The sequence below is a fragment of the Crotalus tigris genome, unplaced genomic scaffold, assembly GCF_016545835.1.
Source record: "Crotalus tigris isolate CLP2741 ecotype Arizona unplaced genomic scaffold, ASM1654583v1 scf7180000017716.2861928, whole genome shotgun sequence".
Classification (NCBI taxonomy): Eukaryota; Metazoa; Chordata; class Lepidosauria; order Squamata; family Viperidae; genus Crotalus; species Crotalus tigris.
The window spans coordinates 964,625-1,107,949 of record NW_024096587.1 but is presented as its reverse complement, the minus strand read 5'-3'; the positions used below and the strand labels follow the sequence as shown (position 1 = coordinate 1,107,949).

Sequence of the window (143,325 nt, the reverse complement as noted above, 5' to 3'; positions counted from 1 at the left end):
CTAAGGATCCGTCCTAGGGCCTACACAGAAGCCAGCAGTGCAAGGCATTGAACAAAGAAACAAACCACCATGGCGAAGGTTGGGAGCTCGAAGAATTCGACGTAACTCATCCGGAGAGATGGGTGTCCTACATCTCCCGCGTTGAAAATTACCTCCATGCCAACCAGGTCGCTGAAGATGGATTGAAGGCCACGACACTCCTCTGCATATGCGGTCCCGCCACCTTCGACATTGCAGAGAACCTGGTTGCCCCGGCACTGCTCGAGTCGGTCACCTACATGGACTTGAAAAAAAACCTCCAAGACCACTTTGAGCCCAAGTTATACATTATAGCGTGGAGGCATGCTTTTGAGCAGTGGAAGCAACAACCCAGCGAGTCTGCAACAGAATTCATTGCCGCTCTTTGTCAAGCATCCCGACTCTGCAATTTCGCGGATTTGGAGGAGAGACTACGAGACCACTTAGTCTGTGGACTCTGGAATCAAGAGCTCCAACAAAAACTGTTTGCTAAGGAGACTCTCTCACTACAAGAGGCTTTGAAGGAGGTAATGGCGGACGAAGCCGCCGCAGGGGCCGTTAAAGTGCTGCGGCCCTCCAAAAGCACGCCAAGCACCGAAGCCGTCGACCATGAGGACACCGAGCGGAGGGAAAACACCAACGTAGACTATGAAGTTGACCAGCTACGAAAGCACCCGGAGAAGGGACCGCAGCCAGTTGGGAAGGCAGTTCTGTTTCTTAGATGCATGGGCTGCTGATAATGAGGTTTGGGGTGGGAAAGTGTTACTTTAAACCAGGGGTAGGCAACCTCGGCTCTTTTATGACTCATGGACTTCAACTCCCAGAATTCCTGAGTCAGCATAACATGGCTGACTCAGGAATTCTGGGAGTTGAAGTCCATGAGTCATAAAAGAGCCAAGGTTGCCTTACCCCTGCTTTAAATCTATTGGTTGCCACCTAGAGGCATATAAATAACTGTGCAGCTCCTTTAGGGCTGCTTCTGTTCTCAGTTAATAAACTTGTTGTTGTTTCAACACTCTGCCTCATTAACACTATTTATTTATCATTTGTCTATACCTATTCATACAGTAATCAAGAAGATTATCCAAATTATCAATAATACAGTATACAATAAATAAAAAATATAAAATCCCTGATATTTGCATCCCATTGTCTTCTAAATATTTGCTATGAGGCTGTCCTTCATTTCTGAGCAACTCACTCTTCTGGAACAGCTTAAGGTTGCAAAGCAGCTGCTTGAGTATATAGTGCAGATGCTTCATGTCCTCCCATGGTCTCAAAGTAGAAATATCTAGGCCTTCTTGGCAGCTGTGGTTTTGTGGTATCTAGAGAGGCACGTCACTAGCAGTAAAGCATCTCTTTGAATGATTTGCCTAACTTTACCTCTAGGCTCCTGGAGCTGAGATGGCTTGTGCAGTTCCCTATTAGCTCATGGGCCAACTGCTCCCTGACACTCTGTTCTACCTCAGCCTTTGTCCCTGCCTGCATCTGCCTCCCTCACCTGCAAACATGCCATTCCCAAGAACATTTCTTGCTGATGGGATTCATGGAGCCTTGGCTTTCTCCTTTGTGCCTCAGCCCCAACCCCCCAAGTTCATTTGATGAGCGTGTTTCAATATCTGCGAAGCCAGCTACCAGTAGCCATGCAAGGGCTGTCTGGACTGTGGTTGGAGAGTAGAGCAGAAGCATCTGTGGTTGTTTGGAGCAGGATAGTGATGTAACCCCTGTAGAGAAAAATGATTATTATTGAAACACTAACATTTTATGACTGCAGCTCAGCCTCACAAAGCCATCATTACATCAGTCAAATTAAGTCCTACCTCTAAGATTCAAAATGGAATACTTCATACATAGAAGGAAGTAAATCTGCCTAGATAGGTTTTCTAAAGGGCCTTGTTAATTTAAGAATTAGAACATAATGAATAAGATGTAATGTAGGACAGTGACAAGAGTATAATTCTCATTATACAAAGGTTGATTATTCACTACTACAGCAGGACTGGGGAATAATAGGAATGGCTCAGTTGAAACAGCACTGGATTGGGTCTCCCTTACAGCAGGAGGAAACTGATGAGCACTTTTGGGACTACATGTAAGACAGATTAAGACTGAATCCTATGAAAATCTCTTTCTTCCTTAAACCTCAATCTGATTTACATGTCACGCTAAGTAAAATTTTGGCTTCTTTGTTTTAGCTTGGCATATTGTATGAATCCATCCCTTGTGGCTTGTAAACCGTAGTTTATGGTGTGCCTATACTCAACCATCTATAATTTAGTGAATATTAAATAATGCTCACTGCAATATACAAATCCGTAGTCTGGATTCACATAACACTTGAGGACCTCATGTGCTTGGTTGGACTTGGTTTAGCATGTAAATGAACAGCCAAGATCACTGAAACTTTCTTCATATATACTGCATATGGGGGGTTTGAATCCAGGTCTCCATATTATAATTCTAACCAAAGTGAATTTGGTTATCACTGTTTGGGTTATCTGCCATAGTACATCTTGAGCCATCCCACTATTTGGATAAAGGAGAGAATGTCTTGAGGTATTACAAATAGAAGATGTGAAAAGTTCTTAAGTGCAAAACATCACTGCACATTATTTCAGAAAGACCATAGAAAGGCACTGTTAAAGCTGGGACGTTGATGTACTGGGCTTTGTGTAATATATCCACCTAGTGAACACTCCCAAGAAGGATCTCAAGGGTTGCTAGCAGATATTAGCTAATGATTAATTTTTTTGTTTTGCTCTGCACTCTTCCCTACTCGAGGTAAGGTAGAAATTTGAGGAAATGAGATACGGGGACAGTAAGTACAAGTTTTTACCAGCTTACTTCCTTATTCTGTCCACAGTTGCTGCTTCTTTTACTATCGTTTTTGCTTTAATGAAAAATGGCTTGTTAACTACTGAAATGAATATTCTCGCCAAAACCGTGTTGGTTGCATCACAAAAAGAGACTGAAAATAATGGAATGGAGACAAAAAAAGCAAAGTGATGCATCTGAAAGAAGAAGTGGAAACAATCAGAGAGGAAGTAGAGTTGGACAGATCGAAGGAAGTTTATAAAACAGAATTGTTGCCACCTATCTGACATTCTTTTACTGCTTGGGAGGTTTCTTTGAATTTTTGCTGATGAACCAACATCTCTTCAGTTGTTGCGAGCATTAAACAGAGGACATTTGAAATCTGTAACTCCACCAACCTGCAAAAAGGTAAAACACATGGAGTGGAGAGAAAACGGGTGCAGCATTAGATCTGATGCTGATAAATGGTGGTTAAACTTTTTGACATCAATAAGGTAATCAGGAAATTGGAGTGACTGGGAAAGAGAAAAACCCTCAAAATAGAAACCTCAAACCAAAATTTCTCATCTGGCCCAAACGTGCTACTATTTGTGTGTGATCGTGTTTGAGATACGGTTTCTTCAATGAAACTTTATAGAGAGTAGAAGATAAATGTGTAGAGATTAAGGTGTAAACTGTGAGTGATCAATATCTGTATCTGATTGTATCTTGTATCTGATTTTGCTCTCTGTATCCCAGTTGTGAGAAATGAGTAGTAATTACTCTGGGGTAGAAAAATGTAAAATATTGTTTATATTTCTAGAGAATTTTGTGCACCAAATTGAAAAAGGATTCTGCTCCGGTTTAGTAAATCCTTTTGTCAGAGATAGTTGCTCTTTTTATTTGGACAGAATTCTGTCTCTTGTACTGCTGCAGGGCAAATAAAAATCTAGCAAAGGTACAGCTTCCTTATTGCTGCATTGCCATGTTGGAAAAATGTGGGCAAAGATTATCAGAGTATTATATAAATTTGAGTTTTTCACACTGGATTATGAGAGAGTAACAAAAGTATCTCATTCAAATGTAACCAGTTTTATATGTTTAAAGCTTTGGGTTCTGGGATTATTGTCATTTTTTTTTTTACTAACGTTCCACAGCTTGAAAAACTTTGCAAACCATAATATTATGGTTGGTTGTACAGTCAGCGAGATGTTTGGACTGGATTTGGCATTTTTATCCACCTTTTGAATTCTCCCCAACTACCAGGAATAGGCAGATGTTGATGTTTAATGGTGTTAGAGATATCATTGCAGGATGGAAGCTGTTCCAATTATAGCTGTCATTTTCCATTGACTGATGCTGTATTTGTCAGTGCCAGTAGTGTTCAAGTAATGCTCAAGTACATTTTTTTAATGTACTGGCCATGTAAGGCTTTGTCTTTCCATGTTTCTTCTCATCATTTGGTCTTTTGGGTAAACCAGTTTGGCCTCTCCATTACTCACTAAGACTTCCTAATATACAGACTTCAATGCATCTTCTTCAGTATCCTTCAGATATTCTTCCAATGTGTTTTTTTGTTATTTTTATTATCAAGCATACATGGGAAAAGACTGTTACAAAGTCACATAAAGCAATAGAGCTAACATGTTTTATTCAAATCAAAGTAGTGTATTTGCTAAAAGTGTTGATCTGATTAATCGTTAAGACCTCTTTTAAATGTTACTCCTGCCACATTCCCCAGATACTTTTAAGCAACAATATTGTTGTTTTACCATTAAATCTTTTGCCTATTTTGGTGATATGTTTCTGGCTGATATCCAAGATTGTTTTCATACTCCTGAAACTTTTCTGTACAAAGGATATAGTTTCTTTCAAAGGATATAGTATATCTGTACATACGTGACCAACCCATGCAGATGTTTTTGGCTAATCATTCCTGAGATGATTGTGTTGAATAGGGCACTGGTGATGGCGGGTGCTTCTCTTTCATTTAATCTTATTTATTGATCTATTAGACAGGATGCTTCACAGTTAATAATAATATTAACAACTCATGTTTAAAATGCAACTCTATCTCCTGACATTAATAAAAAGAAACAAGATCCAATTAAAATTTGCAAATATATATAGTTCCGTGTGGCGAATCTATGGCATGCGTGCCACAGGTAGTACGCAGAGCCGTCTCTGTCGACACACATGCCATTGCCACAGACAGGGACACAGGGCCAGGCTGCTCCCCTCCCCTCTCCATACATGCGGAGTCCAGGAACAGCTGCGAGAGCTGGGTGGGGTGAGGGAAACCTATAGCAGGTTTTGGCGGGAGAGTGAGTGAGCAGCCTTTGGAAGCGACCAGTAGTGGGTTTCAAATCATTTAACAACCTGTTCTCTGCTTCGCCTACTGTCTTGGTCAGACTGGGCTGCTCGGGGGGGGGGTCAGCTGGGGTGGCAGGAGCTCCTAGTTGCAGAATTTCTGGGCGGGGGCAGCAGCTACTGCTGCTCCAACCGGCCAACCACGCAGGGAAGCAGGAGGAGGTGGAGGGGCAGCCGGTGCGCAAGATCTGCTTCCTCGTCGGGCTGCCAGTGAGCAGTTGAGGCAGCTCCAGACCCCCGGCTGAACCTCCACCTCCTCCTGCTTCCCTGCGTGGTTGGCTGGTTAGAGCAGCAGCAGCTGCTGCCCCCGTCAGAGCCGTCAAGCAGATGGGGCCCAAGCCGGGCAAAGGCTTCCTTCCAGCCATCCTGGGGCCGTTTCTGCCCGCACCGATGGGGCTCTGTGACTAGTTCACCATGATGCAGGGCAGCCGACAGGCTGTGGCTGCTGACGGACACTGTCAGCCCCCATGCACTCTCTGGCCTCTGTGTGCAGGGGCCGATGGTGTCAGGTAGCAGCTGCCCCAGCCCCTGCCTTGCTTTGCCTTGCCCCACGGCAATTGGCACTCCTGCCCTGCCTCACCTCGCCTCACCACCCCAGCCGCCAGAGACCCCCTGGATCTCCCCCAACCCTGCTCGGCCCCCATAGGCATCCCTCCCCACAAGCATCATCAAGGTGGCCATGCCCACTGTGGCCATGCCCACCCAGTCAGCTGTGGTCACTGCAGCCACGCCCACCCAGTCAGCACCCAGCAATAAATAAGTGGGGTTTGAGTTGCAGTTTGGGCACTCAGTCTCTAAAAGATTTGCCATCACTGTATAGTTGATGTCCAAATAATAGTATGAAAGGATGTTATGTATCCCACAAAATATACAGACATCTCTGGGGCTAACTCAGGGACTGGACAAAAATTCAAATATCTCAAAATATTATTTTAGAAGCAAATGAATATTTCAGGGTCAATCTTATTTGAAAAAAGCATTGTTGTTCCTTTGGTCCTACATTCTGGAAAAAGATATTCAAAACGTTTTTTTAAAAAATCCCAAAATTTTACCTGCCCCTAGCCCCATAATTTTAGCCCAAAGGCCTCTTTTTGCTACCTTGTTGCACAATGTAGCCTCCAACCTATGCCCAACCCATATCTTAGTCATCCGTAGCTATTTCACTTTTAAAGTAGTCCTTTTCCTTTTAAGCAGCAGTTATCTTGAATGCTATCCATTGTGCTCCACTGACCATTCATCTGGTGTTGCAGTCAGGTGCTTCCAAAGGACTAGGATTATCCCTAGGGGACACTTTAGAGTGGCGCAGATATGCCCCCTTCCCTTCAATCTCTTAACCTTGTCCTCAAGGGCCACTCTAACCTGGGCAATAGGCAGGTGGGATTTGTTCAAACCAGCTCCTCTCCCTGTACTTCACGTGAAGCATGAGGGAGCTTATTTAAGGGAAATCACTGAGCCTGGAAATAAGAATAAGCATTTGCAAAACTGCAAAATAAGAGATGGGCGTTCCATTTGTATCCAGTAAATGGCAGTCAGCTTTCCCTTACATCAAGATACATAAAGATCATCAAAAACATCAAGAAGGACCCACTTGGTGATAAAAGGGTGGCCTCATCCCAAGTTAATAGCCAGCACTGACCTTGCTTCTGAGATTTTGCAAGCTAGTTCCTTTTTCCTTGTAATACACCTGACGTAGAATATAATTTAAGAAATCTTAAGCTGTATTGCTTATGTAGCTTATTAGGGGTGCTGACAAGTGATGTACTGCTTACCCCTGCCTCCCACCTGTCACCATCATGCTGTAACCCTCATGTTGACTTTACCACGTGATTCATTCCAGATTATCCACCACTTTCATTTTATCGGTGTCAGCTTCCTGAAAGTGGAAGATCTCCAGATTCTGTTCAGCAGGAGGTTACTAAGTGAGTTACTATCAACCTTCTCTCCTTTCAATCATCCATGTCCCTGTTGCAATCAGTAATCTCCTTCAGTGGAAGGAGAGAGTTTCAGCAGAATTGTGTTTCATCTAGTGAACAGGTAGAAGGAGAACCATGCTAATCTATGCTGGCAAAAGAAAAAAAAATCAGAAATGATCTGGTAGCACCTTTTCCAAAGAAAAAAATAGTTAAAAGACCTAAGGATTCATGAGCTACAACTCACTTCATCAGATATAATGATCAGGAAAGCTTTTAGTTCTGTTAGCCATTACAGAGGCTCTGAAACTAAGCCTAAAGACCATCAAATTGCGAACTATTTAAAAATTAATGAATAATATCATTATTATGCCATGTAATAGAAAAACTCAGATTTAACCTACGCCCTCTTGAGTAAATGTGAGTAGATAATAACTGGGACAGACCAAAGGCTTCTAATTAGGTTATGAAGTCATGAACAGTTCCTGGCACACATTTTGAAGTTCTCTGCCAGGACAGCAAATCAGCAGGACTTCACTCTTTGGCCTCTGCTAATTGATGGAAACCCCAATGATCAGAGCTTCCTCAGTCTCATTCAAATAACTTCTGAAGCTATAATCTCCAAGCCTCCTCTTCTTTGATATAATATCTGCAGTACTGGAAAGCTTGATTCTGCTTCAAAGTCCCTTGCTTTTCTACTTTGGGAAGGGTATTACAGCACATGATCTAAGCAGCAAGGACTGTGCTCCTAACTGCTCCATCCAGACTTCTGGCAAGTCTGATTTTTTCCTTCAGACAAGGAGCCGGCTGGTGAAAGCAGGTAAAAGCTGTGCTAGCAGATATTTCATTTGAAGCACCTGGATGGGTGGCTCTGCAAATTTTCTTGCAGGAAGAGATGGGAAAAGATCACTTCCTGCCTGTTTCTTCATGGTAGGAAATGCTAAAGGTAGGCAAGGTAGAGAACAATGGCTTCTTGGCTTCATCCTGAACAGATTGGTTTATCCCCAGAGAAGGAGATAACAGAAGTCCACCATCTCCTCCTGCAATTACACATGGACACCATCAAAGTTCTTAATAACAGGATTGTTACAGGTAGTTCTCAACTTATGACTGGTTGCTTAGCAATCATTCAAAGTTACGACCTATCAGAAAAGGGGGACTTAAGACCCGGATGCAAAGTTCCAGTGGTTGGGCCACTCTCCTGCACAGTCATGTGACCACATTTCAGGCCCTCAGCAACAGTGCTGCATTTGCAGCCGTTTGTTTTTTCACTGTCTCATCCCACTTCTCAGCTCTTGGGCTTCAGAAAGAAAGGGGTTGCAGGTAAGGATTTTATTGCTCAGGTAGTCATAATTTTTGCTCCAAGCACTTATTTACAGTAGTGGCCAAAATTGAAGAAACCTTTTGGGAAAAGTGTATTTTTGAGGTTTGATGGCTAATAGCACCACTTTTTTTGGAGTAGTACCATAAAATTATAAATCAATGGGAAGATAATTTAATCAAGAATGTAATGCAACAAAGTTTGTTCAATTATCTGTACTGTATTCTATGAAAAGTTATAGCCAAATAAGCAGAAAAAGGAAGCACAACTTGCTTAGGTTGATATCAGGTAGCTTTCCTTCGTCTGATTGTAGCCAATGAGCATGAGTGTTTAGAGAGCCAATCAGGTGTCACCGTGTTTTGGCAATGAGCCAATCAGATCACAGTAGGATTCAGTTATTGATGTCATGTATTGAAGCTGAGAGGAGGACATTTGTCAATGTGTTATGTGATCGCTATCAAGTTGGTTCGGGGTTTTTTGTGTTCTTTCATTTAGTGAGCTTGTAAAATGTAATAAAATTAAAGTAATGGTACAAAATGACTGGTTGCCCAGAAAGCGATGTAAAATAGTATTATTAAGTGAACAAGTCTACACTTATAAAGAAATTAGAAGAAAAATTGGTGGAAACTTAACCAAAGGTGGCATTTCTACTGTATACTTTTCCCAAAAGGTTTCCACAATTTTGGCCACTACTGTATGCGGTAGAGCAGTTAAAAGTGATTTTTATTTATTTGTATCCCACCTTTATTATTTTTACAAATGCAAGGTAGCAACCATATCCAATACACAGTTCTCCTCCTATTTTCCCCATAGTAAGCAACCCATGAGGTGCATTGGGCTGAGAGTGACTGGCCCAAAGTCACCCTGCTGATTTTTATGGCTAAGATGGGACTTGAACTCATGGCCTCTAGCCTGGTACCTTAGCCACTAAACCAAAGCAGTTCCAAGCTACCAAGCCACCTTTCTCCTTGAAATACTTGCTAGGGCAGTAGAAACCCAGAAACAATCACCCTCTCTCTGTGTGTGTATCTGTGTCTGTCTTTCTGTCTCTTTCTCTGTGCATGTCTCTGTGTGTGAAACAAGTTTCTGCAAATAGGAAAATGGACTGCCCACAGGTTCAGCAGAACTATGTCACTGCAAAGGAAACATCAGCTTTGCTCTGGTTTCAAATAACAGTGGAGCCAGAAAAAGAAAAGAAGAAAGAAACAAAGCCACATTTAGCTATCAAAATCAGCCAATTCTATAAAAGTTCAAAACTGGTTCGAAACTGGTGCAGCGTCCTTTTGTGGAGGTTTGCTATTCCTCCCCCGCTGCTGTCAGCTGGAACCCACCTCTGTTATTTAGAATGCATCAGTCCTGGGTGCACATAACAAATAGTTAGCTCCAAAATTAACAGAAAAATACAGAAACATCCGCAGAAATGTGTTTTTTTTAATATATATATATTTATAAGAACTTTTGATTTCTCCTTTCATAATTTTTATATTTTGTTATTTATTATTACAGTTTAAGTTGGTTGGTTTGTTTTTTGATGCCTTCAAGTCATTGTTGACTCCTGATGACTGCTTGCACAAGTTCCTTTAGTTTTCTTGGGAAGATTTCAAACGGGGTTTGCCACTGCCTGTTCCTAGGGCTGAAAAAGAATAACTAGTGCAAGGTCACCCAACTGGCTTTGTGCCTAAGAAAGACTAGAACTCCCAGTCTCCATATGTATTGAAAGGAAGTATTAAGGTAGCTTCATATGTATACAACAAGTGCGTAAATGTATGTCCTCCGTTTCTTTCTTGGTTTGTTCTTTTTGTAATACTGTGAAAGCCCTAATGCAGGTTTGGGTTTGGGGTTTAAAATGAAGAAAGGTTTTTGTTGTTGTTGTTTTGTTTTACTTTTTATGTATAATATTTGAGTATTGCTTAAAGTTAGTAAAATATCTAAACTAGGAAAGGTGTTTTCTCCCTTTAGGGTTAAAAAAAAGGTCGAATTTATATAGAGGATTCTCTTAATATGAACTAGGATAAAGATTAATGAGTCAATAGATATATATATCATTCCCCACAGCAATGAGAAGCAGAGAAGGTCAAACTGATTCTTTCATCCAAAGATGAGAATATATTTAATCTTGCTTCTATTTTGAAATTGCTTCCAGATTTTGTGCTTGCAATGAAAAAGAAAATGAAATTTTGTTTTTGTTTTTGTTAATTAGATAGGTTTATTGTTATAGAAATGGTTTGTACATACTGTTGTGTAAAACAAAAAGTTGTGATTGTAATGTTATCTTCTACTGTGCTAAAGAAAGTCAGAAGTTGGTGCCTTTTTCTTTTCTCTTCTTTTCTCACACTATCTTTTTTCTTTTCCCTCCCCCTTTTTCTACTTTTCTATTACTTTTTTAATTTTTTCTTTGTATTTTATATTTTGACAAACCAATAAAATTACTTTTTTTAAAAAAAGAAATAGAACTCCCAGTCTCCAGCCTGGTGCTTTAGCCACTACATCAGGGGTAGGCAACTTTGGCTCTTTTATGATTCGTGGACCAACTCCCAGAATTCCTGAGCCAGCCATTCTGAGGGGAAAGGGAGAGTTTCCAAGCTGAGCCATGCTGGCTCAGGAATTCTGGAAGCTGAAGTCCACGAGTCATAAAAGAGCCAAGGTTGCCTACCACTGCACTACACCAATCAACTCTAATTGAAGTGCCATTCATTTTTGGGGACTTTAATGCTTGATCTCCCCTTCTCCACTCATAACCTCCCACCCCATTATTCTTTATTCAATATTCTTTGTGGGGATGCTATAATGAAACACTTTTTCTCATTTTCATCTAGACTCATCGTTCTATGACTGAGAACGGCCCTAAACCTCCTCGACTCTAATGGATTGTGAAGCCTGAAGTCCAAGTCAAAGAGTTAGGACCATCATCTGAATTAAGGAATATAATGATGAGCACCAACTTGAATTCTGGGCCCTTTTTTGGTCTCTCGTAATCTCTGCTTCTCCCAGAATCTTAAACAGATCTGTCAAAGTCTTTTCTTCAGCTGATTTCCAGGCATGTCAGCTGACAATGTTACTATATGCAAAAATTATAGTCACATTCATCAACTGCAGTTGATTGGATACAGCTTGATCTTCATAGCAGGCGTATGTCTCAATATTGCATCCCTCTTGATCTTCTTGTACTATCTGAAGCTCAAGTCAGTGGTAGCCATCTACATGTGTAACCTGGTTGTGAGTGACCTCCTTTTCACCATATCTTTGCCCTTCCGTATTTACTATTATCACATGGGAGAATGGCCCTTTGGAAGTTTCCTTTGTCAAGTCTCAGGTTCCCTCTTTCAAATAAATATGTATGGTAGCTGCCTCTTCCTGATGTGCATCAATTTTGACCGATTTATTGCTATTGTCTACCCACTACGCTGGCGCCACCTCCGGCGTCCCAAAGTGGCCCGGCTGCTCTGCTGTGTGGTTTGGGTACTAATCCTGGTAAGCTCTATTCCAGTTGCTGTAATCCACAAGACAACTCCGTGTATTAAGCAAAGTGGAACAAATTCTAAACAAAATGAAATTACTGTGTGCTTTGAAAGTTTCAGTAAGCACTTGTGGCAGGGAAAAATCTTCGGTCTGGTCATTTTAGCAGAGATTCTTGGCTTTCTCCTCCCTCTGACCTCTGTGACGGTCTGTTCAATCCGAATTTTTCAGAAACTGTGCCAAACCCGTGGGGCCAAGACCCTACGACAAGAAAAGACCATTCGCATGCTTGTAGTCAATCTGGTCATCTTTATCATCTGCTTCGTACCCTACAACACCATTCTGGCAGTCTATGGGATGATAAAAGCCAACGTGATTAAGACTGATTTAACCATGCAGGCTTCAGTGCGCAACGCCCTTATCGTCACTATGCTATTTGCAAGTATGAATTGTACCCTGGACCCCTTGATCTATTATTTCAATACAGAAGGCTTCAAAAATACTTTGAAGAAAATAAGAAGAGGGCAGACTTGGGATTTTGAGATGGGAACACTTCAGACTCGAGCAACAAAAGTTGGTTACTACAAGGCAGCAAATGTTAAGCAAGACAGTAAACAATATCCAGTTCAGAATTCAATTGCTCCCTGTGAGGACTTGCCCTTTGCTTCTCCTAAGATATTCTTGAGTAGCTCCATTGAAGACTGAAATATAGAGATGGGGGACCTATCAAACTATCAAGCTTTTGGAATGAATTGGCATTACAGAAAGTAATTGCCAGAAACATTTGAACAAAATACGAAGATTTTATGCACTTAAACACTGTAAAGCCCTATACTGTACAGTAAGTATTTCATATTTCAAGAACAATTTCCAATATTGATTTTAGAATTTATTTTCCATTTCCCATCCATAGAGCTGTCTGATACTCATATGAATGCTATAAGGCAGGGGTGGCGAACCTATGGCATGCGTGCCAGAGGCGGCACTCAGAGCCCTCTCTGTGGGCACTTCTCTGAACTGCTGATGGCGGGCTACGGAGCCCCAGAGTGAGCCGGTCGAGGGGCTGGCAGGCTGTGGCTGCTGACGGACAATGTCAGCCTCCATGCGCTCGCTCTGTGTGCGGGGGCCGATGGTGTCAGGCAGCAGCAGCCCCAGCCCCTTGCCTTGCCCTGAGATAATGGCACCCCCACCCTGCCTCGCCTCACCCCACAGGATGAGCCTCCTACCCACCACTCCACCTCCTGGATCTCCCCCAACCCTGCCCGGCCCCCACAGGTGTCCCTCCCCACGAGCAACATTGAGGTGACCACACCCACCTTGGTCACGCCCATCCAGTCTGCCATGACCACCACAGCCATACCCACCCAGTGGGCCACGCCCACCTGGCACCCGGCAATAAATGAGTTCTGGGTTGCAGTTTGGGCACTCGGTCTCTAAAATGTTCGCCATCACTGCTATAAGGTATTTATGATTAAAATCACTCAATTCCAGGTTCAGTTCAGGCTCCCAAAGGTATAGTATCACTTGCTTCAGCAGCTGGCGTCAGCATGAACCAAGAAGGATTGTGGTCCATGGGTCACACTGTTGCAGAAATACAAATTGCAATTGTTATACTTTTCTCCAAAACTTTACACCAAAAATATATATTAGCTGTTTCTGTATCCATAATAACTTTACATTCTAATGACAGAATTCTTTTTTCTTTGCTAAACAAATCTTTGAAAAATAGTTTACAAATACCTAAAATAAAAAGCCAACCAAATAAAAACATATTCCTGCATCATTCAGCATTGGTTTAAAGCCCAGTGCTAGGCAGAAGGCATTCAGTGAACAGAAAGTTTCAGTGGTCTTCTAAAGATTTGAATTGGGGAGGGACGAGGGGTTTTTTGCACACCTAATCTTCAATTGCAATGGACTAGAGTGGAACTTATAGGAATCATTATTAAAGCCCTCCCCCAAACACACGCACAGTACAGGTAATCCTCAACTTACAACAGTTCATTTAGTGACTGTTCAAAGATAACGATATTAGAAAAGGGGACTTATCATTGTTTTTCACACTGATGACCATTGCAGCATCCCCATGGTCACATGATCAAAATTACCCCCTTGGCAACTGATTTATATTTATGACAGTTGCAGTATCCTACGGTTATGTGATCACCTTTTGTGACCTTCTAATAAGCAAAGTCAATGGGGAGGCCAAATTCACTTAACATCAATGCTACTAATTTAACAACTGCAGTGATTCTTAACACTTAACAATAACTGTGGCAAGGTTATAAAATGGAGCAATATCCACTTAACAACTGTCTTGCTTAGCAACAGAGATTTGGGGCTCAATTGTGGTCATAAGTCAAGGACTACCTGTACACACATTGAATGCAAACACTGTATTTCGCTATGTCAGCTCTTGCCACCATAAAGGTTTTATGCCAGTTGTTTGTTAAAGCCTGTTTAAATCTTCCATGAAAGGGTAATATTACACCGTCCTAGAACATAACGTTCCATAAAAAGATATTTGTTCCCATTTTCCCACAACGTAGCATAGGTCCGGGAACTTTTGGCTCTCAAGTATGAAAGTGTCAAACTCTCAGTAATCATGCTTCAGAGAGAAACAAAATGCCATTTCTAATTTAGTAGCTAGTTGTACCCATACCTCTTCACAATATTCACTGGAAGTATTATCTGAAAATGTATGAACTATGGTTTATTTATTATAAACATGCCACAGTATCAAAGATCCAGAACGTAAGTGAATCGGCTTTACTCTCACCAAAATAACATCCACAAACATGCTACACCAAAACTCCTTATTTTGCAAGAAGAAATAAAAATTTGATTAAAAATAAAAATTTGAACACCAAGCTTGTGTGTCTTATTCTTGAGGACTTCCATGATGTATTTTTACTATCCTGTCATGTTAATTCACTGCAAAAATATGAAAAATCTATGTATGTATTTGCAGAACTTCCTTACTAGAATATCTTGAATAATTTTAAGTCCCAGAAGTAACAAAAGCACCAAGGCTCAAAAGAGACCTTATCTTGTTCCAGAATTATGGTGCGGGGGTTTTCATGATATTATTATTGCACATAATGAAGGCGGGGGGGAAGTAATACTTTAATTTCAGCCATGGATAAGGCAGAAAGCAGTGTTAAACATATTTAGGATCTGCAGCTAGACTAGATTTTTTCAGACCTTTCTTTCTGAGAAGCCCAAATTAAAACAAAAACTTTTATGCTGTTGCTGTATAGGGCCATCAAGCATGGGAATCAAAAGTGACACTGCATTAGAGAAAAAATCCCTATGGAAAAAGTACATTTGCATTAAGAATAAAGAACCAAAGAATATAATGATATTGTCCTTACTTTAAATTGCAGTTTGTCCACAGTTATTTCAGTTAAAGAGTGAAGCTAATTTAAAAAATCATTTGAATACAATATGGCTCCAAGTTGTAATGTAAAGGTACACTTGACTCACTGTAGGACTTCATCAGTGATATCAGATTTGCTCTAGCAACTTTTATGCAGAATACAAACAAAAATAAATAAAAAATTTAATTCCTATGAAATTACTAGAGATTGTACATATTACTTACACAGAATTAAATAATTCCATCAATGCCCCTGGGATCCTCTTTAGAACAGAGGTCCCCAACCTTTTGGACACCAGGGACCGGTTCCGTGGAGAGAGGTTTTTGCGCAGACTGGAGGGTGCGTGGTTTTGTGTGCTACCTGCATCTCGCGGATGGGGCTTTGCTTGTTTGTGCAGACCAGTTGCTGGCATGCTGCGGCCTGATACTGGTCCACGGACCAGGACCCCTGCTTTAGAAGGTGAACCTTAATCATAACTATTTTAAGCTTTGCAGCAATTTAGTCAATCTTGTTCCTCTACTGCCACCCGGTGGCTCAGCATCTGCTGAAAAGAACAGTCATCTAGGGTGAGAGAGTTGGAGACAGAATGTAGGTCAAGGCATTAGGTGCTATTCTAAGTCTTTATTCACTGTTAGAGGAGTTTTCAGAAGACCTGGACTTGGAAGCTTATTCACTACACAATACATGCTTTTCTCAGTTAGTATGAGTATCCCATCACTTTGAAAATAACAAAGAAGAACATTGAAAAACATGTTTATGGAATTAGAAGTGTCTGTGGTTTAAACAAAGTAATTTTTAATCGGCCAAAGGGTTTCTAGAATTTTTCTAATGGCCAGCATCATTTGGATGGGATCTGAACTAGTATGACAGATGAGAAAAGAGCTCTAGGAATAATGGTGAACAGTTGAACAGAAGGTGTCGATGAGTGCATGTCTGCTGTAAAAAAAGGCCAACAGCATGTTCGAGACAATAAGAAACAGAAGTGAAAATAGAGATGCCAATATCATAGTGCCTTTATATAAATGGTGCGATCGCATCTGAATGTTGTGTGCAGTTCTGGTCTCTGCACCTCAAAAAGGATGTGATGGAGCTAGTAAAAGTCAGAGGAGGACAACTAAGACGATTAAGTGGCTGGAGCAGCTTCCCCATGGGAAAAGGTTGAGACATCTGAAGCTTGTTAGTCTAGAGGCGAATGAGAGGGGACATTGTTAAGGTATTCAAAATTATGCATGGTGTGGATAAGGAGAAACGATTTTCACCTTTCCAAAATATGGGAAGCAGAGATCATTGAATGAAATTGAATCCTGGAAGAATCAGGATAGACAAAAGAAAAACAAAACCACAATGTGTAATCTGACTTAGTAATTCATTCCTATGGAACCTGGTGCTGGCTACCTTGCTTGGATGGCTTTAAAAAAGGGCTGGACCAATTCATGGAAACCAAGGGGATCAATGCATATTATCCTTGATAGCAGTGTGACTGTCTCTGAAGGTCTTCCGCTGGGAGACTAATGGCTTCCTTGTGCAGTTTTTGGCCACTGGAAGAATAAATTGCTGGACTAGGCAGTTGGGAATCTGATCTAGCAGGACACTGCTTATGTTATTGGTTGTTTTGTTTTGCTTTACTTTATTTCTTTTGTGATATGAGCAACATCAAACTTATTCAGAAAAAGAATACCTCCAAGGGTCCTTCCAAGTCTAATATTCTGATATGGGAAGAAAAATCATCAGGTCCAGTTCCAAGCCGGGAGTAAATAAAATGGAGGCTAAGACGCTGGAAATAAAAAATGGAGGCGGCTGATGAAAGAAGGTTCCATTTTATTGATGAGCAGAACCTGCAACAGCATGCAGTTCTGGGACAGCTGACCAATGGAGTTGAGAGTGGATGGGTCTTTATAACTTCTTGATTCCTATGGGGTCATGTAGGGGTCATGGTTGGCTCTATAGGCAAAAGGGGAAATGCAAATCTTAGGTGTTTGTGTGAACTAATCTTGTCAACTTTTGGCTTGCCTAATTGTGTTTGCTTATCTGGAGTTTCTGTTTGCTCTTTGCTTATGAATAGACTGCCCCAGTCTTTCTGAATGGATTACCAAATCTGCACTTCTAAAAGATGGTCTCCTCAGTTTCTACTTAGGGCAGGGCCTGGTGTCTGCCTTTTAAGATTTCTCTCCATTATTCCTTTGGGGAAATATAATATTCTGCCTTTTTAAATAACCCCCAAAGTATTTCCTTCTCTAGGAGTGTGGGTGGGTGCTGACTTTCTACAATGATATTCTGTTAATTCTATATTAGGCAAAATATTTTCATCAAAGGCTGGCAGGTAGATTGGAAAGTCAAGAAACTTAAAAAAGAAAACAATAGCAAACATAGAACTGACCAAAAACTGCACAAATAAATTCACCAAGAGTTGAGTTCAACATGATGAAATCTTTAAATTTATTTTTTGTAAATGTCATATTTTGTCAACATGGGGTCTGCCACAAGTGTTAGACATGAACTTCCCAAATTCTCAATTACCATAAGAAAGCTGCAGAAGGTATAGTAGCTTACTAACTTTTTCCTTTATTTTTATGCACCATCTAAAGTGATATCAAGTCTTTTTTAGCTGGCTGCTTTTATTTCCATGTATCTTAGATCTTTTGTTTATGGAATAGGTTTGAACACAAATGGCTTTTAAGATTTAAAACTCTTTGTTGCTTCCTTTTGTATACTGAGACTAAGTTGAATCAAATTCCAATTTGGGGTAAAATCCAAACTGTGGTGAAATGGAGCAATGAAGAAGAACAGATTTTTATTCACTAGAGGCAGGTCGCTGTAAACCTTCCCCTAACTTTTTGACAATGAGTTGTTGAGAAAAGAAAAGGATAACATTTTAAACAACTTTAACATTTGCTTTTTAGCATTTGTAAATACCTTGGTGGAAGAAAGGGGATGTTATGTATTGATATTGACTGTTAATGTGTTTGGGTTTAAATGTGTCTCCAACTGTTTTGGAGGGAAACTGAAGTTTATATTTGAATGGGAAAAATAGCTCTAAATCTGATTGGTTGCCGCCTAGTGGCGGCACGTATAAATATCTGTCAGTCTGTCAGTTGAGCTCAGTTCTGTTATTCTTGCAATAAAACATGTTGCATTAGATCTGTCTGGTCAATGCTTTCAAAAACTCACTATGTAACAGTGGCGACGAAGATGGGATCTTGCCGAAGGAGTGATGCCTATTAGTGTTGAAGTCACAGGGTTTTAGCTCAGGCATCAGAGCCCTGGCGGGACCATGTCCCAACCCTGCCTGCCAGCAAGCCAAACTGGAAGCATATTGTCCTGAGGGATCCGTCCCCAGGATATAGGCAGTTCATTTCCTTTGTTGTAAGGAAGGCAGGTCCAAGACCTCACCACTAATCCACCATGGCAAAGGTGAGCAGACTCAATGAGTTCAACATTTCCCACCCAGAACAGTGGAGCTCCTATGTCTCCAGGGTGGACACCTACTTGTGGGCCAAACAGGTTGGAGACGACAGGTTGAAAGTGGCGAACCTGCTCTGCATGTGTGGACAGGCCACATATGACATCGCAGAAAATTTGGTGGCGCCAGCCAGCATCGAATATGCTGAATTAAAAAAAAGATTGAAAGAACATTTTGAACCCAAGCTTTCCATAATGGCTTGGCGTCATGCCTTCAAACAGAGAGAGCAAAAGGCAGTGGAGTCGGCAGCTGAATTCGTGCCTGCCTCCGGCAAGCGTCACACTATTGTAATTTTCCTGATCTGGAGGATCGCCTCAGGGACAGACTCGTATGTGGGCTGATGAATAGAGATTTGCAACAGTGCCTATTTGCAATGGAAAAGCTTTCCTTCTAAGATGCCTTGAAGGAGATCATGGCAGTTGAGGCCGCTGGTGGAGCGATGAAGGCTCTACGGCCTCAAAAGACATACACACCCCAGCCAGGTGACCGTGCACCAAGAGTTCATTGAACTGGAAGATGTGGTAGAGGACGATGAGATTGACCGGTTACAGAGGGAAACTGTTAGATGGCATCATTCTATAGCACAAGCAACTAGTCCTCAAACTGCACAAGCTGTAGGGGCCAATACAAAAGGATTGAGTGCAGGTTTCACATAGCAGTGTGCCGTGCCTGTGGGAAGCATGGCCACATCACCAGAGTCTGTAGAGGTCACCAGAGAGATGCTCAGACTGCAGATGCCCAGCAGAAAGGTAAATGGGCCTTGGGGAGAGTGATAGAATTAGAACAGCAACCCCTCACCCAAAAATCCAACACAGGACATAGCCATCAGCCACAGTCCCAGAGAAGCAGGACATGACCTTTAGGACATAATAGGATTAACCCACCACCATCAGAATAACAAAAGGACACACTCAAAAGCTCAGATCAAAAAGTTCACGCCACAGGAACAGGAACAACTCCAAACACAAAAGCCTAAGAAGGTATAAAAACCCACCACTCCCAGCACCATGTGATCAGCCACCCAAGAAAAATGCTGCTATCACTGAAGTTTCTGGCAACTAAATAAACTGGACCTTCTTTCCTAAAGCAGCCTCCATTTTGTTTATTCCCAGCTTGGACTGAACCCTGATGAAGATTTTTCTTTCAACAGAATTTAATTTAATTAAATTTAATACTTTGTTTGTTTAATAAACCATTTGTCCTAAAATTGATGTAGAAATGACTTAACACAGTTCACAACCACCTCCAAACTAGGAATAAAAATCACAACTTTCTCTCTTAAAGGTCTTTTTTAATAATTCTCATCCTCATATCTCCCTTATCACAGCAGGAAGAATTCCACTAACCATTTTTAATGGATAGATTCTCACAATGCTTTTAGCATACCACTGCAGAGGCATTTTATATTTACTATTATTGGTGTTTATAATGATGTCTGAATCTTGAGTTCTTTAGGAAAAGCAAAAGAAAAGGAAATTCTTCTCATGCAAACTATGAAAATCCATCAATTGCATTCAGGTAGCTACAGAGGAGTTCTTGTTTTTTTCATTGGATGTCTGAAGTTTGAATTAATAATCAAGGGAAAGATGTTTTCATTTCAAATCTTTGTTTTTCTTATTAAAACAACAACAGATGGGCACAGAATATTAAGTTCTACTATTTTACATTTTTCACTGCTCTATATAGCAGAAATATATGGGCACTAATTTTATACATTTAGTTCCTTTTTAAGAAGAGACTGGTGAAATTAGTAATGTCTACTTCCATTAAAAATGTATTTGGCAATGCACACATATCTGCAGCATATTATAATCCAGTGGGGGCGAACCTATGGAACGGGTGCCAGAGGCGGCACACAGAGCCCTCTCTGTGGGCACTCATGCCGTCGACCCAGCCCCGCTAGCCCCCATGGCCCCCTCCTCACCAGCAGCCCCCCCCCCGGAGGAGAGTCGTCCTGGGCACAGCCTGCGCAGAGCAGTGCAGCCAAGGACATGGCAGCCAGGCAATGGAGACAAGACTCTGCCCTTGCGCCCCATCGCGTACAGAAAATGCTGCAGGGTGCGGATAGAGGGCGTGGCCACCATGATGCTGCTGGGCTGCCTGGGCGATCTGCTGTGGCAGGCCATGGAAGTGGTGGGTGGCCCTGTGGGCAGGAGAGGCTGGGCAGGGCAGGGGCAAGGCGAGGTGGGTTTTGGGCACTCAGTCTCTAAAATGTTTGCCATCACTGTTATAATCCAATTATTATAAGCAAAACCTCTTAACACTGATTTCCCAGCAAATTTCAGGCTTAATTCAATCAACAAATTGTTTGTTTCCTGCCCACCATTAAATCAAATGTATGGGCCATCAATTTTACTGGTTTTCAAACATAGGATCTCATTGTTCATTATGAAATGTCAGCTCTTTACCAAAGGCAATTAAGAAGAATCACTTGTATAAAAAAAAAAAAATAGGTCACTATCGTTTCTTAGTTCTCAAATCAGTTACATGCATTGCTCATTGTGTGTGTCCTTCATACCTTCTAAATTCCTTTTAGCATGACTTTTATTATAGCACTCTGGTTCATATCTCCCCAGATGGTAGGATCCCATCTGAGAAAAATAAGGTCCTGCACTTAGGCAAGAAAAAACAAATGCATGGATCAACAGCAGTGCCTGTGAGATGAATTTAAGTGTCCTTGTGGACTCCTGCTTAATTATGAGTCAGCAAAGTGATGCAGCTGCCAAAAAAGCCAATACATTCCTAGGCTGCACCAACAGAGGGATAGCATCAAGATCACAGGAAATGATAGTACCACTCTATACTCCACTAGTGAGGCCACAATTGGAATACTACATCTACCTCCGGTCACCACAATACCAAAAATATGCTGAGGTCCTAGAACAGTAGTTCTCAACCTTGTTAATGCCACGACCCCCAACCGGTCGTAAGTCGAGTACTACTCAACCGGTCGTAAGTCGAGGACTACTCAACTGGTGCAGCACCGTTTGCAGAATGGGACTTTTGGCGGGCTCAGCAGGGCAGAGACAGCCTGGACAATTCCTATTGGCTTTTGAAAGCCAATAGAATTAGACTCTATTCAAGAGAGTCTATTCTATTGGCTTTCAAAAGCCAATAGAATAAAAGGGAGTAGCACAGCTAAGGAAAAGGGGGAAAAAAATGGCGGACTGCGTTGTTTGGCGACCCCCGTGAAATGGTCGTTTGACCCCAAATGGGGTCCCGACCCACAGGTTGAGAACCACTGTCCTAGAAAGAGTGCAGAGAAGAGCAACAAAAGTATATGGAGGCTAAATCATAGTTAAAATGTCTATGGGAACTCAGGTAGGTTTAGTCTAACAAAGAGAACGATTATGGGTGACATGCTAGCAGTTGTCAGAGGGAAGAGGGGGCTGTCAGAGGGAAGAGGGGGTCAATTTATCCTCCATACCACCTGAGGGCAGGACAAGAAGCAATGGGTGGAAACTCATCAGAGGGAGATTCAACCTGGAACTAAGGAGGAATTTCCTGACAGTGAGAACAATTAATCAATGGAACACCCTGCCTCCTGGAGTTGTGGGTGTTCTCTCACTGAAGGCCTTCAAGAAAAGATTGTACAACCATTTTCTAGGATGGCGTAAGGGCTCCTGCCCTGGGCAGTGGGTTGGACTAGAAGACCTCCAAAAGTCCCTTCCAGCCCTATGATTCTATTCTGTTCTATAATTCAGTCCTACAGAATCCTGTATCAGAGCCAGGAAAACCTTTGATATTCTGAGACAGTCCTTGTGCAGACTACAAGTTGTTATTGTCCTTTGCTTCTAAGAGTCTCCAAGGGCCAGTCTGAGTTGGTGGATGGAGACACTTCACTCTCTTTGCCAAATGCTACAAGCTGCAGAGTATAAAGATAATTGATGGATGTTAAAAATAGCAACTCAAGAGGTAGAATGATATAATGTACATCTATAAATAAGACTTTAAAATAAATTTTAAACAAGTAAAGGCTGCTTAATTTAATGAGAGAATTTCCAAAATCATATTGCCATTTTTCCTTTTAATTTTATTGCCTTTCTTTTGCATGTGTATAATATATAGTATATATTTAGTTTGATTTCTGGCTTCTGTCATTGTCAAAACTGAAGCTAGGTAGTAAATGCTAATAATATTTAAAAATAAAAAGTCCATAAACTGCTGTTTAAGGACTAAAATACTCTACTGTATCACAGATGCCCCACTGTTGCAATCTACTCCAATCATTAAAAGCTAGCATTAATGGTCAGGCTTGGATTTAGGAGAATAAATCTATATCTGACGTGCAATGTAAAATGTTTATTCTTTCTCTGACAGCTTCACAACCAATTATTTTTTGACAGGGGGCAAAGAGGATTTGCAAGCAATTTAATCAAATTTTCTTGAGCTGATCAGTCAATTAGGTATACTTCTTAGCATGCTTTTTTCTTTTAAAAAACATGTTTGTAATTGTTACTCTTTTAATTTAAACCATATGGTTTAATAATAACTGAAAAGTAATGAGCTTTGATCCAGAATGGGTAGACTAAAGATTTCCTTATGTCAATATTCATCTCCACAATTATAGGACCCTACTATCACCTCCCTGATCAAGAAGCCTGGGATGATCTTTAGAGAGAGAAAAAAATCAGAGACGTACCTGTAAGGAAGGTACTGTAAAAAGTGCTTTTCTCACTTTTAACCACTGGGTGGATACAGGTTCCAGCATAATTAAATGCGGTACCATCAGAGAGTGAGTAACCAGGACCTAGCTGAAGATATCATCCTTACTGAATCGACTGGAAATGATAACAACAATACTATTGCATTTGATTTAATATAGTAGACAAATGCCAAACTAATCCTGAAGAGCAAACTTCAAAAGTGTGAAGGTATTGCTTAAAAAGAAGAGAGAATCAAGAGGCAAATCTGTTGAAGGGTTTGAAATGACTGAAAATTGAACTTGATAAAATAAATAACTCAAATCAGGAAAAATGAAATTTAGAAATTGCCAGATCTTAACAGACAGGGAAGCTTTTTAAAGGAAAGAAATTCATCTTAAAAATATGATAAATTTTCCTGACATGTGTAACAGAAGGAACCATTGGCTTGGGCAATAAACACAAGCTCTCAAAAAAAAAGAAGGAAAATATTTTGAGCGTATGGCAAAAACATTAGGACCTTCAACAACAACAAATTTTTAAACAGCAAGCTAACTAGATAGGCTGTTGGACAAAAAAAAACTTTAAAGGATGATAAGACGATTTCAGGAAAACAGCAAATTGTTACATCTGTCCGCATGGTGAAATATGAAGTAAATAAAAATAGAACTGACAAGAAAGTGAAGTAATAGGCCTATCATAGTTACCAGAATAAAAATAAACAAATCATTGGGTCCAGATGGTATCCATTCAGTGTTTTCATTCCAAGGTGAATTTGCTAATTTTCTAACAAAAAAAGCATCACTTCTTCTTAAATCAGTATCCATCTCTGAGGACTGGAGAAATGGAAGAAAAAAAGGAATACAGGACATTAAACAGTTTAAAGTCTGTTCTACTACCATGATAACTTGTTGTTAATTGCGAAGTCGTGTCCGACCCATCGCGACCCCATGGAACCACGATAACTATTATTGTTAAAGTGAAAAATGATGATATACATATCCAATAGAAGACCTGTAAACATCTCTTCTCATCATCTAGACATTTTAAAGTTTTCGGCAATTATGTAGATTGTATAAACTGGTAAATACTGTATATTTAAATATTTTTAAAAAATGTTTAACTCCTCATGAACTCATGAACATGCCTCTTGGAGTTGTGGGTGCTTCATCCTTGGAGGTTTCCAAGAAAAGATTGGACAGCCATTTGTCCAGGATAGTCTTCTGCTTCAGACATGGGTTGGACCAGAAGACCTCCAAGTCCCTTTGATGATAACTGGTTAAACAAGAAGAAGTAGAGAGTAGGCATAATGGACATTTTCCCATAGCTGTTCTCCAAGGGCTGTTGTTGGGACTAATAGTTTTTCTTATAAATTAAAGATGAAGAATGAGATGGGTAGCTTGTTGATGACATTGGATTTTTCAAAGTGACAAAATCAATAAGAGATTACTAAGACAAATGAAGGCGAATATAAGTATCCCAGGATAATGTTGCAGGATCCAATCTGGGTCGGTCACCGAGACCTCAGAGGTTTTGTCTTCCGAGCTTTCCGACCACACACAGAACAGTACATACTCCATTAGAGAGAAGTGATGGGCTCCAGCATGAGTCCCAAAGCTCAGAAGAAAAAACCTCTGGTCCCAGGGACTGACCCAGATTGGATCCTGCAAGATTACTAAGAGTTCTAAAGGATGCCTCTAAATTCAGCAGAGGTGCTAAAAAAAGGATCTTAATATAAGAAAGTGCAAAATAATATACTTGTACTGTGGTTGGTACAAACAATTTTATCATCAAATATGCATTAATGAGATCTGAGCTGGTAAAGACTTATTGAGAGAGTGATGCTGGACCATGGTAAATAGCCCTCTTAATAGAATGAGATTGCTTTTAAATAAGTAACTTCCATAGTTGGAAAATTAGGAAGGGGGTTAAAAATAAAGCTGTCAATGTAATAACAACTTTGCATACGTCTACAGTTGAACATGTTTGGGTCTGTTCAATGTTCTGCTTCCTGAATTTGAAAGAGGCATTACAGTATGAAAAAAGTACAGAAAAGGGCAACCAAGATGAGTATGAAGCTAGAAGAAAATGTTAGTATTTTTTATTCTTTAACAAGTAAGAAGAGATATGTTAAGTTTTATAATATGGAAAATGTGGACAAAGATAAATTATTCTCCTTTTTGTCTAATATTAAAAATGTGAAGAGATTCAGTATCTATAAAAGGAAATACTTCTTTACAATTATTATACTTTCTTGCCTTTGGATGTGGTAAGGGCTACAAATTTAGATCAGTGGTTCTCAACCTATGGGTCGCGACCCCATTTGGGGTCGATCGACCATTTCTCGGGGGTCGCCAAACAAGGCGATCCGCCATTTTTCCCCCTCAGGGGGCGGCGCCGCGCATGCGCAGCACGTTTGTGTGATGGGGGTCGCCGTCACACAAACGTTGAGAACCACTGATTTAGATGGTTTTAAAAGAAGGTGAGCCACCATTCTTGAAGCATCTAATAAGAGCTAGTGTCAACCATTCCATTTGGCACATTCAACCTAAGAAACTCCCAGCTCTTTTAAATTACCAAGAGTGTAGCTTTATTGAAAGATCCATCTAGGTCAGGGGTGTCAAACTGCCGGCCCATGGGCCGGACGCGTCACATGGAAGCCGCGCCCACCCCATTGCCAGCAATGGCAAAACCAGCCCAATATGTTGCGCGATGTCACTTGACGTCGCAAGTTTGACATGCCTGATCTAGGTACAGTAGAAGCAAAGACAATTCTGGGATTTTTTCCCACGAAAACCCCATAGGTAAAACCCCTTTTCCCCACCCACAGCTCACCAACTGTGTTCAGTTCTTTTGTTTTGGGAAAAGACTGTCTGTGGCAGTCAAACATTTCATAACTTGACCTTGGTGTCTAATGTCTGACCAGCAACAGAAGGCACTCTTGCATCCTGGAGCTTCCCTCCTTCCTTAGAAATTCGCCCACCCCCTTCCCTTGCTGTTTGCCAAATTGCAAGTGACAGCAGGTGCAACTAGGGAACTGAGTCAGGTTTGACACGCTGACCCTCCAGAAGAATGACAGTCCTGAAAAATAAAACCCAACAGGGTACATAATATTAGACATCACCGTCCACTTCCATGACCTCCCTCACTTGGACTGACCTGGATACTCAGCATGAAATCTGTGCACTAATCTAGCTGCCTTTACATCCGTTGCTGCCACCCATTCTGCATCACCCAAAGAGTAGCCTCTCCATAATACTAGATACTGCAGTTTCCCTCTGTGGTACTGGGAGTTAAGAATCTCCTTAATTTCACTCCACTAGCTACTCTGAATGGGGTAAATCCCGTGCTATTATGCACAGAGTTATTATATGCCACTTCCACAAAAGGCAGGAGTTCAGCCTAATTGGTCTATTGGTAATTTACATAACACTTCAGATACTGCTCTAATATGGAATTCCCCCTTTCACAGGCTCCTTTGGTACTAGGATGATAGGCAGAGCTAAGGTTCTGCAAAGAGCCAATCAGCTTAAGGAATTCCTGCCAAAACTTTATGGTGAACTGCATGTCCTGGTCTGAGATGATGTGCTTTGGGACTCCATGTAGTTGGTAGATAAGTTGTATAAATAGCCTTGCCGGGGATTGAGCGGAGGGAATCTTTGGGCACGCCATGAAATGTGCCTGCTTGGAGAACAAGTCTGTTGTAGTCCAAATTACAGTGTTCCCAGTGCCCTCTAGCAAGTCCACAATAAAGTTCATAGAGATTTCCTCCTAGGGGTTCATCGGGTTGGCCACCGGCTGCAGCAGCCCAGGGGGCTTCCTGGGTATCCGCATAATTGAGGTACACACAGGGCATCTGGCTGTGTACGCTTCTATGTCCCTTTTCATTTTTGGCCACCAGAACTGTCTCTTCACTAGGTGCAGGGTCTTCACAAACCCAGTTTGGTCCAGTGGTTAAAGCACCAGGCTAGAAAGCCAAAGGCTATTGAATTCTAGTGCCATCTTAGGTCATGAAAGCCAGCTGGATGACCTTGGGCCAGTCGTGCCCTCTCAGCCCAATTCACCTCAGGATTGTTGTGGTGGGGAAAATAAGAGGAGGAAGGTGTTTTGGATATGTTCACCAACTTGAGTTATTTGTAAAAATAATAAGGGCAGGATACAGATGAATTAAAATAAAACATTGGAAGGGAGGCAATGACAAACCTCTTTGAACCATATTGTTAGCAAGAAAACTTCATGGATATGTCCACCAAGTCCATGATAGGCTCCAAAAGTCAATTTCCACTCAAGGAAATTTTTATCTTAGACAAATTCATGGAGGAGAACTATTTATTGCTATTAGGTATGATAGCTGCATATAATCAACATTAAATGGCAGCTCTGTGGGAATAGAAGTAAAAGACAGCTATCATCTTCTCACTCTGTTTCTGAGCTTTTTGGATGTACTGGTTTGCTATTAATGAATGTTTGGCCTCTTATTATGTTCTTAATGATTTTTAGTTGCCTTAATTGGAAAATGAAGTCCAGTCTAGAAAATGTTCTTAAAAACTGTGATGGAAGATAAGTTGGAAGAGCATTGTTTAAACTATGCAAAGCTCCTCTATTTAAAGCTTGATAGGTTAAAGTTTGCAACCTTAATTGTAATCAGAAAGAAAACAGTAAAAGCACTAGCACACAGATTTAAATGCTATCCTCCTTTAGGCATACTAAGAGCTCGATACGTCCTGCTTTCCTTGTATGAGGACAGTCAATTTCTCAAGGATAAGAATGCACGACATTCATCTGCTCAGTCTGCTCCAGCCCGCTGTGAAGATACCCTCTTCAATGTCTTTTCTTGCTTATTATCCAAAATAGTGTTTTACAATTTGTACCAGCCTAAGCTACCTGTGCTTAATTTTATTACAGGTAGTCCCTTGACTTACAACAATTCATTTAGTGACCATTTGAAGTTACAATAGCACTGAAAAGAGTGACTTATGACCATTTTTCCCACTTAGGACCATTGCAGCATCTCCGTGGTCATGTGATCAAAATTTGGACCCTTGGCAACTGGCATGTATTTATGAAGGTAGCAGTGTCCCAGTGTCATGTGATCACATTTTGTGACCTTCTGGCCAGCAAAGGCAATGGGGAAACCAGATTCACTTTACAACTGTGTTACTCTTAACAACTGCAGTGATTCACTTAACAACTGTGGCAAGAAAGCTTGTAAAACAGGGTAAATTTAACAACTGTCTTGCTTAGAAATGGAAATGTTGGGCTCAATTGTGGTCGTAAGTCAAGTTATATAGACAAATGCCTTTGCTCTGGTGGGCTAGTGGGTACTGAGGTGTGAATATACCCTCTGCTCTGGTCCCTATCCTCCATTTTGTCTGGGCTGCCCGGCTGCCTGCTCTTTTCTGAAGGGAGTGTCCCACAATGGGCTAGGTTAGGAAAAAGCTGTGTTGCTGTTTGTTAACACTGGGGGAGGGGGGAACAGTGAAATGTTAGAAAACTTCATTTTATGTGTGTACCAGCAGAAAGGTAAAAGAATGGATCTTTTTTATTTTAACCAGTTGAAATTGACTTCTGCCAATTTCCCCTTCCAACCCAAGTGACAGAAAGAATGGCAAAACTACTGTACCTTGTTTCATTCCCAGGAGAGTGAAGGATGGGCATGCTGGGCCCATTCACAAAAGGAAAGTGATTGGCCCTTGCTTGCCCAATACAGATGAGTGTTACATACAGATATGGTAAAAAAAATTCAACCAGGAGTCCTGCTAACCACTGTCTGGGCAGAACATCTAGCCAGCATCATTGTCAAAGCTATAGACCAGTGGTTCTCAACCTTTTTAATGCAGCGACCCCCAACTGATCGTAAGTCAGGGACTACTCAACTGGTCGTAAGTCGAGGACTACTCAACTGGTGCAGCACCGTTTGCAGAATGGGACTTTTGGCGGGCTCAGCAGGGCAGAGACAGCCTGGACAATTCCTATTGGCTTTTGAAAACCAATAGAATTAGACTCTATTCAAGAGAGTCTATTCTATTGGCTTTCAAAAGCCAATAGAATAAAAGAGAGTAGTACAGCTAAGGAAAAGGGGGGGAATGGCGGACTGCGTTGTTTGGTGACCCCCGTGAAATGGTCGTTCAACCCCAAACGGGGTCCCGACCCACAGGTTGAGAACCACTGCTATAGACTGAAATCCAAACAGCAATTTCTTAAACCAGCTTTATGTGCAGCCAGTTTCAGCACAGGAGCCAAGCTGCTTAAGGCTGCCATGCAGAATAACCCAATAATAATGCAAAGGGTGTAGACTGAGATTAGCTCTCTGAAAAACATCTGAATTCATGAAACTAAACCTGTATTCCAAATTATAGTGGTATAGTAGAAGTAATGCTAGATAGGTAAAATGGAGCTATCTTAAGTTTGAACCCCTTGCTTAATATTTAAACTCTGACTCACATTAAAATAAATAAATAAAAAAGCTCTGGGCAAAAATGAGAAAGCCAATTACAAGTAGTCCTTGATTTACAACCTTTCATTTAGTGACAATTCCAAACTACAACAGCATTGAAAAAACTGAGTTATGACCATTTTTCACACTTATGACTGTTGCAGTAATCCCAGTCATATGATCAGAATTCAGATGCTTCGCAACTGACATGAATTTATGACGGTTGCAGTGTCCCAGGGTCATGTGATCACATTTTGCAACCCTCTGTCAAGCAAAGTCAATGGGAAAGCCAAGTTCACTTAATAACCGTGTTATTAACTTAACAATTGCAGTGATTCACTTAACAGCTGTGGCAAGAAAGGTCATAAAATGGAGTAAAGCTCACTTAACAGAAAGATTGGGCCTAATTGTGGTTTTAAGTAAAGGACTACCTGTAAAATATTACCAGTCAGATTAAAAAAAAAAAAACCACACCCCTCTGGATGTTTTTTTTCTTATTAACAAGAGAAAATGGGGGGAGAGAGAGACTTAGATTAAGGATATAGAAGATTTTTGTTTCAAGCAGAAAACTAAAATGGCAAGAAGAGCCATGAGCTAACCCAGCCAGGACCCAAGGTTTTATGCTCAGAGGAAGCTGAAAGCAAGGTCCAGCCACAGGAAATGTCTCCAACCAAGCTGGCTTAGCTGGCTGGGGTTTGGCCCATGGGTCATGCCTCTGGCTCTATTATGGGATTGGGAGGCTCTCCGTCACAGAGGAAAGAAAATGCATATTATGGGATGGCACAGCAGCAAAGCCGAATGGGACTAGAAATGGGGGAGGAGGGAAAAGTAGGTGGCTGAGAGTACTATGGGATGTGGTAGCTGTTGCTGCTGCAGCTGGTGAGAATATTATGGGATGTCCCCCCTCCCGACTGGGACTATTATGCATATATATATATATATATATATATATATATATATATATATATATATCCACCGAGCAGAGGGGGTGTGTTGTAAGACTGAGGATTCAGTGAGTATTATGGGCTATCTTAGTATTCAGTCAACACGCACAATTGAAAGACACATTATGGGATATAGCTGGCCTTTCTGAATTATTATGGCGTGCTGTGGACAAGAGGGAGGAGAGAAGATTATTATGGGATGTCAGCACACAGACAGCATGTCTGGCTGCGTCTGTTGGGACTCTGTCCAAGAGGCTGCTGCATTTTCTCCCTCTCCCTTCTAGTCCAGTTCCAGCGTGCCCCCTCCCCTTTATCAACCGCCCTTTTGCCACCCACCCACCCAGGCCAGCCCCCTCCACCACTTAATCTCCTCCTTTCAATTGTCAGAACCTGTAAAGCAGGCAAACTATTATGGGATGGCTGTTAGCAGGGTGGGGGGTGGGGATAGTTGCTATGCTGCAAGCAACGTCTCCTCTCAGCAATACTATGGGATGAGCCTAATTTGGTTGGGTGCGGCTGTTTGTCCAGGGACCTTCAGAGCATGTATCTCTTGCAACAGAAGGAAAAAGAAGGCTTACAGGGAAAGAAGTCAAGATGCTCAAAACATAAAGATTGTTGTTTTCATTTGGCTTTTATTCTGGGCAAGTGCTCCGTCTTCCAAGTCTGTATGTGTGAGAAAGAATGAATAAAAACAGTTTGGAGGTTATCCCTGATCATGATCAGAGATGCACTAAGTTTGTTAAACTGGGAACAGAATATTCCAGAGCATGTTCCGAATGTCTAGAATACCTCAAACTGCTTCTGGTTTGGAGCCTTTACTTCCAGAAACCACCAAACAGCCTCAGAATCTCATGGTGGGGATGATATTAGACCCAGCATAGGGGAAAATGGAATGTTCCGGAGTTCTCCAGAGCCCTGTTTTCAAATCAACTAATTTTCCACATCTTTCCTAATACACATTTAACAACTTGATATGCAACCATTAACAATGGTAAAGCATAAAGAGAAATGATAGGGGAAAATGTTTAATTACTGCATGTTGTCTCATGCATGTGTTGAAAACAAAATGGCAGGAACACAAACAAAACCCAGAACAGCAATCTTTCACCTATTCAATCTTAACACTTCCAGTATAATATAGTATTGTAGCTAGAGTATCAGTTCGAAGAACAGGGCTGTTCCTGAAGATAGTTAAAGTACTATAGTATACTAATCCTTGAATCAACAGGAAACTATACTGACATAAACTCTGCTGCTCAATAATGCACACAGAGGCTGCCAGCAAATGGTACTCTTTTTATTTATGACATGTACAGCATGCTAAGGCAGGGGTAGGCAACCCTGGCTCTTTTATGACTCGTGGACTTCAACTCCCAGAATTCCTGAGTCAGCATAGCTCAGCTTGGAAACCTCTCCCTTTCCCCTCAGCATGGTTGGCTGAGGAATTCTGGGAGTTGAAGTCCACAAGTCAAGGTTGCCAAGGTTGAGAACCCCTGCTCTAGATGGCTAACTAAGGAAATCTCAAAGCACCATATATTCAGTGCTGTGCTCCCTTCCTTGTTCTTCTTTCAGTTTCTTTTCAGGGCAAGATTTATTTTTTTTAACATAACTAACCAACTGGAGAGAGAGAGTGGCAAAATCAGCCCTTGGAGCAACTGTGGACTAGAAGACAGGTGAGAGTGCAGAGGAACCCCAGGAAGGAATAGGCAGGATGAGATGTGAAGTGCTATTAATGGGAAAGTATCTGCCCTGAAGCTTCAGAGGAAATGCAATCAAACTGTGTCTCTGGAGCAGGAGCCATGCTGGAAGTCCTGCAACATTGTGGAATCAACAAAGCCACCCCATCCAGCATGCTATCCTGAGCCAGCCATGCTGAGGGGAAAGGGAGAGGTTTCCAAGCTGAGCCATGCTGACTCAGGAATTCTGGGAGTTGAAGTCCACAAGTCTTAAAGTTGCCAAGGTTGAGAACCTCTGATCTAGAGAGAACTGGCCAATTCGTGAGAAGATGAGAGCATTGTATGGGGAAATAGATGGTCTTCAAAATGCCTAGCAATTTTTATATTCTACAATTTGTTGAACATTGCAAAAACGTTGCCATGCAGGACTTCAATTTCCCCCTTTGAAGGATGAAAGAGAAAAATATGAAACTCAGAAATACTTTGTACTGCATATTAAAAGAAAAAGGCACTGAATTAATTAATTGGGGCATAAACTTTAATAGGCAGGAGTCTATTTTTACTAATTGATGAAGTATCCAATGAAATAAGCAGACCTGATGCATGAAAAAACCAAGTATGGGGATAAATTATGATTGTCAAGTACTTGTATAACACTTTTAACTCTTTGCTATTATCTACTAGTAATCTGATTTTTTAAAATAGCTCAGGCCTGAAAGTTAAGGGAGCTGCAAATGCAACTGAATTCCAGGAGTTGGATATGGAAAGAATTTTTGATGTGGAAATGGACTATCTGTAACGCCACAGTGTTTTACAATTTTAACAAAATATTAGATTTATTGAGGCTTCAAACACATTGTAGCTAAGCCAGAAATAAATAATATCTGCTTCTGAATACTGCTTATGTCATGGGATTGCTGATATCTGAAGCTAGTTTTGAGCTGGTGCACAATTATCTTATGGAAGTGCTTATATGTTTCCCAGAATTCCTAAAAAAAAAAATTAACCAGATACTTTGTCCCACAGGATTTTAGCACCCTGGACTTTGTCTGATAGCTAACAGAAAAATATATGTACATATATCTTCATGATTAAAACAGAAAGGCTGGCAACTCCACATAACAACCACTAGACTCACACCGATCCCTGTTAATGAATGTGTATCCTTCTCCTCTGAAATAGGAGTTGGGTGGCTTTACCACTTCATTGGTTGAAGAGTTGCCTGTGAGGAGTCCAAAGGACTGTAATAAGCAGCTAAGAAACAGTGCTGCTACTTAAGTATTCTCTCTATTACCTAGGTTCTCTCCCTAAAAAGGGAACTAATGTGGCTGCAGTAAATGTATATTCTGCTCCGGATAGCCTGGGCAAAGTAAAAGATTTAGCCCCTCTGATTAATGTGAACTGCCTTACCTTTACCAACAAAGAGTTTAACTGCGTCTGGAGGTTCATGATCACCAGCTCTCCTCTCTTCTATCTGAGCTGTTTTGGCTCTGACAGCTTTCATTGCAGGAGTGGAGAGGGAGTTATCACTGGGTGTTTAAGTATGAAGTCTAGTAGCAAAATAGCTATAAGAAAGAACTATAAGATTACAACTATTAGGACTTTATTCTCCTATATTTGTTACAGGGATGGGAAGTTGCATGTGCTTCCCTTTTGTACAAACTGACTTTTCTCAGTTCCATTACAACATTCCTTACCTGTATTCTCACATGTGTATCAGATATAGCTCTTTCACACACACAAGCTTAATAACACCCCTGCCAAAACCTTATAATGTACATACAGGATCCAATCTGGGTTGGCCCCTGGGACCAGCGGTTTAGTCTTCCAAGTTTTCGGACTCATGCTGGAGCCCATCCTCAGGGAACTTCTCCTCTCTTTGGCCACTCTCTTAACATAATTTAAATATTTAAAAATAATTTAAATATTACATATATTAAATACTACAAATAGAATAGCCCAAAACACACATTCTGGTAAAGAGAAATTCCCTGAAGATGGGCTCCAGCACAAATCCAAAAAGCTCAGAAGAGTAAACCTCTGGTCCTGGTGACTAACCCAGATTGGCTCCTGAAACGTTATCCTGGGACACATTTGCCTTCAATGTATGTGCAGTATAAATTGTATTTGCGACATTTGTCAAAATTATGTTGAGCTATGGGAGAGTGGCAAGAGCGAGGCGGGGTTGGGTTGTTAGTGGTGGTAGGGACAATATATTTTTGTTGCCAAAAATGCTAAAAGCATGGTCTCAGGACCAGGTATTGCCCCAGTGGCACTGACATTATCCAGCCTTCAGATCTCTATTCATCTTAAAACTGCTATCCCGTGTACATATTGTTTTGGGATAAATGGAACATGCTATTAACAGTCATTTTTAATGTCTACGTGCTATATTAAATTTAATAAACCAGTATTTTTTTAAAAAATATATCATCAGTATATCTGGCATAGTGTAAATTACTAGAATAAGAAAAAGTGGTAGATAGGATAAAAACAAGTTCCTTTAAGTCAGGGAATAAATGGATATAATGAGCAAATTTAGCAATGTTATCAATTTTCTTTATTTAATAGCACTGAAATGCGTAGCAATACTAGAGATTTTTGTATCTAGCTTTCCATGCATGTTAAATATCAAGAGGGTATGAGACATTTTGAAAGATAACATAAAACATTGAAGATCAATAAGGAAACCTCTGTTACATTTAAAATAAGACCTTGTATTTACATTTCAGTAGTTTCTTGGAATACATTTATAAAAAATAATAATATTTGACAAGAAATATTTATAAAACAGTATGCTTAAAATGCTGTTGTGGGGTGTGTCTTGTGTACATAGAAATAATCATGAACAATTTTTATTAGCCACTTACAAAAAAGTTTTAAAACTGAAGTGGACCGATTTCTTTTCCATGACTAAACATAGAAAAGTAGAATGAGTATCCAAGAAATGTTCCTATGGGTGTCTGTGACTGAAGATTATTTTAGGTTGATACTGTATTTGCATATACAGTAATCATTACATATAGAGTTATCCCTGTGTACTTTCTCCATATCCCTGTGCTATCATGCTGTCAGAAACAATTGTGGAAAGGTGAAATCTGTCTTGAGGCCTTAGAATAGTCAGACAATAAGGTGTGATTTCCCATGTCCCCACTGTATAGGAGTCTATAAAAGATTATGGGATGTGCAGAGTCTGCATCATTTAAAGGAGGAATGGAGATTCCTGGCAGGCTTTGCGAGAGTATTATGGGATAGACTATTGGCCCTATGCCCCCAGTGGTTATTATGGTCTGTGTGTTCAGTAGGGGGATGGGAAACATTTATTATACGTGGTTTGGGGGTTGCTGTCTGTAGGAAGGTGCTGGTCCAGAGGGGTCCCTGGGTGCCTTAGACTCTGGAACAAGGTCTTCTTTTCTTGCTGCTTTTACTTGTCAGGGGAAGAAGAGTGTGACAGTGATTATTATGGGCTGCAGGAAGGGAGATCGAGATGCAGTAAGTGCGAGCATTGTAGGCTGTGGCTAAGAGTTGCTGGTAGTATTATGGGATGTCTCACTGGCCAGAGACTATTATGGGATGCCTGGCTAAGGGGGAGGAGAGATGAAAATGGTTGATATTATGGGATGTCCTGGGTGTGCCTATTATGGGATGCCATGGGGGCTCCCAGAATATTTCAGTGAGGCAGGGCTGGATGCAAAGGGGAGGAGGGCTTGTTCTGGGATACCAGACTTGGCAGCCAGCATGCACTTATTATGGGATATGCCAGGGAAAGAGTGAGTGGGGAGAGATTACTGTGGTGGGTTGGAAGAGCCAGGCAAGGGGATGAGGGTAGGTAGTGATGAATATTATGGGATGTTCAGGGCAGAGAGCTGGTGCCTGGGGGGGGGGGAAAGAAAGAAGAGAATGTGACTATTATGGGATGCCTCCATGGGGGGAAGGGTGACTATTGTGTGTATGAGTAAGGGCGAGTATTATGGGATGTTTCCGCATGGGGGGAGTGTGTATTACTGGAAGGTCCCCTGCAGGGACTATTATGGGATGTTTTGGAAAGGGGTGGTGGTTATTATGGGATGCAGAGCCGGGTTCCGAGCGGGTACTTTAGTGGGCAGAGAAGTATTATGGGATGCCTCAGTTGAGGGGGGGTTCTGAGGTGACGGAGGTGGGACTCGTCTCCAAGGCACCGGAGGCATATTATGGGATGGAGGCGGGAGTGCGTGGGGGGGGAACAGGGGGAGGAGCTTGGCTGGGGCTTTTTTTTTCCCTTTAAGAGGCGGCGCTGGAGCCGGAGCCATTTTCCCTTCAGCGGCGTCGAGAAATAAGAAGCCGGGGCGCCCGGAGTCGGGTGAGGGCGGGATGGAAGGCGAGGCCGGGGCGGGCGGGCGGACGGACGGACGGACGCCGGAGGGACTGGGGGGCGAGCGGCAGGCCCCCGAGGCTCGGCTGCCGCGCTTCCCCCCCCCCCGGAGACCGCCGCCCGACGCGCCTGAAGGAGGCGGGGTGCCTCTCCTGGGCTGCCCGCCCCTCCGCGAGCCCCCCTCGTGGTCCCGAACCAGCTTAGGGGGGCTGAGGGGGCCCCCGCGCTGTCTACCGCGCGACCCGGCTGGCGCACGTGTCTGGAGGGCGCTTTGGGGCTCCGCTGCTCCCCGGCCGCGCTTCTTCTCCCTCCGCGTCCCGAGCAGGGAAAGCGGCCTTTCCTCGCCATCTTCCAGACCCGGCCTTGATTCCCGTCCCCGCCTCCCTCCCTCCGTCTCTCTTCTCCCCCCCCCCCCGCTTACCCTGCTTGATTTCTGCCTTCGTGCCCACCCCCATTTCCCAGAGGGAAGCAAGTTTGCTTGCTTTCCTTTGAGCTGACTGTGCCTTTTGTTTGCTGTTTTCCTTAAAACAATCCCTTGGTATATTTTCCCTGCAGCTGGACCTACTGGTCATCACCGAAATGTAAATCTTAGGGGGTCCTTTCTTTTATTAAGCGAGCAAAAAGGAGGCCCTCAGATAGTTTTATTTTTTAGAAAGTATAGCCAGGTTATTCCAGACATTCGCCTTCTGGCCCACAGGCTCCATCCCAAAAGAACTGGAAAACCCAAAGTCGAAGTTCCTGTCAATCTACTTAGAATGAAATAATTGCCTTGAATTAATTTAGCATTGCCCTCAGGACCACTTTGGATGGATGCTTGGGCCAAGTTGTTCATTTCTTTGGCTCTCCCTGCTGCTGCCTTTTTCTTGATATTCTATGGTGTCGGACAATTTGGGCCGTCTCACAACTTAGTATAAAGATGTTGTGACTTTTAAGTCTTATTGCTTGCTCTTCTCTCTTCATGTAGCACATTACTGCCATTATTAATACGAAAGTGCCAAGATAGCACAAGCTGCTTGAATCCCAGAAGCCCTCTTAATCAGAGGACATGGCGTCGGGCATAGGATCCCCATCGCCCTGCTCTGCTGGCAGTGATGAGGAGGAGATGGAGATCCTGTTGAACAACAGTATTCATCAACATCAAGGTACACAGAAATGCTGTGATAGGAGCATTTTTTTAAGGCAAGAAATAAAACAATATGAACCAGAAGTAGCGACAAATTCATCCTTTTTATATGGGACCAGAAACACCACAATGCTCTAGATTTATTATAGGGCTGACATGGAAGTAATAAGTTACTCTTCATCTAATATTTGATACTTTATAATAACAACACTGTGTAGTATCAGTAATTAAACAAAACAAAAGTAAAAATTTGAGATTTTCCTCACAGTATAAAAATGACATCAAACGTCTACTTGGATTGCAGATGAAACTCTGGTTATAGCTACTGCTAATATTTGGTATGTCTTCCTTCTGTATCCATTGCTTCCTGCAGAAGTTGTGTTCTGCTGTGTTTGGGAAGAGCATATTGTAGATCTCAGATATTCTGAATTAGTAGTTTGTCATTTTTTAATGTATGTGAAAATGGGAAAATTTTCACAAGGTTTTGTTTATTCCAAATATGTATTACAGAAAGTGTCTCTCAAGTCTTACTACATCCGTTTTCTAAAACCTACATGGTTTATTTCATTAGTTGATGTGTAGAAGGTACCTTGCATGGATATTAAGCGAGATGAGACATGGAAGATATGGATGATTCCCATGAAAACAAATATTTCACCCTCAAAGAGTGAATCTTAAGAGACAAGTGCCTGACTTTCTTTCTGTTGCCCATTTGAAAGTTCAGTATTTCTGTATCCAAAGTGATAAATTGTATGACCCACTTTTGTTCCCAGCCACACCTAGTGTACCTTACTTTACAACTGCTCACTTTAGTCCTGCTCTGTGAATTGAATATGGCCAACATTACAGTGAAAGTCATGAGCAATGGGCTTTGGTCACCTTTTAATTGTTTTCAGAAAACTTGTTTTTGAGATCAGTTTTTTTTTTTTTTTGAGCATCCATCTTTTTTTTTTTTTTTTAGAGTCATTGCTTTTGAGGTGTCTATAGTAGTTTAACTAATTGGATATTACCTCATTTTTTTATTCTAAGAAGGTCAGTTCTTCTTTTCTATCTTCCAAAATTCAAGAGGAAAGTGGATATCTAATGTTATTTCGTGTTAATCAGATGAAAAGTAAGATAGCTATTTCTTTATTACTTTTGGTGAGTGTCAGTTTGCCTAGGAAAAGGGGTGAAAATAACATTTGGTCTAGAATACTTGGGTTTAGTTTAAGTTAAGAAGGATTGGGAAGAATGGATGTAATAAAAAATATTTCTGGCACGATATATTTTCTGGTTTGGGAATACAGGACTCCACCCAAAAGTTTCCCTCTGCTTCTTGTCCTTCGGTTGCAGCAACTGCTTTGACCTGTGGCTTCCCTCATCCTGCCCGGTGCCTGTGGTTAGGAGGCCATTTTCCTTGGAGGGAGAACTAGTGACTCTAGCTGCGTGTAATGGGCGGGGGTGGCTGATGAAGGGGGAGGGGAAGAAGAATGACTGGGTTACTGTGGATCCTGTCACAAAGGAAGCTGGTTACTGACTGTGCCCCTATGTGCTTTGGGAAGTGGGAGATTGGAAGAACGAGTGGAATTATGGTGTTTTCAAATGAGGAATGGTGTGTTAAATTTATGTTTGAAAGAGAGGGTAAGGGAGAAGGAATGAGTTACAGCTTGCATTTACATTGAGAAGATGTAACTATGAACTAGAAAAGTACCGGTGTCCGAATAAACACCTAATTATTGAAATGGAGGTTCTGTTTCTTCTTTTATGACACTTGCTGAATTGGATACCTGAACAGTAAGTGCTAGGTAGGATGGGGGAGTTCAGGCAGTTTCCTATCAAGTTTGCTGTGAGGGTAAAGGTTTCAAAGTAGAGGCAAGAAGGATAATAATTCAGTAGCTGCTTCATATGATGTTTTTCTTGTTTATGAAGGATTGTTGTTTTGATTCTTAGACATAGAAAATGGATGCAGAAAGGCCAATTGGCTGTATTGCAGAGGTTAATTCTCTGGAGTAAAGAGAATTTTTTATTTGGGATTTGGAAACAGATTTATGGACAAGTTAGTGTCATGTTCTGTTACATCAGTTTGGCTTAGAAAAAAATGAGAATAATTTTTAATAGAAGTTTTGTATGTGTAATTTTTAACAGGTGATTGCATCTGTCCATTTTTTTAAAAAAAACTTCAAAAAACTTCAATGCCTATGTTTAACTGATACATTAGTCTAGAGTTCTTTGAATGTTACATTTCATTTACGAAATATATTACTAGTACAGGTAGTCCTTGACTTATGACCACAATTAAGCCCAAAATTTCCATTGCTAAGCAAGTTGTTAAGTGAGTTTGCCCTATTTTACGATCTTTTTTGCCACAGTTAAGTGAATCACTGCAGTTAAGTGAATCATGTTGTTAAGTGAATCTGGCTTCTCCATTGCCTTTGCTTGTCAGAAGCCATCTGGGAAGGTTACAAATGGTGATTTATTTATTTATTTATGAGACTTATATACCGCTTTAAGTGCAAGCACTCTCTAAGTGGTGTACACCAGTAAGCAATGTATATATATATATATATTTACATTGCCCCCAACAATCTGGGTCCTCATTTTACCTACCCCGGAAGGATTGAAGGCTGAGTCAACCTTGAGCCGGTGAGATTTGAACCGCTGACCTGCTGAACACAGTCAGCTAAAGTGGCCTGCAGTACTGCACTCTAACTGCTGCGCCACCTCGGCTCCTGATCACATGATCATAGGACAGTGCAAGTGCCATAAATACATACCAGTTGCCAAGAGTTCAAATTTTGATCATGTGACGATGGGGATGCTGCAATGATCATAAGTGGGCAAACTGGCCATAAGTCACTTTTTTTCAATGCCATTGCAACTTCAAACAGTCACTGAACAAATGGTTGTAAGTCGAAGACTACCTATATTTCATGCTAGAAAGAGTTTAGAAAAAAACAGTTTAAAAATTAGAGAAGTTACTGCCTTCTCCAATTTGAAGAATGGTTTGAAAGAATGGTCAGGCGGTTTCAGGTAAGTACAGGTAGGATATAATCTAGGAGAAGAATATGATGTCACATTTGAGTTTTAGAAAATGTTTATCTCTTGCTGGTTTTAATACTTATCTCAGAGCCTGAAGAAGAGCCAGAAGAAGAACTGTTATCTGAGGCAGAGTTGCCAAAAATCAAGAAAAAGAAGAAGCCCAAAAAGCTGAAAGAACCTAAGATACCCAAGCTCAGTAAGCGTCAGAAAAAAGAGGTAAGAAAATAGAAAGTCTTCTTTGCATGGGTGGTGATCGTAAGGGGTTGAAGAGAGGAAAGGTGTTTTTTTTTCTGAATAGATGGGACTTTATGTTGATGGTAGAAAGTCTGATGTTTTTTGTGAAAGAACAAGGGTTTGACTCTCACTTTATCTTAATTTTTCCATCTGCCTCCATTCCAGCTTGGAGATAGCTCTGGTGAAGGAAATGAATTTGTAGAGGAAGAAGAGGAGGTGCTGTTACGCTCAGATAGTGAAGGAAGCGACTATACTCCTGGCAAAAAGAAAAAGAAAAAACTTGGGCCTAAGAAAGAGAAGAAGAACAAAACCAAGCGTAAGGAGGAGGAGGAAGAAGAAGATGAAGATGATGATTCTAAGGTGAATCTGAAACCTTCTGCTAAAATTATTTGTTTAGTTTGAGATTATACCGGCATGGACTACAACAGTTACAGTTAAAAGATTATCGTTCTACTTCCTGAACTTTGTAGACTTGGTGCCAGTCTTGTCTTTTTCCTTTGCTCGGTTGCTCATGTGGTACTTCTTTGGTAAAATGCTTTTTTGTGACTGAAAAGAGTTTTCAATTTGAGACTTGGTCTCTGATAATACTACCTTCTGTATCCTTCTTTTACTAGGAACCTAAGTCCTCTGCCCAGCTTTTAGAAGACTGGGGCATGGAAGATATTGATCACGTTTTCACAGAAGAAGATTATCGCACTCTAACAAATTATAAGGCTTTCAGCCAGTTTGTCAGGTATGAGTCTGTTTTGTCCCTTATGTCTCAGTAACACTGCATTAAATTATGCATAACTAAGTAGTTTTAATAAAGCATGAACTGTGAACTGGAAATCTAAATAGTTATTTAAATTGCTTTTTAAAAAGGCCAGCTATTCTTTCTTGCCTCAGTACCTCATTTGCAAAGCAGGTTCATTATACTATTGAGCTGCAAAAGTAATAAGCAATGCTGGTAACTTATGTACTGTTATATTTTCCATACATTATTGCGATATCTTATACCTGAGGGTTTAGTATTATAGATGTTGAGAACCCTACAAATTGGTTCAGTGTTGTCTATAAGAGAAAGAAAATAGTGTTAGAGATGTTTTTCTGTTTTGATTGTGTTAGTATCTCATATTTTGAGGAGGACATAGCCAGTACACAGAAAATTGTCTTGTTTGGCAGGAATGATGTGATTATTTAAATCCCAGTCAGTCAAGCATGACCTACTAGTGCTCTTTTTTTTCCTTCTTCTTCTTCCCATAGGCCGCTTATTGCTGCAAAGAATCCTAAAATTGCTGTCTCAAAAATGATGATGGTTCTGGGGGCCAAATGGAGAGAGTTCAGCACAAATAATCCCTTCAAAGGGAGTTCTGGAGCATCAGTGGCAGCAGCCGCTGCTGCTGCCGTAGCTGTTGTGGAGAGCATGGTAACTAACGTGGATGCTGTTCTTCCTCAGCCCCCTGTTGAAGTGCCACTTCGAAAGGCCAAGACCAAAGAAGGAAAAGGTGAGGGGAAGATGTAGCTATAGAGGTTCTTTTTTTAGAATATGGCTGGCAACCCTAATTTTCTTAAATGTTGTTAGTATACTGAGTGTAGTGCTCTAGTGCTAGATGCCTATTTAACTGAGTGGTGCTATCTTCTAGGCCCCAATGCGCGAAAAAAACCCAAGGCTAGTCCTCGTGTCCCTGACATCAAAAAACCCAAAACCAAGAAGGTGGCACCTTTAAAAATCAAACTCGGAGGATTTGGCTCCAAGCGTAAAAGATCATCTGTGAGTTTTTTACTTTTCTATCTGGTACTTGGGTGTAGAAAGTAGAGGCAGTAGCTTCCTTCAGCATTCACGAGAGTTATATTGGGAAGAGGTGGTTATTGTTACATCTGCATATCTAATGTATTTGTTCTTCTTCAGAGCGAGGAGGATGACTTGGATGTTGAATCAGACTTTGATGATGCAAGTATCAATAGCTATTCTGTGTCAGATGGCTCTACCAGTCGCAGCAGCCGCAGCCGTAAAAAATTAAAAGCAGGAAAGAGGAAAAAGAAAGGTACTGAACTCTGATTAAAGTGAGCTCCAAGAAGTACAGGATTCAAGAATAGGATGGGTTTATGTGTTTGAGGTTGGAACCTGCCTCAAATCCATAAAAGAGAACTTGCTGCTGTCAGTCTTGAAAAAGAATCAGACTGAAAGATTCTGGAATGAAGTCCTGTTGAGAATATAACAAAAAAAAAAAATTTTAATCACTGGTGGGATTCAAACTGCCATCTCTACAGCTGTTAGTTATCTGAATTTTCAATTGTAAATCTTTTATCTAGTTAATTCTCTGATATAAATCTGAACTACATTTATTTTGCTTAAAGAACCTAACTACTTGATAGCTTTTAAATGCTTTGAACACTATTGCCTCCATTAGGAGAAGAAGATTCAGCTGCAACAGTGGATGGCTATGAGACAGATCATCAGGACTACTGTGAGGTGTGCCAGCAGGGGGGAGAGATCATCCTATGTGATACTTGTCCTCGTGCTTATCACATGGTTTGTCTGGATCCAGATATGGAAAAAGCACCAGAGGGCAAGTGGAGCTGCCCCCATTGTGTGAGTTTGGGTTGTAGAAGACTGGGAAAGAGGTGAATGCTCGCTAGAACTTACAGCACTTGGAGCTAACAGTTTGCTTCTCCTTTAGGAAAAAGAAGGTATCCAGTGGGAAGCCAAAGAAGATAACTCTGAGGGTGAGGAAACTATGGAGGATGTTGTGGGGGATGCAGAGGAGGAAGATGATCACCACATGGAGTTCTGTCGTGTCTGCAAAGATGGTGGAGAGCTGCTCTGCTGTGATGCCTGCCCTTCATCTTATCACATACACTGTTTGAATCCCCCTTTGCCAGAAATCCCCAATGGCGAATGGCTTTGTCCACGCTGTACTGTGAGTTCTTACCAATAATTTGTAACTAGTGTAAAATGTAGCATAGAGTTTATTGTGGGAATGGTGACTTTATGAGGTTAACGGTGTTTTATGAACTTTTATTCCTAAAGAGAAGTATGTTAGCGTGCTTTTGAATAATTTGTTGTAGACATTCTATATTTTATTAAAAAATGTGCCATGAATGTCTTTGTGAACAGAGTGATAATTAAGTAGGAAATACTGTTCTACCCTGGGTAGGAGCTACTAGAACATGGAGTGGAAGGAGCTATGATAAAAATAAGTAGACGTCGACAGATTTTTCAGATGTTAGCAGAAAATCTTAAGTCTATTCCCTAATGGAATTTTATCAAATCAAGAAATCTTAATGAGGAATTTGGTAGCTTAAAGAAATATCTGGATCATACAGTATTAAAATAGAATATATATTGGCACTTAACCCATCATAAAAAATTCACATGTACGCAAAACATTTTCTGCTTGTTTGTATGAACCACTCTTTTGGATTAATTAAAATGGTTCACTAGTTATAAGCTATCCTGATTTTTCTCCGCTTGCCAATTTGTAATGGTCCAAATACTGAAATTCTGCTTTTATGCTGTACAAGACAAGTTATGAAGTGTCCAACTTGAGATTGGTTAAAAGGATATGTAAGGCAGGCTATGATACCTACATATTAGACAGTTGTCCTTCTGTTCTGGCTATTGAAGATGCCTAATATATTAAGTAGAATACTGTTGTTCTCATTGTAGTTTAATTTTGATTATTAATCCTGAAAAGGAATATGGAATGAGTTTCATAGTTTGAAACTTTCTGGGATAGAATATAGATGTGTGGATCTTGTCCTTCTAATAGAGATATAATGAAAGTATTGGGAAGCTTTAACAAATGCTAGAGGACCCAGAGCAAAGAATTTCTAATGCCTTTACACATCTTTAGTGCCCACCTCTGAAAGGCAAAGTGCAGAAAATCTTGACATGGAAGTGGGGACAGCCTCCATTACCAACTCCAGTGCCACGGCCTGCTGATGCAGATCCAAATGCACCTTCTCCAAAGCCTCTGGAGGGAAGACCCGAGAGGCAGTTTTTTGTCAAGTGGCAGGGGATGTCCTACTGGCACTGTTCCTGGGTTTCCGAGCTGCAGGTAAGTAAAGGCTGATCTTTCAACTGATCAGGGAAAGGAAACTGGCTGGCCATGTTCAAATGATGTGTAATCTGCTTGTATCCCAGCTGGAACTGCATTGCCAAGTAATGTTCCGCAATTACCAACGTAAAAATGATATGGATGAGCCACCTTCAGGAGACTTTGGGGGAGAAGAAGAGAAGAGTCGCAAACGGAAGAACAAGGATCCCAAGTTTGCAGAGATGGAAGAACGGTTTTATCGATATGGGATTAAACCAGAATGGATGATGGTCCATCGAATTCTCAATCATAGGTTAGGAAAATAAGGAACTATTATCTGGAAAATAAACCTGTACATGATTATTCTGAAAGTAGCAAAGGGTGAACATGCTTATTTAGTAGCATTACTACTGATACCGCGATTCTTTTAGTTAGAAATCGATCTACTTTTGCAAAAGTGTCAAATTGTGCGTATCTTAAGAATAAACTAAACTTGGGATAAACTATTAGTGGATGCCTGTTGTTTTTCCATTCTTTAACTAGTGGATTTCCAGAAAAGGGAAAAAAGATTAAGCTAAATCTTCTGCTTCTGTGGACTAGGTTTATTTAGAACAGTGGTTCTCAACTTTTTTAATGCCGCGACACCCCAACCGGTCGTAAGTCGAGGACTACTCAACAGGTCGTAAGTCAAGGACTACTCAACTGGTGCAGCACCGTTTGCAGAATGGGACTTTCGGCGGGCTCAGCAGGGCAGAGACAGCCTGGACAATTCCTATTGGCTTTTGAAAGCCAATAGAATTAGACTCTACTCAAGAGAGTCTATTCTATTGACTTTCAAAAGCCAATAGAATAAAAGGGAGTAGCACAGCTAAGGAAAGGGGGGGGGGAATGGTGGACTACGTTGTTTGGCAACCCCCATGAAATGGTCGTTCGACCCCAAATGGGGTCCCGACCCACAGGTTGAGAGCCACTGATTTAGAAGGTTATGTTGATTGCCCTCTGTTTTTCTTCCAGTGTGGATAAGAAGGGGAATGTTCATTATCTTATTAAATGGAGAGATCTACCATATGACCAAGCTTCTTGGGAAAATGAAGAGGCAGAGATACAGGATTATGATATCTACAAACAGGCATACTGGAACCACAGGTAAGAATATGAATTTAACTGAACAGTAAATTTATAAGGAAAAAAGAGAGAAAAAAATCTATTAAATTGATACTGTTAAGGAAACTGTAATTATCTGGAATTTAACTAGCCTACTTTCTGAATGAGTAGGAAAACTCGTTATGTTTATTTTCCATATATTTGCTATAGCTCAATTTGTGTGGGTCTCTTCCTGAACAGGGAGTTGATGAGAGGTGAAGAAGGAAGACCAGGAAAAAAAATAAAGAAAGTGAAATTACGAAAACTAGAGAGACCACCAGAAACACCCACAGTGGATGTAAGTTAATGGATTGGTGCAGCCTTATGTCCGTACAGTTTTCATATTCAGTTTGGAGGATAATATTTTTAGTGAGGTTTTGTTATATTTTTTTTTATAGAAGAAACATATGATTTGGCCATCATATTCTTTTTATAATTTCTGTGTTTTATGTGGCAATTTAGTACTATCACAAGTATGTTAAGCTAAGCAAAGCAGAATATTATTTCTGGTTGGATATAGTGATATGTATTAAGTGCCTAACAGCACCTATCACCCTCCAAGTAGCAGCCTCTTTTCCAAGGTTACTTGACTCTCATCTGCAACTGAAGTATGATATTGGGAAATGGCTTTGGGTTGAAGGAGTTGCAGACAAGTGCTGTGGATGTTCTTCTGAAGTCCCTTTAGGCCTTTGAATCTGAAGCAGCACCCCAATAATACATAGGTTTGCTTTAAAGAGATGCTTCAGTTAAACAGCTCTAGATCTTGTTAAAGAATTACCATTCTGTTTGCCAAAGTTGAAATAATTTTTCTAACCTCAGCAGTTCTATGAGTATCCACTCTTGTCATGGAAAGGCATTATACTATTTAATTATATTGTGTGTTCTATACACAACGAATCTTACTAAGTTCAGGGATGAGCGCAATATGTGATGTCTATGGATTGATAAGCAAGCGTAAGAACCACTTTATACTGCATCCCAAAGATGCTTTTTCGCGAGGCAACTGGACTTCCTTGTTTTTCTTTGAAGACTTTTAGTTTTTCATCCAAGCAGCTTCTTCAGCTCTGACTGGATGGTGGGAATGGAAGGATTTATTCTCTTTGCAGACAGCTGGTCATTTGCATTCTTTTAGAGAGTCGTTGATGCCACCTGAAGGCTTATCTGTGTCAGGTTCACCTGGGTAGTGCAAATGGGCGTGGAGCCTTCTTGGAACTGTTGAAAGGACTGTGTTGTAGACTGAAGATAGATAATGCCGTATCCCTCCCCCTCTGTTGAGAGAGGGCTGTTCAGTTTTGACATAGATGGCCTCTTTGACCCCTCTTTCAAACCAACGGTCCTCTGTCCAAAATGTGGACTTTGCTGTCTTCGAAAGAGTGGCTTTTGTCTTTTAAATGCAGTTGGGCTGCTGAACTTTGTCCTGATGGGTTTGTTTTCCTGTGTTGTGCCATACGTTTATGAAAAAGCATCTTTGGGACAACTATGACATGGATAACTTGAGAATCTCCATAGACTTTATGCTGCAGTGATAAGACCACACTTGGAATGTCTTGCCCAGTTTTGGTCACCATGATACAAAAAAGATGTTGAGACTCTAGAAAAGAGTGCAGAGGAGAGCAGCAAAGATGATTAGGGGACTGGAGCCAAAACATACAATGAACAGTTGTAAGAACTGGGCATATCTAGTCTAACAGAGAGAAGGGCTTGGGGGGACATGTTAGCAGTCTTCCAATACTTGAAGGCCTGTCTTAGGAAAGAAGGGGTCAGTTTATTCTCCATAGCACTTGAGGGCAGGACAGGAAGTAATGGGTTGAGTTCATTAGAGGGAGATTCAACTGGAACCAAGGAGGAATTTCCTGACGGAACAATAAATACGTGGAACAACCTGCTGCCAGGAGTTGTGGGTACTCCATCACTGGAGGTTTTCAAGAAAAGATTATACAACCATTTGCCTGGGATGCTATAAGGACTTCTATCTTGGATAGCAGGTTGGAGTAGAAGACCTTCAAGTCCCTTCCAACTCTTATTCCGTAATTCAGTAAATGCCACTTGATACATTTTCACTTTGTGAGAAGCAAAATAATCATCACGCCATCTTTTTTTTTCAAATGTCTTTGTTTTCTTTTGTTATTTGTAATAAAGTTGAAACTTGCACCTGCTCTTGGCAACATTGTACAACCAAGCAGAATTAAGTACTACAGGTAGTTCTCGACTAACAACCATTTGTTTAGGGACTGTTCAAAGTTTACAGTGGCACTGAAAAAAATAGACTTATGATTGTTTTTCACACTTACATTGCAGCCTCCCCATGGATTCAGATGCTTGGCAACTGGTTCATATTTATGACAGTTGCAGTGTCCCAGGGTCACCTTTTGCAATCTTCTGACAATCAAAGTCAAAGGGGAAGACATTACTAATTTAATAACTGTGGTGATTCACTTAACAATTGGCAAGAAATGTCATAAAATGGGGCAAATTTCAACATCTGTTTCATTTAGCAACATAAATCTTCGGCTCAATTATGGTTGTAAGTTGGGGACTGCTTGTATTGAAATGTTCCATTAATCCATTAGATTAAGAAAGAAGTGAACTAGTTTTTAAATAAGTAGCATCACATTTTCATAAATATTTGGCATTGAAAAATAGAAATGTTTCCTTACATTTTCAGTGTTTCCTTTTCATTTAAAAAAAAAACCACGAGAAAACATTAAGAAAAACCTCAGTAGATAGAGGCTTCCAAAAAAAACAGAAAATAGTCAATTTTTGATATTTAAAATTTTGGATGCATGCAAAATTATAATTTCCCCTTTTAAAGTTGATTTTAGAAATGGTTAAATAGTCCAGTAATATTCCTCTCCTCCCTTCCCTTCTCTTGGCTTTCTCATTGTCTTTCACTAGTTAGCCAGTTAACTTGTACTTGCATTTTAATAGAACAACCAATCACTATTTCATTAATCATACACACACATACAGAGACACAATACATTGCCTGAGCATATTGCATATGGAATAGCACGCATTAGGACCTAGACTTAAGCCTCTTCAATTTGCACATGTAGCTAGAATTATGATGGAATCTTAATGATTATGCTGATTATTTTAAATAATTATTATGGAATCATTGAAAGTGTTTTATTTCTACTGCACAGTTTTTTAAAAAAAAATTAATTGGATAAACTATTAAATGCTATTAAGACTCCTTCAAGTTCTGAAGCTTGTTTTACTGAGCTTGAGCTGAGACACTAAACATTTTCATTTTCTCTTCAATCACTCTACAGCCCACGGTGAAGTATGACAGACAACCAGATTACTTGGATGTGACTGGAGGAACCCTTCATCCTTATCAACTGGAAGGCCTGAATTGGCTGCGTTTCTCGTGGGCTCAAGGCACAGATACTATCCTGGCTGATGAAATGGGTCTAGGGAAAACTGTGCAGACTGCAGTGTTTTTGTATTCTCTTTACAAAGAGGTAGGATTGCAGCATTTCATATATAATTCATAAACAGCATTCTAAAAATGTGCTTCCTGTTGCCTTTATATCAAGAGTTTATCTGACTCTAGGGCCATTCCAAAGGACCTTTCTTGGTGAGCGCTCCATTGTCCACCATCATCAACTGGGAGAGAGAATTTGAAATGTGGGCACCTGATATGTATGTTGTGACTTACGTTGGGGATAAAGACAGCCGGGCCATCATCCGTGAAAACGAATTTTCGTTTGAAGACAATGCTATACGTGGGGGAAAAAAGGCTTCCAGGATGAAGGTATTTTGGCAACTAATTTAACCAAGATTTTGCCTGATAATATTTCCGTTTCTCTAACAACTTAGAATTTCTACTAATGTTGAGTAGTGAAAACTTGGTATCTCCACCTTGTCTTTCTATTTTTTTAATCAATCAATATTTTCTTATCTCCACCTTGTCTTTCTATTTTTTTTAATCAATCAATACTTTCTGATCCTTACAGAAAGAGGCATCTGTGAAATTCCATGTATTGCTTACTTCTTATGAGTTGATTACTATTGATATGGCTATTTTGGGCTCTATTGACTGGGCTTGCCTTGTAGTAGATGAAGCACATCGACTGAAGAATAATCAGTCCAAGGTAGGAATAGATTTCTGTTTCTCCTGTAATTCTTATGCTTTATATCCAAAATTACAAGAACTTAGAATGGGTATTTTCTCAATTTTTTTTAAAAAAAAATTAGGAACAGTTTTGTGTAACTCAGATTGGAACTGACTCCTTAAAATGTTATTTTACTGTTGCCAGTTTAGACATTTGCTGAAAAATTTCTTGGTGAACAGAAATGGTTTTTATTTTTTGGATCACAGTTATGCATATTTTAAAATGTGTCATAATTTATGAAATCGTGCTTAATAGCTGTTTTATTTCTTTATGCACCTTTCAGTTTTTCCGGGTCCTGAATGGCTATTCTCTTCAGCACAAACTGCTGCTCACAGGAACCCCTCTTCAGAATAATCTGGAGGAACTGTTCCACCTCCTTAACTTCTTGACACCAGAAAGATTTCAGTAAGTCCTACAGTGCACCTAGGAGTACATTATTTATTTATTTGTTTGTTGATAAACATCTATGTCGCTCATCTCACCAAGGTGACTCTAGGTGGCTTATTTTCCTCTCAGCTCGAGGTTCCTGCCTTTCTTCTTATTTCCAGGTTTCTCTGAATTTCCATGTTTCTGTTTGAATTCCTTTACAGTAATTTGGAAGGCTTCCTGGAAGAATTTGCAGACATTGCCAAGGAGGATCAGATTAAAAAGCTTCATGATATGTTAGGACCACACATGCTAAGACGTCTGAAAGCTGATGTATTCAAGAACATGCCTTCAAAGACAGAACTTATTGTGAGAGTGGAACTAAGCCCTATGCAAAAGTGAGTGTCAGAGGATAGTTGGCTTCTCTATTTTTTTTACTTAAATAATAATGGTTAAGTATCCTAATAAGCATCCACCTTTGCTTTGTTTTAGGATGTTGATTTAGAATTATCCTTTCTTTTTTTGTTCAGTTTCCTACTGCCAATCTATTTCCTCTTATTGCATTTAAGGGGTGAAAGGGAGGTAAAGGTAAATTTATTTTTAAAGGTATTCCTAAGGTAGGTGCTTGATTTTAAGGCAAGACATGTGAAAAACGGAAACCAATAATGTGAACATTAACATTTTCACAGGAAGTACTACAAATATATCCTAACAAGAAATTTTGAGGCACTGAATGCACGGGGTGGTGGCAACCAGGTTTCTCTGCTCAATGTTGTTATGGATTTGAAGAAATGCTGCAACCATCCATATCTCTTCCCTGTGGCTGCTATGGTATGTTCTGACTCCTTTAGGATCTTGATTGAAAACCCATATCCTTCCGTTATTTTTTTTTTTTATTGGATTGTTTGGATATTGATATCCGGTACCATTACGAATCATTTTTTTCGGGTACTGGAGAAAAACTGTGTTGACAAGCACCTCAAATTTAAATTTAAAAGGCTTATTTAATAACTAACCAATGTTTTTCAGTTATGTTGATTTGGATTTAATAAAACGTTTCTCTCCAAATGGACTGCTAAGATTTTGTAATACTGTATGAATTGGCTCAATATTTCACATTTTTAAATTGATACACTTGCTATTGGGTACAACAATTGAAAGTCTTTCTTCCGTTAAGAAATACACGAGTATGGCAGCTGTGAAAGTGGTGAAGACCCTAAAGTAATAAGGATTATTTGAGCAAGATAAGCAATAAAGAAATGGCATTGAAATTATATGTACTAAATTAAATTGTAGGATATTTGTAACAAACCTGACCAAAAACCAAGAAACTCGAGCTTTTAATCTCTCTCTTTCTTTCTTACTTTGTCGCCCTCTCTCACACACAGGAAGCACCAAAGATGCCTAATGGGATGTATGACGGTAGTGCCCTAATCCGAGCTTCTGGGAAGCTACTTCTGCTTCAGAAAATGTTGAAGAATCTCAAGGAAGGGGGCCACAGAGTGCTGATATTCTCCCAGGTAACTGAAAGGAACAGTATTTTCCTCTGATTAGGAGTAGTTATGTGTCACAGAAGCTGTTTATTTGATTATGGATTAGCAACATGTTTTCTACTGCTTCCAGTTATTTCTTTGTACTTTATAGATGACTAAGATGTTGGATCTATTGGAAGATTTTCTGGAACACGAAGGGTATAAATATGAGAGAATTGATGGTGGGATTACAGGAAATATGCGTCAGGAAGCGATTGATCGTTTCAATGGTATGAATATGATGGGTACACCCAACAAATTTACTTACCTTGGCAGGAGCTGTGACATTCCCTTGCATCTTCCTCCCCTCCTCTGGCTAATATCTCTAAAGTGAATCTGGCTGGTTAGACAAGCTTTGAAGGTGAAATGGATATTCCAGATCCTTGACAACTGATGGCCTCTCATTTCTTTTCTCTAGCTCCTGGTGCCCCGCAGTTTTGTTTTTTACTTTCCACTAGAGCTGGAGGCCTTGGTATTAACCTTGCCACTGCAGACACAGTAATAATCTATGACTCTGACTGGAATCCACACAATGACATCCAGGTAAATTTGAGCAATAAAAATTTCCAAGATTGAATCTTGGAAAACAATGCATTTAGGGAGAATGCTGGATGAAATGGATGAAAACGTGGTTTGTGTGACTACAGATTGATTTAATGAATATCTGAAAGCCTTTTTTCATCTTCCTTTTTTTCCTGTCAGGCTTTTAGTCGTGCTCACCGAATTGGGCAAAACAAGAAAGTGATGATTTATCGCTTTGTTACACGAGCCTCTGTAGAAGAGCGAATCACACAAGTGGCCAAAAAGAAAATGATGCTAACACATCTTGTAGTAAGACCAGGATTGGGTTCCAAGACTGGTTCTATGTCCAAACAAGAACTGGATGACATCCTTAAGTTTGGTACTGAAGAGCTTTTCAAAGATGAAGCTACGGAGGGTGGTAAGAGTCTGTGCAGTGTAACACAAAGTGAGTGGTTTACTTTCCTTTATTTACTTTCACATTTAGTCCTTTCTTGTCTACTAAACGGTTCCTCTTGCAGGGGATAATAAGGAAGGTGAGGACAGCAGTGTCATCCATTATGATGATAAGGCAATTGAACGACTTCTGGATAGGAACCAGGATGAGATAGAGGATGCAGAACTTCAGGGCATGAATGAGTACCTGAGTTCCTTTAAAGTAGCTCAATATGTGGTGCGTGAAGAAGAAATGGGGGTAAGTGAGTTGATTGGCTCTTGCTAGATTTTTTTTTTTTTTCAAAAAGGTTCTTGATAAAACGTTCACGTTAAGTTGGCAATTAAGGACCTCTTTATTAGGAAACACTGAAAACGGAGACTTGCTTCTCTTACAAACATGGATAATACTGAGCTATTGTTACCTTCTGATGTTGTGGTAGGAGGAAGAAGAGGTTGAACGTGAGATTATCAAGCAAGAAGAATCGGTGGATCCAGACTATTGGGAAAAACTGCTTCGCCATCATTATGAGCAGCAGCAGGAAGACTTGGCTAGAAATCTAGGCAAGGGGAAGCGCATTCGTAAACAAGTCAACTATAACGATGGCTCACAAGAAGATAGAGGTGTGTGATGAACAAGTGAGAGTGAATATTGTGGTTTGAAGGTAATCTTTTTCAGAGAATTTTCACAGCCTTTTTGTTTTCCCCAGACTGGCAGGATGACCAATCAGATAATCAGTCCGACTATTCTGTTGCCTCTGAGGAAGGTGATGAAGATTTTGATGAGAGATCGGAAGGTAAATTTTGTTGCAGATTCAAGCACTGCTTTCTTTCAATTTGAGCAAACAGTATAATTGCTAAAATCCCAGCAACAATATAGAAGTTTGGGAAGATTAGGAGTATTCAGTTTCTCAGTCCTGAAGCTCAATGGGTCATTTGCTATTCTTTGGCCTAAAATATCTGAGGGTGAAGATTAAAAAAGAGGTGCAGAGGAATATGCTGCACAGTCCCTTCCTTGGAAGAAAAGCAGAGTATAAATTGAATTAAAGTATTAAATAAGAGATATATTTTTCATATGCTTTCTATGTTCAATGAAAATATATCATACTCTGGTCCTGTGGCTTAAATTATGCTATTAATTGAACTATCTTTTCGTTTTGTCAGCTGCACGACGGCCTAGTCGCAAAGGCCTAAGGAATGACAAGGACAAGCCATTACCCCCACTCCTTGCCCGGGTGGGAGGAAACATAGAGGTAATGTATATAATTATGAAAATGTTATGAAAAAGGATGGTACTAATGTGTTCTAAGAAATGGAATGCTTGAACATACAAACGTGTTATAATTACATCTAAACATTTTTCCCTGAATCTGTTTCCTGTAACAGGTATTGGGCTTTAACGCTCGACAGCGGAAGGCCTTCCTTAATGCCATCATGCGCTACGGGATGCCGCCTCAGGATGCCTTTACTACCCAGTGGCTGGTCCGAGATCTCCGTGGCAAATCAGAAAAGGAGTTCAAGTGAGTTTGTGCAAGAATAGAGAAATCTCTTTTAAAAGCTCAGGAGAAGGGAAACCCAATGAAGGCCAACTGTGCTTCTGTGGAGATAAGGAAGAGCAATATTAGAATTGGGCAAGTATTTTCCAATGAGTATACATAAAAGCCAAGTTGATGTAGGTAGAATAATGATGCCTGCTGCTCAAGTTCTTCCATGTTAATTCCTTTTAGCTGTTCCAGGTGAATAATCCTGATGTAAATTGGGGCTATTGCAGAGTGATTTATTATTAATATAAAGGTTTCTCCCCTTTGTGTTTGGCAGGGCCTATGTCTCTCTCTTCATGCGTCACTTGTGTGAACCAGGAGCAGATGGTGCAGAAACATTTGCCGATGGGGTCCCACGTGAGGGCTTGTCCCGACAACACGTTCTCACGCGAATAGGGGTCATGTCTCTCATACGCAAGAAGGTAACTCCAAAATGCAGTTTCCATCTATTCTACAGATACAAGAAAATATTTTAAAAGGGCTTCTAATCCTTTATACATATGTGACATGCACTGATTAGTGGATCTTTTTGGCCTCTATTTAATCATTGGAGTTCAGGAGCTTAGATGCTAATATTCTTCATTTGTTTTGATTTTGAAAAGAGTAATATATTTTCTTATTTTTTCCACCCAAGGTACAAGAATTTGAACATGTGAATGGACGCTGGAGTATGCCAGAACTTGCAGAGATAGAGGAGAACAAAAAGCTTTTGCAACCAAGTTCGCCTTCCCCCAAAACCCCAACTCCTTCTACACCAGGAGATACTCAGCCTAATACTCCTGCACCTGTTCCTTCTTTAGGTGAGAGCCTTGAGTTAATGCCTTCGAGAAAGAGCAGTCCAGCTTTCAATTTCTAATCCTCCTGCCAAAACCGTGGTAGAGAGCTTGGGGCTGGACGTAAATAAAGCACTCTTATATTAGGAGGGCTTCTTCAAGTGTTGAGCCGCCCTCAAAGGCACAAGAGAACATCCAGATAGACTATTTATATCAGAATAAAGTAACTTCAGAGGTTGGGTGACTATAGAACATCAGTCTCTTATGAGAGAGAAAAAAGCCCCCTGAAAAGTTTCCTTACTTGTGCCGATTAATATAGAGGAAGGAGTGAAGGTAGAAGATGGAACCACTACCAAGGATCAAGTGGAGCCCACAGAATCAGAGAAGGAGGTCAGTCCTGTAGCTGCTGCTTCTGTTGAAAATGAAGTTCCAGTTGAGGTGAGTGCCTGCCAGAGGTTTATTTAGTATCAAAAAAAAATAATTTTTCTCCTAATATTCTATTGCTATTAAAAATTCTTTTAAGTACTTGCCCAATTTGGGCATAATCTCTCCCACTCTGAAGATGAAAAACTGCATCTTTACCTAGGATTGCACAGGTATCCTTTGCAGCCATAGCAGGGCCTTGTTTGATTTAGGAAGAGAACTGCTGTAAGTGTCCCTGCATGCTCAGAAGTAATTTTTGGCTTTGAATCCAAAGCTTCACTAAACCCTATTAGAATAGCAAAATCCACAGGTGTTCTTTATTGTATGCAATTAATAATTTAAAATATGAAAAGAATTGCTGTGACTAGACATGCTGTGAAATTTGTTAATGGGACTGGTTTTACTTTCTTACAATCTTATTGACTAAATAGTCTGCTTACTCTTCTCCCATATAGCAGGCTCCGCCTTCAACAGAGACCAACTCGCAAGAGGTAAAATCTCCTGTAAATACAGTAGAAGCTGAAGAGAAGAAACCAGATGACATGGAAGTGAAAGAGGAGCCAATGGAAACAGAAAGTAAAGGTATGGCTGTAGTTCCTAGGTATGTGTCATATTCCACAGATGAATGAAATTGTAAAGCATGGGAGTTCTTGGTGTAAATAGAAGCTCTTAAGGCTAATCGGGATAACCTGGACTGAGATTACAGTTTTGTGAGAAGCACCCAAGGCATCCATTTATACAGATGTTTTCCTCTATAGCTGATGCAGAGAAAGTGGAAGAAAAGACATCTGCGGAGCCACCTGTTGAACCTCCCACAATTAATCTTGATGAGAAAGGCAAGAGTGCTATTTATTTTACTTTTAATCCACCCAATAAAATAAGTTTTCTAGGCAGAGACTAGGGTATGTTTGGAATATTAAGATGGAGTTGTTGGTAATTATGGTCTAATTATCTTTTCTCTTTTCAGAAGAGAAAAAGGAAGATGAGAAGAAAGATATAGTGATGCTGCAAAATGGGGAAACACCTAAAGATCCTGCTGACGATCGGCACAAGAAAGCCATAAAACAACGGTTCATGTTCAACATTGCAGATGGCGGTTTCACTGGTACTAACTGACAATGAGAATAGATGTTTTCTGGGAGCTTTTTTCTACTCAGTTGTAAACACTTTGCCTTTTTACTTCCTTACAGAGTTGCATTCCTTGTGGCAAAATGAAGAGCGAGCAGCTACTGTTACCAAGAAGACATACGAGATCTGGCACCGGCGCCATGACTACTGGCTCTTGGCAGGAATTATAAAGTATCCTTCTTCTAGAAGCCATGATAGATTTGATTGAGAATTTGACTTAGTTAAGGAAAAACAGTATGATTTTTGGGTTTAAAACAAGTCTGGTATTTGCATTCATATCTCTTAACAAGAATGAGATTCTGCACAGTGCAATTAACACATTTGTATTATATTCAGATGCTTTCTTTAATAATAGGAATGTTTGTTCGCTTCTGGTGGGTTTTCAGATTTCCTGCTTTACTTCATTCTACATTTACTGCTGTTCTCATCAATTTTTGGAGCTTTACTCTGCCCTGTGGCCCAGCATATCCTATTACTTATTGGGATCAAATAGATCTCCATTTGCGGGGAGAGTCTACCAAATTTTTCAACAGTGGTAGCTTGGCAGATGAAGTAATAAGATGAGGAAACCTAACTGAGAGTATCCAAAGAAAGAGATTTACCTGAAAGTTTTCCCTGTGAATCAGTTGGCATCCTACTATATTCCCTAGCCCAAGGGTAGGCAACCTCGGCTCTTTTATGACTCATGGACTTCAACTCCCAGAATTCCTGAGTTAGCTCAGGAATTCTGGGAGTTGAAGTCCATGAGTCATAAAAGAGCCAAGGTTGCCTGCCCTAGCCTAGGGTTGAACTTGAATCTCACTACTCACTAATTCAAATAAACTGTAATTGTCGCTGATTTACCACATTTTCCAGGTTATTTTTTTCCTGAGCTTCTCCCATTACAGTCATGGTTATGCTCGATGGCAAGATATCCAGAACGATTCCCGTTACGCCATCCTCAATGAGCCTTTCAAGGGTGAAATGAACAGGGGTAACTTTCTAGAAATAAAGAACAAATTCTTGGCCAGGAGGTTTAAGGTGAGCATTTCTTCTTAGAAAACAGTTTCTTTGTAAATCTGGCAAATGAGCAAGTTAGATTTTTCCTCAAAAACAAGTTAGCTTTTTTTTTTTTTTTTTTTAGATTTTTTTTTGGGGGGAATTAAGAACAGGATAGATGGGTGAATGAGTTGAAAGCATTGTTTCCTTTTGTGTTTGAAGGGTAAGGATGGACTTTAAAGGCAAAATGAATGCCTCCTCACTTGATTTAAGGCATCCTTTTTGCCTCTTAAAAGTTGCCATATAAAAGTTGAGGGAAATTTCTCTGATTTTACATGCAGTTTTTTTTAATATAAAAAGAATGTCTCGGGTATGAGAATGTTGTTGCCCATATGATAAAGCCTAATAGCACATTAATTCAGCTCATAAAGAACTTTGTGACTTTTAAATAATACTCTTAAAATATTCTGTCAAATAGTCGTAGGAATGATTCTTTTGCAATATTTTATATTCATAGTTGAGTTGTATATATGTATTTATTACTTATACTGATTAGGTTTAAGATTCTGATCGGGTCACTTTGGGGCAGCAGGACAAAGAATTAGCTGTTCATTTGTGCCAAATGGCCTTACAGTTAAAATTTTGTGATATTTTGTTAGATAATTTTGAATATTCTCTTAGAACAGTACATAGGTCTTACAAGGCGTTATAAACTGAATGTAACATATAGGAATTATAAGCTATATGCATCCTGTACTTAAAACTTGAGGACCAAAATTGCTTTTTACAGCTGCTGGAACAAGCCCTAGTGATTGAAGAGCAACTACGGAGAGCTGCATATCTAAACATGTCAGAAGATCCATCTCATCCCTCTATGGCTCTTAATACCCGTTTTGCTGAAGTGGAGTGCCTAGCTGAGAGCCATCAGCATCTATCCAAGGAATCTATGGCTGGGAATAAACCAGCCAATGCAGTGCTTCACAAAGGTGAGGAGTGGTGAGACATTGTTTAATGAGAATAGGGGTTGAATTGCATGCCACTGGCCCCTTCCCCTCATGCTCGCTTGACACACATTGTTCCATGCACCGCTAAATATGTATCCTTTTTCTCAAGGGAAGGAGAGCAGATTGTACTTGGGAAAGCCCCTGTTTCAATTCAAGAAAACAAATCAATTTTGAAATGAGAGCTCCTCAAATAACTGGTGGTTTTACAAATACCAAACAGAATAAAACTTAGTTCCTGAAAATAGACAGATGAGATGCATTCCAGGTTTATGCAAAATTACTGTAGTATTTGTATCTCTAGGGCATGGCTTTTCAACCAGTGGTACGGGTACCACCTGTGGTACATTGGCACCTGGCAGGTGGTACGTGACCATCCTAGAAAAATAGCAGGGGAGAGGAATGAGCTGAACCGGTGGCAGCACTACACAAGCCAGAGCGAGAGATGGCTAGAGCTGCAGGCCTGTCAGGGCTCAGCGGAAGCACCAGGATCAGTGCCAGGCTCCAGGTGGAGCTCGGCGCTGATCCTGGTGCTTCTGCTGAGCCCAGAAGAAGCGTCGATCAGCTGGAATGTTGCAGCATCTCCAGGGTCTTGTGATTTACATTCAGATGCTTGGCAACTGATTCATATTTATGACGGTCACAGTGTCCTAGGGTCATGTGAAGTTACCAAAACTTGCTGCAACCACCCAGCAGATGGGGGGAATAAAAACCAAACACCCACCCCACCCCCACTGCCAATTCTCAACAGAAATGCTCACAACAATGAAAACCTCGGACAGGAGGAAGAGCGCTGCCGGGTGGGCAGGAGGTGTGTGGCTTGGGGGGGCACTTTTTTCAGTGCCATTGTAACTTCAAACAGTCACTAAATGAACTGTTGTAAGTCGAGAACTACCTGTACTTTATCATTTTTTTTTTTTTTTTTTTGGTCATCAGGTTTTTGACACCTTGCTAGGTGACTGGTGGTACTTGGATATTGCCGTATCCTAAAAGTGGTACAATGGGTGAAAAGGTTGAAAAGCCCTGCTCTAGGGGAGCATTTTCTCTCCAGTAGATACGGCACAAGCGTTTGTTTTCTGCATAGGTTAATTTTCTCAATATTTTAAAATTGGTGGCATTTCTAATTAGGAAATAGTTGCCATAAAGTAAGTCCTGGCTACATTTCCAAGAAGGTTTTTAGTATTGAGTTTAGGATAATTCATTGGTCTTTTTTAAAAAAAAAAAAAAAAAACACATTCAGAAGCTAATGGGTAAAGGAGAAAGTCCCAACTTACAATGGATATAGACACTCTATATATCTATTAAAATGCCAGGTTTTTGAAATATAAAAAAATTAGAATCACTTCAGAATTTTTTCACCTTAAATATAACATATAAGCTGTACAATTTAAAAAGAAACTGAAATCTTTTAGGGGGAAAAATAACAACAAAAAGATTACAATAACATGATTGCATAAAGATGCACACTCTTAAACTAATACTTTGTTGAAGCACCTTTTTATTTTATGACAGCATCCAGTCTTTTGAGGTAGCAGCCTGTCAGCATGACACATCTTGCCTTGGGACTCTTTGCCTACTCGTCCTTGCAAAAGTGCCCCAAATCTGTCAAATTGCAGTCTGTTCAGGTCACCCCACAGATTTTCAATTGGATTCAGGTCTGGGCTCTGATTGGGCTATTCCAAAACCTTAGTCTTCTTCTAGTGAAGCCAATATTTTGTTGATTTGAAGATTCAATATTTTAGCAGAGGTCTGAAGATTTTATGCCAAAATTGACTGATGCTTGGAACTGTTCAGAATTTCCTCCACCTTGACTAAAGCCCCAGCTGTTGCTGAAGCCGCCATCATGTTTCACTGTTACTATGATGTACTGTCAGTGATGCACAGTATTATTTTTGCACCAAAATTCTTTTAGGAATTAATGGCCCAAAAGTTCAACTTTGGTCTCATCAGACTATAACACATTTCTTCACATGAATTTGTCAGATATGATGTAGAGTTTTGCAAAATGTAGCCGTACTTAGATGTTTTTCTTTGTAAGAAAAAGCTTCCATCTTGCCACCCCCACAGCCCAACATAAAAAGAATACAGAAGATTGTTATCACAGGTAGTACATAACCAGTACTTGACAGGAATTCCTGCAGCTCCTTTAATGTTGCTATTGCTTCTTGGCAGCCTCTCAGACCAGTTTTCTTATTTTTTTTTCATCAATTTTGGAGGGATTTTTTTAGTAACGTCACTGTTGTGTCATATTTTCTTCACTTGTTGATGACTGTCTTCATTGTTCCATGGTATAGCGAATGCCTTGGAAATTTGTTTATACCCGTCTCCTGACTGATACCTTCCAACAATGAAATCCCTTTGATGCTTTGTAAGCTCTTTACAGGCCATGGCTTTTGCTGTAAGAGCAACTGAGTAAATGTCCAAAAATCCTACTACACCAGCTGAATTTTATATGGGATTGATCAGAGTCATTTTAATTGATGGGACGTGTGTACTGACTACTATTTAATATCAGTTTGAATGAAACTGGTTAATTTTGGACACAAATGTATCCCTGTAATTGGTTAATTCTGAACACAGCCACAACCCTACTTATAAGAGGGTGTGAACACTTATGCAGCCACATTATTCTAGTTTTTGTTATTTTTCCCTAAATATTTCAGTTTGTTTTTCAGTTGAATTTTACAGCTTTTATGTTATATTAAAGGTAGAAAAAAATCTGAAGTGATTTATCTTGGTCTGATTTTTTTTATATATCTCAAAAATCTGGCATTTTAACAGGGGTGTGTAAACTTTTTATGTCCACTTTAAGTTTTCACACCCTCTTATAATAGGGATGTGGCTGTGTTCAGAATTGACCAATCACATTCAAACTGATATTAAATAAATGCCATTAATTAAAGTGACTGACCAATCCCATATAAAGTTCAGTTCTAGTAGGAATTTTCTAACATTTATTAGTTGCCTCTTACAGCAAAACCCATGGCCTGCAAAGAACTTACAAAACATCAAAGGGATCTCATTGTTGGAAGGTATCACTCAGGAGAAGGGTACAAAAAAATTTCCAAGGCATTGGAAATACCATGGAACACAGTGAAGACAGTCATCAACAAGTGGAGAAAATATGGCACAACAGTGACATTACCAAGAACTGGATGTCCCTCCAAAATTGATGAGAAAACAAGACGAAAACTGGTCCAGGAGGCTGCCAAGAAACCTAAAGCAACATTAAAAGAGCTGCAGGAATTTCTGGCAAGAACTGGTTGTGTATTACATGTGACAACAATCTCCCGCATTCTTCATATGTCTGGGCTATGGGATAGTGTGGTGGAACAGAAGCATTTTCTTACAAAGAAAAACATCTAAGCCCAGTTACATTTTGCAAAAACATACATCATGTCTGTCAAATGCATATGGGAAAATGTGTTATGGTCTGATGAGACCAAAGTTGAATTTTTTGGCCATAATTTCAAAAAGTGTTTGGGACAAAAAACAACACTATGAATCACCAAAAGTACACCATACCCACAGTGAAGCATTATGCTTTGGAGCTTCTTTTCTTCAGTTGGAAATGGGGGCTTTAGTGAAGGTGATGGAAATTATGAACAGCTTCAAATACCAGTTAATTTTGGCACAAAACCTTCAGGCCTTTTCTAAAATGTTGAAGAATTAAGAGGAATTTCACCTTTCAATACGACAACAACCCAAAGCATATCTCCAAATCCACAAAAGGAGGATTTCACCAAAAGAAGATTGAATGTTTAGAATGGCAAAATCAGAGCCCAAGCCTGAAATCAATTAAAAATCGGTGGGGTAGCCTGAACAGGGCTGTGTACAGGAGATGCCCTCACAGTCTGACAGATTTGGAGCAGTTTTGCAAGGAAGAGTGGGCAAAGATTCCCAAGGCAAGATGTGCCATGCTGATAGGCTCCTGCCCCAAAAGACTGAATGCTGTCATAAAATCAGAAGGTCCTTCAACAAAGTATTAGTTTAAGGGGTGCATCCTTATGCAATCATGTTATTGCAAGTTTTTTTATTGTTATTTTCCCCCTAAAAGATTTCAGTTTCTTTTTCAGTTGAATTGTACAGCTTACATGTTATATTAAAGGTGGAAAAAATTCTGAAGTGATTTATCTTAGTATGATTTTTTTTTATATCTCAAAAACCTGGCATTTTAACAATGGTGTGCAAACTTTCTATATCTACTTTCTATATCTACTTCTTATGGAGTGGATTCCGGCAACTTGAATATTTCTTTTTCAAATGGCAACAAGAAGTGCATCCTTGAAATTCTGTTGTGTACTTGCCAGGATCATCTGGTGAGAGGGTAGCTACATAAATGAAATAAATAAAAATTGGAAGTTCTTTCCATAGAAGTGAAAATGCTTATTTCCCCCCTAATATTACATTAGCAAAAATCAGGGAAGAACCTTCTTGAATTCATTCAAGTATGAGAGTGTTGCTTTTTCCATAGAGGCTATAGATCAAATTATTATTGCTGCCTAAAAATAAAAGCACTTTATTTTGTGTATAAGGCCCTGTGCAGGTTGTAAAGAAAGGAAATAACTCCTGCAAGTTATTGAAGACATGGTGTAAGATTGGACTGTCTCAAAAGACAAGAGTTCTGTGATGACCATTACCTCAAAAACATCATTCTTTTGAATGCTTTCTTGTACACTAATGCAACACACAATTTTAAGGCTAACCTATTGTGAGAATTATACTACACATTCAGAACATTTTTGGTACACTCTGGTCTATAGTGATTCAGGAAGGGGAAAAAAGCATCATGGTCCGAATGGCTATCTGATAAAATAGAGAAACACTATATATAGTTACTCAAGTACAAGCAATTCTAAATTATAAATGTTTCTTTATTGGATTAGATTCTTCAGGAACCTTCGGAAGTATATAATAAATGATAGAATGTGCCTCCTGTACTCAAAAAACCCACCACTTTTTCCAAATCTTGCTGCTTTTCTTTCTTAAGAATGATAGTAAGCCTATTCAGCATCAGAAATGGACTTAAAGAGACCCAGATCTGATGGCTGCATAATATTCTGGAAATTTGTGAATTCTTTTGAATGTTCAAAATGTTTGCATAAATATAATGTAATCTGTTCTTCACACAAGTTTTAAAATTAGGTAAACAGAAGCCAATTAAACTTTTGAGGAAAATAATCTAAAGCAACACATTTATGTACGACAAAAATAGGTGAACCTTTAGGAATATTAGTTCATTTGAAGGGAAAATTAGGATCAGGTGTTTCATTCAATGGAATGACAATCGGGTATGAATGTAGGCCTGCCTTATTTAAAGAACAGAATTCTGAATTCACTATCAAAGTCTGATCTTCTAACACAGTTATGTAGAGGTGTGGCATGGGCTGAACAAAGGAGATTTCTGAAGATCTTCCAACAACACCAGGCTGGAAAAGGTTACAGAGCTATTTCCAAAGAACTTGGACTTCACAAATCCACTGACAGGCAGATCATACTCACTTTGAGGCAATTAAACATCATTGTTGCCCTTCCCAGGAGTGGTCAACCAACCAAGGTCACACCAAGAGCAAGGCATGCAGTACTCCAGGAGGTCTCAAAGAAGTCCAAGGTAACGTCTAAAAACTAAAGACCTATCTTGCATTGGTAAATATTTGTGTTCAAGAGACCGCCATCAGGAGAACTGTGAATAACAATGGTACACATGGCAAAGATAACAAGGAGAAAATCACGAATCTCCCAAATAACATTGTTGTCTGTCTACAGCTTGCAACCTAAATAGGTCAGAGGATACTGGAAGAATGTTCTGTGGATAGATGAAATCAAAATAGAAATTTTGGGGCTTGAATGAAAATTGTTTGGCAAAAGGCCAACACTGTATTCCAGCACAAACCTATCCCAACTATGAAGTTTGGTGATAGCAGTACCAAGGTTTAGGCCTGCTTTGCTGCTTCTAGATCAGGATGGCTTGCCATCATTGCTGGAACTATGAATTCTGAATTGAAACAATAAATTCTAAAGAAAAACATCAGGGTTTCTGAACTGAAGCTCAAAAGAAAATGGGTCCTGCAGCAAGATAACAATCCAAACCATACAAGATGATCAAAGGCCTGGAGACCAAAACATACGAAGAACGGCTGTGGAACTTGGGTTTGGTAATCTAAGGAAAAGAAGAAATAGGGGAGACACGATAGCAGTATTCCAGTATCTGAGAGGCTGCCACAAGAAAGAGGGCGCCAGGTTGTTCACAAGAGCACCAGAGGGAAGGACAAGAAACAATGGTTGGAAATTGATCAAAGAGAGAAGCAACCTGGAATTAAGGAGAAACTTCCTGATAGCGAGGACGCTCCATCACTGGAAATTTTCGAGAAGAGACTGGACAATCACCAGTCTGAGATGGTATAGGTTCTCCTGCTTGAGCAGGGGACTGGACTAGAAGACCTCTAAGGTCCCTTCCAGCTCTATTCTATTCTATTTTATTCCATATGACCAAAGAATTGTTAAAGCAGAAGAAAGTTAATGTTTTGGAATGGCCAAATCAAAGTCCTGACCTTAATCCTACCGAAATGTTATGGAAGGATCTCAAGTGGGCAGTTCATGTGAGGAAGCTCACCAACATCCCTAAGTTAAAACTCTTCTTTAATGAGGAATGAATTAAATTTCTTCCAAGCTGATGTGCAGAATTGATCAATAGTTGTCAGATAAATTTAGTTACAACTATTGCTGCCCAGTGGGGGCACATCAGTAACTGAACGCAAAGGTTCACCTACTTTTGCCATACAAATAGGTAGCTTTGGGTCATTTTTTTAAATAAATAAACATTTTGACATTTGTTTAATCTTTATTTAGTTTTTGGTTGTGTGAAAAACATTACATTTTAGGTCATATTTATGTAAAAATATGAAAATGCAAAAAAAGGCTTCATAAACTTTCAAACACCATTGTAGTTTATTGTATCTTCCTAGCTTCCTGCAAGATTCTGCTAGTTAAAACTGAAACACATACAAAAATAAAATTAAAGGATCACTCTTAAGAAGTCACATAATTTTTCATAATGCTAAAGTACACACTTGTCTTCATTCTAAAAAGAAACAAAACACTAGATAGAAAGTCTGCAAGTCACTATCTTTGCTTACAGCAAATTCTGCATACAGAAATCTTCATGATTTTTTTCTCTGACTACTGTCTGAGCTTGTTTTCTTGCAGACATTTCATTACAGTACTCAAACTAATAACATCAATGCTGGAAGGGAGTGGGGGTTTTATATACTTGATTGTTAGTCTAATGTTAACCTTGGTCTTAATCTCTGCTCATCTGGGTGTTGATTGCTGGTGAGGTGTTTTGGTCTTTTTGTTCCCTTTTTGGTTTGTTGGTTGTCTCTTTTGGTATATTGATGTTGTTTATGTGTGTGTGCCTGTTGATGGCTGATTTGTCAGAGTGCCAGGCTTCCAGGCACTCCAGCTTTCTTTTTTCTCAATCTCTTCTTTGAAAACCTTCCTATTTACAAGTATAAATTGCTGTATTATACATTTATAAACCAGTATTATCAATTTGAACCAATATCTGTCCAGGCCTGTCATCAGTGTTCATTTTTCCCTTGTAGGAGCAAAGATACTTGCTTATTGGTTCAGCTAAGTGATAATTGCCAAAGATGTTATTACTATTTCTAATTACCTGCCTGAACCATCTGTTTTTTTCTCAATTTAGAGGCTAATGTCTATAAATCAGGTTTCCCCACCAATAGACAAACAACTGGAAGCATATTAGCAATTTATTTTTAATCCTTTTCCTGTGCTCAGCCAAGCTTCTGAAAATAATTCCATATATCTTATATATGATATTACAAGTCTTTCTTCTTGGCTAAGTGCTTTATCTGAATTGTAAGAGTGCAGTAAGCAATGGCAGTGTAAGATGAGCAAAACAAGACTGGTTTCAGTGGCTCCAGGGACTTCATCAAATATGTTAAGGGTCAGGAACAATTCATATAGAATTTAGAGATGTTTGCCCCAGTTGAGCCTTAGATGAAATAGATTATTGTATTGTAGCCATATGTATCCTGATAGAATTAAGTTTCTTCTTCAAAAGTTATTTCTAATGTTTATTTTGGTGCAGTGTCAGTTCCTTTGTAGAAGGACAAAATATTTATCATTCATTCTGAGATTAACTTTGCATTATTTAGTAGTCCATTATTTGAGTCCATCTTCATGGACTCAAAAATATTGATTACATGGGAGCTTGGCAATAATATTGAAAAAGACAGTTTTCAAGCAACTGTTCGCAGATAAATTACATGCAGCTTTCTTGAAATCACATTACCCCTCCAAACACCCTTGGCTTTGGGGTATGGATACCATAACATTCTGTTTGCTCAGTTTACTTGAATTGTACAGATATGGCTAATGCAAATATTGGCTGTAAGAGCTTTTGGAAATGCCTTCCTGCTCCCAGTGTGCATCACTTTTTAACAGTCTAGTCAGGAGTCACCAACCTGTGGGCCGCAGCCCACTACTGGGCCATGGCCTGCTGGCTAGCGGATCACAGGACAGACTGGCCAGTGCATGCACACACATGCCTACTTGTGCTAGTGCCACTGCTATGCAAATGGGGCGCTGCACATGGCGAAAACAAGACGCTGGCGAAAATGACACAGCATGGTGAAAACGGGGCACCATGAACCAAAAATGGGATGCTGCTAGCATCACGTGGGTGCTAGCAGTGCCCCGTTTGCGTCACAGGTGCTCGCAGCCACATTTGTGTGTGCGTGCATGCGCAGGTGTGAAATGCTTCCCCCTCCCTTTCCCTTTGGTCCGCCAAAAGAGAAGGGTTGGAGACCTCTGGTCTAGTGTTAGCTGCCCTCTACCCTCCACTTCTCCCTTGTTGAAGGAGATTCTGAACTTATCAGTGAATTTTTTTATATACATATTTTATTAATTTTCTAATTTAACAATCAATACTTAATAAATAACGTGTTGTCTGGGTCCATAGGTAATTCAATGGTATATATTAACTTTCTCAATCTAGTTCCAATACTACATCATCCAGTGCTTCCTTGGTCCTCTTTTCTTCCAGTGGTATGCATTTTTCCACACTGAGCAAATACAGTTCTTGTTACTATTAATACATATACAATTAAATATAGACATCTTCATCACATTTTTCTGATATTATACATAATATCGACAGTGTCAGTTTATAATATCTTTTCTAGCCAGAACATATCTCAAATCCATTTGCACTTAAAATCCATTTGTTCAATCAATATCCTGTTTTTCCTGCTTTTTAAAAAAATTTAATTTCCCATCGATGTTCAAAATATCTCTGTCACTTATAATTTTCTCATAATAAATTATATTTGGTAATTAAAAGCTTCTCTTATTCAAACCCTTTTAGAATTTTCATATTTCCCATCTCATAACAAAGTATAATCTAGTTACAAATCCTATCCTTCTAATTATAATAATACTTTTATTCTTTTTTATATATAATATTTTATTAATTTTCTCACTTTACAAGTGAGTATTTAAAAAGCAGTGTGATGACTGGGTTAATCAATAGTTCAATAGCGTTCATAAGTCTTTAGTATAAATCTCATGTTATAACATCAGATATTTCCTCTCTTTTTCCCTTAATATCTACTATCTCATATTGGGCTAGTACAGTTCTTCTTATTATCAACTAAATAAAAATATCTTTGTTACAATTATCAATAATTTTTAGCTTATACATATCTTAATTGCATTTGCATGCGATCCTTATATACAATCAATGTCCTGTTATTGCTTTTTTCCCCCCAAGCTTTAATTTCCCATCAATATTCAAACTAACATTCGTTATTTATGATTTCCAAGTAATTTATATTTAGGTGAGCAAAGTTTCCCTTATCTCAACTTCTTCCTTTTTCATAACTAATATTCTAGATCAGTGGTTCTCAACCTGTGGGTCGGGACCCCATTTGGGGTCGAACGACCATTTCACGGGGATCGCCAAACAACGCAGTCTGCCATTTTTTCCCCCTTTTCCTTAGCTGTGCTACTCCCTTTTATTCTATTGGCTTTTGAAAGCCAATAGAATAGACTCTCTTGAATAGAGTCTAATTCTATTGGCTTTCAAAAGCCAATAGGAATTGTCCAGGCTGTCTCTGCCCTGCTGAGCCCGCCAAAAGTCCCATTCTGCAAACGGTGCTGCACCAGTTGAGTAGTCCTCGACTTACGACCGGTTGGGGGTCGCGGCATTAAAAAGGTTGAGAACCACTGTTCTAGATAAACATCTTACCTATTTGATTATAGTCTTGTTCTGTTTTCTAAAGGTTATCTATTTTACACCATGTTAAACCATCTAATTAATAACACAATATCCCCTCTAATAAGTCAAAACCATTATATGTGTTGTCTAGATTAACCAATAATTCAGTAATATACATATATTTTTTAGTTTAGGTCTAATATTGGAAGCTCAAATACTCCCTCTCTTTTTCTAGTAATATCTTTATCTCATATTGGGTAAACAGAATACTTATTTTCCATTAAGTAAAAACATTCTCATTACATTTATCAATACTTTTAGCCTATACACAAACTTTAATTTCCCATCAATATCCAAAACAAAACAAAAAAAACACTTATTTATGATTTCCAAATATTTTATGTTAGGTGACCAAAAGTTTCCCTTATCTCAACTTCTCCCTTTTTCCCTTTTCATAACAAAGTCTAATAGTCTAGTTACACATCTTACCTATTCAATTATAATGTTATTCTATTTTCTAAAAGTTATCTATTTTCCACCATATTCAACCCTCTAATTAGTAATATAATATCCCCTCAAAGCCATTATTTTGTTCAACCTTACTCTGGTTTTCTTCCTTTGCCAGCTTGACCTTCCATATAAGTTCCTTTGAATCATCAAGTAGTTCTCCCTCTATTATATATATTATTTGGAATAAGAAAGACCATTTGGTTGAAGGTTTTTTGGGAGAACGAGTCCATTTGTTTTCATTAAATTGCCTCCCTATTACTCCAATTTCCCACAATTGTCCTGATAGGTTTATCTTCCATTCAGTCTGTTCTTCCATTTCCTCAAATTTCTTCTGATTTTTGTAAAAAGTATTTTCCAGTTTCAATGTTGTCACTTCCTTTTCTGATTTTTCTGTTGGCTGCGTCTGTTGGTCAATTGGGTCTCTGTCTTAGTGTTTAGTTGTTCCAATTTTCCTTTTATTTTCTGGATTGTTAGTTCTTTGGTTGTTATCAAGAACTGGGTTTGTATATTTAAGCTGGCACCTTGTTTCTTTATGATACTTCTTATTTTGTCACAAGCTAAAAGGATGGTTTCGTGTATTGATTTCAACATGGAAAGGATTTTTTCCTGATCTTCATCCATATTCTCTTGATAGTATGTTAAGTTGAAGACTTTAGAATCAAACATTAAAAATAGTTTTTTGTCTTTTGTAGCTGGGTATGAGACATCTATTTCACATTTTATAGGTGGTCTTTATAGTAGAAATTGTTTGTCAAGTAAGAGTTTATAATTCAAAGTGTTCCATCAGCTCGTATAATAACATATGTGTCTCATGTAAAGAAATAGGAAAGCGATTCCCCAAGTATAGCTCTGAAAGTTAGTAAAAGTTTAAAGTTCATAGTTCAACCAGGCTAAATATGCTGCCCAGAAATCCCTTCTTTGCAGCTGGGTTTTTCAAAAATGCTGTCAAGATCAAAGAAATGTTATCTAAAGTCTGGGCTTCAAGCCAAGTCTCTTATAGGCAATAACAAATTGTAATACCATACTTCGCCACAAGATATTACCAACACCGTTTTAAGTCCAAAATTTATGTGGTGGTTTTTCAAGTCTTATTTTTTTAAAAAAACAAAACAAAACAAAACAACGTCTCCAATGAGAAAAGGAACACTTTTAGTCCCCATGTTTCAAAATAATATACATCCAATTAAATTAAAATTGTTTTTATAGTTGCTCTGTTTCCCCTGGGTAGTTAGTTGCCGCTTTTTTTAGAGGGTGGGGTAAAAATTCCCTTCCCTCTCTCCTCACAGGGGGAAAAATATTTTGGGCAGCTTTTTCAAGAAACAAAACTTAGAATCTTAAAGAGAGGATCAGGTCTCACCCAGTTTCATCTGTGTTGCTTTAAAGTTGCTTGGTGGTGCTTTTGACTTCAGCTGTCAGCAGCTTAGTGACTGGCCATATTAGTATGGCCGGTCTTTCCCCCGCCTGTTTGGAGGGCTTCTCCGGATCAAACGGAAGGGCTGTCACCCTCTGATCAAACGGGGGTCTCCTCCTTGCTTGCGACTTTCCAGGGTCTCCCAGCGGAATGAATTTGGATGCGAAAGATGGAGCTCGTCCTCCTGCGTCTGCGGCACTGCGATGGCAAGCCGGAAGTCAATACTTTTATTTCTAACAGTTATCTATTTTATTAACCGTATTCAAGCATCTGTTTAATAGTATAGTACCCCATCTATTAGGTCAAAATCTCTATTTTCTTCGGTCTTACTCTAGCTTTCTTCCTTTGCCAAATAACTTTCCAAGTCAGTGGATTGGAATCATCAAGTAATTCTTCCTCTGTTTTTGTATATATTGTTTGGAATGAGGAAGAAAATTTGATTGAAGTATATTTGAAAGAACGCTCAACCCATTTATATTCATTAAACAGCCTCCACCCTTCTCATTTCTTGTTTGTCAATATTCCGTATTTCTCCTAACAACTTTATCATCCGTTCAATCAGCTCTTCTACCTTATCCTTAAATGTGTTCTGAGATCCTGACAAGTAAGATATCTTTTCCATTTCCGGTGTTATCAATGCATCTTCTAATTTTTCATTTGTCTGAATATACCTATTCTTTCCTTTAGGTCCTCCATCTTTGGATCCGTTTCTTCTAATTTTCCTTCTGTTTTCTGGGTTACTAGTTTCTTCTTTGTAATCATTGTCTGGATTTGTAAGTTTAGGTTAGAAAATTGTTCTTTTATCTCATTTGCATTGTTTTTAGTCTCATCATGAAATAAAACAATTGTCTCTTGGATTGATTTCAACATAGAAAGAATTTATTTCTGAGATTCATTAACATTTTCTTGTTGGTATATCATATTGGGGGCTTCGGAGACAAGTGTTAAAGATGTTTTTTACCATTTGAGGATAAGAATGAAACACCCATTTTGTTTTTGTATGTTGTCTTTATAATCCAATAAGATCCCTAATACAGATAAGCAGCCCAAGCATTTTTTTCCCCTTTTCGCAGCTGCAGACTGCAAAAGTGAAAGTGTTCAGGAACAACAAAAAGTCTTATCTAAGTCTGGGCTTCAAGCCAAGTTTTCCTTAAGCATAATAAATTGTAGTGCTGTGATTTGCCATAGATGTCGTTGACACCGTCTTCCAGCTTTTCCAAATCCAAGCCTATTTTGCAGACTTTCATATATCTTTTCTTAAAAAAAAAAAATTCTCAAAGGTACTTTTAGTCCCCAAATTTCAAAGCTATATATCTGTATTAACTCCAAATTGATCTTGCAGTTTTCTCTATTTTCCCCCAAAGTAATTAATTTGCCGCTTTTCTTTTCCTGAAGGAGCGGAGCAAAAACTTCCCTTCCCTCTCTCATCAAGGAGAATTATTTCCTTTGGGCATTTTTCCAGGAGAATAATATTAAGATCATAAAAAGAAGATAAAAGTCTCACCCAGTTCCATCCACATTGCTTAAAAATTGCTGGTTAGTGCTTATCTTCAGTTGTCAGCAGCTTCTGACTGGCCACACGAATGTAGCCAGTCTTTCCCCTGCCGGTTTGGACAGCTTTCTCGGATCCAGCGGAAGGGCCACTGCCCCTCTGCGATCGATGAGAGTCCCCTCTTTCGTCGCCTCTCCAGGGCGACTTTCGACCCTTTTTAAAGTCCCCAGTGGGGCAAAATCGAACCCGGGAGAGGGAGCCCTGTCTTCCTGCGCCCGTCACACCACGACGCCTAACCGGAAGTCAGTGAATTTTTATTCTAAAGAAAGGAGGGCAATTATACCAAGGTGTATGTATATAGTAATGTTGCATCTCATGCCAATGATATTTTTATTTAGAACTGGAGTCACTCCTTTCACTCCTTCCATCTCTATCATGTTCTCTATAGCCATTGCTTATAGGTATGGTTTAGACACTGGTGTATTGTTAGCATTGGTGTTCAGGAAGTCGGGTGAATGTGCCCTCCTCCAGTTCAGAGTTGAAGTTGCCTTTCTGGTCCTGGAGATCTTTCCCAAAATGAGCTGCCTTCCTTTCCTTAAGGGAAATACATTTACAGTTAAGTCCAAAATTTTCTTTTTTCTTCTTCCAGTGCTGAAGCAGTTAGAGGAGTTGTTGAGCGACATGAAAGCCGATGTGACACGGCTACCTGCCACAATTGCCCGCATTCCTCCAGTGGCTGTGCGACTCCAAATGTCGGAGCGCAACATTCTCAGCCGCTTGGCAAATCGTAGCAGTGAACCTCCACCACCACCACCAAACCAGCAGGTACGGATCAAAGCCTGCCATTTCCACCCTATTCTGGAGGGAGGGGCATGGCAACTGCCTAAAATTGGGGAATGGACTTTTCATAGAGTGAACTGTACTAAATATTTCTCTCTCTCCCTTTTTGTCTCTCTCTCTCTCTAGGTGGCTCAGCAGCAGTGAACTGACTGGTTCACTGGTGCCATCAATCCAGTGATTCAGCTACAGTGACACGTATACCCCTTGTTTCAGTTCTGGCCCCATCCCCATCCCCCCGTCTGGCACTCCTGATCAGATGATGTCCTCTCAGATGGAGGATATGACTGGAGAAAGGAGGAAGTGCAATCTTCCATAAGCTGCCAGCTGCACTTAGATTGCACTTGGGTGAAAAGGAACATTGGATGGACTCTGTATATAGTGACTGGAGGCTGCAGCGTCCCATCTGTTACACAGACCTGGCTGCAATGCTCATCACCTTGGCCCACTCTTCCTTGATTCTAATTTTATTTTCAGTTTGTTTACCAAGATGAGTGCAAGCAAACGTCAGGACAGACACAGCTACCTCCATCAAGATCCTTTTAATACAAAAACTGACTGGACTTGTCCTCTGAAACAGCTGGAAAAAAGACAAATCTTGATAAAGTTAAAAATAAAGGTTTCCTTGTATTTTATTTGCTTTGGGCAAAGTATATGGGGGATGTAACAGCTTCTCTATTAAAAATTTAATGTGACTTGTGATCTGATAGAAAAGTGTACATGTGCAAACAATACATACACTTCCAGTTTAGCCCAGATACGGAGATCCCAGGCTATCTTAGATACTTTTTTCCAATTGATAAACTTTAAAAGACTTTGTAATAAAATGTGCTGCAATGTGCAAATGCAGGCAGCACCTACTGACAGTGTCACATTTGTCTGAATTTATCTAAACAAATGATAACCGCAGTACACTTTAAATCTGTTGCTTTTATATCACAAATCATGGCTTGTATCTTGGAATTTCACAGTCCACACAAGGCACTTACAAGCTGATTCAGGCAATTTGCTGGCCCATGAATTGGGTTACTGACTATCATGGTTGGATTCATTATTTTATTGCTTAGCACAATGTATGAACCCAGCCATTGTTACTTTATCCAACAACCTCACATGGGATTGTAAAAAGATTGCAATTAAAAGATAGTATGCAGTTATTTCTGAGTAAAATCTTGCCAAGCTTCCGTGTTGAGAAATGCTTTGTTTTCAGAATGATATTCAGCAAACCAGAAAAATATGGTTGATTTAAATTGAGAGAAGAGGATGCTGCCACTTGATTCTTACAAAGGCAGTCTCTGGCAGAAGCAGTTGCCATAGGGGCTCCTGATAATGTTTTAATCTAAGAAATTTTTATAAAAGACATTTACTTCATGTGTCACTTAATTTGCTTTTTGATAGGGCCTGCATCAAGGGTCCCCAACCCCTGGGCCATAGACCAGTACTGGGCCATGGCTTGCCAGCAACTGGTCTGCACAAACAAGCAAAGCCCCATCCATGGGGTGCAGGCAGCACACAAAACCACGCACCCTCCTGTCCCGTGGAAAAACCTCTCTCCATTGGAACCAGTCCCTGGTACCCTAAAGGTTGGGGATCTCTGGCCTACATGATAGTTCTCTGCAAGTATTTTCCTACATAGAAATTGTAGGTAGATGAGCAGCAAACATCTTTCAGTTATGTCCAACTGATACCAAAAGCTACGTGATCAGATTTCATTAGTGCTTGCATAGGTATCAGCAGAAAGTCCTCGGGCTGTAAGTATATTTGGGATAGTTACATCGAATGGTGGCATTTTAAAAGACCTAACCAGCTTAATTGTTACTATACCAAATACATAGAATTGCCTTGAGTCATAGGGCCTCCGGATACGTAAGATCCAACAGTGTCTTTTATATATGCTGCAATGAAGAAAAACGCACAATCCATTTAATTACTTACGCTAGTGTTTCTCAACTTTAGTATAACTAATTCTAGGAGTTAAAAGTGCACACATCTTAAAAGTTGCCATGGTTGAGAAGTGCTGAGTTATGGTATGCTTCTAATCCTGGATGCAGATCTCTGTTTTCTGTCTCAATACATTTCTTCTGAGAAATCATTTTCAAAGTCCAGCTGGCTGGTAAAAGACCGGAGAAAGTATACCTAATACACATTGGAAAAACATTTTCAATCCAATCTGAAGAAAACACTTCAGATTGTAAAGCACTCCTGGAATAAACATAACATCAGCATGTCTTCGACTTTCCCACTGAAAAGAGAAGAGAAATTGCAGCTACTAAAGTTCACTGTCTAATAAGAGAAGTTGCAGGAAGATGCAGGCATAGATGGTTGAAATGATGTAGCTCGTATTTCCGCTTTCGGCGTCTTCTTCCTGGGTGGAAGCGTGGACCCCTGTTGGAAATAACATTCAAATTCTGGAGGTAGCTGTGATTGAGCAGAAGCTCGCCTCCCAAACTGGGAGCGTGGCATTGAAGATTAGAGGCTCTTCTCTTTGTAACTGGTTTCCTAAAAAACAAACAAAAAAAAAACACTGGTTTTCTGCACGGAATAGAAGGTGATGAAGAGTGTAAACTGGGTGGATAAATTAGATCCCACTTTCGCAGGGGTTCTCAACCTTGACAACTTTAAGACTTGTGGACTTTAACTCCCAGAATTCCTCAGCCAGCTTTGCTGGCTGAGGAATTCTGGGAGTTGAAGTCCACAAGTCTTAAAGTTGCCAAGGTTGAAAACCCCTGCACTTTCGGCTTTTCTTTCTATTCATTTCTGCGGACCGGCCTCCCTTCCTGTACTGAGAAAAGAAAAGCGAGGGAGAAGAGCAACGAATTCCACAAAAGCGCTGTCACAGTCTATGAATCAAAGAAAACGTCAACTACCCAACTAACCACAAGGCTGCAGAAGTAAGCCGGGGGGGGGGGAGGAACAGCCAATGAGATTCGTCTGAAAACGGAAGGAAGTCGGGATGTTCACGGAGGGGGCGGAGTCTACCCACGTGTCCCACTCCAAGCGAAAGCGGAGGCCTAAGCCATGGGGCGCAAGTTGGACCCGAACCGGCAGGCAAAGCGGGGGCCAGGTCGGAAGGCCCGCAAGCAGCGCGGAGCGGAGGAGGAGCTCGCCCGCTTTTTGCCGCCCGGTAAGTCACTCTGCCAGAACTTCGTCTCGTGGACAACGTAGGCATTAGCCTAGGGTGGTAAAAAAAATCCGGAATCACGTAGCACCTTTTCCGACTAACCAATTTTAGTTAAAGGCACCAGCTTGCATGAGGTGGTTAGACTGATGTAGGGGAATTGGGAGGCGAAGATCGGCTGGTTATAGAGAGGCGGGTTACACGCGAGACAGATTACAAGCATCTTATTGATTAGCAATTGTATTGGGTTAAAGCCCTTTGGGTTTGTTGAAGCCTTCTGAGATAGGCTCAAAACCATTGGTATGGAGTCCCTGGTGATCCCAGAGCTTCCTTATTTTCTTGTGGATATTTCGTTACCCAGCTAGGTAAGTGCTCTTCAAAGCATTTCCCATAGTTAGCATGGGTAATGAAACGTCTGCAAGAAAACAACCATGCTCAGGAGTACCAAGGACTCCACAATTCAATCTTGAGCTACATATATTTTCTTATATTGAAATCCAGTATTTCTCAGTGGATGCAGCGTTCAAAGTCCTGCTTTTCCAAAAGAGTCACTTTGAGACTTGCTGTAAATGACCTGGGAGTATTTGACCTTGTTTTGAGTTGTGATGTCTAAGAATTTATGGGCGTACATTTGAGATCTGGGCTCAGAACAAGGACAAGGTAACATCACGGCATCTCAGCCTCTCAGGCATCTACAGCACATCTCAGAGTTACTGTTTTGAAAAAAGCAAAACTTTAACTTCATCGTTTAGAGAAAAATTGCTGAACCTATGTACATCAAACAGTTTATGGCAGTCTCAGATGATTTCAGCAATATTTTGATTGCATTTCTATTGTCACTTTGTAAGACACTATAATGTCTCACATTTGCCTAACTAACCTATCTTTAATCCCCTCCCATCCATGGTCTTGCCCCAATTTAAATTCTGTATCAGCTTAGCCTTTCTGGGCATCTGGTGAAGTGAACTACTACTTCCAAAAGTTTCTGCTTTTGTTAAAGTTTAATTGTTGGAAAAACTGCTAGCGTATTCCTGATTTTTCTCCAAAGGCTGGGCACGTAGATCAAACAAAATGGATTTCAGTTCTTCCCCTTGGCCTGCAGTTTTTAGGAATGAAGTTTGAGTTGATGATTCTTTGGTGGGTGACACATTGCAGTACATGAAGCACAGCCTTTTTTGCTATGGTGCCATTCCTGCACTCCACCAGCAAGTTGATTTTATGAGCTCTTTTTTACTGTCTGATTTAAGTGACTACGTATGCAGAATTTTGCCTGTTGGTATGCTTAGTCTGAAGTCAGGCTCATCTTCCTGATATTGCTCCATACCTGTTAAGGAGATAAGGTGTTCAAATCTCAGATCTCAAGTGCAGGGCTGGCTTTGGGCAGGGCATAAACTTCAACAACTGAATTTCATATAGCAAAGCAATGTCTCTGCTTTTCCTTTTAGGCTCTAATTATAAGATTTCTGAGGCAGTTTGTAGTACTTGAAAACATTTGTTGATATGTTTCTGTTGAGAATTAGATAAACGTCTTGCTTGTTTTCCTATGTGTGTGTGGAACCAGAATTCTCCTGAACAAAAGAACTAATTTTTGTTAATGTAAAAAGAGAAAAAGACTATTCAAAATATTGAAGTTATGGGGCAAAGTGTTTTCTGTTGTACGTGTGTATATTTAATTTTGTGCTGGGGAGAGAAGAGATACGGAAATCAAACTATATTATTTACCAAAATCATACATCTTACTGAATCAGTAGCAAGATACTTCATTTTCTTGCTGTAAACTTGTACCATTTAATGCACATTTTGTTGCTTCATAGAAATCAATTTGCAGTATTTAATCAGTTAGGTGACAACTGCCCCAAACTGCAAACGCCTTCTTTATATCCTTCATTATGAAAGGCCCAATATTCTGAATAGAAGAATGGAAGACAAAAGGCAAAAGGATATCTAAGACTTTGGCAGACATTTTCAGTTTTGTATGGAGGACCTGAGGCAGTAGGATTTTTTTTGGTTTCCATAGATGTGCATTCTGTAGCTTGACAACTTGAAAACAAGTTTGCTGTTGTTGTTGGCGTTATAGGTCTCACTTCTCTGTTCTGTCAAACTCAGATTTATTTATACCAGCTTTCCCATAAGCATTTGAAAACTTTGTGAGTTGAATGTTATCTACAACTTGTGAACTTGTTGGTCCTTAAATGTCATGAAGGTTTTTGTATTTCTTACAAAGATTTCCCCTTCTTGAAATGTCATGATTTGTTTGTTTTTTTCCCCCAGCACTTGATGACAATGCAACAAAACTTTCCAGTCATGCTCGACGAAGGTTAGTCTAGAGTATAATATATTTTACAACAGTATCTTTTTTTTAATATGCCTGTCTATTGATAAAAATACTTTCAGCTGATAATTGGATGTATCATACTGGTAATGCTTATTTTTAAATTATCATATTGTACATTAATGCCCTGAAGTACTTGGCCCTCTAGATCCTCAGCTTCCCATGCAGACCTCCCATACTTTGAATGTGTCATTTAGAGCTTCTGCAAAAGATTATTACTGCATTGTAAGTTTGAATGTGACAAAAGGGGATTACTACAAAGTATGTGATGAGTATTGAATCACATGTCAATGAAAATAGATTTTTTGATCAGTTTCTCTTACTTTTTAAGAAAGCAATCACTGGTGTACCACTTAAAGGCCAATTATGACTTTTGAGCAGAAAACGTTGTGTATCCCTGCTCTAAGATGTGACATCACCTAAGACACCAACTGCTGCCAGGCAGAAACAGCTCACACAACTCATCCCAATGAAGCTCAGTTTCCCCATTCCCTCCTCCCCCCCATCTTGATGAAGAAAGTAGACTGACCAGCACAGCAACCTTCCCAGCATCCCAGCCTGCTGGTTAGCCAAATCCAGCTCTTTGATGTGTCTAACTACTTCTACAGCTGGCTTGTTTAGTCACATTCTGGCCTTTCAAGACCACATTAATGTCTGTGGGGAGCCAGATTAGTTTACTTTGCTCCATCCACTTCCCCAGCATGCTTAATTATTATTTCAAAATTTCAGTATTGCAACTTGGCATTCTAGTTGATAATAGAGCAAAGTTCAAAGAAATCAATGTGATTAACATCAGAGCCATGAGTTTTCCTGCGAATGGCTGAATTTTCAATTTTTTTCCTCAAGTGAAGCATTTTAACTATATTCATAAACTAATGTTTCATTTCTGGGTCATAATGATGAGCCCGTGTTTCATTAGCTATCACAGTGCAATGAAGAAATTCCTCATGATGTGATAGCAATTGTAGAAAGAATCTCATGTGATAAGAACTGCTGACAAATTTAAACCGTTGAAACTTTCACACAAGGAACCCATCTTGCACTAACCTTCTGATATTGAAGAACATCATATAATGTGATCTAAACGTTTCTGTGAAATTCCAAATTTAGCAGCAACTTCCCTTTGAGTGATCTGCCAATACTCCTTCATCAGTTCATGAGCCTTGCTCATGTAAAACCTGTTGGTTTCTATCACAGATCATCCCCTTTGTATTTGATCATACAAATCAGCTCTCTTAAATCACCATCTTTACATTTTTTACCAATGATGCACAGTACTCATATTGCAATAGTTATCATGGTAAACAACCTGCATATAGTTGTAAATTTCAATTGGAGGGACTTTTTTGGTAGTCAAAAATTCAGTCACGGTGCATTGCACTGTCAAGTATTCATCGCAAGTTTCCATTTCACAAACAGCCACATAACATTTTCTTGCAGCAACTTCCCACCAAATGAAGTGAAAGAATTGATGCTAAAAACACATCAGAGCTTGTAATGCATCAGTACTGCCTTCTACTGATGACCTATAACATTGGAAGTGTTGTTTTTCATTCAATCCAGCTTTTTTATTAGGCTTTTTAGCAACAGTTGACACAATTTTCCTGAAATGAGCAGATCCATCTATTTATAGCAAATGTGAAGAATTTAAAACAGCAGTAAGGGAGAACCAACATATTTTTTGTTGTTTTGCTAATTAATCATTTTAAATGTATTTACTCAAAGTGTTAAATTCATGTTCCTTATTTTTACTGTCTTGAACAGAGTCGCTTTTTATTCATCCTTCTATTTCATTTTAGAGCTGCAAAAAGACGGATTAAATCTGAGAAACCGCAGATGAAAAAAAATGTCCTCAATCACCAAAATGTGACAGGTACATTGATAGAATCAAGAATATTTATCCTTTAGCTCATTTAGGCAGGTTGGTTGGAGCTATTACTATTCAGGGTTTACAATTGATGGATGTAGAGCAGCAATGTGCTTCCCCAACTTTGTATCATTCAGATATATAGGCCTTTAGTTTCCATACTTACCAGTAGCATATGCTGATTATACTAAAATATCTAGAATACTAAGCCATTGAGTAACTGTTGGTCATTTTTTTTCTAATAATTCAGGAGACTGGGAAAGACATTCCACTTCAGATACTGTCTGCTATTCAGAAGCTGGGTTCTAGTGGGGCAGTGAAGGCAGAAGGAGGGTGGGATCTGTTCTTTGCTTTCTCTAGGCCAGTGGTGGCGAACCTATGGCACGGGTGCCAGAGGCGGCACTCAGAGCCCTCTCTGTGGGCACGGGTGCCGTCGCCCCAGTCCTAGGCCTTCAGCTGGGTTTTATGAAACCTTTTCACTTTAGGCCTCTGCCGCCGTGTACAAAAAAAAAAGGTTCAATCAATCAGTCAATTTCAAGTTCTTATGGGGAAAAAAAAGATCTTGCAAAGTTGGAATTGATTGATTGAACTTTTTAGTCCCACCCAGTCTGCTGTTACTACCGTAGCCACGCCCACCCAATGGGCCACACCCAGCCAATGAGCCACACCCACCTGGCACCCAACGATGCATAAGTGGGTTTTGGGTTGCAGTTTGGGCACTCGGTCTCTAAAAGGTTCGCCATCACTGCTCTAGGCCCAACATCAACGTATTGCAGTCTGTTCCTGTCAGTCCCTTGGACCCCAGGAACAACTACTCAGAGACTCATTCTATGTCATTTTTTTATCTCTTTAGAAAGTTCCCCCGCCATAAGAATTATCGGCCAATGCAAAAAGATTAACAAACCACAGTGCTATTAGCTTTAACAAATTTTATAAAGCTCTACTTCGTTAGATGTCAGTTTGGTAAATGAAAGCTATTTCTGTGCCACTTTGGTACTCCTGTTCATTTACCACTTCAGACTAAAGGATATTTAGCAATTGTATTCAACTAATTAGCAGAACTTTAGCAAGAGCGATCACTTGACCTAAGTAATCCTCCCCATGCCCTCCATCTCTGTCCTGTATTCTGACAGCCTGGCTACCCTACATTCATTGGCCCTGCCAACCCCATCTGACCATCACCATCTTTCTCCTGAATTACAACGTTCATTATTCTCCATCCACACGAGGTGAAATGCTCTAAAGTGTGCCAGGGCAGACAATTCATTGTAGTTACTTCACAGTGTTCTATTGTCCTTTTTGGCAGCTAAAAAAAAAACACTGAAGAATGCAAACAAGGGGGAAAGTTCCCAAGAGGACAACCCAACTAACTGCAGCAGTGATGCTGCCACACAGCTCACCTCCCCTGCCTTAAGGAAGAAAAGACCCTGGACTGAAGAGAGTGAAGAAGACAAAGGAGAGAGCATGGCTTTCAGTGATGAAGATGATCTAAGTGAGGATGACATTATGGATGACTATGGAGTTGCTTCCTCTAGTGATGAAGAGGTAAGAATATTGGGCAATAGTGGTTTTTGGTGGATGTTATTCAGATAGATGGAAATATTTCTTACTTATTAAATAGAAATTCTTGTGTCAGTGTCTCCCGTTTGAATTGTGTGTCTGCTCTGTCTCTTGGGCCATTTTGTCCCTGACTTAGAACCCCATATTCTGTGTTGGGATACATTGTAATCTAACATTACAAAGCAACTGGGCTATCAATACAAACAGAGTATAGTTTATTTTATTTAACTTAGTAACTAAGACCAAGTGTGGGAATCTGCCTGTATGACCAAGAAAACCTAAGGCTGAAGAAGATGTTTGCTTTGCCTATGATTTTGTTACTGAACAGAAACTGTCAGTTTTGAGTGCTGTGCAAGAGATGTCACAATGGCTTTCCAAGGCTGGGAAATTTGTTTATTTATTTGCTTCCTAGCTTTCCCACAGGTTTGCTTTGACCTTTGCTGAGTAATAATGAAAAATGGTGGTCAGTTTAATCTTGCTCCTCCTTTCCTCTCTTCCTCCCCCCAATACATTTCCCCAGTATTACAGCCCTGGGGCTATAATAGCTCTTCCACTGACATAAGAGGGTCTGCTGCAGCACCTTGAAGCTTTTTTTTAATTGAAGTTTAATGAAAATTTTATAAGGGTCTTTTAATGAAAGTTTTATAAGGGTCTCCCGTTTTTGTGTGTGTGTGTGTGACTGGTTCTGCTCTGTTCTAGTGTCACTATTACAGTATGTAAAAAGATAGCTGCATTCATAGAATGGGTACATATTTTATATTTTAAAAAAACCTCCACAGATGGGATTCTCTAAGGCAGTGGTCCCCAACCTTTTGGACACCAGGGACCAGATCCATGGAAAACAGTTTTTCCACAGACCTGAGGGTGTGTGTGTGGTTTCACACGCTACCTAGATTCCATTCCTAATGGGCCACAGCTTGGGGGTTTGGGGACCCTGCTCTAAGACCACCCAGAGTCATTTACGAGTCAGGAAGCCTTCCTGATCTAATTAAATAAAGTTTATGTTAATAGACTCTCCATCCCAATTCCTTATATTGTAGGTCTGCATTATTCAGATTGGTTGGGCAGAGAATACTCCTGCCTTTGTTTAAGTGGTTCTTTGTGTGCTTTTCCATTCAGCTCCTGCCTATAGAACAAGCTGCTCAAAAACAAAAGATGGAAGGGTGAGTAATCCAAAATATTTGATTGGGGGGAATTGCTGAGCGTTTTCCCCTTACAATGGATCCAATTTTTCTGCTACTCTTTGAGTCTCCTTGCAAAATGGTTTTCTTCTGGGTTGCAGGCAGGACATCAGTGAGGATGACAGCGAGGATGAGACACCAGTGTCCAAGCAGAGGGTAGAGCAAGAAGAAGAAAAGGACACAGACCTGCAGCTCAACATGGAGGCACAGGAGTGCTTTGTGCTTCCCAGTGGTCAGGAGATAGAGAAAGAGGATATCCTTACCCTGGTGGACCCAGAGAATATTAAGGGGGTTGTCCAGAGTTGTCCTGTGTCTCCTTCTGAGTCTTTCCCTACAGATCTCTTTGCATGGCACAGCTTTGTCATAGGCAGGGTTTCCCAATCTTTAAAACGCACGGACTTCAACTCCCAGAATTCCCCAACATGGCTGGATGGGAAATTCCGGGAGTTGAACATGTGTGAAAGTTGCCATGGTTAGGAAACCCTGATTATAGGATCTGAATGGTGAATTCATACAGGTCCCTCAGATTAATACTCTCTTAAACTTTCCATAAAAGACTGGCAGTCCTGAATTGCTTTCTTGGAAGAGAACTTAGGTATCAATATCTCTCTTCAGTTCATTTCCCTTTTAGGACTGTTTTTAAATGAGATAAATATGTAATAAGTACATGAATGCAGTGTGGTTCCACAAGCTAACCTGCATGGAGCTAGCATGACACATTTTCACAACCAGTTTTATTTTGGATGGTAGAATATGAAAGTTCAAAGTGAAAATTAAGCTTCAACCCCTAATGTTCCTTATTGGGATTCAAAATACGTTTCTTGTAACTTTTATATTTGTGCAAGGGGCCAAGCTAAGTACTGCGATTACCAAATCTGGACTGCAAAAATATATTTTTGCTGTCGTCTAGTGGTGGTAGTTTGGATTTGTGTAATCCTAACCAGGGGTCGCATGTTTGATAGGGTCCAGCTACTCTTTTGTGCCCCTGTTGTGGAAGCCTGAAGAAGTCGCTGATGTAATCAATAATCTCTGGAGTCTGTACTGCAAAAAGCTGAGTAAGCTGTTAGTAAAATCAGTTATATCTGCCTTGGTATAAGACAGTTTCACATATTTGTGGTTGTTCCTTAATTCCTTTTCACCTGCTCAGCCTCCTGATCTCCAACTCATTCATCAGCGTATAAAAGATAATATGGAGGTGCTTCAGGATTTCAGTTCAAAGCGAGAGAAAGAACGCTCAAGGCAGGAATATTTATCCCTTCTGCATCAGGATCTTGCCGCATATTACTCCTACAGTGATTTCTTAATTGGAAAGATGACAGAACTCTTCCCTCTGTCTGAGGTACTATTTTTCTAGAAAGATTTTTAGTCAGAAACACAAACATTTGGTGGCTGCAGTCAACAACAGGCTGAAATCTTGGCAGATAATTGTTTTGGTGCCAAAAAAATTTCAGTCTCCATTTCTTTTGTTTATAAGTTTAACTATATCGACATGCAGATCAATGTGCATGCATACATTAGCACAGACCTGCTTGCTGCAAGAACTCCAGTATAATTGTAAATATTCCTCTCTTCCCTGCCATCTGAGCTTCTCCCCAGTAACATTAGCTCTGACTGATGAGATGCTTTTTGCCTTTAGATTATCATTGGGAGCCTAAGAACTGGTCTTGGTTTCTTGCATAGCATCAGTTGATGTGAAAAAGAATTTTGCCCTCTTCACCTCTTTTGATAGATTGGTATTCTTTAAATCAAGCATCAGCTCAATTACTTCTACTCCATGGAAAAATGTGTATAACCACTGCTTCTTGATGAGGAAAGATTCCCATTCTTTCATTCTTCATGCTTTTAGCTGGTTGAATTCTTGGAAGCCAATGAAGTCTCTCGGCCAGTGACCCTCCGCACCAATACACTGAAGACAAGACGCCGTGATTTAGCCCAGGTGTGTACCTACCTGAGCATTTCCAGCCTTTTTCTCTCTTCTTTCGCCATGATTGGAAGAGCTAAACTGCCTCTTTTGTGTTACAGGCCTTGATAAATCGTGGAGTGAATTTAGACCCATTAGGAAAGTGGTCAAAAACTGGGCTTGTTGTTTATGACTCCTCCGTGCCTATAGGTGGGTATCTCTCTGCTCCCCGCCCCCCAAGTCCTGCCTCTATATAGATGCTCTGCTACTGCTTTCCCTGTATTTATCCTTGTGGTCTTTCCTTTTTTGACTCTTAGGTGCCACCCCAGAATACTTAGCTGGACACTACATGCTGCAAGGCGCTTCCAGCCTTCTCCCTGTTATGGCTCTTGCCCCTCAGGAGAATGAGCGCATTCTGGACATGTGCTGTGCCCCAGGAGGCAAGACCAGTTACATAGGTACTCCTGCTTGTTGGGGAAGAATGAGTTCAAATTCCCCGTTTTGGGGACTGCCCACCATACAAGGCAGCTCTTTGCTTTCCATTAAAAGGCAGGCTCCTTCTGAAGGGCCCTTTCTTTTCTGAAGACAGAAATTGTCATTCTCTTCCTTCTGTAGGGACAGTTGTAGGTTCCATATTGGTTTAGTTGGGTACTTGCAACATAGCCCTCACTTGCAGGATAGGCAGAGAATTGAAAAGGTATTTTAAAAAAACAACCAAGTAATAAGATCTGGGCTTACTCCACACACACACACACACACACACACACACACACACACACACACACACACACACACGATTCCTTATCCTCCCAGCAAGAGAGCCAGGTGATGAAAACAAGATAAGAAGTAATACTAGGAGACCCAGTCTTAAAGCCTTTGACAGAGTAAAGTATGTTTCACTGGACTTCCATGGAGTACGGTTGTAGATCTCCCTTCCATGCTCTTTCCCCATTTCTTCCTTTGGTTGCTAAACTCAAGGACCCAGCTATCCCAGGGGGTAGCTGTAGGTGGAGAAATTAGAAGAATAACCTTTATTCCCCTGTGTAGCTACCATTTTGTTTTTTATTCTTAAGAGTGAATGTTGGGGATTCATTGTGGGCGTGGACAAAGCAGCCCCTGATATCCTGGGTTGACACAAAAGAATCCTGTTAATATTTCAGCCTGAGTAGTATTTGAATGCCTACAATAAATACAGAGTACAGAAATGCATATGGTAGATTAAAGAGTATTTCTGGGTCTGTTCCCATTCCATTTCCCTAATCCCTGGCTTGAAAAGGAATTTTTACTTATTTGCTGGAATTCAGGAGCATTGTTATGGAGTGTTGTTATGGAGTGTTTATCAAGGTCTCTTAATGTTTTTAAATTGACATCCTCTCTTCTTCAGTTGTTGCTGCTCTATGTGGCATGGCTAGAGGGAAAGAGTGTGCATAATTATAGTCTTTCCCCTCTATCCTAAGGTAATTGTTTGGGATGAATCAGCCCAATCAAGGTTTAGGTCAGTGTTTCTCAACCTTGACAATTTTAAGGCATGTGGACTTCAACTCCCAGAATTCCACAGCCAGCAATGCTGGCTGTGGAATTCTGGGAGTTGAAGTCCACATGCCTTAAAATTGTCAAGGTTGAGAAACACTGGTTTAGGTTCATCTCTTCCACACCTTTGTCTGATTTGAGGCCACTTATTGAGGCCACTTCTTGCCATGAGGCTACTCTAGGTGGCTTACAATAATAAAAAGGAAGGAAGTGCAAGCAGAACAGAAGTAAAATAATAGAACAATAAAATAAACAATGACAAAGGAACACAAAAGGATAATACATCTATATGATAATCAAAAAGATGGGTGGGTGGAGAGCAAAGGGCTAGTGGGGAGTTGGAGTCTGCCATCAATCCAGAAGCCTGTTCCACGTGGAACTCGGGTCAGCTGGCAGAACTGGTCTTCAGGCTCTTGCAGAAGGATAGGACGTCTTACATCCTCTCCCTTCTTATACTCCTGTGAAATAGGGAAATATCTAAATCTCTTCCAAATGTTATCTGTTAGGCTCATGGCATATTTCATCTCTTGTTGCTTTGGTAATCAAGCCTGCATATCCTGATCATCCTTCTTCTCAACATTTCTCATAAGAAGTAGAGTTAATTTGCCTTTCAATTTTATTTACTAAACCAGTGTTTTTCAACCTCAACAACTTTTAAGCCGTGTGGACTTCAGCTCCCAGAATTCCCCAGCCAGCCTTCAAAATGCCATAAAAATGCCGTTGCCAACCTTGTTGCCTTGGTTGTTGCTAAGATTTCATAACTAGCAGCCTAGAGGGAACTAAATGTTGTCATATCTGGCTTTAGGGAGGAAATGCAGAAATATTTGTCCTCAGCCAGTTTTTTTTTTTTAAGACAGTCCAAGGGGTTTAGAGCTGTGCTGAATAATCCACAGAGAGGGCTATTTCATAGGAAATGCAGGCAATCTCCTCCATTTTGTATGGAGGAGAAGGATTTGCCTTTGTAGGAACCCCAAACCAGCATATTGTGTGGAAGGAATGGGAGCCTCTTGGGAGTTGCTGCATCATTGCTGCAAAGGCAGGCCTGACACGTACTTTTCTGTTCTACCTGGCAGCTCAGCTGATGAAGAACACAGGGGTGATACTAGCTAATGACAGCAGTGCTGAGCGCTTGCACAGTGTGGTGGGAAATTTGCACCGCTTAGGAGTCACAAACACTGTTGTGAGCCACTGTGATGGGCGCCAATTTCCTAAGGTATGCTGCTGAGGGGGGGGAGGGGCCCCTTTCCTTTCTTGAGGTAACTGTCAGGGGCAAAGCTGCCTCCACTCTTTATCAGCCAGCTGCCTCACCCTTCCTCTGCCGGCTGAGCAAGATTCATGACCAGGTTGCTGAGGAGGGCAGGGTGAACCAGACGTGACTGGTTTGCCTTCTACTCTGTGGAGAAGAGTAGACTTCCAAGATAAGAGTTTAGTCTTCAGTTAGTAAGCTGATCAAATCAAGAGCAGATAGAATCGAGAGTAACTTCCTTCTAAGTCCATTTTTCTTCAACTTAAGGTACTGGGTGGATTTGACAGAGTCCTGCTTGATGCTCCCTGCAGTGGTACTGGTGTTATTTCAAAGGACCCCACAGTCAAAACTAATAAGGTAAGTTTATTCATTCTCACTGCATGAAGCATAGCAGTATCGGAATGGGCATGCAGAGTAGTTCAGAATGATACATCCATTCTTTGTTCTCATGCATTGCCATAAGCTACACAGAGGTGCCTTTTTAAGGATACGTGAAAGAAGTGAGAGATGCATGATGTAAGCATATTGATTGAACAGTGACTTTTATCTGGTCAGAAGTTAAAACTTTTGGCTGGAATGTCCGTTGGAGGAATTGGGCATGGAACTAAACAGTGTGCAAGGCCATGGGTTGGTTAAGATCTGCCGTATAAATGAGATTACTTCAAAGAAAAATTCAAATAATTGAGGTTGTGGAGTAGTCCGAACTCTTCCGGATCTCTCGAATATATTGAGAATCCTGATAATAAAAGGTATATTACAGAATAAGACTGGTTTTAACAGGTTCAGAGAGTGCCAGTATGCTGAATGAACAAAGGCAACTAGAAGAATAGAAAAGTTTATTTTATTTTTTGGAATAGTAGTCTGAAAGTAACTGGTTTGAGTTACTTGTTGAAATGAGGGGCTATAGAAGCCAAATAAATTAAAAACAACACAAGCTCTTGCAAAATAAATGCTTTGGCCAAATTCCTCAGCAACACCTCCAGAAAGCAACTGCCCCAACTGTGAGCATTATCCATGCAGTCCTTTTCTGCCCGCATTCTAGACCAAGGGTAGGCAACCTTGGCTTTTTTATGACTTGTGGACTTCAACTCCCAGAATTCCTGAGCCAGCACAGCTGGCTCAGGAATTCTGGGAGTTGAAGTCCACAAGTCATAAAAGAGCCAAGGTTGCCTAGCCCTGTTCTAAACCCTTGCTGATGGTATAAAAACCACTGAAAAATGCAGAAAAGCACAGAGTTCAGTCCCCCATTTGTCTCCTGGTGGAAACTTTGTAATTCCCCCCCCCCTTTAAAAAAAAAAAAAAAAGCACCGAGATTTGTTTCTATTAACACTCATCTTCCTGACTTTTTCAGGATGAAAAGGACATTTTGCGCTGTGCTCATATACAGAAGGAGCTGATCCTCAGTGCCATTGACTCCGTTAATGCAACCTCTGAGACTGGGGGATACATTGTGTACTGCACATGTTCAGTCATGGTAGGTGTCTGTTTTATTTGCCGTCTCCACTGACACTTTTGTTCTTCTGGAGACGCTGACCAACCTGCTGCCTGTGCTCTGTGGTGACAGGTGGAAGAGAACGAGTGGGTGGTGGATTATGCCCTGAAGAAACGCAACGTCCGCTTGGTGCCAACGGGTCTGGACTTCGGCAAAGAAGGATTTACCCGGTTTGTATCTCTAATTCTGAAAAATGGGAGTGGGACAGTGGACATTTGCTGGAGTGCTTCGGGTATTGGAAATGCATCACTTTTTGTTTGCATTTGTCTAGGTTTAAGGAGCGTCGTTTCCATCCTTCCTTGAAATCCACACGCCGTTTCTATCCGCACACCCACAACATGGATGGGTTTTTTGTGGCCAAGTTGAAAAAATTTTCCAATGCCATTCCTAAAGCTCAGAAAGGTAACGAATCTGAGAGCTTGCCTTTTTTCAGAAACCTTGTTTTGCTGACAGACAACACCCACCAGGAATCATAAATCTCGAAATTAGTTAACAGCTTCAACCAGAATACACTATCTTACTGAATTACCTTGCATCTTGCTATCCACGGAACCTATTTAGTTGACTAACAAGGCTTTATTTTGAGGTGGACCTGAACAGTACCTAATTAATTGCTGGGGAAAGGACTAAAGAATAGAAACCAAAGAGAAAATTATGTTGGGGAGATTGTGAATATCAGTATCTGTTGATTCTGTTAGATGTCACAAATAGACTACTCTCCAGAGTGGGTGGTATATTTGGGTTGAGATACACACCTATGGAGACATTGCTGTACATGTTTAACTCAGACAAGTATTTTGCTGAGCCCGTGAAGCTGTCATGCAGGCCCAGAAAAAGCTGCTTTGTAGTGTAAGCCAAGGATGCCTTTTTGGATCCAAAGCCCTCTTGCCTGCATTAGACACCTTTACAATAATATATGTAGATGAATTTGACATTATACATACGTCTTCCAGTGAAGCTAACTCTTAAAATAAATTAACTGTAAATTATTGTGTGGTTTGAACATCCTAATACCTTGTTCTAACAGCAGGGAGGAGGGTGCAGTTTGAATTAAGATGAGAACTGGGTTTTTACCAGCTCTTCTCAGAACCTTTAGTAATAATTGGGATCTAGAAATTTCCTGTTAAAGATGTTAAAACCTGAAATTAATTAATTAACTGAAAATGTAGTAATCTGGTGGCTACTCCTAATCTAACTTTATCTTTTAACTTCTAGATGAAGCGCCCACTGGGGAGCTAACAAAGCAAACGGTAAAAGACAGATCTGCTCCAGCTCCAACTGAACCTCCACCTAAAAAGAAAAAAGGTCCAGAAAGTAAAGCCGGTCAGCAGCAAGCTTCAAAGCAAGAGCTTCCAACTGCAGTCGCAGCCGGGAAGGAAGCTAAAGAAGAGTTGAAAATAAATAAAAAGAAGAAACCGCTTGCTGCCTCCAAGCAAAGCAACTTTCAGAAAAAGGCCAGACTCTTGAATGCTGCTTGGCCCTCTCCTGGAGGACTAAGGGCTAAGTTAACTCCCAGGAAAAAAGACAGAGTACAACGAAACCCCCAGTAGAAGGAGGCCTTTATGTTTGATACACCATGGAATAACTGATGGCAATTCTGGGGTGACTGGTGGGAGATCCTGATTACCAAGATAACGTGTCCTGGCAAGACTGGTGCAGAAGCGATGAGGCATTTCCCCTTTGCGCTTCAGATGCTTCATTTATTTTTAGCCTGTTGAAGGGCAGAGACTATTTGTATGAGACCCCTTACCTGTCATTAAAAGTTTCCTTGATTTCATGTGTCTGGATAAAACTTCCTTGTCATCTGCAACTGAGTTTCACACTTGGGGCTATGCATTGATTAATAGGCTTGTTATTTAGGACTGGCAAAAGCTTTAAAATTCTTGGAAGAATTTTTGTAATACACATTGCAAGCAAGCACACATAACTTTATGCGGAGCATAATTTGGCTTCATTTAATCATAAACCAATTTAATTGGTTCCAGGCTGCTTTCTCAGATGGTGGGGTTGGATTTTGAAAGTTGCAAATTGTATGATATTTTAAAAATGAAAGACTGTGTTTTAATCTTAATTGTACACGAGTGCAGCATGGCACAGTGTTATGATGTTGGACAAGGATTGAGGAGAACAGACTTCTAGTCCACACTTCCTTCCAGTCTAGCCTTCTGAACATGATCATAGGGAATAAAACAAAGGGAGAACTCTGTACAGGATGCTTGAAGCTCCTAGACAAAGGGTGGGTATAAACCTAGCCAGTAATGATAGAGCTCTCCAGCTGAAGCCCTGATCTATGTTGCCACTCTCCAAAAATCCAATAGATGAGGCTGTTTGCAGAAGTGGTATTCAGGTGGTAGAGTTCTTTGCCCTGAGCATCATCTTTAAAGCACTCTCAGCTAGTGTGTGCCTAGTCAGAAGGCCTGGGGCTTGAAAACCTGCAGGAAGTCTCCTGCCTACCTATGGTGTGTGTCGGTGTTTTTGTGTGGAGAAGTGAAGCCAATACATTTAATCTAAAGGGATCTTAGGAATCCTGCACAGTTGGTTGTTCCTGAAAGGAAACATATAATACAAAACTACAAAAATTTAAGAGTGACTTTGACCTGCTCAATTAAACCTAGCAAATTTGTATTGCTTGAGGGTTTAGAATTTGAGTGACAATGTCTTTGAATCAATATTTTTTTTTCTAGTTTTTGTTAGTCTGAATTTTAATGCCGGCCGTAATAGCAGGGAATGAGTGTGGACAAGATGGGAGCTGAAATGGAACCAGGTGCTTGGTAAGCTGGAGTGAATTTGAGCAAACATCCAAGGAGGCTGTTCCCCTTCAAAGCAGTCAGTGAAGACTCAGCATATTCTTTAACTGCTGAAACCACAGAATGTTGTGTGAATTCCAGAATACAAAATTAATGTGAACTGAGCAGCTGGAAAGAAGGCAAGAAATCATCTGACTGGAGGTAAATATACAGGGCCTCATTTTGTTCCAGATCATGCTGATCTTTTGACTCCTTTTAAGGAAAGCAATTTATTTTGTTTGGACATTAAGAGTGTTTGGTTGGATTCTGTAATGATCAATATGTTTGTCAATAACATGGAATAAAAATGTGCAAAAATTATTTTTTCATTTAGTAGATACCTTTTGGGATCTTTTTCATGCCTTACGCTATACTGAGCAGGTTAGTGTTGCTTCCAAATGTGTATTCCACTGTTCACCCCTAGGTTTAGATAATCAGTGAACAAATTAAAGAATTTGGACAGAAAACTACTCTGTGCAGATTCTCAGGTGTCCTTAGGATTTTCATACGTTAAATGCCCAAAGTGAGCCATCACAATTACAGCTCTTAATGCCTCCTAATGCTGCTGTGATTTTTATGCCAAGTCTCATACTCTATTTGGAGAGTAAGATTCAGTTGCAGGGAATGGTGATACATTTGAACTGAATGTTAGTGGGTCCTCTGGCTTCTTTTCTTTTGTTCAGTTGAAAACAGCTTCTGCCGGCAGGACTTGCTGAAGCCTAACATTCTTTACAGGCTACAAATAAGTCTTTACCACACAAGTGGAAAACAGCCAGGAGCATACTTTCAATAAATAAAGAAGTTCCCGAAAGGCAACCATTAAATAGCTTTCTAGTCATTCCTTCACCTCTGAAATGCTAGGTTATTGCTTCAAAAGATTCAGAAGCTAATATTACAAGGGAGTCATCTGTTCCGTTTTGGGTTTTCTGCTTTTCAAAGTGTAAATTAAACTCTGCCGCTGGCAAAGGCTTCCGAAGGGTTTGGTTGGTTTTGGATAGGGTCAGCAGTCCGTTCGGCACCTTTTGTCGTTGTTGAGCTGCCCAGCCTTCTGGTCTCCAATAGCTCCGGTGCGAGCTGATGGGGATGATGCAAAAAACGATGGTAGGCATAAAAGAAAAAAAAAAAACAACACCCGGATCCAACTGCTTTGCCTGAAGAGTCGAGCAATTTATTCGCCAACGCTTAGCGGGAGAAGCTGTAACCCGGGTCCTCCGTTGCTACAGCAGCGGTGGCGGCCTCAGAGCCAGCCCAGGCCATCGGCGTCAGCGGGCCATCGCGCGGTCGCCTCAGTCCGCCGGCCGCGGCCGCGCATCTCTCCTTCCCTCCCTCCCTCCTCCCGCAGGACGCCGCACCGTCCTCTGTTGTCCAGCGCCGCATCCCTCCCTCCGCAGCTCGGGGCGCCTTCCCGCCCTCTTCCGCGGCGGGCGGCGGGGATTGGCTGCTTGGGCTGCGCCTCTCCGCCCAGCGGCCGCTTCCCTCCTCCCTTCCCTGTCGCAGCTGCGGGACGGCTGGCGGAGCCATGAACCCGTTATTCGGCCCAAACCTCTTCCTCCTGCAGCAGGAGCAGCAGGGCTTGGGAGCCGCGGGCCCCGAGCAGCGCCAGCGCCAGCAGCTGCCGGACCTCCTCTTTCTTCCCCACGAGCCCCAGGGGGACGCGCTCGACAGGGAACTGGCCCCGCCGGCTTCCCTCGCCGCCGGCGCTTCCTTCCCGGCGCCGCCGGTCGCCATGGCCCTCCGCAACGACCTGGGCTCCAACATCAACGTGCTGAAGACCCTCAACCTCCGCTTCCGATGCTTCCTGGCCAAGGTGCACGAGCTGGAGCGCCGCAACCGGCAGCTGGAAAAGCAGCTCCAGCAGGCCCTGGAGGAAGGGGGAGCCCGTCGGGGTAGCTTGCAGCGCCGGGACCAAGCCGTCCAGACCGGTTTCATCAGCCCCATCCGCCCGCTGGGACTCTCCCTGACCAGCGGGGCTAGCAACGGCAGCCGGCCGGTGGGACTGGGCAGCAGCACGTCGAGGGTGCTGAATTCCCCCGTCTGCCACCACCCGGGAGCGCCGCTCACCCCCACTTCTTGCCAGTCTCCCTCCTTGCCTAGCAGCGCTTTCTCCGCATCCTCCCGCTTCCTGCCTGGGACCATCTGGTCATTCTCGCAGGCTCGCCGTCTGGGGCCAGGCCTAGAGACTACGCTCGTTCAGGGGCCTGGGGTCTCCTGGATGCACCCGGATGGAGTTGGGGTGCAGATAGACACCATCACCCCTGAAATCCGGGCTCTCTACAATGTCCTGGCCAAGGTGAAGAGGGAACGGGATGAATACAAGCGCAGGTGAGGTGAAGAGGCAAGAGAGGGGCTGGCTGAGGTCAGGGAAGCTGTGAAAGTTTTAAACGCTTCTTTGGGGAACCTTCTGTCCCCACTGAGTGATCACTACCTTCATGGGAATCTCCAAAACCGGCATTGGGGGCACTCTCTACTCTGTGAACCCCTGAAATGCTTATCCTAGCTTTAAGAGTAAAAAACAAGGAAGAGAATAGCTTGTTCCGTTATGGCCTTCATATAAACTTGTTTGGTCTGATGGCTATTTTAGGGCAGAATCTAAGCTTTTGGAGACTTTTCATTGGAAGAGGAGAATGAAGCATCACTTCTCCTCTTGAGCGCATTGGTCTCTTTCAGAGAAGGGAAAATAGTTGCACAGCCTCCCCTGGGCTTGTTCTTTCTTGGAACCAAAAAAAAAAAAAAACCCATAAGAAAAAAAGATCCGGCTTGAAGCATAGTCACTCTCTTTTGCTTTGCTTTTAAGTCCTCTCTATTTGCGCCATCTCCATTTCTTCTCCATTCTCTTGATGAAACACCACAAAGCTAGGACTGCACAGTGCTTTCCCAATTATCAGTTCCTACCTAACTGTTCTCCGGTCTTAGTCACATCTTTGCCACTGGCAGATGCTGGCTGAGCAGAGAAGGGAGAGGAAGGTGCAGAAATTTAACTCTCAGCAAGATCTCAGTATGCAATATTACTGTTAGAGGAGTACTGTATTATTTATATCCTACTGTTGGCACATGTAGCACGCAGGAGACGTGCACAGCTTCGATTTATTTATATTAGCAATGGCTGAATTCTTCGTTTGAGGAACTTGTCACCTACATTTAGACAGTTTCAGGGAATGACAACAGATATCAATCAAATGTTAGTGGGTCCTCTAACTTTTTCTTTTGTTCAGTTCAAAACAGCTTCTGCAAGTAGGATTTGCTGAAGCCTAACATTCTTTACAAGCTACAAATATGTCTTTACCACACAAGTGAAAAACAGCCAGGAGCAGATTTTCAACAAAATAGTCTCTGGAAGGAAAACATTAAATAGCTTTCTATACTAGTCACTTAAGAAAAAGTATAGTTAAATATATAACAGGTATACTTTGGGCTAAGGGGATGAAGACAGAGAGCTCTTTTGAAGAAATTTTTCCACAGAAATGTGCTCAGTTATTACAGTTACCTAGAGATCTTCTGCAGAATTTTTCCCTGTATCAGAAGTATGTGCCATTAGAGGCAGTAGGTGATCCAAGCAAAAGGATCTTCTTTTTTGGGTCAGCCCCATGGTGGCGTGCCCATCCCAGCTTTCCTCTGCTAAAGTCATTTTTTTCCTAAAATATTTTTTTCATCCAGGCTTTTCAATTTAGCTCTTTTTCAAATCTAAATTTGTTACTGTCTTTTCCCCCCATTTAATTAGTACCTTCCCCCCCCCAAAAAAAAAACCCTTGGGAATTGAGCATCCCACAAACTAGTAAAACCAAGTATTACCATATATACTGTATTTAATAAAGTGAATATCAATCTGAAACAGAAGAGATGAGATATACAGGGCTTGCAATGTAAATGGGTATTTAAATATACTGAAGTCGGTCTTCCCTTTTTATGAAGTGTCAGGTTCAAATCTTTGCTCAGCCTTGAATCTCACTGGCTATCCCTTACAAAACTAGTCAAGTAACGTCTGTTGGCAAAAGGAAATTAAGGCAGTAAATTCATACAGAGCACTAAGTGATATGGGTTTATTTGTTTATAGTTATAAATATAATGCCAACCATTATTGTTTGTAAGCCTGTATGTTTGGTTTTGCATAATATGCAAACTAGGACAGGATGTTTTATTCAACAAAAGCAGTGTATGAACCTAGTTATGTACATCAGATGGAGACACTGCCCATCAGGGAATAAAAACTTATTTGCATTCTGCAGCTATATCTAAATATAGAATTAGGTTATAGATATGAGATTCTGGCAATATTAATTTTTTCAGAAGCATTAAATATACAGAAACAAAGACAGAATAGATTCCTGATTGTTGAAAGTTAGCCAAATTTCAAAGTCTTAGATATTTGTCTATATAACAGAACTGGCAGAGTTGAAAAAAAAAAGAATCCCATTGCTGATGTAAGCTGAGATATCTTCCACTTTCAGGAAAGAATAAAATGATATAATTTGCTGTTTGTGGCCTTTCTTCCTTCACCAATCAAATTACTCAAAGCTGAAATATTATGCCTTCTGCAGTATGGCACACAGTGTTGTCTGTACAGTATAATGATACTGCTGTGCATAAGCAGTTCAATCTACTGTACATTTCTGAGATCTATTCTTATTGCTCCCTGCTCCGTTTCAGAAACACTCCTTTGGTTTGGATGTTTCATTTGAAGCCCATTCTGTTAAAGTACTGCATCAAATAATTGGAGGAGAGTCCTTGGCTCATCTTGGACTGATAGACATACTTTCCAATGGAAAAATCAAATTATGTCAGATCTGTTTTACCATCCTATCTATATCAATGCTGGATTTTGAACAGTTTGGAGTGGAAACAAGCAAAGAACCTTAGATCTTTATTTGCAGAGAATTGATTTGGCAGACCTCTACTTCATTAAGGATTTTGTGTTAATCCCTTACCATTCCCAAATATTTTACCTCATTCTTGTGCTCTTCTACAGCAGAGATCCAGTCTTATTGCCCATTAAGACTGCTTATGCACATGCTGAGATACTGAAATTGGATCAGTCACACAAGCACTTTGGAATTGTCCCTCACCTGAAGGTTGGAACTAATCTCCCTGCTAAATCATAAACGACTCAGCTTGATCCTAAACAGGCAATTGTGCATTTCTTACTAAATGATCAATATTCCAAAGTTTCCAGAAAAATTGCTAGATGCTGTACTACAGCAATTATTATTAAAAATCACTGGATCTGAATAAAAGCCAGTTATGCTTAGTTTCTGTTATAAACATGATGCTTGCACTTTAATCATGTTTATGTCAATAAATAAATACAAATCAGCTTTCTGCACCAGCATCCTCTTGGCTGTCTGTCCTATATAGGGCATTCAAATGGCCAGTCCTGGATTAAAAGACCAAGATTATGATCTGTCACCATATGTATGCTTTTACCCAAATTAGCAAAATACTTGCAACTAATTTCAATGTGATTGCTGTCATTATCTTTAGTTTCATGATTCATTGCTCTGAATCTTCACTTCTCCCATCCGCTCTATTGCCTTTCCCAACAAGTTAAGTGAGAGGAAAACAGATGATTGTTCTTGGCAGCGTTTGGATACAGTTAAATGCTTTGCTCAGACCGAAGCAAGTCCCTTCTCCTGAATCACCTTCCAGAGGCCCTATTGAAAAGTCTAGGACACATCATTAATATCACATTTCTGGTTTCCACAAACTAGAACTTTACAAATTGATTCCAGTGAAACTTTAGAGTTCAAACACATATGCAAGAACCATGAATCATATTTCTGCTCTTTAACCTGTTACTTGGAATCCTTCTCTGTGGGGCTTGCAAGTGAGAGGTAGGCAGCTGTTGAGGTTGTTGCTGTTGTTCAGTCACTAAGTTGTCCAACTCTTTGCGACTCCACGGACCACAGCGTTCCAGGCCCCCCTGTCCTCCGCTCTCTCCTGCAGTTTGCCCAAATTCATGTTCATTGCATTGATGACACTGTACAACCATCTCATTCTCTGCTGTCCCCTTCTTCTTTTGTCTTCAATGTTTCCCAACAACAGGGTCTTTTCCAATGAATGAGCAGATGAAGACCAGGCACCAACTTCACCTTCTACTTCGTAATTTCCTTCATAGGAATTCATTCCGGTGCATTTTTATTTTGTAGGTAATTAACCTACAAATTAACCTACAAAACATATGAACTTCTTGGCGTGTGGAAACGGGGTTGACCAATGATGTATTGGGATCTGAAGCAGCAAAATCTGTATAGTGGTTGATAACAATTTAAATTTTTAAAAATGCAATTAAAGTTTCTTGAAAATAGTTTACAGCATTATATTTTAATTAAATAGTAGTATTAGTATTATATAAATATTTCCAATAATAAGTGAGATTAAACTGTAGGGATAAATATCCCAAATATATTTTTTTTTTCAAAAGGCAACTGGACTTTGTTTTCCCCTTGAAAATGTTTTGCTTCTCATTCAAGAAACTTCTTCAGTTCAGTTCAATATTTGTAGGGACAAATATTGTTGTTCATCTTACATTAATTGATACCTTTAATCTAAACTGTAGGCAGATACTATCTTTCCCAGGTATGAAGAGGGATTATTGGATTAGGGAATATTTTATCACCCTAAATCCTCCTTCTTTGAATCTTGTTGAAAATAGTTGTTGAAAAGGTTCAGAAATAAGAATAGAATCCTCCAGCTCAGTTGAGTGAGAATTCAGATGCAATCTGTGTTTGCATATATATGATGAAATGAAGTCAAGGTCACCTTGTTAGACAATGTATTTTTATCCAGAAAATTGAGTCTGTAACTCTTTTGTTGAGGCTTGGACAGATCTTTGCATGTTAACCACAAATTGGAGGAGAAAATAAACAATTGTTTCACTCTGGGTATCTGCATCAGATTTCTAAAGCTATCCTTATAAATCATTCTGCAGAACCGCAATCCTCTAAATTAGAAACAGGAATGATGTAATTGTGTAGATGCTGCTGAATCACAATTCTCATATGATATGGCAAGGGGTGAAAGATGCTGCAGCAACACTTAGAAAGTATTTTTTTTATGCGTTTTTCCTAAGCTACAGCTTATGGTAGCATATTGTATGCCTTTTCCTACAGCTCCCATGATTCTCTCTGACCCCACCTGCCTGGAGACCACTAGACAGAAAATTCTGCTTTTAGGATAGTTAAAACTATGATGGAGAAGAGTTCTTTCTGCATCTAGCTGTGTTCAGCCCTTTCCTTCAGCATCCAGATTTGGCATGTATGCACATACGCACACACACATGCGCCACCATTCCACACAACAAAGAAAACAACTTGATCTAGGGTTTTCTCCCCTCCCCTGTCTTAGGTAACAATCAAGAGAAAAATTGAGTCCATTTGCAGAAATCAGGGAATGAGTTGATGCTTGAGATTCCAAATGTATATTGATTAGTCTTTCAGTTTTGACAGTTAGAAGTGCTAAGTGCAGACATAGGATGACTGTGCAGAGTTGATGTCTGCAGAAAACACAGTCCTGAAATTGGAAGGGATTTTTAAAAGGATTGTAAAATCTTTCTAATCTTAAACTATGCTTAGCAGATAATCATTTAAGGCACATTTATTTTATGATCTAAGAATTTGATCTCCTTTTCATATTTAATAATCTTTATTTAATCTTAAGTTTACTGCCTTTTTGAGGTTTGCTTTAGTTATAGCAATGTCTTCGTGAACAAGAGCCTGATTCCCAATGGCTCTTCCTGCCATTTGGAAGCATTAAATAAATTACAAAACCTTGTTTAGAACAGTATTGCATCTAAACTGGGATCTTACAGTGAGATGTGAGGATGCAGTAATTCCTAATTTTGACTTGATGAGAGCTAATTATTTGATGTGATTGCAAATTGAGAGAACGTTTGCTTCCAGATCTCCTAACAAGCCAAAGTCAGTATTCAAAATATGTTTTGAGTCTAGCTTGCTATACGCAACAAGCCAGAGATTGTTATTCGGTGATGCTAAGACAAATCCCAGATGATGTTTCTTGGTTTGTTTAGATAAGAAAGAGCCAAAACCAGGTAATATACACAAAAAAATTATTTGATTTTCTAGCAAGACAGAATTATGAATTCTACTAAATTGTGACCTAATATGACAATTTATGTTATAAATTTGCTTTGAGTTTGTACCTGCTTAACTCATGCGCCTGTTTCTCCAAAATCTTGGGGATTATAGTTTTGTTATGGCAATGAGAATCTATTTGCAATCCTTGGTAATGTTGGACTCACGTACAATATAATAATGCCGAGAAGTTTTCAGAGATTAGTCAACAAATTTAAGACTGCATTGTAAATATGCTCTGAAATGATGATCCTCTTTGCTGGCTCCATTGTGGGAGAACTGAATGTACAAGGCAAATATTAAATGCTGAAGTCACATTGTTCTCATGCTGTGTTTGTGAGGGTTTTTGACTCTTTAATTGAGACAATACAGCAATGAGATTCTTCCATACATTTATGCATCCATGCAAAGATATATAAGAGATATGAGTAGACTTACTTTGGCTCTGACTGTAAGGGGCCATTTAATGTGGCTCTTGTGGACCAAAACTAATCTTCAGGAATCTGGTACTCATACAGCCATCATTACCAATAGATTGAATCAGGGACTAGATGTGTTTCTAAGCAGGTGATCCCCTTGTCCTTATTTGCAGAATTTAATGTAAAAAGCCAGATAGTCATAGAATGTAATGGTTGGGCATTAGTTTGGAGATCATCTACTGCCACCTTCTGCCTAATTAGGACTATTATTGTAGCCCATCTATATTTTCCCATTCCTTCTTTTTTTTATTTCTATAAAATCATTCATTTAGCACAGTGGTTCTCAACCTGTGGGTCGGGACCCCATTTGGGGTCGAACAACCATTTCATGGGGGTCGCCAAACAAGGCTGGCCGCCATTTTTTCCCCCTTTTCTTTGGCCACGCCCCTGGCACCCGCTGATGTATAAGTGGTTGGGGGTCACCACAACATGGGGAACTGTATTATGGGGTCGCGGCATTAGAAAGGTTGAGAACCACTGATTTAGCAGAACACATCAGACCAGTTGCACAACATAGTCTATATGGGAATTTACAATTATGTACTAAGTTATTGCGCTATAAATCTGGGAGCATGTTAGAGCCAGGACACAGGGAATAAAAAGTGCTGTTCAGAGTGGCTCCCCTGAATTGGATGCAACCGATTCTGAAAATCTTTTAGAGTTCCCATGTCTTGGTTTCCCTTTCTGCTGAGAGTATGATTTCTTCAGGGAATCGCACTTTGTTGTGTGGAGAAGAGAGCTATGCTGGTTGGTTGTTGTTCTTTCAGTTGCTTTGGCTCAGTTGGGAATAGGTTTCCTTCCCCCCCCCCTCTTTTTTTTGGTGGGGTAAGTGGGGAAATGTGAGTGATGAGGTCAGTTCAGGAAACGGTGTGTTGGTTGCCCTCTGCTTGCTTGGGTTGTGCAAAGTGGGATGGAGAGACTGTTGCAGTAAGACTATTATTAGGCAATGGTGCATTGCAGATGCGAATGTAAACCTGGTGGGGAGGGCAAAGAGAAGTTGAGGCTGAATGTAGAAAAAGGAGGGAAGAAGAAGGCTTGGCTTATTCTTCCAGTCTGATTGGTTTTGCTCTTTGATCAGTGCTCAGTCCATTTCCACCCGTTAATAAAACAGGAATGAAAAAGTTGAACACGGGTCATATCAATTTTGGGAGGGACCTAAAGGACATATTCTCATTCCAGAAACCCAGTGAAATAGAATGATTTGCTAAAGTTAGAAGTTGCAAACAATTTAAATCAAATTTGCTGTCTTTTTGTATGGATGAAAGCCAGCATTTGACATTTCGTCACTTGTGCTTTTGAACATAACAAAGAGAGTCACACTCTCTATAACAGTATTTCCCAAACTTGACAATTTTAAGGCATGAGGACTTCAACTCCCAGAATTCCACAGCCAGCAACGCTGGCTGTGGAATTCTGGGAGTTGAAGTCCACATGCCTTAAAATCGTCAAGTTTGGGAAACACTGCTCTATAAGTATAAGCAGCCTCAGTTTCTCCTGTGCCCATCTCTTTGTCTGGTAGGGGAGACAGGGGGGAGGGAGGGAGAGATAGACACGTGCAGTTTCCTGTACAGTTTTTCATAATATGGGAATCCTTTTATATTTCAAAAGAACAGCAAATTGCTATGTTCAAGAGTTGCAGGTAAATAGAACATGACTTGGAGATTTTGTGGAAATACACAGCAGAGTATTTGTAGGGGGAGGATTGGGACTGGACTGGTATACCTGTGCAGCCACATTTTTTAAGTGGATATGTGATAATTCTAGCCATTTGTCGCTCCCTTAATATTTCCCACAGACTCTTTGTGTGTGTGTGTCTGTGTGTTTACTTCCTTCTTCATGTCCTCAACTTGAGTCATTCTTTTATATATTCTGCTCAATTTTCTGTGTTCTTTCTCTGTGAGTAATCATCCATTTGTTTTGATCCTTTAGGGTGGGGTGAGTGGCAGATTTTTTGGCCTACAGCCTACAGGATATTTGCCTTGGACTTTGCCAAAGAAAAAAATTCCACTAAGCAAGACAAAGTGGCCTTTGATTTTAGATGAAAAAGAGCAGTTTAAAATGGTGTTGATTTTATGCAGTGTTTAAAAAATGTTCAGAGTGGGAGGGAAAAGAAAAACTGGCATACTAGTTTTATGCTGTATCTCCTGACCAGATTCCTTTCCCTCTATTGAGTTTCTGAGAATGGTGAGATGGCTTTGTTTATCTCTTGGGTCATTCATCTCTTGGCCTTGCAACATAGATCAACCAATTCAAGCAGCACATATTTTCCATCACACTTGCTGTGTTTATAGCATTCTGCTTCTCTATGGAGATCTAATATATGAATCATAAAGTAGCTTGGTTGGTCCTTAACAACTTTTATATAACTGAATCACAGAATAACAGAGTTGGAAGGGACTTTGGAGGTCTTCTCATCCAACCCCCCTGCTCAAGCAGGAGATCCTATACCATTTCAGACATACCACTGTCCAATCCCTTTTGAAAAAACTTCCAGTAAAAGAGCACCCACAACTTCTGGGGGGCAAGTTGTTCCACTGATTAATTGTTCTCACTGTCAAGGAATTTCTCCTTAATTCTAGGTTGGTTCTCTCCTTCATTGGTTTCCATTGGTTGTTTCTTGTTCTGCCTTCAGGTGCTTTGGAGAATAGGTTGACCCCCCAGAACAGAGAAGATATGGGGTCAATTAAGAGATTCTTAGAAGCTACCTTCATCGTAAAATGCTCTCTTCAAAATTGCAAGAGTCTCAGATTGGAAAGAAATTTCAGAAATGCTTGGAGTCTGCTTTGTATAGGGAAAAATTCTCCCATTGGGTCCAACTAGAGCTTTGGGGTTTCCCAGCCTGGAATAAAAGGCAAAACTAGATGACTAGTTGGTTTCATTCCTACTCTGAGACTTCATGGTGCAATGTTGTATTGTAAATGGACGATGTTATTTGCAGCTCAATGATACAGTCCTTCCAAATATACTACATTCAATGATTTTCAGCAGTTAAGCATAGAGAGCTGACTGGCCAATGGCTGGCTTTTTGCCTAAGGCAGGACTTGGATTCAAATCTCCCTACTCTTGCTTGTCTGCCTTAACCACTGCACCAAACTGTCTCTCAGTGTTAGTTTCTGGAAATTCACATGACATCTCATTCCTGAATGTGTACTGTGCCTTTGAGCTGTACTTTTTCAAGTCTGTTGTTACTACAAAAACTTGCTTCTTATTATGAAAAGTGGTCTCTGTCTCTGCCCTTGTTTATCATGGGCTGGGATACAAATATGCATTTCTGGATTTTTCAGGTCCTGTTTTTTCGTACTTAAGTTTTCCAAATCTCTGTTTTGCTCTCTTTCCTTTGTAGAGTTGCATTTGATTGACATTTTCTCCCAAGTCCAGAGCTTTCCACTATTCTGCCAGGGAATGTGTTACAACAAAAAAGAATTGCTTCAATGTAGACAAAGGCTCTTCTGGCTGATTTAATATCCTATGGAGATTAGAATGGCTATGAAGCATTTGCTCCAGTTAGTTGGCATTAGAAAACTGATACTCTGTAGGCCAGAGACAGCTGAGTGCCAGGTATAGATGCGGAAGAAAGGAGGGGAAAACTCCTGTGTTTAGACATGCCCATCGGCCTGATCCAGCATTGCAGGGATGAAAGGCGGGGACCATCTGTCATGACTGTATATTCAAAGCGTGCTGCAGTTGCTAAACATAGTTTGTGGTTACTTTTCTCAATTGAGAGGGGGAGAGTAGCCAATGAATCCAGATCAAGATGAGATAAGCATGTGGGGTGAGTCTCCCACCTGTCATAGGAACACATTCCAGTGGGGTAACTGTGCTTATTTGCAGCACTTCTGTTCTCTAGATGACATCCATTTAAAGTTCCTCTGCTGAGACCGGGTTGCGGTGGGGAGCGAGGAGTCGGGAGGGTGGCTTTTGCATCATGGCATCCTCTGGGGTCCAATCCATTGTCATAGCCTTGGCCTGTTTGACTTCTCAGGTGGGAAGAGGAGTACACATTGCGGGTTCAGCTGCAGGACCAAGTGACCGAGCTACACGAGGTAAGGGCTACTCCTTTTCTTCCCACTCTCTGCAGCCTGCCTTTGTCTTGGTTCCTGTTTTCATTTATATATCTCCATCTCTCAACCAGGAAGCCCAAGAAGCAGAAGCATGTCAGGAGGAGCTGGCCATGAAGGTGGAGAAGCTAAAAGCAGAGCTGGTCGTTTTCAAAGGACTGATGAGTAATGTGAGCATGCTATTCCCCAGGCATGCCTGTACGGGCTGACCCCCCCCCCATCTGACTCCTGATGGCGTTCCTGGCTCTTCTCCCAAGCTTTGGGCTAGGGTACCCTGATTGTACCCTTATTGAGATGTTTGTTTATTAGTGTCTGGATTCACCATCTTCTTTAATGTTCAATGTTTCTATTCTGATTGCATTTTTGTTATGTTGTTTTAATGTCCTGAGCCACCCAGAGTCAATTGGAGTTATGTGGGGTCTTAAATCCAAATATTGAAATTAATTATTAAATTCATTACAGGGCTGGAAAGAGACAGCAAATGAATAACTTCAGACAGTCATAATACTTGGAGATCAATCAAATGCCTGGCTATAAAACATAATGCCATATACAATTGTTCCCTTCCCTACCTTGTTCCTAAATGAGACCTCCAAAGCAGAATAATTTGTGCTAGGGGCTACAGAGAGCTTGGCCTAATTCTTCTCTCTTTTGTTTCTTCTGCCTGTGTTAAGAATCTTAGTGAGCTGGACACCAAGATCCAAGAGAAGGCCATGAAGGTAGACATGGACATTTGTCGACGTATCGATATCACAGCTAAATTGTGTGATGTAGCCCAACAGCGCAACTGCGAGGACATGATCAAAATGTTTCAGGTGAGAGGCGCACAATTCCCTTCCCATCTGGAGCCGAAACATCTAAGGGCAAAGTCCCGATCACTCTATCTTCATTCCATGTGTTCACCTCTGTCAATGGGAGAATCAGGCAGGCATGTTGAATTGGAGGGCAACTCCCACCGAGGGAGCCCCAGAACGTCTCTCCATCCAGTTTTGGTGGGCCGTCTCTGGGGAAAAGTTGCCGGAGAGGAAGACATGGTGCAAAATGTGTGTGTCCCTCTAACACCGTCTCTCTCCTCTCCTCCCCACCCTCTTTCTCTCTCTTCTATGTCTTATTCACTTGCTCACTTTCTTGCACTATTTTGCACACATTCTTCTTTCTCTTCTTCCTTTACAGAAGCAGTTGGTTAGTTGTTTTTTTTTTTTTCATTAAGCTGGAAAAATATCCAAGTTAGACGCTTTTCTTTAAAATAAAACTTAACTGCAAATCCTGGCATTTTTCTCTTTCTCCTTATGTCTTGTTTTGACCTCTTGCCTCCATCTCTGATGTGTGATTTGAGTTCTAAAGGATGATTCCCCCATCCGATTCCATCTTCAGCTGCTTAGCTTTTAATTTAAAAAATAAGGTTTCTAATCTTGCATTTTAGTCATCACATCATCTTTAACTTGGTCATAATAAGCTTCTCTCTCTCTCTTTCTCTGTACCTATCTACCCTTTTCTCTCTTTCTCTCCCATCCCATCCCATCCCATCCCATCTCATCCCCCTTTGCATCTCTTTTCATCCATCCACCTATGATCTCCAACCCAACTTCGTTCTGTAGTCTCTGCACTTGTCTCCCATTAAGGTTCCAGCTACAGTGGGTCGGAAACGGGAGCGAAAGATGGTCAGTGATGAGGACACCTCCCTCTCTGAGAGTGAGGCCCCCAAAAAAGTAGAAGAGGAAGAAGAGGATGAGACCACTGCGAGTATCAATGAGGAGATGCAGAGGATGCTGAATCAATTGTGAGTGAGGCCTGCCTGTAGCGGGATGGGGAAAGAGAGGCACCAAACTCATGTTCAGGAATTGCATATCCAATTTCTGAAAAAAAAAAAAAGCTTTTTAAACAACATTACTGAATTTGAATCTTGTTACTGTTAAAAAAAGGGGCCATTTAAAAAAAATAAATATAAGAGGCTCTTCCTTTATCCTGCAACTTTGTCTTTTAAAATTGAATGACTCTCCTGTGTTTTGAAAAGAATGGCCGTCTGTACAGTCTGATCTATTGTGGGACCATTCAAGAATCATATAGATGCTTCTTTTTGGAAAAGCCAACTTCATGCTGGAAGCTTTCCAACTTTGTGTGTGTGTGCTGGGAAAGAGGGACTGGTACCCAATTGCTGTAACTCCTGGATTACATATGGCCACCACATGCAAGAAACATCCATTCCAGAATTAGAGAGGGCTGGAAGGTTTTCCCCAAACCTGTCATGTCTAACAGGAAATTGGAAGAAAATGTAGCAGTCATTTCTCTTGTAGCAGTTTTTTAAACTTATTCTCTCCATTGATTTACAATTTATCCTCAGGAGGGAATATGATTTTGAAGATGACTGTGACAGCCTCACCTGGGAGGAGACAGAAGAAACACTGCTGTTGTGGGAAGATTTCTCTGGCTATGCTATTGCTGCTGCTGAGGCACAAGGAGAGGTAACATATGGCTTCTGTCTTCCAAGCAGTCATTTTTGTCATCTCCAGATTCTGCCCCCTTCACTTCTACACGAGGCCTCTCCTATTGTTTACTGGGTTCTTTGACTCATTTCTATACCATGATGGTGGAGCTATGGTGGTGCAGTGGTTAGAATGCTATATTGCAGGCTAACTCTGCCCACTGCCAGGAGTTTGATCCTGACAGGCTCAAGGTTGACTCAGCCTTCTGTCCTTCCAAGGTCGATAAAATGAGGACCCAGATTGTTAGAGGCAATATGCTATTGTTGTAAACCACGCCAAGAGAGCTGTAAAGCACTGTGGAGCAGTATATAAGTCTAAGTGTTAAGCGCTACACTGCGCATTTTAGGATGGTGAGAAGGGCTGTGTGTTTGGCATACGTTTACATGTGTACAGAACACACGTCAACTTTCTGACCAAGTTGTTTGAATAAATAGATTTCTTTGGTTTCTGGAGTTTACATATTTGAATTTCCTTTTTTTAAAAAAGAGCAATGAGCTCATCAGATTATTTAAAGTTGGATTTCTAATCATGGGCAATCCCTTCATTATCAAGATTTTGCCCTTGCTTTGAGGTAACATAAACTATGGCCCACAAAGAAAGGAGGAAAAATTCCTCTTCTTGGGAAGTTTATTTATTTCAAACTCCATAACAACTATGGGCACCTCAAAATATAATAAACAGAAAAATCCCCCACAATGCAAAGCAAAATGGGATCTACCTATTCTGTACAAAAATGCAAACCAAGACACAGCCAGCTAGGGGTTCCATCCACCTCAGCTGAAGGCCCGGGGAAACTACCAGGCCTTCTAGGATTTGCAGAACACCCTCAGAGTGGACGGAACATAGATTTCAGGTACAATCACATTCCAGAGAATAGGTGCATATAGTGCAGTTTTCATATCTCTATACATTCTTTCTTTCATATTGCAAAGTATTGCTATCTGGTCATATGCAAGTGAGTCCATCTGCCCTCTAATAGAGAAATGCTGTTAAGAATAGCCCCAGAGCTGTTTATACAGTAATGATGCACTTGTCAGCTGATGCAGAAATAAATTCTCAGACAAGGATTCTATGTATGTGAAGGGTATAAAGTTAGAGCTGTCCACAATGCCAGATTATGGCGTCTTTTCTATGACATGAAACTCAGTCTTTGTAGTGTGTTTGTAGAATTGTTTTGTCTTTGGAGGCAGTTCCATATTACTGGGCCTCACATGAGAACATAAGAAATAGATGATCAATTGATGCACTCACTATGCAACCAATCTGATACAATATAAAAACAATTAAAAATGGTATAAATTAGCTCTAACTGAAACAAAAATATAGCTGAAGCAGGAAATTTATTTCCCGAGATGTAAAAAAGAGATGCTATTTCATACCTTGGGAAAACCTAACAACAACTTTTCCAATGTTCCTGACAAATGGACCTCAGAAAATGAAAATCTCTTCATAAGAGAGCCTTTCCTGCTGTTGTTGTTATTATTATTCAGTTTATTGCTGATTTATTTATTAATGTATATCCCTCTTTTCCTCCAGGAGGTCAAAATGGCATAGATAGATACTTCCACCTCTATTTTTTTCACTACAACCCACAATGCTGGAAAGTAGGTTGGGCTGAGGGAGTGACTGGTTGAAAGTCACTCAAAAGCTTCCATGGCTGAGATCTCCCCAGGGTTAATCCAACTGCTTAACCATTGTATCACACTGCTACTCTGTTGTTTGGTTGTTTATCACATTTACATAAATGCGATAGATAAACTAACAATAAAAAATAAAATATAGATAAATGTAATAGATAAAAAATAAATGTGATGAGGGGAGGAGTTGACATCCTCATGGAGCATTGCATCCCAAAATAACTAGAGTGCCATCACTCTGCTAAACGTTTAATTTCCACAGTTCTGTCTTATGTTTACCATGTTTCCCTGAAAGCAAACTCGCCCCCAAAAGTAAGCCCCAGCTGATTTTGGGGGGGGGGCCTTAAATAAGCCCTACCCCCAAAAATAAGTCCTACTTAAGGGCCTGCAAGGATGGCCTGCCTGTGACAAGGCGAAGCCGATGGGGGAGAGGGGATCTGATCCACGATACCGGTATACCGCCACTCAACTTGTTCCGCAGCCTCATGGCAGTGGCATTGGGCGTGACGCATGAGGTGGCAAACGGCCGTGTTTGGGGGACTACCGGCAAAAAAAAAAAAAGTTCAATCAGACTTTCTGACTTCTTGAGATCTCGCAAAAAGTTAAAAAGTCTGATTTGAACTTTTTTTTTTTTTTTACTGGTAGTCCCCCAAACACGTGGCGAAGGCTGAGAAGCGAATGGAAAAACGCAGTGCAGCTGAAAGGCAGGTTAGTAAAAAAAAATGCTTGGGGGAGGCGAGGGCATCTGGGCGGGAGCGGGGGCAGCAACCTTACCCTGTGCGGCTTCGGCAGGTTCTGGCAGGTGGAGGAAAGCAACTCCACCCCCCCCCCCACATCAACCTTACCCTGCGCGGCTTCGGCAGGTGTCTGGCAGGCGGAGGGAAACAACTGGTCTGCCACCATGCTCTTGCCACTGTGTTGCTTCTCCACCCCATACACAGGCCCCGCCCCCACCACTGCGCACCGGGCCTACTGATGCCGGTACTGGCAAAAAGTAAGCCCTCCCCAAAAGTAAAACCTAGTGCTTACTTCAGAGCCCAAAAGAAAATAAGATAGGGTCTTACTTTCGGGGAAACAGGGGTAAGTATATTATCCATGTGGTATGACTGTATTACTTTTATCCTTCTCATCTGTTCTACTACCTTCTCTATTGATATCATTATTATGGTTATTATTATTATTATTATTATTTTGATGTTTTGCATGTACACTGAGAGCTTATGTACCGAAGATAAATTCCTTGTGTTTCTAATCAGACTTGGCCAAGAGAGAATTCTATTCTGTTCTGTTCTGTTCCATTCCATTGCTATCTAACTCATAAAACAGGTTTTTGTTCTGTTACTCTTAGCATCTAGGCAGATTAGATAGGTAGCTAGTAATCTGTGTGGATGTTTTAATAAAGTCATAATGTGCTGTCAATATTTTGTTCCAGTTAGCATTATAACTACCCATTTTTAAACCAGTTTAGAAAAATAGTGGGATGAGAAAGGAGACCTAGGTAGAGTAATGATGAAAGTGCCAAGTTGAGGCAAGGTTTAAATCTTTCACTCAGAGAATTAATTGGGTGCAAATTTAGTTCATATATTGTTTCCTTCTCTATCTTATGAGAGGATAAAATGGAGGGGTGAAGGAAATCTCTTTCAGTGTTTTGCAGGAAGTAAAGATTAATATTTTGGAAGAGATGTCTTGAAAGTATAGAGCAAGATGCAAAAGCAGTTGAAGATTTTAAAGAAAATGAGGATAGGTTCAGTTCTGATTGCTCCAGATTGCCTGTACTAGAAATGAGAACTCGGTTTCCCAAGATTGTTTCCCACCTCCCACATTTTTCACTGTTGCTTTTAGGATCTTGAAATACAACTATTCATTGTTGTATAGTCCATATGAAGTTTTGAACAGTTGCACATATATTTTTTTGAGACACCTCCAGCTGCAAAAGGGCAGGCAGCTAGAGCTGGGAAAGTGATCTGTCTAATGCCAACCAGCAAGATCATGGTTAAGGCAAAGTGAAAAGGGAACATTCCTGATTTACAGCTTGAATTTAGCTTACCCAAACTTATGTTACACTAACTCTCAGGTGAAATTGCCTTTCTGGAAACAACACAATAAATGACTTTTAAAAGAGAAATAATGGTTATATGGGCTCTTCTGCCATGTGATAGGAGTGACTCCTTCTATACCAGTGATGGCAAACCTTTTAGAGACTGAGTGCTCAAACTGCAACCCAAAACCCACTTATGCATCATCAGGTGCTAGGTGGGTGTGGCCCATTGGGTGGGTGTGGCTGCGGTGGTAACGGCAGACTGAGTGGGACTAAAAAGTTCAATCAATCAATTCCAACTTTGCAAGATCTTTTTTTTCCCGCGAGAAGTTGAAATTGACTGATTGATTGAACTTTTTTTTTTTTTTTTTGGTACATGGTGGCAGAGACCTAAAACAAAAAGGTTTTATAAAACCCAACTGAAGGCCTATGACTGGGGCGACGGCGCGCGTGCCCACAGAGAGGGCTCTGAGTGCCGCCTCTAGCATCCGTGCCATAGGTTCGCCACCACTGTTCTATACCTTGGTTTTAATGAATGGCATCTGTTCTCTCTCTCTCTTTCTTCAGCAGTCAGATGACAGTTTGGAGAAAGTGATCAAGGACACAGAGTCACTCTTCAAAAGCAGAGAGAAAGAATACCAAGAAACCATTGACCAAATTGAGGTGGGGAAAGAACAATATCTGTCAGGTTTGGAAGCAAGAGAAACAAGTTGCCTTCACCTTATCAAATATGAAGCTTGCAAACTGGCATACTTATTAACATTGGCATGTACTGGCTTAGAAAAGCTAGATGGCAATGGCAAAAAGAAAAATAATAATGAAAGAAAGCAGTGAAATCCCTCTAGAAAAAGAAAAACGATTACCGAAAAGGAAAAAAATGAAAACCAGTGTGTGTCCTACTTAGATAAATTACCCACGGAAACTTTCCAGTTGGTTTACACAATGCATAATGTGCTTTGATTTTGACTTAGAATTATGTATAAAGCAGCTTCTGATATGTTTGGCATATCGTGGTTAAAACAAAATGTGTATTGGTACAAAGCACTTGTCTAAAGAGGAATATCCTTCGACGCTGGATGTCCAATTGTTGCCGCCACAGATTTGAGGTGCAATAAAGTTTTGGCCAAATGGAAGCTCTCTAGAATATAGAGTAGCCTATTTCTTGGTCACACTACTAGAGCATGGCTATGATGAAATCAGTTTTTATATACAAATGGAAGAAGCATTGCAGTGAAGGACAACCACAGAGGATATTATGTCTGTCTGTACCATGTTTCCCCAAAAATAAGACCCACTCAGAAAATAAGCCCAACCCTGATTTTTAGTGTTCTCCTAATATAAGCCCTACCCCAAAAATAAACCCGGGGATGGGTGGGCGTGGCAAGCCAGGAGGTGGCGAGCCTGCAGGGGCCGACAGTGTCTGGCCGCAGCCTGTGCAGCGCAGGTAAGTCTGAGTGTGGAGGCAGAGGTGGGGAGGGAGGCAGGCGATCTGGATATGCTGCATTGCCGCCTGGCTTGAGGGAGGCTCACAACATGGCACTGGCAGCAGGTGGAGGTGGGGGAGCAGGCGATCTGGGTGTGCTAAGCAGCCGCCTGTCTCACACAAGGCTCACACGAGGTTTGTGCAAGCCGGGTGGCTGTGCAGCATGTCCAGATTGTCTGCCTCCCCTCCTGCCTCTGCCTCCGCACTTGGACTTACCTGCAGTGCACCAAGGGATTTGTGAGCTGCAGTGGCTGCTGGACACCCAGCCGGGTTGATCACTCTGATACTGTGTTTCCTTGAAAATAAGCCATAATGTGTCCCTTAGTGCCACCAAAAATAATAGACCGGGTCTTATATTCGGGGAAACATGGTATGTATGTGACAAAGTTGAGCTACAGAGTGAGAGAATATAGGCCTGGCCAGCAACATAGGTACAACCCACCCTTTTGAGAGCAGCAGGAGATAGCTTAATGTCCCCAATATTGTTGGCAGAATAATCCTCTTGTTGCTACCCTTTTATTTAGCTGGAATTAGCAACAGCAAAGAATGACATGAACCGGCATCTGCATGAATACATGGAGATGTGCAGCATGAAGCGTGGGCTGGATGTGCAGATGGAGACATGTCGTCGCCTCATCACCCAGTCTGGAGACAGGTAAGTGCCTGTGGGGTTGGGGACTATGGTAGTGTAGGGTGTAGGGCTCATATGAGCTCAGACAGCACTAAGAGGTGCAGAAGGGTCTAGGGGTGAGACCAGGCAACATGGATTTCTGGAATTCTCCGTTAGGAGAGCACATCAAGGGGGGAGGGAGGGAATGGCAAATTTGAGCTGGATTCTGAGTGATTGGCTGTAACCCCCCCTTGCAGACTTACGGGAGTTGTGTTTCGTGCCATGTGTCTCTAGAAGGTGATGCAGTTTTGTCAGACGCAATCGCTGTCGAACAACAACTTTCATCGGAAAAAGGAGCACCACTGATCGGCCAGGCTTTTGCACTAGCTTATGGGACAATGAATCCAATCAGCACTGGGCTGGGGGAAGACTTTTGACTTTCCCATCCAACTGTAATCCTAGGCTTAGCAAGAACACCAATGGAGCTCCCTCCTTGCCGACCTCAGTCTCCTCTTTGTGCTCTTCAACAGCGTCCACTCTAGTTATGACGCAACCTTAACATTTCAGCCAAGTCTCTCCATGCAACCTGTGCCCTTGTCTTATGGCCTGATGCTTCTTGAGTCCTGTGTCTGACCCCTTTGAGGCTTCTTCCCTCTTTTCCTAGGCCTAGTGCCCGTGTGACCCCCCGCCCTTTTTTTCTTTCAGAAAATCTCCTGCTTTTACTCCGGTACCGAACTGTGAATCAGCCCCAAATGAGGAAACAGAGGAGTCCGATCTTGACCTCCCAAGTGATGCCTCGATAAAATAATGAGGGAGGCTCTGTCCCCTCTGCGTGCCCCCTCCTGGCCCAGGAGTGTGAGCATATTGAGGGGAGACTTGTCCTAGCTAAAGCTCTGAGGGACAGAAAGGAGCAAGAAGCTGCTCCTAAAAGTCTGCCACTCATGCTCTCCCTACTTGAAGGTGGAGCCAACCAAGATGCCCAGGGCAAGGAGATGTCCCAGCTCTTTCCCATCCCTTCCTACTTCTTCCTTCTTGCCATTACTTGTGTGGGGAGGCTCCCATCTAACTGTATCTGGCGCCCTGAAGATTTGCCTTATGAAGCCCCGTCTTCCTTGCAGCCTCCAAACATATGTGACTGTCCTCCCACTGCTATATATAAGCAGGGTCTGCCTATCTCAGCAAAACTGAACTTTCTCTTGGTGCCAAGTGGACCGAAGGCGGGGCTAATAGAACCCTCCCTCCAGGCCACAATGTACACAATAGTGACAGTCTGTTGTTGTGGGGACAAAGAATGAACCCCCATTCCTTCACCTCAGCTCTGTCCTTGCCTTGCTTGGCTGTGCTGTCCTGGTGCAGAAGTCATATGTGATGTGTTATGTCTGGAAATAAGAATATTAAATGGTTACCTTCCTTTTTTCAACAGCTGTTAGTGAGTTTGTTTCTGAAATGTGTGTCTCACGTAGCCAAGTTTTTAAAAGGTATGTAATGACCCTGTTCTGAGTAATGAAATGGGTGGGCTTTCAGATGACCCCAAATTATTCACAAGGATATATACAAGACACAAAAATTCCAGACATGGTGGATGAGCAATAAAATTCCAGATGGAATAGCTGTAAATGAGACAGTGATGCGAAACCTCCTAAATTTAAATCCATGATACAAACTGGGAAATAATTCTTAAGAGGGGAATGTACAGTACTTTGGGCTTTCTAAGCTTGAAAGACAGATAATGTGATATCATAAAGGCGGAAAAACTTGAATGGTAGCGAAATAATTCACACAGCAATAAGAATTTAAGGCAATCCAGGGATAGTTAATAGATTTAGGACACATAAAGAAAATGTACAGTCCTTAATGCAGTGTTTCTCAACCTTGACAATTTTAAGGCATGTGGACTTCAACTCCCAGAATTCCACAGCCAGCATTGCTGGCTGTGGAATTCTGGGAGTTGAAGTCCACATGCCTTAAAATTGTCAAGGTTGAGAAACACTGCCTTAATGGATTTCACAGCTACTAGATATCCTTGGCCTCTGCTATAACTATTCAGCTTCACATTTCAATGGGAAATAAATCCCAATACTTCAGTCTCATGTAGTGGAGCTCCTACATACATAAATGGCTGCTGGCTCACCCATTCTACATTTCCTTGCTTTTTCCAACCTGGGAAAAAAAGGAGAGTAGGAAGAAGCCAAGTTTTCTTCCTATTTCTGCAACAGAAGAAGTAAGCATTCAGAAAAAAATTAATTCAGGTATCCTGTCATACTGTCATAGCCAACATAAGCCTGTAGCTGGAATGGCCCGTTGACTTAAGTGTCTATTCTGCCTGGGTCCATCTGGGATTGCTCTGGCCAGTTTTCCTCAAAGATTCCCCTATTTGATGTTCACTTTGTGCAAAATGTTGAACAAGACCTTGTAAAAAGTGCTCCTTTCTCTCCACATATGAGCACTCTGAGAGATACAACTGCAGGAACACCAACATTGCCAGGTTGGGTCATCAACCAAGAAGGTCTGAAGCAGCGATGAGTACAGTGTCAAGTCTCCCCTCAAGCCTCATTGTCTGCTAAACTAATTGCTATTTTATTGTTATTTTTGTAACTCCCCACTCATTTTGTAGTGGGGAGTTACAAAAATAACAAAAAATAGCAATAGCATTTAGACTTATATACCACTTGACAGTCCTTTACAGCCCTCTCTAAGCAGTTTACAGAAACAGCATATTGCCCCCAACAATCTGGGTCCTCATTTTATCGACCATGGAAGGATGGAGGGCTGAGTCAACCTTGAGCCGGTGAGAATCGGTCTGCTGAACTGTGACAGCAGAATTAGCCTGCAGTACTGCATTCTAACCACTGCGCCACCATGTTTCTCCCTCTCCCAGCCAAAACTCACACAGAACTTCACACATTCAACATGCTGCTGCAACATTCTCTGGGTTGGGAAACGCCACTGTTAGAGCCAAACCTCTTTGCAGGTATAAAAGATATGCCTTTCCTCTATTTACAGGGGGTAGGGTGCGGGTGAGGATGTGTCTGTTTTGCAGAAAGTAGAAAACTCCAGGAACCCTGGATCCCTCAGTTTTGCAATCACTGCCGCATATTAAAGGACGTTTTATTGCCCTGGAGAGCTACCTAGAGGACTCTCAGCTGAAGCTAAAGAAGTTAAAGGAACTCCGTGGAGTTTTGTGCTTACATTTCATTAAAAATTGGTAAATGGAGTACAGATATGCTGGTTTCGTAGGCTTGGAGCACAGAGATGATAGCTTTCCTGTCTCCCAAATGGTCAGCCAGTTATTTTAATATCCGTATTCATATACTGCTTTATTATGTCCCCTTTCCAAGGGGGCAGATGCTTCTTACTGCTATTTATGTAGCATTTCTTGCATACTTACAGTTCAACACAACTGCGTTATCTTATAAGCAAGAGCTAAGAGGGGAGGGAAGGGTGATAAGTCATAGAATTTACCACTTTTAATTTTTTTGCTCATGGAACTTATTAGGGATTTAATCTTCAACAAATCATAAGTTAGACAAAATTCCAGCTCTCTTAGCATAAGGGCTGCCATGGCTGAGGAAAAAAAGGAAAAAAGCAAAAAAAAAAAAAATGTTAATCTCAAAAATAGTAGGTACATCAGAGTCATGGCTAAAATCATCAGATGTCCTAAAGCAGTTATGTTCGGTACTTACATATATTGCTTGAAAGCAGAAATCGTAATGGATTGAATGAAGGCTTAACGTTATTTGCAATTTATGAACAAGTTGCCTACAGGTGTAGGTCATGTATGATTACAAGGAAGGTATGTTGGATATGTTTTCTGCCTTGACTTATTTGTAAAAATAATAAAGGTGGAAATAAAAATATATGATCATTCTTCATTGAAACAAAAAAGTCTTCTTAATCATGACACAATTCTTTACTAGGATCAGAAATACGCTAGCAAAAACTCAAAAATACAAATGGAGGAACTGGTGGAAATGACAGAACTAGTACAGATGGTAAAATTAGCTTTCTTTTTTTTTTAATTGAAAGTTTTTTAGATTTTACAAGACAAATTCCCTCCCCAAACCCACCCTCCCATACCCTCCCCCAACTCCCCAAACCTCCCTAACCCTCCCCTAGCCCTCCCAGAGTTGATTACAGGCTTGTCCAAAATGCTTCAAAAAAAAAGAAAAGAAAAACTTAAAACACATATAAGTCCTAAACAAATCTAAATACCTTAAATTAAATAAATTATCTTCTCTAAAAAAAATAGTAATTAGAATCATTAAACAGATTATAATATACTCTGAACATCTTCTAATCATACTTATATTATCCATCATTCTATATAAACTCCTTCCAAAACACAATTTTAAACACTACTTTCTTTGAACATCTATATCTACAATATAAAATCTAATATGAATCATAAACAAATCTGAATACATTTAGTTAAACAAGTTATACTCCCTCCAAAACACAAATTTAAACATTACTTAAAACTTAAAACATTAGAATAAACAAGTTATACTCCCTCCAAAACACAAATTTAAACATTACTTAAAACTTAAAACATTAGAATCCCCTTATACGCATTTAATCAAATTCCATCTTAAAAATAATAATAATAATTAAAAAAACCCAAACACTAAACACATTATAGTATACTCCAAACCTTTTGATATCATACTGATATTATTATCATTCTTTATAAACTCCCTCCAAAACACATTTAAACATTACTTAAGACTTAAAACATTAAAATTCCCTTATACACATTTAAATCTTTATCAATAACAAATTTCATCCACAATAAACACATTAAACATTTAAATCTTCACCAGTAACAAATTCCATCCACGAGAAACACAGTCCTTATCAGTCTCAATTGTCCATTTTCATTCTCCATCCTTATCATACTGATATTATTATCAGTCTCAATTGTCCATTTTCATTCTCCATCCTTATCAATCTCTAATTTTCATTCTCCGTCCTTATCTTTATCAAGCTCGAGAGAAATGCTTTGAAATCTGCCTTTAAAAATTGCTCCAAAATTCCTAAGTCTCCCAACGACTCCGAAGCCAATACATGTGAGGATTCCTCAAACTCCTTATTCTGTTGGTCTTTACAATTATATGTTGCACGAGTTGTCCTCTGCCCCTTCCTCTCAGCTTGTTGAAACCCCTCAAGCTGAAATTTCCCATTTTCCATTTCTTCAGACAATTGCTCCAAAGGCTTTATAAGTCTTGCTTCTCCCGCAGATTCAGAAACCACTAGATGTGAGGCTTCCTTAGCCTTCTTCTGTTGCTGCTTTTCTTTACAGTTATATGCTACACAAGTTATCTTCTGCTCCTCAATCTGAACTTGTTGAGGCCTCTCAAGCAAAGGTTCCCCAATTTTAGGCTCTTCAAACTGTAATTCTACATTCTTTTCTTCCAAGGCTTTAAGCTTAATAGATGGCGATGAACATACCTCCAGGACCGAAGTATAAAAATCTTTTGCTTGAGAAACAGTATTAAGTCTATAACATATCCCCAGGTAATTCACCACCATTCCAATCGGAACATCCCATCTGAACGAGATTCGTCTCTTTTTAAGTTCATCTGCTAAAAAAGCAAACTCCTTTCTTCTTCTTAAAATTTTAGATGGGATCTCCTTTAAGATTATAACATCTTGTGAAGCAATTTGAAATCTCTTCTTATAAAAAGCTTGTATAATTTCATTGCGTAGAGATCTTTTCCCAAAGTAAATTACCACATCTCTTGGCAAGTTCTTTTGCACTGCCACCACGGAATTAACCCTAAATAATTTTTCAATTTCACTAAGTATTTCCTCTCTTTCTTTATTCAAAATCACAGCAAAGTCCTTTGCAACCATCTCTTTCAGATCTCCTTACAAGGACTCTCCCAAGCCTCTAATTCTTAAGGCATATTCCATTTGTCCATATTGAAGCATAAGAATCTCATTTTCCATTTCTTTTTCCATACTTTCAATTTTTCCCTCCATTAATTCCACTTTTTCAGCTACCTCTTCCACACGGGAATTCAACTTTTCAAGAACAGAAGCAACTCCTTTTAAAGCCAAAACTATATCTTGCCTCAAAATCTTATTATTTTCCTCTAAGATCTTTTTCATTTCTGCCCTAATTTGAATTGTAACATTTCCCATCATATCTTGCAAATCCTTCACAATTGTTGGCTGGACCACAGAAGAGGGTGGAACTATTGATTTAGGAACTGTAGAAGTCCCTGGACGCTTTGGAGCCATCTTAAAAAAAAACTTTACTCCTTCTTAAGAATTGCAAAAATTCCTTCAAAAGAAAATCATAACTCCCTCAAAAGAAGATCATTATAATAAAAAGAAAAAAGGGAGTTAAAAAAAAGGAAGAAAAAAGGAATTAAAATATCCATTCCAATCATTAAAAAGAAAAAGAAAGAGAAGGGGAAGAAAAAATACCAAAAAGCCTGCCCTTTAAAAGCACAAAAGGCAAAGCGAAAAAGTCAAACAAAAACAATAATGCTTAAACACCAAGAAGCCTGACTGTTAAAAATACAAAAAACAAAACTATAAAGTTAAACAACAAAAATAATAATAATAATAAATTAGCTTTCTTAAAAGAAAGATCAACCACATTTATTAGTGACTGGAAACCTCTTATGGACTTTTTGCTGAAAAAAAAGAAACAATGTATTGGAGATTTATGGATTTGATTCATAGAGAGGGGAGATTATGGAAAGAAGGCTATTACGTTGTAACCTTAAAGAGAAAGGATAAAATGTAATATAACTGCTATTTAAGATCAGAGGTTACTTCATTACCTTTTTCTTTTCTATCTTTTTATTTCTTTTCAGTTGTTTCTTTTATCTATCCTTCCCTTCAAAATTTATATTGCTTTTATTCTATTGAATACTTATTTAATAAAAATTATGCTTAAAAAAGAACTAGGATAACGCTTCTCTTCATTGCAGCCAATTTCCCTGACTCTGTTAAGATACTGACTCAAATTAGTCTCCTCTAAAAACCATCATTTCTTGGATTTTACAAAGTAACTTTCCTTACTTTCAGTTTAAAAAAGGACCTAAGCTTTGTTACAATAACTTCTAGGCATCCTAAGGAGAGCATTCTCTACAGCCAAATATCCTAATATATACCCTGTACATGGGAAAGCTTTTATATTATCCATGCACAGTATCTTATCTTCCGACTCTTCTGAAAGGATGAACAGCAAGATTCGCTAAACTCATATCCTTTGCAGGAAATCAAATCAAGAGAAAATGTCCTCTTTCACCACATCTTTTTAAAATAGTATAGTTTCAGTTGAGTTTGGTGTAATGGTCAAAGGCAGCAAGATAAAAACAGAAGACCAAGTTCCAAGAAAACTGCAGGGTCATGTCCAGGCAGTCACAAGGAGTCAACACAACACTGATTCAAAGTGAGATACCAGGCATGATGAAAAAAAACGGAAAGTTCTTTAGCAGAAAAGACCTCCAAGACAACTAAATTCTGCATTAGAATACATTCTCGATTATCAATGATTTAGACCCTTCCCCCATTTATATCCTGGAGGTGGAGGATTCATGGAATTTAAAATCTAACCTTCTGGATTTTACAATGTCAGCAAATTTAACTGTCATCAAATTGTTATTTAAGAATATGTAACAAATCTTGTATTTTTACTTCCAGACTCCAAATATGAAGGGAGTTCAGATTGGCAGGTGAGTTTTCTTTGTTCCTCTTTATTGCCAGGATCATCATATTCAAGTTTGCAGGTTGCCCAGGTGGGGGGGGGGAGCCCAACTCACATGAGTTGGTGAGAGACTGGTAGGGAAACCAGCTCAAAGTATGTTCCTTCTTCCAGAATAGATGACAACAGCAGAAAAATTAACTAATCCCTGACCAGCAGCGTTGTCATGTATCTGTGCAGAAAGCGGGGCCAGGTCTACAGCTAAGAAGGTCAAGCCCCTCCTCACCACCCATCAATATTGCAGCCCTCCTCTGGCTGCTCACAGGGGTCTCAAAGAGTACAACATTTTCCTTGCACACAATTTTCCTCCAGAAAATGTGTCACTCGTTTGCATATGAAAATGTATATATCATTAAATCCACTGCTACAGGAAAAGTATAGCTGTTCCAGCTTGCCCAAGTTCATGCAATAGGAGTAGCATTTGCATTTCCTAATTCCAGAAATTTTCCTGCAGAAATGGAACAGGATTCATTTGTCATCCCATATATCCTTAGTTTAGTCCACAGTGGGAAGGAAGTGGGGGGAAAAAATAAAAATTGACAAGTTTTTGAACTACAGGTAGTACAATAAAACCACCTACTCAATGCATAGCTATTCAGGATTGTGGAAGGAACAAGTCTCCACAAGTTTCAACTATTTTAATACTTTGGCTGAGTTTAAGCATTCAGCAGCCTAGTGGGAGATCAAAACTATTCATGTATTTTAGAGGAATTTAGCACAAAAATATTGGGTGAATTTATGCAAGTTGAAAAGCAATCTTTTCTGAAATGGATTCTAGAAGTTATAAAGGCCTCTGCCAAATAAATATAGATCCTAATGAAGCCAAACTCCAGGATTAAAGAAGGATTCTTCATAATTGGAATACTAGGTAAAGTAAGGCATTTTCACATGGCAGCTCTATCCTGGGGCCTTGCAAATTATGTTGTGGGAGTATTGTAAAATGTAAGTCAGATCTTAAACTTTGGAAAGCCTCCTTTCGCATTTACAACCCCAGTCCCAATATTGCCACACAAGAGAAGAAATTGTTCAAGACAGTGATGATTTTATTAAGAGGGGAGATGTTACTGAAACATTCACGTTTCTTCCAGCCTCTCTACTTCCTCAGAGGCGGATGGAACAAAGTGCCTCTAACTGCAAAATACAGAGCCAAGTTGTAAGAAAAAGAAAACCGTACAGTCTTTACTCCTTAGATGCCATATGGACCATCAGGTCTACCACACGATTGCTGTATCCATATTCATTATCATACCTATGAAAGAAAAGTTTCTTTTAGTCTTGAGGAAAATAGCAGCAATAAAAAGAGCGGCATGAAGCCATTTCTTGCCGCCACATACTCCCACCTCTGCTATCCTGCAGAATAGTAAAGGTTGCACCTCCATCTCTTCCCAAATCCAATAAGCCAACTAACAGCCATTATCTTCCCCTTTTCATCTCTTACCAGGAGATCAGCTTGACAAAATGATCACTGAGAGCAATGCCAGCAGCAGCATCGAAGATGGAAGAGCGGGTATCACCATTGAAATCAGAAGAGACCACCTGGAGGAGGAGAAGGAGAAGTTATAATCCACGAAGATAAGCACTGAAGAGTGATGTCTCGAATTTAAGCCTCCATGTATATTTATGAGCCAAATCAAATGAATTGACTGGTTGACTGAACAAAGAAGAAAAAGCATATTTTATGATTACATACAGCCATGTCTACAATATCTAAAAACTGTTGTCAGATTTCTAATCATGTTACCACAATTGTTACAAAATGTTTCAGTGGACCTGATATAGTTATTTTTGTATCATCAAAAATTTTACCTGGTCCTCTGTGTATCCCAGAATACCCTTCATTGGGCCTTCAGAAGCTGCCTTCACAACTTTCTTAATATCATCATACTTCGCCTAAGAAAGCAAGTGAGGGAGACAGGAACATTAAATAATTGAATTCTGCACCAATATCCTATTGTGTAGCAAGCTTATGGTCAATTCATTCTCACCAATATCTGCTACCCATTCAAACAGCCTGGGCAAAATGCATCTTCAAAATCTTGAGGACCACTAGTTCCCCACTCCTAACTTAAGTTACAAAGAATTTGATGGCAGTACATTTAGAGCAGCCTTCCCCAATCTGGCACCCCCCCCCCAATTGAATAAACTCCCCCAACATTGAAAAGTTAAGGACTATCTGATTTGGACTGCTAAGCATTGGTTAACCATTACATGAGTTTTCTGAATCTCTTTGCTGATCTAGTTTTTTTAACTCAATCTTTAGTACTAGCACTAAAGGAGGCTCAGAAATACTGTAAGAATACTCACTGGCTTATCTAAGCGGCATGTTAAGTCCACAACAGAGACATTTGGAGTTGGGACACGGAAAGCCATTCCTGTGAGCTTCCTGTGAATGAAGGAAAAGACTCAGGCTAAGATATACATAGTCCTCGTTTTGGCCTAGGACTAAAATCAGTTGCATTTTGTGCTCAGGAAGGCTTACCCATTCAAATCAGGAATGACTTTGCCCACAGCTTTGGCTGCACCTGTGGATGCTGGGATGATATTCTGAGCTGCTCCTCTGCCATCTCTCCACTGCTTCCCAGAGGGGCCATCCACAGTCTTCTGTGTGGCTGTGATGGCGTGAACTGTGGTCTGGAATAGAAGAAGCAGGGTAGACCATTTTTATCACCTAAAGTTGAATATTTGTTTCAAGTACCGCAGGAAGATGTTGCACCTCTCACACTTAACATTTCACCATTAAGCAACACAATTCTGAATTCTTTTAAGTGTTGGAGAAAGAAAGGAACTAGCTAAGGCAGGGGTATCAAACTGCTGGCCTGTGGGCCGATTGAATCATGCGGTGCCCGTGTCCACCCCAGGTCCAGCAATGCAAAAAAAAGGTGCGATACATGACGTCACATCACATGATGAGTTTAACACCCATGAGCTATTCACATACCATAAGACCTTCCACAATGCCATAATTGTCATGGATGATCTTGGCCAGTGGTGCCAGGCAGTTGGTAGTGCAAGAAGCATTGCTGGAAAAAAAAAAAAAGGTAAGAAGCACTCAATGGATGGATATGGACCATTCTGGAAGATACTCTGCACCCCATGTTAATCTGGCAATACAGCTTGCTTCTCCCCCCCCTGCTTCCCCCTATAGTCACCTGACAACTGTCAAAGATTTGTCATATTTTTCATGATTGACACCCATCACAAACATGGGAGCATCAGCTGATGGGGCAGATATTATAACACGTTTAGCACCACCCTTCAAATGAGCCTATAAGGAAAAAGAATAACATTTTTACCTATTTAAAAAAATACATATAATCCAAGATTGGATAGCAAGGAACAATCTTAAGAATAATCTAATCACATTGTTATGCAGATTTTTTTCTCTGGATTTCTCCTATAACAAGATGGAAATGTTTGATAGTTTTATTTTTTTATGTATCAAATTTATTTGCCACTCATCTCATGGTTCAGGCGGCTAAGCAGATGAATACTTTAAAATAGCCATGTCCAAATGCAACAATATTGTTTCACCACAGCACTCCATCAATGGATCTACTTCCTTCCCAGAAGATGGGAGTTTTGAACATATGTACATAACACATTAAATTCTAAAAAAAAAAATAAAATGAAATGTTGTTGTTCAGTTGCAAAGTTATGCACCACTCTTCACAACCCTATGAAAATAAAATACAAAACACTTATGAATCCAGATGGCATCCCATTTTCCTATCAGGATCAGAACACCTCTGTTTACAGCAGACAGTACACTTCTCTTTACAGCAGAAATTTGTACAAATGCTCCTTCCTCTTGTAACAGATATTTACACTAGCTTTCTCTGTGGTGGTGAAAACTCCAGTTGATTCCACAACGTACTCCGCACCAGCCTCACCCCACTTAATGTTTGCAGGATCACGCCTAGCAAGAAGAGAGAATGATCAACTTAGACTCTGCAGGCAAGAAATAGACTACACAAGTAAGGAAAACCTGAATGCAGGGGATGTTACTCACTCTTGGAAAACAGTGATGGCATTTCCATTAATGACAAGTTTTCCATTTTCAGCTTGGACAGTGCCAGGAAAGCGGCCATGAGTAGAGTCATACTTAAACATGTACACCTGAAATTAAGACACACAACATTAACTCAATGTAGCTTTCTAGGGCAAGTTTCTAGAATATTGAAGAGCCATGTTATTTGTTAATATATGAATGTTTCTATGATCAAGTGTAACTTGCTTTGCCTTAAAAAGCAGACAAACTCAGGCCCCATGAACAACAACAGAGGGTTATTACCATGTAGTTCAGATCAATGAATGGGTCATTGATGGCGACAATTTGAACCTTAGAACCGAGGACTGCTGCTCTGGTGACCAGACGGCCAATCCGGCCAAAACTAAAGGAAGAAAAATATAAAAAGCACTGTTATCTCCAGAATGGGTTAAGAGAATTCAGCTCAACATGTAGGGAAGAGTAGAAAAGCAGTTTGAGAAAGCATCAAGGGCCACCTTTTTGGATAAGGAAACAAACAGACTGGAGTAACTACTTAGAATCACTGAGTCAGGTGGCATATAAATATTTAGTGACAAAATATTAAACAAATAACATAGTGTCCTGCAGAAATCTGACCTATTAACAATATATTTTCAGTGGCTATGCAAAGTAAGGATGACATTTGTACTACAAAACACTTAAGATATCTGGTACCTATTTCTGGTTTAGTCCCTAACCTTTGATCTAGTTCTGGGCAGAGAAAATTTATTATTCAGGGTAGACTTTCTGCTTTAACACTGAATATTTATTTGAGCCTTCTCTTTGGTATTTTAAATGGAGCAGAACATCCTTACAGGGACTGTGTAACTGTCACTGAAATATACAGCTGGTGTTCCATACTTGATTTGTTCTACTCTTAGCAAATTAAAGAATTCAACTGGAGACACTCACCAGGGTTACAGAGCAATCATCTCCCAATACCATAATAAAGACTGGTAGGATACAGCTCAGAAAATTCTTCTCAGTTTCTTTGCAGAGGTAAGGGGCCAATGAGAAAACAGAGGAGGGCAGGGATGTGACTCTGCCCATTACAGAAACATACTTCAGAGCCTTAAAACAGTATGTGGCTTTAGAGGATCATGTTGTAGTGGAAAAACCACGATACTTACATCAGAAGACAAGACCATGAAGGGTTGGAGAAAATTTGTGCAAAAGTTCAGAGTATTCATATGACAAATTCTGAACCCTGAGTTATTCCCAGGGTGTCATTTTTATACAGCTTGTCACCCACGCTTTTACCCAAGGGATGACTTCTTATCTACCTTTAACATACTAAAAGAGAGAAATCCATATCTTGAGACCACACACATAGGAAAAGGAGGTTCACACAAATGACTATCTTACCACACGGCCCTATACGGGTAATATCTTGCACCATTTGTGACTTTCAGTTGACTGTTCTTGTAAAATGTTTTCTTCATAGAATTAGCACACAGGTTATTTCATTTAGCCAGTTCCTAATATTAGTTAAAGCTTACATCACATCACTCCTGTTAATTAAAATATATTTCTTATGATATTTTCCATCTATCTCAATGTGACTCCTTTGTATTTGAAACAAAGAGCATCCTTGCAGGAAACTGAATATCTTCCCTCCCCTAAACTTGTAGTCATCCTTCGAAACCCACCTTTTTTTCCTCTGCAAAATAATGCAGCATTAACACACTTTGAAATTACCATACAGGTTGCAATTTGGAAAGGATTCCCCTCTTAAGTCAGCAAGATTGCTCTAAAATATTTGATGAGTGTGTGCACTTTCAAAAGTTATTACAGATTTTCATGACTATTAAAGGAATAAATGGGAACTGAAGTTTTTACAATTTTACAGTTGTGCAAAGCTGCCTGCGGAAAGTCTGTACGAGTTATCTAAAAGTCTGTAAGAGTTTATCACCTTTGAAATTCAAGACTAGAGGGTTTTCAGGGAAGATACCCAAAACTTTAACAAGAAATCATACATCCTCCCTATCAAGCTCCAAAAATCAGTTCCTGTTATTTCATTATCAGTCCTTACACTGACCCAGTATTACTTAAGCAGAATTTGAGTTGCAACTGCTCGTCTGTTTTTCATAGGACAGTGATGGCCAACCTGCAACCCAAAGCCCACTTATGTATCGTTGGGTGCTGCGTGGGTGTGGCCCATTGGGTGGGTGTGGATGCGGTGGTAAGGGCAGACTGGGTGGGACTAAAAAGTTCAATCAATCAATTCCAACTTTGCAAGAGATCTTTTTTCCCCCCAAGAACTTGAAATTGATTGAACCTTTTTTTTTTTTTGCACACGGCCTAAAGTGAGGAGGTTTCATAAAACCCAGCTGAAGGCCTAGGACTGGGCTGATGGCACTTGTGCCCACAGAGAGGGCTCTGCGTGCCACCTGTGGCACACGTGCCATTGGTTCGCCACCACAGTCATAGGGAATGCTACTTGAAACTCCCTCCTTTACACTCCCGATCCTGCTATTGAAAGGTCAAACACTAACTTTAGAGCCTGTCCTCTCAGATTACAGCAAAGAAGGTCACATTCTTAATAGGCCCTTCAGATTGAAAGATATACAATCCTCCCTGCAGACATTATGAGATGCTCTGCGTTTGCAGCATGCAAAGAAAGATATGAGGAAAAATACGTAGAATTAAAAGCGATAGAGAATAGAGAACAAGAGGGAGAACTATTGTGGCTTCCTGATAGGAATGACTCAGCAATTAGTGTATAGGAAAATGAGTCAGTCCGGGGTTTCCTGGACCCATCGTGGCCCCGAGCCAGTCCCAGGGCATGTCGAAATAAAAAGGCCAAAGATGGCAGCCTTAAAACATTTACAGGGTGCCATTGGAGTGGGAAAGAGCGTCAAGAAGGACACAAGCAGATCCTGTTTGAGAGAAACAGCTGCTGCAAAAGAGGGGGGGAGGGCCAGGATGACTTCTAGATGTCCTTGGAAAGGAAAAGAATGCTGGGCTGGAGGCTCCCAAGCTGTAGCCTCCCAAGATCTGCAAGAGGCTCAGGATGGACAGCAACACTGGCCATACCCACCCCAGCTTCCCTCCTATTGGCCAGAAAGTTACTCAAGCTCCCATGCGAGGGTTGCCCGCCCTTCCTCCCTCCGGACAGCAACACTGGCCATACCCACCCCAGCTTCCCTCCTATTGGCCAGAAAGTTACTCAAGCTCCCATGCGAGGGTTGCCCGCCCTTCCTCCCTCCGTCCCTCTCTGCCATACTCAGGCGGACGGGCTGCACGTCCGCCCCCTCTTCCGACTCACCCGTTGATACCAATTTTCACCATCTTCGCCGCTGGAAAAACCGTTCCTGGAAAAAGAGGACGCAAACTTCATCACCGGTTCCAGAAACTTCAAATCTCCCACCTCCTCCCTCTCCGCCTCAAGCTTCTCCACAGGCTTTTTAAACTACTGCGGAGCAGATGAACATCCGTCCTAAAACCACGTTTCTCATTCTTCGCCCAACTTACTTTCCCCGCCCCCGCCCCCGCCCCCGCCAACTTTTCCTTCCGAGCAGAGAGCCGCGCCGCCTCACGCCCGGCAGACACCCGGGAGGCGAATTAAGCCTCGCGGAAGGGAAAGAAAACCACAGACGGGGGTCGGAGTCGCGGGCGGCCTGCGACGCCTTCCACACCTGCGAGTGTTTCTGGGCGCGGGGGGGGAGGGGCAGCTGCCTTTCCGAAAGATTTTTCTCCCACCGGTAAAGTTGCCTCGAAACTTTTGTTCGCGCCCTGCCGGCTCATGCGAGCCGAAAACGCGCCCCCTGGTTCCGCGGCTGCCGCTCCCACCCCACCCAATGCAAGATTCCGCTCCAGTTCAAGTCTCGCCTAGCTCCGACTACAGTCTTGTAACCGCTTCCCGCCGGCCCACAGCAACGCGCAAGCCGGGTCTTGCAGAGACGGTACCCGGCCGGCTCCCCTCGCCACATTGTTCTTTGCCTGAATCTCTCGAGCGCCAGTTAGCGTCCCCGCCACCGCCAGGTAAAGTTGCAATACCAGGGGCTTTCCTGCCCCCCGCCCGGCCGGTAAAAGTGAGCGCTTACCCAAGAGGTCCTGACCTTACTCAGCTCCGCAGTGCAGTGAGGAGGTGAGAAGACAGGGCACCTCGGCTCTGCCCTTTATACAGCCCTGTATGATAATGACGAGGGCCGACCTCCGGGGCCAACACCGAATCAGAGCGCGAGGGGGCGGCGGCGGGGAGGCTGCATGCAGACCTTACGTCGGGAGTGGACAGCCCCAAGCCCGGCGCCATTTCCCGCCCGCCTTGCTTTCTGCTCGCCTCAGAGAAAGACGCTTTGTTCTCTCCCGCCACAGTTGCTCAGCTTCACTCAGTGGCCTCCCCCAACCCCTCAAAATGCTTTTTTGCCCCGAATCGCCATGCTAAATTGATCGCTATCGGCAGGTGATTTATCTATCAGTTACTTCGGTTTGGCATCTGTGGCTTTTTGCAATCTCAACAAAGTACTTTGGAATCAAAGCTGATTCCTACCTAACCCTTGCATGTTTGCCAGGCTCAGAGGCCGAATCATGTTATCACCAGTTTTCATGCAACACATTAGGCTGTAGGTTGAGTTTAATAAGTACTGTAACCCACTATGAGTTAACACAATGTAGTAAGCCAAACACATTATAGCCTAGCTGGGTCTGTGAGTATAATTTATGAAAACTAACATGAAAGAAATAGCATTCCTTCATGCTCTGCTTGTTCTAGAGATATTCAGTGAACCATTGTTGAGAGAATGCTGGAATTAGAAAAACATGATTCTCAGGCAATAATTCCAATCCCTGTATTGGTTATGATTATAAAACAGAACCCACATATTCAGAAGCAGTTTAATGCAGGAATCAGAATGTATCTCCCTTACAATCTACAACACAAAAGATTCTTAGGAATGTCTGACTAAATAATTGCAGTAATAACTAGAGTTGCTTTTATGGAACTTGGGGACATGTATCATTTCCCCACCAAAATTATTTATGAAACAAAACAAACAATGAAATAAATTATAAAGATCAAATATTGTGAATGGATTCTAGCTTGCAGTCTAGCAGCCAAATGTTGGAGCTCCTGGCAAAATTGCTGAACCCTAGGAAAATTTAGACAGCTTGAAAGATGCCATTACACTGGGCATGGAATGGTTCAAGACCTTTAAAAAAAAAAAAGTATGACAATATCTCAAAACACAGAAAGGCTGAATTCACATAGCCCACATCTAAGCCATAAGCCATTTTTAGTAAAGTGTTCAGGGTAAGTAAATCATATACATTTTGGCTGACCACTTTATACAGCATAAATCTGACTATCATTTGATTGTTCTAGAGCTGAGCATTATGTGCAGGAAAATCATGAAGGATATCAAAGTTCTGATTCTGTAGTTTCACCAACATAATTTAGCTCATTATTGGATCAACCTGCCTTGTAAACCAGCACAGTTCTGTTGAAATTACTTTTACTGAGATTAATAAGAGAAACCACAAAATTACTTCAGTTGAAGCTCTTTTCCTGTTTCTCTACCCAGCCCAAAGAGGAATGTGTGTGCCATAATTGAAATAGTAACAGAGCCAGAGGTGAAACACAGGCTTCCAAGACAGACCATTAAAACTTTGAAAGAACTTTTTCTCTCAAAAGAATTGCCCTGGTTTTACAAATAATCATAATTTGTTATAAGAGGGCGACTCTTACATCCCTACACTGCATTCAATACATCTCACAAGAGGAGATATATTTTTAACTGTGCTAAAAATTACTTCTGCACAAAGCACTCTTAAAAAACAGTCCAATGCAGAAGCGCTGTGTAAGCGTCCCTTGTAACTGCATAAGGGTTGTGTTATTAAGCAAATTAGTGTAACAACTTGTATCAGACCATCTGTTACATTTTGTTTCATTTGTTTTCTCATATGCCTAAGGAACACTCCCTTATGAAATACAAAGTTAGCAGTTTAGAAGCAAATGTGTATTTGAAAGAGCCTTTGGGAGAATAACTCAACCCATGTAAATCCTAGATATATTTACGAGTTGCAGATTAATTCTGGTCATTGCAACCTACTTCTACTCATGTTTATTCAGGACAACCCTCCCTCCCCCAACTAAGGGCTTTTCTTGGTAGTTTTCTGCATTCCTCCAGCAAAGGCTATTCTGATTGCTCATTGACCCAACAACGCCCCTCCTCTATCCTTTTCTCTACTTAAACTCAAGCAGCATGTCTAATAAGGAAAAAAAACCTGAAGTTCCTCCTAGAATTCTACTGGAGGAACGTGACAGCGGAAATCCTGCCTTCTCATTACATTGGGCTGCGCGGATCAATTCAATCTGCAATCTTGCCCCCTTTGCACAATACAATTGGAGTTGGCTACAAAGGCTGTGGATATTGCCCCAGCAGCGTCTGGCAGTCCACAGCCCAAGGAGGTATATTGCTGCGATAGAAATCACGTTATACGGGGATGCAGGCATGTTTTAAGTTAAGCAGGAGTAAGCGATAGGAGTATCACGTCTAGCAAATCACTAGAAATTATGCCTCAAAGCAAATAAACAAAATGACTCAAGGCCAAAGTTTCTCCTGGTAATATATTACATTTTATTACATTTTTATTAAATATTTTTGAGAAAAGGAAAGAGAAAAATACACATAGTGAATAAACAGGGAATTTAGAAGCACTATAGAATTAGATTACAATTTTCAATATTTCATTAGTTTTAACCAAATATATTTTGAAAACTCCAGGTTGTTGTTAACAATCAAACAATACATAAATATCTACTGTAATAATTATAATATAAAATAAGATTAAAAAGTTACAATAAATTCTATTTAAGCTACTAAAGATTTATTATGATTTAATAAATATTTACTACAAGAATGTTAAGATTTATATTAAGAAAAACTCATATTTCATATATAGTGCAAGGTCAAATATAGCATTGTAAATTCTGTATCAGGTTTACTTTTGAAATATAAAATTATTTTGGATACTGAGTGGTACTTCTACAACTTTGTTTGCTATTCTTCTTCAGATCAAGCTGTATACATGGAGTATCCTGGAAGCAGTTGTCATATGCAATGTTAGTTCAAAATATTTTGTGGAGTTGTAAAGTTTAATCATATTTAATTTAAAAAATGGTGATACGTTCCTGATATGAAATGTGCACGACTAAATGGGTTTGCAGATTAAAGATAGGAGAAAGTAAGTCTCCATCTCTTTAACCCATATATGATCTGTTTGGGACATATTATAAGTTTGATCTCAAAATGGTACTTAGCAGTTCTTGGGGGGGAAAAAAATCAAATATGATTCATCTCCAACTGGATTACTTACTTACCCTCTGGATACTTGGATGAATGTCTGCACTGCAGATCAGATGTCATCTTAACTGTATAAGGATTAAGCTATTTGGTACTTACTGAGACCAATGAGCATTGACAAAATATGAAATGGTACATTTTAGACTTGGGACCTTTAAGATACACAGAGATAATGTTGTTTGGTGTTTATATATTTTCTGTGGATGCAGTGATGCCTGTATTAATAGATCTGAACCTTATATAACCCCTCTTTAAAGACTAAAAGAATACTTTACTTGAAAATGATCATGTAGTAATGATTTTGTTCAGTGTTGTCTTTTGATAATTCTAAATCATCAAATTTATCATTAAAAATAGATCAAACCTGATAGCAAGAATTAAGGCCTTCGTGTTTAAAATTTCCAGTTGCATAATATCCAGTTAATTTCTTACTAATGTGCTTATATAGGATTCTGAGCAATGGGTGGATAAGATGAAAGGTCTTTTTAAAAATTATTATTTGAATAATTTAGCCATAATAATGGAAACTCAATTATTTCTTGTGCTGCATGGAAAATGGAGAGAAAACAGCTGAGGAGCTGCTGAGCAGAGGCAGATGGAGGGTAGATTCCAAGGGATTCTGGAGAAAGTTTATCTGGCTCAAGATGTAAGTTGATTCCTATCACCCAACCAGTATTCCCTGTATTAAGAGAACAACCAAGGGACTAAGTTTAGCCCCGGCTGAGTTTATAACCTTTATCAAAAGGTCAAACAGCTAGTTTATGATTTGATGCTCACAAAATGTGAAGAGCTTGGTGGTCCCTATTACCATAATCTGCATAGGATCATTTCCTACATTGGAAATGGCTAAATAACCAAGGACACAACTTGTCACCAGTCTATGTATATGTACTGTGTGGCCTACCAAGGGTTTTTTCTAGATTCCCTTTAGCCTTCTACAATAGAAAGGGCATGAAGAATTCCCTTTGAGGCTTTTGGAGCATTTACACAATCACTGCATTTTGTTTGATGAGCAAACAGTTGCCAGTGAGGACTCTGTGCAGGGGCAGAGGACAAATAACAGGGGAACATCAAATGTTAGTATTCCATTGTTTATGCTGTCACTAGCATTCGAAAACTAACTTATATTTTTGTGATAGAACTACCACTGAAGGGGACAAAAATAAAGGATAAAATCTCCTTTGAGTTGAACCTCACCTATCGATGAAGAATACAATGTAAAGAAGCTTTAGACAGAATCAAACGATTGGTCAGTTCATTGATCGCTGCATCCTAAGTGACCTGAATGACAGACAGTGGCTTTTGGCAGATACTTCCCTAGGCTTGGCATATGCCGCTTTGAGTCTGCAATTTTACATGCCAAAATTGTATGAATAAACACTTTTCTGGCTTGAAAGATAAATATAAACAATTTATCTTATAGTGCAAATTTGTTTTCCTGTTTCTTTCTTTGCTTAAAACATTTTTGTAGCCATCCATGTTCAAGCAATTCTGAGCAGCTCCCAATCAAGAGTTAAAACAACATATAAAATCATACTAAAACTATAAAATTGAACAGATTGAAACCTTAAAAGCAACAAAGATCTGATACCAAATCAACCTTCTAATGTGCAATTATCTAATCTTGGGTGGGAGAAACCAGGTCTTCAAAGCTTTATAAAAGAATAAGAGGGTAGAGGCTTGCTGAACTTTAGGGAGTAGAGGGCTCCATAGGACAGGCTGCCAGATGACAATATTTAGGGGGAAGGGACTAGGGGCGTGCCCACTCTATTTGACCTGGTAGGATGGGTAGATGTCCTTAGGGAAAAGCAGTTTCACAGATAAAGACTCGAAGACTTCCAAGGTTCCTTCCAGCCCTATGATTCTAGGATCTTATAACATGGTCCTGTGCCATATACTGAGTCTGGCCATTTGCTTTCCTTCAGTATTTCCCCTGTTACAAATCTAATACATAACAAGGGTTATAATTAAATCAGATCTGAAGTTTATTTATTTATAAAAAAAATTATATGGCCACCCAACAATGTGACTGACTTGATAGATGGATAAAAATACCAAATCCAGTAAACTATTTGGCTAATTGTGTGACCAACCATAATAATTAAGGTGTTAATAATGATTAACACCTTCAGTCTGTAGATACACAGCTGGGATGTGGGCTGGACTCAAGCAGAACTAAAAACCCTGGATAGGAAGACCAGAAAAATAATGACAATGATTCATACTCTTTATTCATGCACTGACATTGACAAACCATACTTGCTGAAGAAAATAAGTGGGCACGGAAGGTTGTATGTACAATATTCTACACAGTAGAAGAAAAAAGAACATTGGAAGAATATCTGAATGATGGTGAAGAAGTTGCACTGATGCTAGTACCCCTATGAAGGCTTATTGAATGCTGGAGAGACTAAATTTGCCTACAAGAAAGACCAAATAACCAGAAAAAAAGGGATCTCCAATCCCCTAGTTCCGGACTGTGACTCCCACACCATTCTACTAAGCAAAGCAGAATATGTCTGTCTCCTTTGCCATCTCCCTGGTAAGTGTCCCAGGATTAGCCACATGCAACACCCACAATGTTAGGAGTCTCGCTTGTATCATCACCAAGGGCCTGAATGCCATCTCACAAGCCCTGGCTGGCTGGCCTGAATCACTAACTCAGACAAGTTTGTGAAGCCACAATGGAAAATAGGGCTGCCATTGTGACTATCTGTTCCTAAGGCACAACCATGGATGTGAGGCATTCACAGGAATGTGTTTTCTTCAAATTGTCCAAGAATTCCCTGTTAATTGAGGGAGACATCCAAAATTAAAAACCCTAGTTTAGCAGATATTGTGACCCTGGAAAGTGTGCAGAGAAGAGCAACAAAAATGATAGAGGGTCTGGTGTTTATGTTATTTGATGAATGGTTGAGGGAGCTAGATATGACTAGCATATTGGAGAGGTTTGTGGAGGACATGATCATTGTCTTCCCATACTGTCACAGAGAAGAGGGGATTGACTTATTTTCCAAAGCATCAGAGGAAAATAATGGGTGGAAGCTTGTTAAAGAGAGAAGTAAAGAGAAATTTTCTGACAGTGAAATCAACCAATAGAATAGCTTGCTTTCGAGATTATGGGTACTCCATTACTAGAGATTTTCAAAAATAGACTGATGATTAAATGGGCACAAAATATTGGTGAACCAATCCCATTGGATACTTGGGAACTTATCTGGGTGAGGAATGTTAAATTTACACAAGCGCAGAACTTAAGAGAGAATTTTTATAAAATGTTTTATAGTTGGCACCTTGATCCACAAAAAATGTCTCTTATGTACCCTGATCTACAGCCTAAATGTTGGAGATGTGGTTGTTTGGATGCTACTTATTATCATATTTGGTGGTCGTGTAAAAATATAAAAGCTTTTTCGATTAAGATATGGTGGAATATTCAAAGAATCTTTAGAAGGAGGGTAAAATTTACCCCACAATTGTTTTTGTTAGGTATTGTTACTGATTGTGATGCTAAGGAAGTTATATTGATGTTAAATTTGATTACAGCCGCAAGGCTGTTAGTAGGACAATATTGGAAGAAGGAATCTTTGCCTACTTTACAAGAGTGGTTTTATAAAGTTTCTTACTTGGCGGAAATGGCAAAGATTTCGGCTTTCTTAAAGGAGCAATCTCAAGAGAAATTTTTTGTTGTATGGGAAAAATGGATAAATTTTATACAATATAATTTGGATATGGAAAAATATCATTTAGCTTTTTCATAACTTGTATAGATTGTTTTTTCTTTTCTTTTCCCGTCTTTTGTTTTCTCTCTTCTTTTTTTCTTTTATTTTTTATCTTTCTTTCTTTTTCTTTCTCTCTCTCTTTCCTCTCTTTTTTCTTTCTTTTTTAAGTATTTTTCTTTTTAATGCTTATGTCACATATATCTTATTATTAATTATTTTATAAGTTGTAAAAATTTGTTTAGTTTTTTTTAAATTTTAAATAAGCCTATATTCAGTTCTGGGAAGTTCAGGGAGGGGGGAGGGAGAGGTGGGTTTGGGAGGGATTGGGTGAGGGTTGATTTGTTTTTGGTTGTTTATTTGTAAAACTTTTAAAAAATTTTCAATAAAAAAAAATAGACTGGACAACTATTTGACTGGGATGGAATAAGGTTCCTGCCTTGAGCAGGGGGTTGGACTAGAAGACCTCCAGTGTCCCTTACAAACCCATGACTCTATGTTCTATATTCTTTCTTAAAAGTGAGCAGAATTGGAGCCAGCTGCACCTTGTCATAAACTGCTGCCTATAAAGCTACTTAAAAGCAATGGGAAACATATGTTGATATTCCTATTTTTATAATGCTACAGATGCATCTTTGAGAGCCCAAAGAAAACTAGCAGCAACAACAATTTGTGTCAAGATGAATTCCTGTGATTATGTGGACACAGTCATCTATTCTTCGGCAGCAATAGGAATGTGAATTTATAGTTTTGATCAATCTCTCAAAAGATATGGTTGATTTTGCTGCCATCTGCTGCATGTCAGATCTAATAACTTTTGCGATTAAAATAATTTAAAGTTTGTGGTATTATGAACTAAAATCAGCAGATTTGCTCATGACTCTTTTAGGAAAACACACACTTTGAGAACCCTTGATGTGAGGAAAATATAAACTAGATTGAACATTTTTAATATCAACCAGAAAATTAGAAATAAGTAAGCCACATGTAAATATGTTGCAATTTAGTTCGTACAGCAAGGTGTACTTTAACATTTGTATACCTATATCAATATCACCAAACTAAGATATGCAGATGATACCACTCTAATGGCAGAAAGTGAAGAGGAACTAAAGAGCCTCTTGATGCAGGTGAAGGAGAGTGCAAAAGTTGGCTTGAAACTCAACATTAAGAAAACGAAGATCATGGCATCCGGTCCTCTCAAGTCCTGGCAAATAGATGGGGAAGAAATGGAGGTAGTGGCAGATTTTATCTTCCTGGGCTCCAAGATCACCGCAGATGGGACTACAGCCAAGAAATTAAAAGACACTTGCTCCTGGGGAGGAAAGCTATGGCAAATCTAGACAGCATACTAAAAAGCAGAGACATCACCTGCCAACAAAAGTGTGTATAGTCAAGGCCAGGGGTAGTCAACCTTTTTATACCTACCGCCCACTTTTGTATCCCTGTTAGTAGTAAAATTTTCTAACCACCCACCGGTTCCACAGTAATGGTGATTTATAAAGTAGGGAAGTAACTTTACTTTATAAAATTTATAAAGCAGAGTTATAGCAAGTTAAAGCATATAATAATAATTATTTACCAAATACCAAACACAACGTGTTTCTACCAAACAGTTCTACTTTGGTTTCATCTGACCATATGACATTCTCCCAATCCTCTTCTGGATCATCCAAATGCTCTCTAGCAAACTTCAGACGGGCCTGGACATGTACTGGCTTAAGCAGGGGGACACGTCTGGCACTGCAGGATCTGAGTCCCTGGCGGCGTAGTGTGTTACTGATGGTTGCCTTTGTTACGTTGGTCCCAGCTCTCTGCAGGTCATTCACTAGGTCCCTCCATGTGGTTCTGGGATTTTTGCTCACCGTTCTTGTGATCATTTTGACCCCATGGGGTGAGATCTTGCGTGGAGCCCCAGATCGAGGGAGATTATCAGTGGTCTTGTATGTCTTCCATTTTCTAATTATTGCTCCCACAGTTGATTTCTTCACACCAAGCTGCTTGCCTATTGCAGATTCAGTCTTCCCAGCCTGGTGCAGGTCTACAATTTTGTTTCTGGTGTCCTTCGACAGCTCTTTGGTCTTCACCATAGTGGAGTTTGGAGTGTGACTGTTTGAGGTTGTGGACAGGTGTCTTTTATATTGATAACAAGTTCAAACAGGTGCCATTAATACAGATAATGAGTGGAGGACAGAGGAGCCTCTTAAAGAAGAAGTTACAGGTCTGTGAGAGCCAGAAAACTTGCTTGTTTGTAGGTGACCACATACTTATTTTCCACCATAATTTGCAAATAAATTCTTTCCAAATCAGACAACGTGATTGTCTGGATTTGTTTTCTCGTTTTGTCTCTCATAGTTGAGGTCTACTTATGATGATAATTACAGGCCTCTCTCATCTTTTTAAGTGGGAGAACTTGCACAATTGGTGGCTGACTAAATACTTTTTTGCCCCACTGTAGAAGCAGGAATTTAATTAATTAAATTATTAATGAGATCCCTGAGGCTGATGTTGAGAAACTAAATACTGGATATCTGGCTCAATTTTTGTAAGGAACAAACGAAGGTCTCCTCTTTCAGAAATATTCAGGTGGTTTCTTTCTTTGGTCATAATATGATTAACAGCACTAAAGCTGATTCCACAAGATATGAGGTAGGGAAAGGTATCAATAAACTGAATATCATTTTCCACATATTTGGATATAAGGCAGGCATTTTTTTACTTTGCCATAGGTTTTCATATCCACCACTATCAAATTTATGTTTACTTTCTTCATCATATCTAATTTCTAACAGTTCTTCTTGGCAAGTTATATCAGCCTCTTCAATATTTGCGGTAAAAGGATTTTTCATCCAGTCATACACCTTCAATTTCAAAATATCTTCAAATCGTTTTTCCATGTCCAATTTAAGTTCGTTGAGGTGGCTACTGAATCTGTCAATATCCTCTGGAGTTACATCATCTTTTATAGATGATAATTCAGGAAACTGATGAAATTCTCTCTTCAATAGATTATAACAAAGTAGTTCAAGTTTATCAATAAATAATGACACAATACTTTGGCAACCTATGAGAGTCTTATTAGCTCTTTGAAACTGCAAATTGACATCATGAAATCTCTTGAAAATATCTGCCAAATAAAAGGCATCATTCTTTACTGTTTTTAACTGTTGACACAGATTGGTCTCATTATTACTTTCAAAAAAATTGTATGACACTATCATATAATGCTACAAAAAGAGCCAAAGATGTACCCTTTGACAGCCACCAAACTTCTGTTGCAAAAGTAATGTAATAAAATCTTCACTATTGTCCTGGCAAAGCTGTCGAAACATTCTATCATTTTTTGGTTTGGATTTGATCTTGTTTATGGCTCGAATTATTATAGTTAATGATGAATGGAGAGTTGTACTTAGATGTTTTCCTACAAGATGTTGTCTGTGCACCACACAATGAATGCATAAAACATTTGGCACTTCTTCCTTCAAATAAGCAACAAATCCATGATAGCAACCTACCATTGATGGTGCTCCATCAGTAGCACATGCAGCAATATTATTCAAAGGAATAATATTTTTTGTAAAGTATGATTTCACAGTATTAAATATAGATAATCCTCTTGTATCTGTAATGAGATTTATTGCAAATAGCATTTCTTCTCGTAATGTATTGTTTTCATCAAAATAACATACATATGCCATCAATAAAGCATTATTATCTGCAGTGGTAGACTTGTCCAATTGCATAGAAAATGAAGTGTTTTGGAGAATACTTATCATTTTTTTTTCAACATTAACTGCCATTTCATCAATTCGTATCGCTTAGGGGCAACGTTTTTAAATTTTCAGGTATATCCTGATGCATTACTGTTGAAATAAATTCTTTTATAGAGGGTATTATTACTGTTTCTCCAATATTATAGCTTTTACCACTTTTTGCAATTAATTGTGAAATGCGATAAGCGCATATTAATCCATCTTCATTCGCTGCATGTTATTTCTTAAATGATGCAATAATTGTTGAATGATTTTGAATTTTTTTATATATTTCCTGAAAATATTCAATGGGCTTGTCCTTTGGATGCTTTGTAGAAAGATGTTCTCGCAATCGACTTGGCTTCATTGCCTCATTGGATAATGTTTTATGACACAATAAACACATTGGGTGTTGTTTATTTACAACAGATTCTATGAAACCCATCTTCAGATACTCTGGCAAATAGCCACGAGCGTATTTCTTTTTTTGAGACATGGCCTCTACCTTGGTCTTGAAGAAATGCCCAGTGGAGTCTGGTTTGCCCCCGATCCGTGCCTGTCACAACAGGATGAAGAGAGCGCCTGGTTCTTGTCAGAGATGCCTGAAACCTCTATGACTGAGGGCTCTGTGCGGCTCTCAAAATGGCGGCCACGCCAAAATTAGCGGCCGCTTGTATTTCGACCGGGCCTTCCCAGCCTTGAGGGGCCCTGAGGGGAAGCTTGTTGTTCATTGTGTCTTTAATTTCTACCCTCCGGAGCCGAAAATGAGGCACTGGCGGTTTTATCTCGTTGCGCAGCCTCTGCTGCGATCCGGATCGTCAAGGAAGTCGACGGGAGCCTCGTGACGACAACGTGCTTCGGCGAGGCTCTCTGGCCTCCGAGAGCTCCACGGGGGAGTCGGACAGCTAACACCCTGTGCCTGCTGGAAAGCTCTGTGAGCCGATCGGAGGGCTCAATGGATCCGAAAATTTAAACGGCTCAGATTGAACCCCTACCGCCCACCATGAAAGCTGGAATGCCCACTAGTGGGCGGTAGGGACCAGGCTGACTACCACTGGTCAAGGCCATGGTTTTCCCAGTTGCAATGTGTGGATATGAAAGTTGGACCATAAGAAAGGCTGAGAGCCAAAGAATTGAGGCCTTTGAACAATGGTGCTGGAGAAGACTTCTGCGAGTCCCCTGGACTGCAAGGCATTCAAACTGGTCAGTCCTAGAAGCAATCAACCCCGACTGCTCTTTAGAAGGCCAGATCCTGAAGTTGAAACTCAAGTACTTTGGCCACCTAATGAGAAGGAAGGACTCACTGGAGAAGGGCCTAATGCTGGGAAAGATTGAGGGCAATAGAAGAATGGGATGACAGAGAATGAGGTGGCTGGATGGAGTCACTGAAGCAGTAGGCTTGAGCTTAAATGGACTCCAGAAGATGGTAGAGGACAGGAAGAACTGGAGGAATGTTGTCCATGGGGTCTCAATGGGTCAGACACAACTTCGCAACTAACAACATCAATATCAAGCCAAATGTGTGTGTGTGTGTGTGTGTGCATGCGTGAGGTTTTGAGCCTCTTTAATATAATTTAAGGTCAGCCTCATCACTGATAAATTTACAGGTTAAATTATAGATTTTTTTATTTATTTTAATTATTTATTAAATTTGTTTGCTGCCCATATTGCTACAAGGCGTACAACATCAAAATAAAATTACACACACACACACACACACACACACACACACATCTGTCTCTGTCTCTCTGTGTGTGTGTCTGTGTGTGTGTGTAAAATCACAATGGAAATACAAATGATAACTAAAACTAAAAAATGGGAAGGAAAGAGGCAGAATGTACAGGGAAGGTGAGAGTTGCTATGAGTTTAATCAATCACCTCCAGTGTGAGTCTCCCATCTGGGCCCCAAGCCAGCTTGTCAGAGCCAGGTCTTCAGGCTCTTGTGGAAAGTCAGGAGGGTGACAGCTAATCTCTCCTCAGGAGGCAAAGATGCTTCAAAGGGCAGGGTTTTTTTTAACCACTTCTTTTGTTAATAATTTTTTTTGGGGGTGGGGGTGTCACATTTAGTTTATTTAATCACCATAATGCATCTAGTTTTTTTCCCTTTCACTATGCAATCATATTTATATTTGTTTTCCTATTGGTGTTATGTTTATATATCAGTATTAGAAATTTAAAAGTCTCTGAATAGAGATTGTGGGCTGATTTCATTATTCAAGTACTCCTCTTGTTGGTGTCAAGTTACAGTCACATCTACATGAATTGGGGAAGAAACGTGAAGTCCTGTCACCAAATTCTAAAAACTCAAAAGCTTCTTTATCATTTTGTCCATCTCAAGTATGTAATAAAAGTACACAAGCGGCTGTTTCGGGAAAGCAGTTTTTTTTTTAAATTGTAATCTTTGTGTTAGCAAAGCCAGAGAGAGTATTTTTACATGGCTTTGCTGATATAAACACTTTTGAAGGTTATTCTCAGAATTATTTAGTACACAGTGGGTAAAGTTTGGATTATGGTTAGTGCTGTCCTCAGCGAAATGGCAATGACGCGAGAGTTCTCAGGAACCTCTTTATTTCTGTTCAGCATACTGGTTACAAGACGCCGACAATGCCCAAGTCTCCCTGCCCCTTTTATAGGCGATCCCCGGGCCAAACTGCAACATTTGGCACGCTTGCACTTTGCGCATGCGCGCGAGTGCTGGCGACAGCCAGTCTGGTCCCGGGCAGCTTGCACCTGCCCGGGCCCATTGCAATGCCCTGAGCCTGCCTTCACAGGCTCAGGACATAACACCCCTTCCCCCCCGGCTAAGACTATAATCATACAAATAATAATATGCAACCCAATACGAGTGTGATACCCATACTAGCTTTCGTACCAGTTATCTCTTTTGCTTCTATTGTTCCCCAGTGTTCCATTTTTCCTACATATACAGGAATACTCTGTTAACTCTGTTTTGCCAGTAGGGTTACAAAATCTTCTAAATACTTAGGAGATCTTTTAGCTCTCTGTGACCTCCTGATTTCTGGGTACCTTCCAAGTACCCCTTGACTGAGGGGTGCTGTATGCTTGTTCCCCTTGCTTGGCCCTAGTGATTCCCAAGGACTGTGCTCCAATGCCTGGCCTGCTTGCTTGCCCACCAGGCTCGTCAGGCCAGGGCTTCTTTCTCTGTTTGACCTGGTTGTCCTGCCTGATTGCAGGCTCTCTGGCCCTCTTAAGTGACTGCCACTGTTGGGCAAATCTGTAGAACCTCCCAGGTCTGTCCTAGACCTATCAAGAGGCTGTCTTCCCTCATGTTCCCGTTCTGTAACCAGGCTTACTAGGGT

General features: G+C 40.4%; 5 protein-coding genes and 1 non-coding gene across 21 annotated transcripts in view; 5 read left to right on the top strand and 1 right to left on the bottom strand.

Annotated features, from left to right (window-relative positions):
• Window positions 1-13,098, top strand: part of LPAR5 (lysophosphatidic acid receptor 5) — a 23,777-nt gene extending 10,679 nt beyond the window's left edge. For 2 of the 5 annotated variants that reach the window (XM_039338725.1, XM_039338729.1), the window contains exon 2: window positions 11,229-13,098. In XM_039338725.1, the coding sequence (XP_039194659.1) occupies window positions 11,452-12,573 (1,122 nt within the window). In that variant the 5' untranslated portion in view covers window positions 11,229-11,451 and the 3' untranslated portion in view covers window positions 12,574-13,098. Of the gene's footprint in view, window positions 1-2,835; window positions 3,327-7,018; window positions 7,101-11,228 lie in introns of those variants that run through there. The other 3 variants (XM_039338727.1, XM_039338726.1, XM_039338728.1) reach the window with 3 other exon arrangements.
• A 23,541-nt stretch (window positions 13,099-36,639) lies between these two features.
• Window positions 36,640-74,468, top strand: CHD4 (chromodomain helicase DNA binding protein 4). 2 transcript variants are annotated; one of them, XM_039338724.1, is made up of 40 exons: window positions 36,640-36,743; window positions 37,720-37,897; window positions 40,985-41,112; window positions 41,296-41,490; window positions 41,745-41,863; window positions 42,373-42,614; window positions 42,753-42,880; window positions 43,019-43,154; window positions 43,521-43,702; window positions 43,791-44,030; window positions 44,967-45,170; window positions 45,257-45,462; window positions 46,164-46,295; window positions 46,494-46,590; window positions 49,568-49,759; window positions 49,852-50,052; window positions 50,255-50,392; window positions 50,697-50,818; window positions 51,004-51,177; window positions 51,469-51,610; window positions 52,168-52,299; window positions 52,424-52,541; window positions 52,730-52,854; window positions 53,014-53,278; window positions 53,352-53,524; window positions 53,706-53,886; window positions 53,973-54,059; window positions 54,427-54,515; window positions 54,649-54,782; window positions 55,081-55,225; window positions 55,438-55,603; window positions 55,896-56,014; window positions 56,455-56,581; window positions 56,758-56,835; window positions 56,967-57,104; window positions 57,190-57,298; window positions 58,015-58,147; window positions 58,896-59,091; window positions 73,412-73,587; window positions 73,729-74,468. In XM_039338724.1, the coding sequence occupies exons 2-40, from the start codon at window positions 37,801-37,803 to the stop codon at window positions 73,744-73,746; spliced, it is 5,784 nt and encodes a 1,927-aa protein (XP_039194658.1). In that variant the 5' UTR covers window positions 36,640-36,743; window positions 37,720-37,800; the 3' UTR covers window positions 73,747-74,468. The 2 variants fall into 2 exon arrangements, with proteins under 2 accessions (XP_039194658.1, XP_039194657.1); XM_039338723.1 differs by lacking the exons at window positions 73,412-73,587; window positions 73,729-74,468 and adding an exon at window positions 62,081-63,214.
• LOC120306132 lies at window positions 55,638-55,772 on the top strand. Its single transcript, XR_005556178.1, has one exon.
• A 2,097-nt stretch (window positions 74,469-76,565) lies between the features above and the next one.
• NOP2 (NOP2 nucleolar protein) lies at window positions 76,566-91,602 on the top strand. The gene is made up of 16 exons (XM_039338722.1): window positions 76,566-76,723; window positions 78,989-79,034; window positions 80,849-80,922; window positions 82,223-82,461; window positions 83,596-83,639; window positions 83,759-83,910; window positions 84,797-84,996; window positions 85,504-85,593; window positions 85,680-85,767; window positions 85,875-86,015; window positions 88,161-88,300; window positions 88,601-88,690; window positions 89,685-89,807; window positions 89,898-89,995; window positions 90,097-90,227; window positions 91,041-91,602. The coding sequence occupies exons 1-16, from the start codon at window positions 76,618-76,620 to the stop codon at window positions 91,373-91,375; spliced, it is 2,097 nt and encodes a 698-aa protein (XP_039194656.1). The 5' UTR covers window positions 76,566-76,617; the 3' UTR covers window positions 91,376-91,602.
• A 2,135-nt stretch (window positions 91,603-93,737) lies between these two features.
• Window positions 93,738-121,166, top strand: IFFO1 (intermediate filament family orphan 1). 11 transcript variants are annotated; one of them, XM_039338716.1, is made up of 11 exons: window positions 93,738-94,933; window positions 105,157-105,217; window positions 105,307-105,402; window positions 105,907-106,047; window positions 106,406-106,414; window positions 106,831-107,012; window positions 107,574-107,694; window positions 109,998-110,060; window positions 111,958-112,053; window positions 113,398-113,528; window positions 121,143-121,166. In XM_039338716.1, exons 1-11 carry the CDS (start codon window positions 94,131-94,133, stop codon window positions 121,153-121,155), a joined length of 1,716 nt encoding a protein of 571 aa, XP_039194650.1. In that variant the 5' UTR covers window positions 93,738-94,130; the 3' UTR covers window positions 121,156-121,166. The 11 variants fall into 11 exon arrangements, with proteins under 11 accessions (XP_039194650.1, XP_039194644.1, XP_039194643.1 ...); XM_039338710.1 differs by lacking the exon at window positions 121,143-121,166 and adding an exon at window positions 114,189-114,912 and having other exon boundaries at window positions 111,961-112,053; XM_039338709.1 differs by lacking the exon at window positions 121,143-121,166 and adding an exon at window positions 114,189-114,912.
• Window positions 121,167-122,225: 1,059 nt separating this feature from the next.
• On the bottom strand, window positions 122,226-129,381 carry GAPDH (glyceraldehyde-3-phosphate dehydrogenase). The gene is made up of 12 exons (XM_039338721.1): window positions 129,277-129,381; window positions 128,499-128,544; window positions 125,495-125,594; window positions 125,213-125,319; window positions 125,029-125,119; window positions 124,353-124,468; window positions 124,142-124,223; window positions 123,683-123,834; window positions 123,508-123,586; window positions 123,010-123,093; window positions 122,642-122,739; window positions 122,226-122,452 (listed from the first exon to the last, which is right to left on the bottom strand). The coding sequence occupies exons 2-12, from the start codon at window positions 128,519-128,521 to the stop codon at window positions 122,383-122,385; spliced, it is 1,002 nt and encodes a 333-aa protein (XP_039194655.1). The 5' UTR covers window positions 128,522-128,544; window positions 129,277-129,381; the 3' UTR covers window positions 122,226-122,382.
• Window positions 129,382-143,325: the final 13,944 nt, after the last annotated feature.

What these genes read in the sequence shown, in the direction of transcription:
- CHD4 (XM_039338723.1), top strand. Translation starts at nt 37,801, where the DNA reads ATGGCGTCGGGCATAGGATCCCCATCGCCCTGCTCTGCTGGCAGTGAT. An exon ending in TCTTCCCTGTGGCTGCTATG is followed by an intron (nt 51,611 to 52,167) that starts GTATGTTCTGAC and finishes TCTCACACACAG; the next exon opens with GAAGCACCAAAGATGCCTAA. An exon ending in AAAATGAAGTTCCAGTTGAG is followed by an intron (nt 56,015 to 56,454) that starts GTGAGTGCCTGC and finishes TCTCCCATATAG; the next exon opens with CAGGCTCCGCCTTCAACAGA.
- NOP2 (XM_039338722.1), top strand. Translation starts at nt 76,618, where the DNA reads ATGGGGCGCAAGTTGGACCCGAACCGGCAGGCAAAGCGGGGGCCAGGT. An exon ending in CAATCACCAAAATGTGACAG is followed by an intron (nt 80,923 to 82,222) that starts GTACATTGATAG and finishes CCTTTTTGGCAG; the next exon opens with CTAAAAAAAAAACACTGAAG. An exon ending in TCAGGAGATAGAGAAAGAGG is followed by an intron (nt 83,911 to 84,796) that starts ATATCCTTACCC and finishes ATTCCTTTTCAC; the next exon opens with CTGCTCAGCCTCCTGATCTC.
- IFFO1 (XM_039338709.1), top strand. Translation starts at nt 94,131, where the DNA reads ATGAACCCGTTATTCGGCCCAAACCTCTTCCTCCTGCAGCAGGAGCAG. An exon ending in TCAAAGGACTGATGAGTAAT is followed by an intron (nt 105,403 to 105,906) that starts GTGAGCATGCTA and finishes GCCTGTGTTAAG; the next exon opens with AATCTTAGTGAGCTGGACAC. An exon ending in AAACCATTGACCAAATTGAG is followed by an intron (nt 112,054 to 113,397) that starts GTGGGGAAAGAA and finishes CCTTTTATTTAG; the next exon opens with CTGGAATTAGCAACAGCAAA.
- GAPDH (XM_039338721.1), bottom strand. Translation starts at nt 128,521, where the DNA reads ATGGTGAAAATTGGTATCAACGG. An exon ending in AAATCTTTGACAGTTGTCAG is followed by an intron (nt 124,224 to 124,352) that starts GTGACTATAGGG and finishes TTTTTTTTCCAG; the next exon opens with CAATGCTTCTTGCACTACCA. An exon ending in TGGGATACACAGAGGACCAG is followed by an intron (nt 122,740 to 123,009) that starts GTAAAATTTTTG and finishes CTCCTCCTCCAG; the next exon opens with GTGGTCTCTTCTGATTTCAA.